The sequence below is a fragment of the Oncorhynchus clarkii genome, chromosome 4 (assembly GCF_045791955.1).
Source record: "Oncorhynchus clarkii lewisi isolate Uvic-CL-2024 chromosome 4, UVic_Ocla_1.0, whole genome shotgun sequence".
Classification (NCBI taxonomy): domain Eukaryota; kingdom Metazoa; phylum Chordata; class Actinopteri; order Salmoniformes; family Salmonidae; genus Oncorhynchus; species Oncorhynchus clarkii.
Genome location: NC_092150.1, coordinates 5393436 through 5525670, shown reverse-complemented (window position 1 = coordinate 5525670; position 132235 = coordinate 5393436). Strand labels below are relative to the sequence as shown.

Below are 132235 nucleotides of genomic sequence, written 5' to 3'. Positions count from 1 at the left end.
TATCTACCTCCATCACTCCAGTATCCCTGTTACCTTCCCCCTATACATATCTACCTCCATCATTCCAGTATCCCTGTCTCCTTACTCCTGTACATATCTACCTCCATCACTCCAGTATCCCTGTCACCTTACCCCCATACATATCTACCTCCATCACTCCAGTATCCCTGTCTCCTTACTCCTGTACATATCTACCTCCATCACTCCAGTATCCCTGTCTCCTTACTCCTGTACATATCTACCTCCATCACTCCAGTATCCCCGCACATTGTTAAGTCTGTCAAAAGTGTGCAGGTTTGAGCATGTGTCTGTGTGCCCTCACATCTCTATCAAGGCCAAAAGCAGAGAGAGAGAGAGAGAGAGAGAGAGACTCTACCTAATACTACACCTGAACCTGGTGGAGAGGACCTACAGAGAATCATCTCCCAGTGAAAACAGTCACAGCGTCTGTGAGACAGGAGGACCTCCGTCAGGTTTTAAACCAGTCAAATCAAAGAGGACAAAGATGATAAAAAGGACAAAGATCCCGTATCAATACTAAAAAGGTAGGATATCCACAGAGTTGTCACTTCCTGAAATCACCCAGTCAAAGACATGCTAAAACCTGTTGTTGTAGGGTGTGTGGCAAGTTTTTTTTTTATACATTTAGTACATTTGATTAAACGTGATTAAACATGTGCAAACTCGTACAACGGTTAAAGAACAGTGATATTTGTGGATTCTGTTTTCACTCCACAGAAACGTCACCTCCAAAAACTCTTGCTGCAGACAGGTTTTATTTGTCATCTTTGTAGTAAAAGGTTCATCTTCAACAGTAGGCTGATAGAACACACGGGGAGCCACACAGGGGAGAAATCACATCACTGCCGTGATTGTGGGCAAAGGATTCAGTCGGAGTGTACCTTTAAAGGTGTACACGAGGAGCCACACACAGATGTGCTGTCTGTCTGGGGGGAAATGTCTTGAGACAGAAGATTGAGAGACACAGTTTAACTCCCAGCTAGATATGTACATGAAGGCAGGGTAAAGTGACTAGGCATCAGGATAGATAATAATAAGGTATTTGAGGTAGATATGTACATGAAGGCAGGGTAAAGTCACTAGTCATCAGGATAGATAATAATAAGGTATTTGAGGTAGATATGTACATGAAGGCAGGGTAAAGTGACTAGGCATCATAGATAATAATAAGAGTAAAATAAAGAACAGAGTAGCAGCAGCATATCATGAGCGTAAAAGTGTGTGTGTGTGTGTGTGTGTGTGTGTGTGTGTGAGTGTGTGAGTGTGTGTGTGTGTGTGTGTGTGTGTGTGTGTGTGTGTGTGTGTGTGTGTGTGTGTGTGTGTGTGTGTGTGTGTAGGTGTGTAGGTGTGTGTGTGTGTGTGTGTGTGTGTGTGTGTGTGTAGGTGTGTGTGCATGTGTCACACCCTGATCTGTTTCACCTGTCTTTGTGCATGTCTCCACCCCCCTCCAGGTGTCGCCCATCTTCTCCATTATCCTCAGTGTATTTATACCTGTATTCTCTGTTTGTCTGTTGCCAGGTTGTTTTATTTGTGAAACCTACCAGCGTTTGTTTCCCTTCTCCTGTCTGTTTCCCTTCTCCTGTCTGTTTCCCTTCTCCTGTCTGTTTCCCTGCTCCTGTCTGTGCTCCTGTCTGTTTCCCTGCTCCTGTTTTCTAGTCCTTCCTGGCTTTGACAGTTCTGCCTGCCGTGACCCTGAGACTGCATGCAGTTCTATACCTTACCCCACCTGTCTGGATAATTGACCCCTGCCTGCCCTGACCCCAGTTCTATACCTTACCCCACCTGTCTGGATAATTGACCCCTGCCTGCCCTGACCCCAGTTCTATACCTTACCCCACCTGTCTGGATAATTGACCCCTGCCTGCCCTGACCCCAGTTCTATACCTTACCCCACCTGTCTGGATAATTTACCCCTGCCTGCCCTGACCCCAGTTCTATACCTTACCCCACCTCTCTGGGTAATTGACCCCTGCCTGCCCTGAACGTCGTTCTATACCTTACCCCACCTCTCTGGATAATTGACCCCTGCCTACCCTGAACGTCATTCTATACCTTACCCCACCTGTCTGGATAATTGACCCCTGCCTGCCCTGAACCAGTTCTATACTTTACCCCACCTGTCTGGGTAATTGACCCCTGCCTGCCCTGACCCCAGTTATATACCTTACCCCACCTGTCTGGGTAATTGACCCCTGCCTGCCCTGACCCCAGTTCTATACCTTACCCCACCTGTCTGGATAATTGACCCCTGCCTGCCCTGAACGTCGTTCTATACCTTACCCCACCTGTCTGGATAATTGACCCCTGCCTGCCCTGACCCCAGTTCTATACCTTACCCCACCTGTCTGGATAATTGACCCCTGCGTGCCCTGACCCAGTTCTATACCTTACCCCACCTGTCTGGATAATTGACCCCTGCCTGCCCTGACCCCAGTTCTATACCTTACCCCACCTCTCTGGGTAATTGACCCCTGCCTGCCCTGACCCCAGTTCTATACCTTACCCCACCTCTCTGGGTAATTGACCCCTGCCTGCCCTGAACGTCGTTCTATACCTTACCCCACCTCTCTGGATAATTGACCCCTGCCTACCCTGAACGTCATTCTATACCTTACCCCACCTGTCTGGATAATTGACCCCTGCCTGCCCTGACCCAGTTCTATACCTTACCCCACCTGTCTGGGTAATTGACCCCTGCCTGCCCTGACCCCAGTTATATACCTTACCCCACCTGTCTGGGTAATTGACCCCTGCCTGCCCTGACCCCAGTTCTATACCTTACCCCACCTGTCTGGATAATTGACCCCTGCCTGCCCTGAACGTCGTTCTATACCTTACCCCACCTGTCTGGATAATTGACCCCTGCCTGCCCTGACCCCAGTTATATACCTTACCCCACCTGTCTGGATAATTGACCCCTGCCTGCCCTGACCCAGTTCTATACCTTACCCCACCTGTCTGGATAATTGACCCCTGCCTGCCCTGACCCCAGTTATATACCTTACCCCACCTGTCTGGGTAATTGACCCCTGCCTGCCCTGACCCAAGTTCTATACCTTACCCCACCTGTCTGGATAATTGACCCCTGCCTGCCCTGAACGTCGTTCTATACCTTACCCCACCTGTCTGGATAATTGACCCCTGCCTGCCCTGACCCCAGTTCTATACCTTACCCCACCTGTCTGGATAATTGACCCCTGCCTGCCCTGACCCAGTTCTATACCTTACCCCACCTGTCTGGATAATTGACCCCTGCCTGCCCTGACCCCAGTTCTATACCTTACCCCACCTCTCTGGGTAATTGACCCCTGCCTGCCCTGACCCCAGTTCTATACCTTACCCCACCTCTCTGGGTAATTGACCCCTGCCTGCCCTGAACGTCGTTCTATACCTTACCCCACCTCTCTGGATAATTGACCCCTGCCTGCCCTGACCCCAGTTCTATACCTTACCCCACCTCTCTGGGTAATTGACCCCTGCCTGCCCTGAACGTCGTTCTATACCTTACCCCACCTGTCTGGATAATTGACCCCTGCCTGCCCTGAACGTCGTTCTATACCTTACCCCACCTCTCTGGATAATTGACCCCTGCCTACCCTGAACGTCATTCTATACCTTACCCCACCTGTCTGGATAATTGACCCCTGCCTGCCCTGACCCAGTTCTATACCTTACCCCACCTGTCTGGGTAATTGACCCCTGCCTGCCCTGACCCCAGTTATATACCTTACCCCACCTGTCTGGGTAATTGACCCCTGCCTGCCCTGACCCCAGTTCTATACCTTACCCCACCTGTCTGGATAATTGACCCCTGCCTGCCCTGAACGTCGTTCTATACCTTACCCCACCTGTCTGGATAATTGACTCCTGCCTGCCCTGACCCCAGTTCTATACCTTACCCCACCTGTCTGGATAATTGACCCCTGCGTGCCCTGACCCAGTTCTATACCTTACCCCACCTGTCTGGATAATTGACCCCTGCCTGCCCTGACCCCAGTTCTATACCTTACCCCACCTCTCTGGGTAATTGACCCCTGCCTGCCCTGACCCCAGTTCTATACCTTACCCCACCTGTCTGGGTAATTGACACCTACTACCATACCCTGTTCAAAGGCACTTAGAGGTTGAAACTGTAGAACCCAGGTCCTACATTTGAATATAAAAATGCATACTATCAAACAAAACTATGCTATATTTAATCCCTGGGACCTTCAGAATGACAATTTAGAGCAAGATTACTGAGTGTAAGTACATTATTTACCTTCAGAGGTGAATGTATAAAACCAGTTGCCGTGGTAAAAGTGTTTTGTTGTTGTGCCCTCTCCTCAAACTGGGCTCGAAGCGGTCGACGGCACTGCATCTCAGTCCACGAGGCGTCACTAAAGTACCTGGTTCAAATTAAGGCTGTATCACATCCGGCCATGATCTCTTTGCTAGAGGTGTCACTACAGACCCTGGTTCGATTCCGGGCTGTATCACATCTGGCCATGATCTCTTTGCTAGAGGTGTCACTACAGACCCTGGTTCAAATTAAGGCTGTATCACATCCGGCCATGATCTCTTTGCTAGAGGTGTCACTACAGACCCTGGTTCGATTCCCGGGCTGTATCACATCTGGCCATGATCTCTTTGCTAGAGGTGTCACTACAGACCCTGGTTCGATTCCGGGCTGTATCACATCCGGCCATGATCTCTTTGCTAGAGGTGTCACTACAGACCCTGGTTCGATTCCCGGGCTGTATCACATCTGGCCATGATCTCTTTGCTAGAGGTGTCACTACAGACCCTGGTTCGATTCCGGGCTGTATCACATCTGGCCATGATCTCTTTGCTAGTGGTGTCATTACAGACCCTGGTTCGATTCTGGGCTGTATCACATCCGGCCATGATCTCTTTGCTAGAGGTGTCACTACAGACCCTGGTTCGATTCCTGGCTGTATCACAAAATCGGCTGTGATCGGGAGTCCCATAGGGCGGTGCACTTATGGCCCAGGGTCGTCCGGGTTTGGCCACCGGTAGGCCATCATTGTAAATAAGAATGTTGTTCTTAAATGACTTGCCTAGTTAAATTAAAGGTTCAATATTTCTTTTTTTTTTTACAAAATAAACAATAGCATGGTATTTTGGACACTGCAGTTAGATTAACAAGAATGTAAACTTTCTGCCCAAAAAAGACTAGGTCCTGGAAAGTTGGCTGTTAATTACAACTGTCATTCTAGTCACATTAGCATTGGCAACAACCGTCCCGGTTTAGGGACACCAATCCAGTAGAGGTTATTAAATACTTAGTGACGTTGACGCCAAGGAACTTGAAGCTCTCGATCCGCTCCACCACAGCCCAGTTGATGTGGATAGGGGCATACTCTCCCCCAGTTTCCTGTAGTCCACGATCAGCTCCTTGGTCTTACTGACTTTGAGGGAGAGGTTGTTATCCTGGCACCATACTGCCAGGTCTCTGACCTCCTCCCTGTAGGCTGTCGTGTCGTCAGCAAACTTGATGTTGGATTTATTTGTGGCCACGCAGTTGTCGGTGAACACAGAGTACAGGAGGTGACTAAGCACACATCCCTGAGGGGCTGCTTGTGTTGAGGGCTAGCGTGGCAGAGGTGTTGTTGCCTTCCCTCACCACCTAGGGCCGGCCCAATGAGGAAGTCCAGGATCCAGAGGGAGGCATGTGGGAGACACCCCAAACATATGAAAGAAGGTGCTCTGGTCAGATGAGACTAAAATTGAGCTTTTTGTCCATCAACGAAAATGCTATGTCTGGCGCAAACCCAACACCTCTCATCACCCATCCCCACAGTGAAGCATGGTGGTGGCAGCACCATGCTGTGGGGATGTTTTTAATCTACGGGGACTTCGAAACTGGTCAGAATTGAAGGAATGATGGATGGCGCTAAATACAGGGAAAGTCTTGAGGGAAATCTGTTTTAGTCTTCCAGAGATTTGAGACTGAGACTGAGACTTCCAGCAAGACTTCCAGACTTCCAGCAATAACCCTAAGCATACTGCTAAAGCAACACTTGAGTGGTTTAAGGGGAAACATTTATATGCCTTGGAATGGCCTAGTCAAAGCCCAGACCTCAATCCAATTGAGAATCTGTGGTTTGACTTATGACTGTACACCAGTGGAACCCATCCAACTTGAAGGAGCTGGAGCAGTTTTTCCTTGAAGAATGGGCAAAAATCCCAGTGAGTAGATGTGCCAAGCTTATAGAGACATACCCCAAGAGACTTGCAGCTGTAATTGCTTCAAAAGGTGGCTCTACTTTGACTTTGGAGGGGAGGGGGGGTGAATAGTTTGGTACGCTCAAGTTGTTTTTTTTTTTTTTTCACAAGAAAAAGTATATTGCATCTTCAATATGCAAAAAAATTAATCTGTTTTAATTCCAGGTTGTAAGTCAACAAAATAGGAAAAATACCAAGGAGGGTGAATACTTTCACAAGCCACTGCAGACAGCCGTGATCATTAAGGATGAGAACTCTCTTGGCAAATAATAAGGTCTGCAGCTTATCATCAGGTATTCTATGTCAGGTGAGCAAAAGCTTGAAATTTCCTTCACAATGGAAGCAGAGCCATGTGTGTGTTGCATGCCGTGTGTGTGTTGACTGCAGGGTGTGGGTTGAGTACTGTGTGTGTGTTGTGTGCAGTGTGTGTGTTGAGTGCAGTGTGTGTGTTGAGTATTGTGTGTGTGTTGAGTGTAGTGTGTGTGTTGCATGCTGTCTGTGGTGCTACAGCACAACGAGGTCAGTTAATTCAACCACCCATACAGGTGTTTCCGGCTATGGGCTGCTCTCTGCCACAGCCCACACAGTAGGTGTATCTCCACACGCCCCACTGAAGCCCCAGCCTAAACAATCTGCCATCTCCAAGGCTTTCGGTAATGACTCGAGATGAGCCAGTCTGGGTCTGTGTAGGTCTCCTCCATGAACTGGTGGAGTGAGGCTCTCAATTATCAGTAACACCCACTGGCTCCAGGTCATCTATAAGTCCTTGCTAGGTAAAGCCCCGCCTTATCTGAGCTCACTGGTCACCATAGCAACACCCACCAGTAGCACGGGCTCCAGCAGGTATAACCCGTAACGTCTCCCTGGCTGCCTTCACCTATTAATCAGTTCAGAGAACAGCAGCTCAAGGTTATAAACAATGTCCAAAAGCTCCTCTTCAGTGCTACAACTTTAGCCCCGTCATCACATCGGTCCTCTGCCGCGAATCAATATCAAACAGGAAAGAGCATCGTCTGTGAGGCACAAAGCAGGCTGACGTGCCTCATCTTCATCGGGAGTAACCATTATTTAACTAAATCAAATCAAATCAAATCAAATTTATTTATATAGCCCTTCGTACATCAGCTGATATCTCAAAGTGCTGTACAGAAACCCAGCCTAAAACCCCAAACAGCAAGCAATGCAGGTGTAGAAGCACGGTGGCTAGGAAAAACTCCCTAGAAAGGCCAAAACCTAGGAAGAAACCAAGAGAGGAACCAGGCTATGTGGGGTGGCCAGTCCTCTTCTGGCTGTGCCGGGTGGAGATTATAACAGAACATGGCCAAGATGTTCAAATGTTCATAAATGACCAGCATGGTCGAATAATAATAAGGCAGAACAGTTGAAACTGGAGCAGCAGCACGGTCAGGTGGACTGGGGACAGCAAGGAGTCATCATGTTAGGTAGTCCTGGGGCATGGTCCTAGGGCTCAGGTCAGTTGAAACTGGAGCAGCAGCACGGCCAGGTGGATTGGAGACAGCAAGGAGTTAAGAACAAATTCTTATTTTCAATGACGGACTAGGAACAGTGGGTTAACTGCCTGTTCAGGGGCAGAACGACCGATTTGTACCTTGTCAGCTCGGGGATTTGAACTTGCAACCTTTCGGTTACTAGTCCAACGCTCTAACCACTAGGCTACCCTGTCGCCTAGTTTCCTTTCACTGCTAGGCTAAATAACATAGCTATCCACCCTAGTCAGCTCAAGTTGAGATTTTACTTCGGACACCAATGTAACGATCTCGTTAAAACATAAATGAGCGTATGTCCACAACAGTTCTCGCAGGTTACTGTCTGGGCAAGAAACAGCAAAACCGGGATAACTTGCAAGGACACCTGGCATGGAAACATTCTCCAGGCATTTCCCTTGATTGGCAGACAACAGGGTGACTGGCGGACAACAGGGTGACTGGTAGACAACAGGGTGACTGGCGGACAACAGGGTGACTGGCGGACAACAGGGTGACTGGCAGACAACAGGGTGACTGGTAGACAATAGGGTGACTGGTAGACAACAGGGTGACTGGTAGACAACAGGGTGACTGGTAAACAACAGGGTGACTGGCAGACAACAGGGTGAATGGTAGACAACAGGGTGACTGGTAGACAACAGGGTGACTGGCGGACAACAGGGTGACTGGCAGACAACAGGGTGACTGGTAGACAACAGGGTGATCAACAGGGTGACTGGTAGACAACAGGGTGACTGGCGGACAACAGGGTGACTGGTAGACAACAGGGTGACTGGTAGACAACAGGGTGACTGGTAGACAACAGGGTGACTGGCAGACAACAGGGTGACTGGTAGACAACAGGGTGATCAACAGGGTGACTGGTAGACAACAGGGTGACTGGTGGACAACAGGGTGACTGGTAGACAACAGGGTGACTGGTAGACAACAGGGTGATCAACAGGGTGACTAGTAGACAACTGGGTGACTGGCAGACAACAAGGTGACTGGTAGACAACAGGGTGACTGGTAGACAGCAGGGTGACTGGTAGACAACAGGGTGACTGGTAGACAACAGGGTGACTGGCAGACAACAGGTCGACTGGTAGAAAACAGGGTGACTGGTAGACAACAGGGTGACTGGTAGAAAACAGGGTGACTGGTAGACAACAGGGTAACTGGTAGACAACAGGGTGACTGGTAGAAAACAGGGTACCTGGTAGACAACAGGGTGATCAACAGGGTGACTGGCAGACAGCAGGGTGACTGGTAGACAACAGGGTGACTGGCAGACAACAGGGTGACTGGTAGACAACAGGGTGATCAACAATGTGACTGGCAGACAACAGGGTGACTGGCAGACAACAGGGTGACTGGTAGACAACAGGGTGACTGGTAGACAACAGGGTGACTGGCAGACAACAGTGTGACTGGCAGACAACAGGGTGACTGGTAGACAACAGGGTGACTGGTAGACAACAGGGTGATCAACAGGGTGACTGGCAGACAACAGGGTGACTGGTAGACAACAGGGTGACTGGCAGACAACAGGGTGACTGGTAGACAACAGGATGACTGGCGGACAACAGGGTGACTGGCGGACAACAGGGTGACTGGCAGACAACAGGGTGACTGGCAGACAACAGGGTGACTGGTAGACAGGGTGACTGGTAGACAACAGGGTGACTGGTAGACAACAGGGTGACTGGCAGACAACAGTGTGACTGGCAGACAACAGGGTGACTGGTAGACAACAGGGTGACTGGTAGACAACAGGGTGATCAACAGGGTGACTGGCAGACAACAGGGTGACTGGTAGACAACAGGGTGACTGGCAGACAACAGGGTGACTGGTAGACAACAGGGTGACTGATGGACAACAGGGTGACTGGCGGACAACAGGGTGACTGGAAGACAACAGGGTGACTGGTAGACAACAGGGTGACTGGTAGACAACAGGGTGACTGGCACGCTGAACCCGGTGAAACTCATGAACATGACCAATAAACTCATAAACTGTCACACATAACTACCCAGGAGGGTCACCACGACATGATCAATCCACGTTTACTGATCATGCAAACCTGCTATGTCGAGCTGAATGTGGAATATCCCGGAAATATCCCGGAAATCTCATAGTGCTAGGGTAACTTTATATACTGGACTGATGCGTGGTGAGCTTTTGGTGCCTGTAATCGGCAGCAGAAGAGTCGTCCCCCAAGTGGGTGCTACGCATTGCTGTTGGACGAGTCATCTTGTTGCTACAAAGAACTGAGGATTGAGAATGTTCTAGACCAGCTAGCAGACTACAACTGCAGCACCACCACCATCAAACCCTGTCACTCCCTAGTACCATTCAACTAGGGTGCCAGCAGAATAGAGGCTTTCACCAAGAGCAGGCACCATCTAAACCTGTCAAGACTAAAGACTTCACCAAGAGCAGGCACCATCTGAACCTGTCAGGACTAGAGACTTCACCAAGAGCAGGCACCATCTGAACCTGTCAAGACTAAAGACTTCACCAAGAGCAGGCACCATCTGAACCTTTCAGGACTAAAGACTTCACCAAGGGCAGGCACCATCTGAACCTGTTAGGACTAGAGACTTCACCAAGGGCAGGCACTATTTGAACCTGTCAATACTAGAGACTTCACCAAGAGCAGGCACCATCTGAACCTGTCAGGACTAGAGACTTCACCAATAGCAGGCACCATCTGAACCTGTCAGGACTAGAGACTAGAGCAGGCACCATCTGAACCTGTCTAGACTAGAGACTAGATCAGGCACCATCTGAACCTGCCTAGACTAGAGCAGGCACCATCTGAACCTGTCTATACTAGAGCAGGCACCATCTGAACCTGTCTATACTAGAGCAGGCACCATCTGAACCTGTCTATACTAGAGCAGGCACCATCTGAACCTGTCTATACTAGAGCAGGCACCATCTGAACCTGTCTAGACTAGAGCAGGCACCATCTGAACCTGTCTATACTAGAGCAGGCACCATCTGAACCTGTCTATACTAGAGCAGGCACCATCTGAACCTATCTATACTAGAGCGGGCACCATCTGAACCTGTCTATACTAGAGTAGGTACCATCTGAACCTGTCTATACTAGAGCGGGCACCATCTGAACCTGTCTATACTAGAGCAGGCACCATCTGAACCTGTCTATACTAGAGCAGGCACCATCTGAACCTGTCTATACTAGAGCAGACACCATCTGAACCTGTCTATACTAGAGCAGGCACCATCTGAACCTGTCTATACTAGAGCAGGCACCATCTGAACCTGTCTATACTAGAGCAGGCACCATCTGAACCTGTCTATACTAGAGCAGGCACCATCTGAACCTGTCTATACTAGAGCAGGCACCATCTGAACCTGTCTATACTAGAGCAGGCACCATCTGAACCTGTCTATACTAGAGCAGGCACCATCTGAACCTGTCTATACTAGAGCAGGCACCATCTTCACCCTCCATGTTTTTTTTCCTTCTTTAAATAACTTTTATCACCTTTTCTATGTTTGCCTGTATACTGTAATTAATCTTTCAGCTGCCAGAGCTGTTTAGTTATGCGTTCATACAGAGATCAGAGATCTTCTCGGACATTCCGCACTTCCACCACTAGATGTCACTAGGGGGCTGTTTTGTCCTCTGGCTGGCTTCTTGCCACGACTCAAACCCTGGGAAAACCAGCGCTTTTCCCCATATAAGGTTGCGATCCATCCGCTTCCCTCTCTTCCTCCTTTCCTTTCACTCTATCTTTCTCAGACCGGAGGGATATTTTAGAGAGAGAGAGAGAGAGAGAGCGAGAGAGAGTTAGAGAGAGAGAGAGTTAGAGAGAGAGAGTTAGAGAGAGAGAGTTAGAGAGAGAGAGAGAGAGAGAGAGAGAGAGAGAGTTAGAGAGAGAGAGACAGAGAGAGAGAGACAGAGAGAGAGAGAGAGAGAGAGAGAGAGAGCGCGAGTCTAGGCCAGCCAGGCCTACCTTATTAGGAGCTGAGCTTGTTGTCAGCAGCTTTATTCCTACAGGACAGTGTTTGGTCTCTACCTCTGTCTACTATCGCTGTTCACAGCACATAGATGGAACTAGCAGATGGGCCTGTCTGTCTGGGACTAATACCTATGTATGGATGGGAACCACATTACATTTTGGTCACTAAGCAGACGCTCTTATTCAGAGCAACTTAGGGTTAAGGGCCTTGCTCAAGAGCAGATCAACAGATTGTTCACCTTGTCGGCTCGGGGATTCAAACCAGAAAACTTTGGGTTACTGGCCCAACGCTCTTAACCACTCTCTCTCCTTTCCTCCTCTCTTCTTTCCTCCTCTCTCTCTCCTTTCCTCCTCTCTCTCTCCTTTCCTCCTTTCTTCTTTCCTCCTCTCTCTCTCTCCTTTCCTCCTCTCTCTCTCACCTTTCCTCCTCTCTCTCTCCTTTCCTCCTCTCTTCTTTCCTCCTCTCTCTCTCCTTTCCTCCTCTCTCTCTCACCTTTCCTCCTCTCTCTCTCCTTTCCTCCTCTCTCTCTCTCTCCTTTCCTCCTCTCTCTCTCTCCTTTCCTCCTCTCTCTCTCTCTCCTTTCCTCCTCTCTCTCTCCTTTCCTCCTCTCGCTCACTCCTTTCCTCCTCTCTCTCTCCTTTCTCCTCTCTCTCTCCTTTCCTCCTCTCTCTCTCCTTTCCTCCTCTCGCTCTCTCCTTTCCTCCTCTCTCTCTCCTTTCCTCCTCTCTCTCTCCTTTCCTCCTCTGTGGGAAGGTTGTGGACATTGTTCCAGCTGTTCTCTTCATTTTCATTTTTTTTTCTCCTTCCAATGATGTGAGACATCTGGTTACCAGGCACGCTAGCAAGCAACAGGACACACAGGGTGGGGGGCTTGGACTGAGAGAGAGAGAGAGAGAAGAGAGAAGAGAGAAGAGAGGAGAGAGGAGAGAGAGAGAGAGAGAGAGAGAGAGAAAGTGTGTGTGTGTGTGTATGTGTATGTATGTATGTATGTATGTATGTGTGTGTGAGTGAGTGAGTGAGTGGAAGCCTAAACGTTCAGACACTCACAAACATCAGAGAGATTGATGGCTCCATTGCCAGCAGATGCACGGAAATGTTACCAGCCAACCAGACAGGCAGCCAGACAGACAGGCAGCCAGACAGACAGGCAGCCAGACCTTAAAGTTTACAGCAACTACTTGTACACTGTGTTTGTTTCCCAAATGGCACCCTATTCTCTATAAACTACTTTTGACTAGGGCCCTATAGGGAATAGAATGCCTGTTGGGACACCGGTTACCCTATTCCCTATATAGTGCACTACTTTTGACAAGAGCCTTATAGGAAATAGAATGCCATTTGGGACAACAGTTACCCTATTCCATATATAGTGCACTACTTTTGACCAGGGCCCATAGGACTCTGGTGAAAAGTTGTACACTATATAGGGAATATGGTACTATTTGTGACACATGGCCCTTTGTAGCTCAGTTGGTAGAAGACGGCATTTGTAACGCCGGAGGGTAGTGGGTTTGATTCCTGCGACCACCCATACGTGAAATGTATGAACGCATAACTAAACAGCTTTGGCTAAAAGCTTCTGCTAAAATGGCCTACTTTTATCTGTAGTACTGCTGGGCTTGTTCCTCGTCAGAGGACGAGTGTTGAATGATCTAGGATCAGTTTGGCTTTTTTACAATTATAATAAATTGACGAGGAGGACCTGATCCTAGTTCAGCACTTCTAGTCTCAGACGCTTTATGACTGTGAGACATAAAGACACTAAATACACTTGGACATTAAATCTATTCCTTCACTACTGTACCTGTACACAGCCCATCTCTATTCCTTCACTACTGCACCTGTACACAGCCCATCTCTATTCCTTCACTACTGCACCTGTACACAGCCCATCTCTATTCCTTCACTACTGCACCTGTACACAGCCCATCTCTATTCCTTCACTACTGCACCTGTACACAGCCCATCTCTATTCCTTCACTACTGTACCTGTACACAGCCCATCTCTATTCCTTCACTACTGCACCTGTACACAGCCCATCTCTATTCCTTCACTACTGTACCTGTACACAGCCCATCTCTATTCCTTCACTACTGTACCTGTACACAGCCCATCTCTATTCCTTCACTACTGCACCTGTACACAGCCCATCTCTATTCCTTCACTACTGTACCTGTACACAGCCCATCTCTATTCCTTCACTACTGCACCTGTACACAGCCCATCTCTATTCCTTCACTACTGTACCTGTACACAGCCCATCTCTATTCCTTCACTACTGTACCTGTACACAGCCCATCTCTATTCCTTCACTACTGCACCTGTACACAGCCCATCTCTATTCCTTCACTACTGTACCTGTACACAGCCCATCTCTATTCCTTCACTACTGTACCTGTACACAGCCCATCTCTATTCCTTCACTACTGTACCTGTACACAGCCCATCTCTATTCCTTCACTACTGTACCTGTACACAGCCCATCTCTATTCCTTCACTACTGCACCTGTACACAGCCCATCTCTATTCCTTCACTACTGTACCTGTACACAGCCCATCTATAATTTAGCCCAAACAACTACCTCTTTCCCTATTTTATTATATTTTATTTATTTATTTATTTATTTGCTCCTTTGCACCCCCATTATTTTTTATTTCTACTTTGCACATTCTCCCATTGCAAATATACCATTCCAGTGTTTTACTTGCTATATTGTATTTACTTTGCCACCATGGCCTTTTTTTGCCTTTACCTCCCTTATCTCACCTCATTTGCTCACATCGTATATAGACTTGTTTCTACTGTATTATTGACTGTATGTTTGTTTTACTCCATGTGTAACTCTGTGTTGTTGTTTGTGTCGAACTGCTTTGCTTTATCTTGGCCAGGTTGCAGTTGTAAATGAGAACTTGTTCTCAACTTGTCTACCTGGTTAAATAAAGGTGAAATAAAAATAAGAAATGCAAATTTGGACATGATGTGGTAGCAGATTAAAAAACATTCCTTCATTTGGACATGATGTGGTAGCAGATTAAAAACCATCCCTTCATTTGGACATGATGTGGTAGCAGATTAAAAACCATCCCTTCATTTGGACATGATGTGGTAGCAGATTAAAAACCATCCCTTCATTTGGACATGATGTGGTAGCAGATTAAAAACTATCCCTTCATTTGGACATGATGTGGTAGCAGATTAAAAACCATCCCTTCATTTGGACATGATGTGGTAGCAGATTAAAAACCATTCCTTCATTTGGACATGATGTGGTAGCAGATTAAAAACTATCCCTTCATTTGGACATGATGTGGTAGCAGATTAAAACCTTCCCTTCATTTGGACATGATGTGGTAGCAGATTAAAAACTATCCCTTCATTTGGACATGATGTGGTAGCAGATTAAAAACCATCCCTTCATTTGGACATGATGTGGTAGCAGATTAAAAACCATCCCTTCATTTGGACATAATGTGGTAGCAGATTAAAAACCATCCCTTCATTTGGACATGATTGGTAGCAGATTAAAAATATCCCTTCATTTGGACATGATGTGGTAGCAGATTAAAAACTATCCCTTCATTTGGACATGATGTGGTAGCAGATAAAAACCATCCCTTCATTTGGACATGATGTGGTAGCAGATTAAAAACCAACCCTTCATTTGGACAAGAAAACTCCTTCGCATTCTAATGTTATAGAGTATTGTTGGACTTTCATGACTTCTCTTCAGTCATCGGGGAAATGTAGTAAACCTAAAAATAGAGTTGAAAGGATTCTCCTACTTACATCGACAGCCATATACAGTCAACTACTGGATACCAACCGCAGTTTTAAAAGGAGCAATCTCGGATTCGAGAAAAAGCAAAAAAACAAAAGATCAACTTGTTTGAGGTTAACAGCTAAGGAACGGCACTGGAGAAACATAAACCACTCTCAAATTCATAGACAGACCTATTGACTGACGGCTATATATAATTAAAGAATCATAAAAAAAAAAATGGATTTACCAATCCCAGATTGTCCCTTTAAAACAGAACTCTAGATACAGACATACGTTCACACAGCAACAGACAGCGGGCCAGAGGAATACAAACACGTGTTTTATTAGGTGTCGTCATCCATGTAATATTATCAGACCAACATGATGAAGAAGACTACATGGGATTCATTTCTCAACACGATGATTATTAATATGACTTATTTATTACACATGTATAATATAATATACATCATCCAACAATGGTGGCTCCCTGGCAAAGCGGGAGAGATTGACATCAGACACATGGAAAATTACGAAAATAATATATTTATCATATTTTATTATGGTAATAATAATAATAATAATAAACAATGCATTGCATATTAGGCTTTTACAGAACAGCAAGTCTATAATATTGTGCAATGACCTTTGACCCCCAACTCTGCGGTGATACACCTCTCCTCCCGCTATCCCATCCCATCCCTTCCCTTCCCTTCCCTTCCCAATAGAAACCTAAGGAGGGAGATCAGCACGGGGCCCAAAAATCTGTCCTTTTTATCAGTGTGCACTTGTTCACTTCCTTTCTTGGGTATAAAAGCAAATTCATGGTGGAACTCGCTCTAGTCTAGTCCATACCTACACCTATCCTCTAGTCCATACCTACACCTATCCTCTAGTCCAGTCCATACCTCCACCTATCCTCTAGTCTAGTCCATACCTCCACCTATCCTCTAGTCCATACCTCCACCTATCCTCTAGTCCAGTCCATACCTCCACCTATCCTCTAGTCTAGTCCATACCTCCACCTATCCTCTAGTCTAGTCCATACCTCCACCTATCCTCTAGTCTAGTCCATACCTCCACCTATCCTCTAGTCCATACCTACACCTATCCTCTAGTCCATACCTACACCTATCCTCTAGTCCAGTCCATACCTCCACCTATCCTCTAGTCTAGTCCATACCTCCACCTATCCTTTAGTCCATACCTCCACCTATCCTCTAGTCCATTCCTCCACCTATCCTCTAGTCCAGTCCATACCTCCACCTATCCTCTAGTCTAGTCCATACCTCCACCTATCCTCTAGTCCATACCTCCACCTATCCTCTAGTCCATACCTCCACCTATCCTCTAGTCTAGTCCATACCTCCACCTATCCTCTAGTCCATACCTCCACCTATCCTCTAGTCCATACCTCCACCTATCCTCTAGTCCAGTCCATACCTCCACCTATCCTCTAGTCCAGTCCATACCTCCACCTATCCTCTAGTCCATACCTCCACCTATCCTCTAGTCCATACCTCCACCTATCCTCTAGTCCATACCTCCACCTATCCTCTAGTCTATACCTCCACCTATCCTCTAGTCTAGTCCATACCTCCACCTATCCCCTAGTCTAGTCCATACCTCCACCTATCCTCTAGTCTAGTCCATACCTCCACCTATCCTCTAGTCTAGTCCATACCTCCACCTATCCTCTAGTCTAGTCCATACCTCCACCTATCCTCTAGTCTAGTCCATACCTCCACCTATCCTCTAGTCCATACCTCCACCTATTCTCTAGTCCATACCTCCACCTATTCTCTAGTCCATACCTCCACCTATTCTCTAGTCCATACCTCCACCTATCCTCTAGTCTAGTCCATACCTCCACCTATCCTCTAGTCTAGTCCATACCTCCACCTATCTTCTAGTCTAGTCCATACCTCCACCTATCCTCTAGTCTAGTCCATACCTCCACCTATCCCCTAGTCTAGTCCATACCTCCACCTATCCTCTACTCCATACCTCCACCTATCCTCTAGTCCATACCTTCACCTATCCTCTAGTCTAGTCCATACCTCCACCTATCCTCTAGTCTAGTCCATACCTCCACCTATCCTCTAGTCTAGTCCATACCTCCACCTATCCTCTAGTCTAGTCCATACCTCCACCTATCCTCTAGTCCATACCTCCACCTATCCTCTAGTCCATACCTCCACCTATCCTCTAGTCCAGTCCATACCTCCACCTATCCTCTAGTCTAGTCCATACCTCCACCTATCCTCTAGTCTAGTCCATACCTCCACCTATCCTCTAGTCTAGTCCATACCTCCACCTATCCTCTAGTCCATGCCTCCACCTATCCTCTAGTCCATACCTCCACCTATCCTCTAGTCCATGCCTCCACCTATCCTCTAGTCTAGTCAATACCTCCACCTATCCAATGCTTTTACATTTGTGAAGGAGTGCACAAGTGCACACTTCAGGAGAAAGGACAGATTATTGGGATTGCAGATTTGTGGATGAGGGGAGCTGTTTTGTATAGTATGAATCAGGACGGACTTAGCTTGGCTTGGCCTGACGCAGATCTGTGATCGCTTAGCTTGGCCTGGCGCAGATCTGTGATCGCTTGGCCTGGCGCAGATCTGTGATCGCTTAGCTTGGCCTGGCGCAGATCTGTGATCGCTTAGCTTGGCCTGGCACAGATCTGTGATCGCTTAGCTTGGCCTGGAGCAGATCTGTGATCGCTTAGCTTGGCCTGGCGCAGATCTGTGATCGCTTAGCTTGGCCTGGCGCAGATCTGTGATCGCTTAGCTTGGCCTGGCGCAGATCTGTGATCGCTTAGCTTGGCCTGGAGCAGATCTGTGATCGCTTAGCTTGGCCTGGCGGTGATTAAAGTGCTGTGGTCAACAGACTGCTCTGTCTGTGGTCATTTAAATGAGCATGGAGTGGGTCTGTGTGGCCCAAATGGCACCCTATTCCCTATGTAGTGCACTAATTTTAACCAGGGTCTATAGCACCCTATTCCCTATCTAGTGCACTTCTTTTAACCAGGGCCTATAGCACCCTATTCCCTATCTAGTGCACTTCTTTTAACTAGGGCCTATAGCACCCTATTCCCTTTCTAGAGCACTACATTTAACCAGGGCCCTGATGTAGTGCACTACTTAAATGATAGGGTTTTATTTGGGACGCAATATCTGTGGGTCAGTAAACAAAAACACTAGTGAGGGGAAGAGTGGATCGCTGGTGGGTTCAGAACACTATAGTGTTTTGAGGGGAAGAGTGGATCTCTGGTGGGTTCAGAACACTATAGTGTTTTGAGGGGAAGAGTGGATCTCTGGTGGGTTCAGAACACTATAGTGTGTTAGGGGAAGAGTGGATCTCTGGTGGGTTCAGAACACTATAGTGTGTTAGGGGAAGAGTGGATCTCTGGTGGGTTCAAAACACTATAGTGTTTGAGGGGAAGAGTGGATCTCTGGTGGGTTCAAAACCAACAGATTAAGAGACTCATGGAATGGAATGACACTACCAGATTAAGAGACTCATGGAGTGGAATGACACTACCAGATTAAGAGGCTCATGGAGTGGAATGACACTACCAGATTAAGAGACTCATGGAGTGGAATGACACACTCAGATTTGAGTGGGAGATATGGATCCAGGGTCTGGAAGGAGTCGATGTGAAAGCCTCTATAAGGAGTGTATTTGTGGGGTAGGATAGTTTTGAGTGGGAGGGACTGAGATCCGCAGTTAGTACAATTGCAGAGTGGGTTGGTGGAAAAAGGTGGTGTGTGAATGTGTGGGTCACAAAATAAAATAAATTACTGAGTGGGAAAGCTAAGGGACCAAGATGCCTTGGACTGGTGCAATGTGTGTGGATGGCACCCAGAGAAGGAATGTGTGTGGATGGCACCCAGAGAAGGAATGTGTGTGCTCATATTAGTATTTCCCCCTTGTGCACATTGTCTATATTCTCTGTTTTTTTAAAGTTTTTTTTTTTTTTTTTTACATCACAATCCCATGGGCATTTGGCTATTGTCACGCCTCTTTGCTACTATGCGAGCCGTCGTCATGACCACAGTTGTCACGGCTACCTGCCATGGACACGGTCCCGTCTTCAAAGTTGGCATAAGACACACACACACACACACAACGACAAGCCACAGCGATTGGTCAGGACTAAGGAAGAAGAGGCGTCACAATCAAGTCAAGATATGGTGTTGTTTAGAGTACCACATTCCCATACGTCTTCTCTTTTTTTGTTTCTTGTACCCCCCCCCCCCCCCCTCCTCTCTCTCTCTCTGTCTTTCATTCTTTGGCACTGGTAGGAATGTGAGGTGGGAGGGGTGGATGGACGGAGGGAGGGAGGGAGTGGGCTTCCCTGTTGTCCCCCCTCTCTCGTTCTCTCCGTCTATTTGGAGAGTTTACTGATGACCCTGATGAGCGCTCCGTTCTCGTCTTTCAGCCTCTGGTTGTCAGCTCTCAGGTCACCGAGCACCTAGAGGAACAACATTGGTTATTGGGTTGAAAACTAACATGGAATATATCCCAAATGGCACCCTGCTCCCTATATAGTGCACTACTTTAGACCAGAGCCCAATGGCACCCTGTTCCCTATATAGTGCACTACTATTAACCAGGGTCCAAAAGTAGCGCACTACAGTCGTGGCCAAAAGTTTTGAAAATGACACAAACATTAATTTCCACAAAGTTTGTTGCTTCAGTGTCTTTAGATATTTTTGTCAGATGTTACTATGAAATACTGAAGTATAATTACAAGCATTTCATAAGTGTCAAAGGCTTTTATTTACAATTACATGAAGTTGATGCAAAGAGTCAATATTTGCAGTGTTGACCATTCTTTTTCAAGACCTCTGCAATCCGCCCTGGCATGCTGTCAATTAACTTCTGGGCCACATCCTGACTGATGGCAGCCCATTCTTGCATAATCAATGCTTGGAGTTTGTCAGAATTTGTGGGTTTTTGTTTGTCCACCCGCCTCTTGAGGATTGACCACAAGTTCTCAATGGGATTAAGGTCTGGAGAGTTTCCTGGCCATGGACCCACAATATCGATGTTTTGCTCCCAGAGCCACTTAGTTATCACTTTTGCCTTATGGAAAGGTGCTCCATCATGCTGGAAAAGGCATTGTTAGTCACCAAACTGTTCCTGGATGGTTGGGAGAAGTTGCTCTTGGAGGATGTGTTGGTACCATTCTTTATTCATGGCTGTGTTCTTAGGCAAAATTGTGAGGGAGTCCACTCCCTTAGCTGAGAAGCAACTCCACACATGAATGGTCTCAGGATGCTTTACTGTTGGCATGACACAGGACTGACGGTAGCGCTCACCTTGTCTTCTCCGGACAAGCTTCTTTCCAGATGCCCCAAACAATCAGAAAGGGGATTCATTAGAGAAAATGACTTTACCCCAGTCCTCAGCAGTCCAATCCCTGTACCTTTTGCAGAATATTAGTCTGTCACTGATGTTTTTCCTGGAGAGAAGTGGCTTCTTTGCTGCCCTTCTTGACACCAGGCCATCCTCCAAAAGTCTTTGCCTCACTGTGCGTGCAGATGCACTCACACCTGCCTGCTGCCATTCCTGAGCAAGCTCTGTACTGGTGGTGCCCCGATCCCGCAGCTGAATCAACTCTAGGAGACGGTCCTGGCGCTTGCTGGACTTTCTTGGGCGCCCTGAAGCATTCTTCACTACAATTGAACCGCTCTCCTTGAAGTTCTTGATGATCCGATAAATGGTTGATTTAGGTGCAATCTTACTGGCAGCAATATCCTTGCCTGTGAAGCCCTTTTTGTGAAAAGTAATGATGACGGCACGTGTTTCCTTGCAGGTAACCATGGTTGACAGAGGAAGAACAATGATTCCAAGCACCACCCCTCCTTTTGAAGCTTCCAGTCTGTTATTCAAACTCAATCAGCATGACAGAGTGATCTCCAGCCTTGTCCTCGTCAACACTCACACCTGTGTTAACAAGAGAATCACTGAGATGATGTCAGCTGGTCCTTTTGTGGCAGGGCTGAAATGCAGTGGAAATGTTTTTTTGGGGGAATCAGTTAGTTTACATGGCAAAGAGGGACTTGCAATTAACTGCAATTCATCTGATCACTCTTCATAACAGTATATACAAATTGCCATCATACAAACTGAGGCAGCAGACTTTGTGAAAATGTATATTTGTGTCATTCTCAAAACTTATAGCCCACGACTGTATATTGTACTGTTTGGATAGACGAGAATTGACATTGATACAATTATTGTGTGAAGAAAGACAATCCAATAATACTATAATCAGATGGATCCTGGTTTCATTTTCATGAGGCTTAGTTTGGTTGCCACCTACTTCAGCTCAGGTCTGCAACAGAAACGGAGACTTACGCAAACGCGACAAAAGGTGGCAGGACGTATTAGAGTGTCGGGGAAGGAAGAGAGGTGAACACCCATTGGATAGGAGTACCAGTGATCTCCACACCCATTGGATAGGAGTACCAGTGATCTCCACACCCATTGGATAGCAGTACCAGTGATCTCCACACCCATTGGATAGGAGTACCAGTGAACTCCACACCCATTGGATAGGAGTACCAGTGATCTCCACACCCATTGGATAGCAGTACCAGTGATCTCCACACCCATTGGATAAGAGTACCAGTGATCTCCACACCCATTGGATAGCAGTACCAGTGATCTCCACACCCATTGGATAGCAGTACCAGTGATCTCCACACCCATTGGATAGCAGTACCAGTGATCTCTACACCCATTGGATACCAGTACCAGTGATCTCCACACCCATTGGATACCAGTACCAGTGATCTCTACACCCATTGGATAGCAGTACCAGTGATCTCTACACCCATTGGACAGCTGTACCAGTGATCTCTACACCCTGGGCCTGTATTCACAAAGTGTCTCAGTAGTAGTAGTGCTGATCAAATTATCATTACATTTATTGTTTAAATTTGATTTAACGAATGAATAGGAGGGAGGGCCTGATCCTAGATCAGCACTCTTGTCTAAGAAAAACTTTGCCTGTTCCCCAAATGCACACTGTTCCCTATTTAGTGCACTACCGTTGATCAGGGCCCATAGGTAGACCCATAGGGCCCATAGGTAGACCCAGAGGGAGATCCAGAGGGAGATCCAGAGGACCCATAGGTAGACCCAGAGGGGGACCCAGAGGGAGATCCAGAGGGCCCATAGGTAGACCCAGAGGGAGGCCCATAGGGCCCATAGGTAGACCCGGAGGGAGACCCATAGGGCCCATAGGGAGACCTATAGGGAGGCCCAAAGGGTTACCCATAGGGCCCATAGGTAGACCCAGAGTGTGACCCAGAGGGAGGCCCAGAGGGTAACCCAGAGGGAGACCCATAGGGAGAGACCCATAGGGCCCATAGGGAGACCCATAGAGAGACCCATAAGGTCCATAGGGAGACCCATAAGGCCCATAGGGAGGCCCATAGAGAGACCCAGAAAGAGACACATAGAGAGACCCATAAGGCCCATAGGGAGGCCCATAGGGAGGCCCATAGAGAGACCCAGAGGGAGACCCATAGAGAGACCCATAGAGAGACCCATAAGGCACATATGGAGGCCCATAGAGAGACCCATAAGGCCCAGAGGGAGACCCAGAGGGAGAGACCCATAAAGCCCATAGGGAGACCCAGAGGGCCCTGATAAAAATGTGTGCACTAAACAGGGAACATGGTGCCATTTGGGATGCACAATATTGTGAATATGAGCCCTGATAAATAAGTACCCTGTCCTGAGAACATGTCTTGGTGCAAAGTCAGAGGATGATAAAGTGGTGACTATATATATACAAGACTGGTCTCCTCTGGAACAGAGCTGTACAGAGCAGCAAGCCTCCCCTCCCTGAACCAGTCTAATGCCTTAGGGTGCATGCATCCCAAAACGGCACCATATTCCCTATGTAGTGCCCTACTTTTGACCATGGCCCATAGAGCTCTGGTCTAAAGTAGTGCCCTATATAGGGGGATAGGGTGCCATTTGGATGGCAGAGTCAGTGTACCACTTACTGCCACAACACTGGTGATGTGCAGCACAAGCCGTGAAAGAAGCAGCAAGCTGTGATGAGGCAGAGAGTCTGTGTGGAGTATAACCTGGGTTCAACCAGAGAGTCTGTGTGGAGTATAACCTGGGTTCAACCAGAGAGTCTGTGTGGAGTATAACCTGGGTTCAACCAGAGAGTCTGTGTGGAGTATAACCTGGGTTCAACCAGAGAGTCTGTGTGGAGTATAACCTGGGTTCAACCAGAGAGTCTGTGTGGAGTATAACCTGGGTTCAACCAGAGAGTCTGTGTGGAGTATAACCTGGGTTCAACCAGAGAGTCTGTGTGGAGTATAACCTGGGTTCAACCAGAGAGTCTGTGTGGAGTAATGACTTTCAGCATTTGCTTTAGCCTGCCTGGAGTGCCAGGTGACCGGGGTTTGGGCCCAGCTAACGTATTTGAAAGATTTCGTATACTATTTGAACCCAGGTGTGATCATGTTCTCTCTTTTCACCTTCAACTCCTCCTCCAGCTCAGCCACACGCCGCTCCAACATCCGTCGCTCCTGATGCGAGAGAGGAGAGAGAGAAAAAGACAGAGAGAGAGAGAGAGCCAGAGACAGAGCGAGAGAAACAGAGAGACAGAGAGAGAGAGAGCGAGAGAAACAGAGAGACAGAGAGAAAGAGAGAGACAGAGAGAGAGCGAGAGGAGGGTCAGGCAGCAGTAGAGGCAGTCAGTCGTGAGGCCAGGCACAGCATCAGGTGTTTGACACTAGATAGTGTACTAGTTTCTGTATATATAACACAACACAAGCCAAGTCACACACAGAAGAGAGGAAGAGGAGAGACTTACCTTCTTCTCTAGCTCGAGCATGGCTGAACAATCACTGAACCGCTCTTGTCTCTGTAGGATCACACACACACACACACACAAAGTCATTTAAATGTCAACAGTAAGCAGTTAAATAGAAATTGAGAGGCTGCAGAAGTCTGCTTATCATGGCCATTATGAAATGTATAATTTTGGTGACTAAGCCATCAGATGTATTGTAGAACAGATGGTCAAATACTAAGCCATCAGAAAATATGACATTTTAGCTGACAGAACTACGGTACCGTTTATCTCCCTCCTCCTCCTGATGTACCGTGACAGAACTACGGTACCGTTTATCTCCCTCCTCCTCCTGCTGTACCGTGACAGAACTACGGAACCATTTATCTCCCTCCTCCTCCTGCTGTACCGTGACAGAACTACGGTACCGTTTATCTCCCTCCTCCTCCTGCACCGTGACAGAACTACGGTACCGTTTATCTCCCTCCTCCTGCTGTACCGTGACAGAACTACGGTACCGTTTATCTCCCTCCTCCTCCTGCTGTACCGTGACAGAACTACGGTACCGTTTATCTCCCTCCTCCTCCTGCTGTACCGTGACAGAACTACGGTACCGTTTATCTCCCTCCTCCTCCTGATGTACCGTGACAGAACTACGGTACCGTTTATCTCCCTCCTCCTCCTGCTGTACCGTGACAGAACTACGGAACCGTTTATCTCCCTCCTCCTCCTGCTGTACCGTGACAGAACTACGGTACCGTTTATCTCCCTCCTCCTCCTGCTGTACCGTGACAGAACTACGGAACCGTTTATCTCCCTCCTCCTCCTGCTGTACCGTGACAGAACTACGGTACCGTTTATCTCCCTCCTCCTCCTGCTGTACCGTGACAGTACTACGGTACCGTTTATCTCCCTCCTCCTCCTGCTGTACCGTGACAGAACTACGGTACCGTTTATCTCCCTCCTCCTCCTGCTGTACCGTGACAGAACTACGGTACCGTTTATCTCCCTCCTCCTCCTGCTGTACCGTGACAGAACTAAGGTACCGTTTATCTCCCTCCTCCTGCTGTACCGTGACAGAACTAAGGTACCGTTTATCTCCCTCCTCCTGCTGTACCGTGACAGCAGGAGGAGGGAGACAAACTGTACCGTTTCTGTTTACTAGTCTGTCCATGAGAAATTAGTGTGTGTGACCTGGGTAACCTTGTCCAGGTCCAGTCTCGTCTGAGAGATGGTCCTCTGGGTGTCCTGCAGCTGAGACTGGAGCTGACCATTCTCCCTGGACACCACCTCAAACAGCTGGGACAGAAAGACATTATTATTGAACTTAATTGGAACAATTTCACTATATATATATATATATATATATATATATATATATATATATATATATATATATATATATTACATACACAAATATATAAATATATATATATATATTTATATATATATATATATATATATATATATATTACATACACAAATATATAAATATATATATATATACATACATATATAAATATATATATATATTACATACATAAATATATATATATATATATATATATATATATATATATATATATATATTACATACATAAATATATAAACTTAACAAAAACATAAATACACAAATATATATATTACATACACACATATATAAATAAATATATATATATATACACACACACACACACACATACATATATATAACATACACAAATATATAAATATATATATATATATATATATATATATATATATATATATATATATATATATTTATATATATATATATATATACACACATATAAAAATATATATATTACATACACACATATATAAACTTAACAAAAATAGACTCAACATGTAAAGTGTTGGTCCCATGTTTCATGAGCTGAAATAAAAGATCCCAGAAATTTTCCAGACAAATAAAAATCTTATTTCTCTCCAATGTTGTACACAAAATTTGTTTACATCCCTGTTAGTGAACGTTTCTCCTTTCCCAAGATAATCCATCCACCTGACAGGTGTGGTATAACAAGAAGCTGATTAAACAGCATGATCATTACACAGGTGCACCTTGTGCTGGGGACAATAAAAGGCCACTCTTAACATGTACAGTTTTGTCACACAACACAATGCCACAGATGTCTCAAGTTGAGGGAGCGTGTAATTGGCATCTAGACTGCAGGAATGTCCACCAGAGCTGTTGCCAGAGAATGGAATTTTCATTTCTCTACCATAAACCAACTCCAACGTCCTTTTAGAGAATTTGGCAGTACATCAACCGGCCTCACAACCGCAGATCACGTGTAACCACGTCAACCCAGGACCTCGATATCCATCTCCTTTACCTGAGGAATCGTCTGAGACCGGCCACCCGGACAGCTGATGAAACTGAGGTGTATTTCTGTCTGTGATTAAGCCCTTTTGTGGGGAAAAACTCATTCTGATTGGCCTGTCTCCCCAGTGGGTGGGCCTGGCACCCAAGAGGATGGGCCGATGCTCTCCCAGGCCCTCCCCTGGTTACACCTCTGCCCGGTCATGTAAATTCATAGATTAAGGCCTAATAAATTTATTTCAATTGACTGATTTTCCTTATATGAACTGTATCTCAGTAAAACCGTTAACATTGTTGCGTTTTATTATTTTCACTGTATACAGTTGAAGTCGCAAGTTTACATCACTTTCGCCAAATACATTTAACATTTTTCACAATTCCTGACATTTAATCCTAGTACAAATTCCCTGTCGTAGGTCAGTTAGGATCACCACTTTATTTTAAGAATGTGAAATGTCAGAATAATAGAAGAGATAATGATTTATTTCAGTTTTTATTTCTTTCATCACATTCTCAGTGGGTCAGACGTTTACATACACTCAATTAGTATTTGGTAGCATTGCTTTTAAATTGTTTAACTTGGGTCAAACGTTTCGGGTAGCCTTCCACAAGCTTCCCACAATAAGTTAGGTGAATTTTGGCCCATTCCTCCTGACAGAGCTGGTATAACTGAGTCAGGTTTGTAGGTCTCCTTGCTCGCACACACCTTTTCAGTTCTGCCAACAAATTTTCTATAGGATTGAGGTCAGGGCTTTGTGACTCCAATACCTTGACTTTGTTGTCCTTAAGCCATTTTGCCACAACTTTGGAAGTATGCTTGGGGTCATTGTTCATTTGGAAGACCCATTTGTGATCAAGCTTTAACTTCCTGACTGATGTCTTGAGATGTGGTTTCGTTATATCCACATAACTTTCATTTCTCATGATGCCATCTATTTTGTGAAGTGCACCAGTCCCTCCTGCAGCAAAGCACCCCCACAACATGATGCTGCCACCCCCGTGCTTCACGGTTGGGATGGTGTTCTTCGGTTTGAAAGCCTCCCCCTTTTTCTTCCAAAAATAACGATGGTCATTATGGCCAAACAGTTCTATTTTTGTTTCATCAGACCAGAGGACATTTCTCCAAAAAGTACGATCTTTGTCCGCATGTGCAGTTGCAAACCGTAGTCTGGCTTTTTAATGGTGGTTTTGGAGCAGTGGCTTCTTCCTTGCTGAGCGGCTTTTCAGGTTATGATGATATAGGACTCGTTTTACTGTGGATATAGATACTTTTGTACCTGTTTTCTCCAGCATCTTCACAAAGTCCTTTGCTGTTGTTCTGGGATTGATTTGCACTTTTTGCACCAAAGTACGTTCATCTCTAGGAGACAGAACGCATCTCCTTCCTGAGTGGTATGACGGCTGCGTGGTCCCATTGTGTTTATACTTGCGTAGTATTGTTTGTACAGATGATCATGGTAACTTCAGGCGTTTAGAAATTGCTCCCAAGGATGAACCAAACTTGTGGAGATCTCCAATTTTTTTTGTTCTGAGGTCTTGGCTGATTTCTTTATATTTTCCTATGAAGTCAAGCAAAGAGGCACTGAGTTTGAAGGTAGACCTTGAAATACATCCACAGGTACACCTCCAATTGACTCAAATGATGTCAATTAGCCTATCAGAAGCTTCTAAAGCCATAACAACATTTTCTGGAATTTTCCAAGCTGTTTAAAGGCACTGTCAACTTAGTGTATGTAAACTTCTGACCCACTGGAATTGTGATACAGTGAATTATAAGTGAAATAATCTGTCTGTAAACAATAGTTGGAAAAATGACTTGTGTCATGCACAAAGTAGATGTCCTAACCGACTTACCAAAACTATAGTTTGTTAACAAGAAATTTGTGGAGTGGTTGAAAAACAAGTTTTAATGACTCCAACCTAAGGGTATATAAACTTCCGACTTCAACTGTATACCATTTAGCAGATGCTTTTATCCAAAGACACGTAGTCCTGGTTAGTCGTGCATGCATACATTTTTTTACACCAGATGAGAGAAAGCATTTATTGAATTGCATAGAGAGAGGGAGGGTTAGTTAAGCGAATGATCGCCTGTAAGAGAGTGCTGAAACTCTTCTAGACCCTCTAATATTGACTAGCCTCTTTTTCAAATCATTCAAACTATCTTTACCTTCTTGTAATCCTTAGTTTCAGAGCCGCCTCCTCTGTCGATACAGTCGTTACAGGACACATCGGGCCTGAAGAGAGCAGGGAGCAGAGATATCATGACTCCTCAGAGGTCAGAGATACAATAATGACTCCTCAGAGGTCAGAGATATTATAATGACTCCTCAGAGGTCAGAGATATTATAATGACTCCTCAGAGGTCAGAGATATTATAATGACTCCTCAGAGGTCAGAGATATTATAATGACTCCTCAGAGGTCAGAGATATTATAATGACTCCTCAGAGGTCAGAGATATTATAATGACTCCTCAGAGGTTAGAGATATTATAATGACTCCTCAGAGGTCAGAGATATTATAATGACTCCACAGGGGTCAGAGATATTATAATGACTCCTCAGAGGTCAGAGATACAATAATGACTCCTCAGAGGTCGGAGATATTATAATGACTCCTCAGAGGTCAGAGATATTATAATGACTCCTCAGAGGTCAGAGATATTATAATGACTCCTCAGAGGTCAGAGATATTATAATGACTCCTCAGAGGTCAGAGATACAATAATGACTCCTCAGAGGTCGGAGATATTATAATGACTCCTCAGAGGTCAGAGATATTATAATGACTCCTCAGAGGTCAGAGATATTATAATGACTCCTCAGAGGTCAGAGATATTATAATGACTCCTCAGAGGTCAGAGATATTATAATGACTCCTCAGAGGTCAGAGATATTATAATGACTCCTCAGAGGTCAGAGATACAATAATGACTCCTCAGAGGTCAGAGATACTGTAATGACTCCTCAGAGGTCAGAGATATTATAATGACTCCTCAGAGGTCAGAGATACAATAATGACTCCTCAGAGGTCAGAGATACAATAATGACTCCTCAGAGGTCAGAGATATTATAATGACTCCTCAGAGGTCAGAGATATTATAATGACTCCTCAGAGGTCAGAGATATTATAATGACTCCTCAGAGGTCAGAGATATTATAATGACTCCTCAGAGTTCAGAGATATTATAATGACTCCTCAGAGGTCAGAGATATTATAATGACTCCTCAGAGGTCAGAGATACAATAATGACTCCTCAGAGGTCAGAGATACTATAATGACTCCTCAGAGGTCAGAGATACTATAATGACTCCTCAGAGGTCAGAGATATTATAATGACTCCTCAGAGGTCAGAGATATTATAATGACTCCTCAGAGGTCAGAGATATTATAATGACTCCTCAGAGGTCAGAGATATTATAATGACTCCTCAGAGGTTGGAGATATTACAATGACTCCTCAGAGGTCAGAGATATTATAATGACTCCTCAGAGGTCAGAGATACTATAATGACTCCTCAGAGGTCAGAGATATTATAATGACTCCACAGGGGTCAGAGATAATACTCACTACTATGAGATAATCAGGAGCCAGACTAAACACGTCAAAGGCTAAAGGTCAGATCCATACCTGGTGCTGGAGTGTCTGTCTGTCTGTGGATCCTGCCCACTGCCTCCCAACCCCTCCTCTCCACTGGGCTCGTTGTCATCACTCTACAGGACCACAGAGATCACTAGGTCAATACATTATGGATGGCAATGTCCTCATTACGGCAGGTTATTACCAGGATAAAACCTGGTAACCGTATAACCAGGACTAGCCCACCGTGCACTCATTATGGATGTCAATGTCATCCTTGTGACAGGTTACAAACAGTACATGTTATAATGTCTACGCCGTCCTTATGAAAGGTTATAACCAGGACTAGCTCATGCACTCACATCTACAGCCCTCATTATGTGATGTCAATGTCATCCTTCTTAGCAGTGCTTTTGACAGGTTATAATGCATGACTGACAGGCTATAATGCATTTATGAACAAGGGTTTGATAGGGTTATAAGCATGACTACGACAGGGTATAATGCATTTATGAGCAAGGGTTTGATAGGGTTAGAAGCATGACTACGACAGGTTACAAATGCACTCACATCTCCAGCCCTCTGAGCTCTCCTCCTGGCTCGGGCTCTCCGTCTCTCCCTGGCGATACGGTCACTCTCACTCTCCCCTTCTGCACTCCTCTCCTGGCCGGACGTCTGGGGACGAAGGGTACCGGCCGGTTGAGTCAGCCCCAACAGGTCAGACTTCTGCAGGCTGGCGATACGGGACCTCCAGCTTACTTCCTGAAGACAGTTATCATCTTTAGAAAATACGTTATCCAGCATACATACATCATACTGATGTCCCTGGATGTTGTACGCCCCCTTATAAGAAGTGTAGCTATATTGCTTATACCAATCCTCTGATGTAATACCGTTGATCTAGGGTGTAGGGGTTAAATACAGCTGGTGTAGGATGTAGGGGTTAAATACAGCTGGTGTAGGGTGCAGGGGTTAAATACAGCTGGTGTAGTGTGTAGGGGTTAAATACAGCTGGTGTAGGGTGTAGGGGTTAAATACAGCTGGTGTAGGGTGTAGGGTGTAAATACAGCTGGTGTAGGGTGTAGGGGTTAAATACAGCTGGTGTAGGGTGTAGGGGTTAAATACAGCTGGTGTAGGGTGTAGGGTGTAAATACAGCTGGTGTAGGGTGTAGGGGTTAAATACAGCTGGTGTAGGGTGTAGGGTGTAGTGTGTAGGGGTTAAATACAGCTGGTGTAGGGTGTAGTGTGTAGGGGTTAAATACAGCTGGTGTAGGGTGTAGTGTGTAGGGTGTAGGGTTTAAACACAGCTGGTGTAGGGTGTAGGGGTTAAATACAGCTGGTGTAGGGTGTAGGGGTTAAATACAGCTGGTGTAGGGTGTAGTGTGTAGGGGTTAAATACAGCTGGTGTAGGGTGTAGGGGTTAAATACAGCTGGTGTAGGGTGTAGGGGTTAAATACAGCTGGTGTAGGGTGTAGGGTGTAGTGTGTAGGGGTTAAATACAGCTGGTGTAGGGTGTAGGGGTTAAATACAGCTGGTGTAGGGTGTAGGGGTTAAATACAGCTGGTGTAGGGTGTAGTGTGTAGGGGTTAAATACAGCTGGTGCAGGGTGTAGGGGTTAAATACAGCTGGTGTAGGGTGTAGGGGTTAAATACAGCTGGTGTAGGGTGTAGTGTGTAGGGGTTAAATACAGCTGGTGTAGGGTGTAGTGTGTAGGGGTTAAATACAGCTGGTGTAGGGTGTAGTGTGTAGGGTGTAGGGTTTAAATACAGCTGGTGTAGGGTGTAGGGTGTAGAGTATAGGGGTTTAATGCAGCTGCTCTAGGGTGTAGTGTGTAGGGTGTAGGGGTTAAATACAGCTGGTGTAGTGTGTAGGGTGTAGGGGTTAAATACAGCTGGTGTAGTGTGTAGGGTGTAGGGGTTAAATACAGCTGGTGTAGGGTGTAGGGTGTAGTGTGTAGGGGTTAAATACAGCTGGTGTAGTGTGTAGGGTGTAGGGGTTAAATACAGCTGGTGTAGGGTGTAGGGTGTAGGGGTTAAATACAGCTGGTGTAGGGTGTAGTGTGTAGGGGTTAAATACAGCTGGTGTAGGGTGTAAGGGTTAAATACAGCTGGTGTAGTGTGTAGGGGTTAAATACAGCTGGTGTAGGGTGTAGTGTGTAGGGTGTAGGGGTTAAATACAGCTGGTGTAGGGTGTAGGGGTTAAATACAGCTGGTGTAGGGTGTAGGGGTTAAATACAGCTGGTGTAGGGTGTAGGGTGTAGGGATTTAATACAGCTGCTCTAGGGTGTAGTGTGTAGGGTGTAGGGGTTAAATACAGCTGGTGTAGTGTGTAGGGTGTAGGGGTTAAATACAGCTGGTGTAGGGTGTAGTGTGTAGGGTGTAGGGGTTAAATACAGCTGGTGTAGTGTGTAGGGTGTAGGGGTTAAATACAGCTGGTGTAGTGTGTAGGGGTTAAATACAGCTGGTGTAGGGTGTAGGGGTTAAATACAGCTAGTGTAGGGTGTAGTGTGTAGGGGTTAAATACAGCTGGTGTAGGGTGTAGTGTGTAGGGGTTAAATACAGCTGGTGTAGGGTGTAGGGGTTAAATACAGCTGGTGTAGGGTGTAGAGTGTAGGGGTTAAATACAGCTGGTGTAGGGTGTAGTGTGTAGGGTGTAGGGGTTAAATACAGCTGGTGTAGTGTGTAGGGTGTAGGGGTTAAATACAGCTGGTGTAGGGTGTAGGGGTTTAATACAGCTGCTCTAGGGTGTAGTGTGTAGGGTGTAGGGGTTAAATACAGCTGGTGTAGGGTGTAGTGTGTAGGGGTTAAATACAGCTGGTGTAGGGTGTAGTGTGTAGGGGTTAAATACAGCTGGTGTAGGGTGTAGAGTGTAGGGGTTAAATACAGCTGGTGTAGGGTGTAGGGTGTAGGGGTTAAATACAGCTGGTGTAGTGTGTAGGGTGTAGTGTGTAGGGGTTAAATACAGCTGGTGTAGGGTGTAGGGTGTAGGGGTTAAATACAGCTGGTGTAGGGTGTAGTGTGTAGACTGTAGGGGTTAAATACAGCTGGTGTAGTGTGTAGGGGTTAAATACATCTGCTCCAGGGTGTAGGGTGTAGTGTGTAGGGGTTAAATACAGCTGCTCTAGGGTGTAGTGTGTAGGGGTTAAATACAGCTGCTCTAGGGTGTAGGGTGTAGTGTGTAGGGGTTAAATACATCTGCTCTAGGGTGTAGGGGTTAAATACAACTGCTCTAGGGTGTAGTGTGTAGGGGTTAAATACATCTGCTCTAGGGTGTAGGGTGTAGGGGTTAAATACAGCTGCTCTAGGGTGTAGTATGTAGGGGTTAAATACAGCTGCTCTAGGGTGCAGGGTGCAGGGTGTAGTGTGTAGGGTGTAGGGGTTAAATACAGCTGCTCTAGGGTGTAGGGGTTAAATACAGCTGCTCTAGGGTGCAGGGTGTAGGGTGTAGGGTGTAGGGGTTAAATACTGCTCTCACCCCCTCTTCTGCTTTCTTCTTATTGGCCTCTTCCTTCTCCTCCTCCTCTTTCCTTGTCTTGTCTCTCTCTTTGTCCGTCTGTGCGGTCTTCATTGTCTTGTCTCTCCCTTCGTCCGTCTGTGCGGTCTTCATTGTCTTCTCAGCCTCCTTCAGGTCTGTGAGCGTCACCCCCTGATTGGACAACAGACCCGAGGTTTTAGTCATGTCCTTGTCAGACAGACAAATCACAATGCCTGCCAATCTACTGGATCGTTCCCATCTCATTTGCGTTTGAAATCTCTTCTCTCCTTCAATGATTGGAGAAGACTTATCAGGTGAAAACAATATGGTGAAAGGAAGCTCATTGGTTCCTCAGATCAGATGAAGGAGAGAAGGTGAAGAGGGGGGGGAATGCTGTGCATCTCCTGTCTGGATATATCTGACCTGAGTGGATCGCCGTGACTGTCTGGCGTGTCTGGAGCGAGCCTTCCTCTGAGCCTCAGCCTCCTCATCACGTACCGGGGTCAAGTAGGACCTGGATCAGGGAAACACAAAACATTATTTATTACCCATAACATTATCATAAAATGATTTAGACATCAGGCACCATTTAGACATCAGGCACTGGGGTAAGGTAGAACTTGGACCAGGGAACACAAATGATATAACTACATGGAACTATATTTAACAACAGTTGCCTACATTTAACTAATATTTAGCTACATAGATAACATAGACAGTAGGAACGAAAAGAAGGACAAAGATAAGGAGATAGGTAAGAGGGGAGAAAGGTGAGAGGGGAGAAAGGTGAGAGGGGGGAAAGGTAAGAGGGAGAAAGGTAAGAGGGAGAAAGGTAAGAGGGGAGAAAGGTAAGAGGGGAGAAAGGTAAGAGGGGAGAAAGGTAAGAGGGGGGAGAAAGGTGAGAGGGGAGAAAGGCAAGAGGGGGGAGAAAGGTGAGAGGGGAGAAAGGTAAGAGGGGGGAGAAAGGTGAGAGGGGAGAAAGGTAAGAGGGGGGAGAAAGGTAAGAGGGGAATTGACAGAATTGAAAGGTCACAGATTATTGTCCCAGGAGGCTGTGCATGATCCAGAGCCCGCTTAGTAGACCACTACACCACTCTGGCACATAACCTTCAACTACATTTAATCACATTCAACAACACTCAACTACAACTGCAGCCTCACACCCTCGGCACACCACTGTGTTTAAAGGTGAAAGTTCAAACATCTAGAAAACAAATAGGCTCTGTAAACTCTGGAACATCGCTGAAACATCGTTGCCGTCATGGTGAGAAAGACTCACTTGCGCCTCTGCTTGGTCTCCAGATCGCTGCCCCCGCCGGTCGTGGTGGTGACAGAACCCTGCTCCTTCTCCTTCTTCTCTGCCTGCTCCTGAGCCAGTCTGAAATAGAGGGGGAGAGAGAGGGGAGAGAGAGATAAGAGGGGGGAGAGAGAGGAGAGAGAGAGGGTAGAGAGGAGAGAGAGGGCAGAGGAGACAGACAGGGAGAGGAGAGAGAGAGGGCAGAGGAGACAGACAGGGGGTTGAGAGGAGACAGAGGGCAGAGGAGACAGACAGGGGGTAGAGAGGAGACAGAGAGGGCAGAGGAGACAGACAGGGGGTAGAGAGGAGACAGAGAGGGCAGAGGAGACAGACAGGGGGTAGAGAGGAGAGAGATGGTAGAGAAGAGAGAGAGAGATTGAGGGGAGAGAGACAGGGTAGAGAGGAGCGAGAGAGCGAGGGTAGAGAGGAGAGAGCGAGGGTAGAGAGGAGAGAGAAAGGGTGGAGAGAGAAAGGGTAGAGAGGGTAGAGAGGAGACAGACAGGAGTAGAGGGTAGAGAGGGTAGAGAGGAGACAGACAGGAGTAGAGGTGAGAGAGAGCGAGGGTAGAGAGGAGAGAGAGAGAGGGTAGAGGAGAGAGAGAGAGTAGAGAGGAGAGAGAGGGTAGAGGAGAGAGTGAGAGAGAGAGAGAGGGTAGATAGAGAGGAATACATATTTAGTCCTTGCATCCATAACTATGACTTTGAGAGTGGTTACATTTCTCCAGCCCCACACCTAAGCTTTAGAGCAAACCAAGTGGCAGGGCTGCTGTGTCGTTTGCTCTAAAAGGAATTAAGGACCGTGCCATTATCAGACACACCCACCTCTGGGCCACCAGGATGTTGAGTCGACTGAGTCCAACAGAGGAGCTACTTCCTGTCCCCGTGGGGTCATCCGGTTTGTGTCCATAGGATGAGCTGGGAATACCAACCAGACCTATTGACCATCATATCTACAGCATATTCTCTACCACAGCCACATAAACAGTGTCTATGGCAAGGTCTCCCATGTAAACAGAGGTCCACTACTTTTTCACAGTTGAATCAGTTTGGAAGCCTGACGAGGACGAATAATGGGACAAGCTGGTTAAATAAAGACAATATACTCAGAGACAATATACTCAGAGACAATATACTCAGAGACAATATACTCAGAGACAATATACTCAGAGACAATATACTCAGAGACAATATACTCAGAGACAACGCATCCAGCAGTGTAATATTGAACACAGAATAAGAGTGTATGGAGGAGAGACCACATCCAACCAGAAGTCCTAAGAGTGGACAACACACCAATGAGTAGAGCCAAGGCTGTAGGACATACCTGAGAGGCAAGGAAGGAGTGGAGCTACTAAGATCACTTCCAGTACTATTGAGGCGTCGGGTGTAAGAGGAGCTACGACTCAGCCAGCTGAGGGAGAGAGGCGGGGGAGGGTGGGGTGTGAGGGAGAGAGGCGGGGGAGGGTGGGTGTGAGAGAGAGAGAGAGAGAGAGAGAGAGAGAGAGAGAGAGAGAGAGAGAGAGAGAGAGAGAGAGAGAGAGATGAAGAAGAATGGTGGTGAAGCAGTGAAGCTCAAAACCGGTTTATCTTTCCTCACACAGACACACAGTGAAGCTGATGAGCAGCCTTTCACTGCCACTCCATACTGTGGTACGTGACAGCATCTTGTGAGGCAAGCTGAGCCCACCTGCTAGTGCCCTCTGGGTTGGTGTCTGGCATGCTGAAGAGACGTCTGGTTGGACTGGGGTTCACTCTGGCAGTCCTGGGTTCCTGAAAGTACAAGGCTATGTAGTTGGTCCAGTCTAAGAGGGCAGTAGTGTATTAGAGGTGCTGATGTAGTTGGTCCAGTCTAAGAGGACAGTAGTGATGTAGTTGGTCCAGTCTAAGAGGACAGTAGTGATGTAGTTGGTCCAGTCTAAGAGGACAGTAGTGATGTAGTTGGTCCAGTCTAAGAGGACAGTACTGATGTAGTTGGTCCAGTCTAAGAAGGCAGTAGTGTATTAGAGGTGCTGATGTAGTTGGTCCAGTCTAAGAGGACAGTAGTGATGTAGTTGGTCCAGTCTAAGATGACAGTACTGATGTAGTTGGTCCAGTCTAAGAGGACAGTACTGATGTAGTTGGTCCAGTCTAAGAGGACAGTAGTGATGTAGATGGTCCAGTCTAAGAGGACAGTAGTGTATTAGAGGTGGTGATGTAGTTGGTCCAGTCTAAGAGGACAGTAGTGATGTAGTTGGTCCAGTCTAAGAGGACAGTAGGGATGTAGGTGGTCCAGTCTAAGAGGACAGTAGTGATGTAGATGGTCCAGTCTAAGAGTACAGTGGTGTATTAGAGGTGCTGATGTAGTTGGTCAAGTCTAAGAGGACAGTAGTGATGTAGTTGGTCCAGTCTAAGAGTACAGTAGTGATGTAGTTGGTCCAGTCTAAGAGGACAGTAGTGATGTAGTTGGTCCAGTCTAAGAGGACAGTAGTGATATAGTTGGTCCAGTCTAAGAGTACAGTAGTGTATTAGAGGTGCTGATGTAGATGGTCCAGTCTAAGAGGACAGTAGTGATATAGTTGGTCCAGTCTAAGAGGACAGTAGTGATGTAGTTGGTCCAGTCTAAGAGGACAGTAGTGATATAGTTGGTCCAGTCTAAGAGGACAGTAGTGATATAGTTGGTCCAGTCTAAGAGTACAGTAGTGTATTAGAGGTGCTGATGTAGATGGTCCAGTCTAAGAGGGCAGTACTGATGTAGTTGGTCCAATCTAAGAGGACAGTAGTGTATTAGAGGTGGTGATGTAGTTGGTCCAGTCTAAGAGGACAGTAGTGATGTAGTTGGTCCAGTCTAAGAGGACAGTAGTGATATAGTTGGTCCAGTCTAAGAGTACAGTAGTGTATTAGAGGTGCTGATGTAGTCGGTCCAGTCTAAGAGGACAGTAGTGATGTAGATGGTCCAGTCTAAGAGGGCAGTACTGATGTAGCTGGTCCAGTCTATGAGGACAGTAGTGTATTAGAGGTGCTGATGTAGTTGGTCCAGTCTAAGAGGACAGTAGTGATGTAGTTGGTCCAGTCTAAGAGGGCAGTACTGATGTAGTTGGTCCAGTCTATGAGGACAGTAGTGTATTAGAGGTGCTGATGTAGTTGGTCCAGTCTAAGAGGACAGTAGTGATGTAGTTGGTCCAGTCTAAGAGGACAGTAGTGATGTAGTTGGTTCAGTCTAAGAGGACAGTAGTGATGTAGTTGGTCCAGTCTAAGAGGACAGTAGTGATGTAGTTGGTTCAGTCTAAGAGGACAGTAGTGATGTAGTTGGTCCAGTCTAAGAGGACAGTAGTGATGTAGATGGTCCAGTCTAAGAGGACAGTAGTGATGTAGATGGTCCAGTCTAAGAGGGCAGTACTGATGTCGTTGGTCCAGTCTAAGAGGACAGTAGTGATGTAGTTGGTCCAGTCTAAGAGGACAGTAGTGTATTAGAGGTGGTGATGTAGTTGGTCCAGTCTAAGAGTACAGTAGTGATGTAGTTGGTCAAGTCTAAGAGGACAGTAGTGTACTGGAGGTTGCTGAGTGGGCATTCTTTGAGCCTATTGGTGAATCTCAGTTGTCTTTCCTTGATTCCCCATGCCCTCTTTCCTCTCCTACTTCTCAAGAGAAGGAAACGAGGACAGAAGATGTGAGGAATCAAGGATATACAACTAGTTTTAACATGTAAACAAAGTCAATGACATCAATAACAATGATTTCTCTACCTTGGTGTCTGTGGTGGTGTTGTTGGAGCTGAGGCGTGGGCTGGAGGCAGAGCGGGTCATCCCTATGCCCAGGCCAGACTCAGGGGCCCCGCGGGTGGACTCCTGGCTGGGGTCGTTGGCCCCTGAAGGACCCAGGGTCACAGAGCTGCCTGCCTTACGAAGAGAGGTCCTCCAGGAGCCAGGGGCCGCGCCAGGGGCCGAGCTAGGGGCCACTTCGGGGGCTGGGGGCTTCCCTGGGTCCTGCTACTTACACAACATAGAGAAAGAGAGAGTTAACTTTGAGTAATCTCATCACTTTGGGGGCGAGGAATCAAATAGACTCAAATCAACAGCCTTCCCAGAGCGATATTAAAGGCAATTTCTCAGGAGTTCACAGGTCAAGCAGAATTCAATAGCAGAGAGAGGTTGTTAATCTGAGCTTGTTTAAAACCTGTCTTAGTCGATTCCATTATGAGGAGCTACAATCTCCTAAAGAGAATTTTGTTGTTGTTCAAAACTGCAATAGAAAATCTGTGTCGTACCTTTTTGGCCGGGTCTCCTGAAGTGCTGGTTGCCGTGGAGGTAGCGTGGGTGGAGGAGCTGTTGCATTTGTTGTTCAAGTTGTTGATGATCTCTCGGTTTTTGGCTTTCTCTGCAACAACAACACAACCGATCAGTCAGTCCATGTGACTGGGACCATGAAAACAACAGCATCTGTACCAGAACATTTTATTTTTTTTTACCTTTATTTAACTTGGCAAGTTAGTTAAGAACAAATTCTTATTTACAATGACGGCCTAGTGGGTTAACTGCCTGTTCAGGGGCAGAACGACAGATTTGTACCTTGTCAGCTTGGGGGTTTGAACTTGCAACCTTCAGGTTACTAGTCCAACGCTCTAACCACTAGGCTACCCTGCCGCCCCGAAGTATTGGTGTACGGAACCAATACCATTAAAGAATAACTGCCGTTTCTTCGAATGGTTGGAGATAATAAGCGAGAATTGGAATTTCAGTTTACTTCCTGAATCGACCCCCCGAAAAAACGGTGTATTATAAATCTTCAGAGTGTCCCTCAGGGCCCTGGTCAAAAGTAGTGCACTATATAGGGAATATGGGGCCACTTGGGAGCAAACTCAGTCTCTTACCTGATTCAGCATCACTCTCAGATTCGTCGTCCTCCTCTTCTGAACTGGAGCTGCTGGAGGCCTTGCCCTGTCCCTGTGTCCCTTGCGTCCCAGGCTGGCCCGGTCCCTGCGTCCCAGGCAGGCCCGGTCCCTGAATCCCAGGCTGGCCCGGTCCCTGAGTCCCAGGCAGGCCCTGTCCTCCCTCCTCCTCTTCTTCTTCGGCTGGGCTGCTGGTCAGGGCAGGGGGAGGGTGCTTCTCTCTCTCGTGGAGGCAGATCTTCTCTCTGCTGCTCATACGAGAGATTGAGGTCCTGCAGGGGAGGGGCAGGGGGGCGAGGATAGGATGACAGGTAGGCATGCAGGAGGCAATCAGTGAGGGCGATCACTCAGGGTGCAGCAAACCAGAGTGTGTGTGTGGGCAAAAACAAAGTAGGATGTCGACTGTGTCTGAATCTGGGCTGGAAACTGGACCAACATTTAACAGATGTGTAACAACAACAATCTAGAAAATATCTCTTTGATGTAGGTTTCCAAACATACATTGCCATAGCAACAAACATCTGGAAAACCAACCCAGTGTGAGGAGGGCGTGACTAGAGGAGGGTGTGACTAGAGGAGGGCGTGACTAGAGAAGGGCGTGACTAGAGGAGGGCGTGACTAGGGGAGGGTTTGACTAGAGGAGGGCGTGACTAGGGGAGGGTTTGACTAGAGGAGGGCGTGACTAGGGGAGGGTTTGACTAGAGGGGGGCGTGACTAGAGGAGGGCGTGACTAGGGGGGGCGTGACTAGGGGGGGGGGGGGGCGTGACTAGAGGGGGGCGTGACTAGAGGGGGCGTGACTAGAGGAGGGCGTGACTGGAGGGGGGCGTGACTAGAGGGGGCATGACTATAGGAGGGCGTGACTAGAGGAGGGCGTGACTAGAGGACTAGAGGGGGGCGTGACTAGAGGACTAGAGGGGGGCGTGACTAGAGGACTAGAGGAGGGGGTGACTAGGGGAGGGCGTGGCTAGGGGAGGGTGTGACTAGAGGAGGGCGTGACTAGAGGAGGGCGTGACTAGAGGAGGGCGTGACTAGAGGAGGGCGTGACTAGAGGACTAGGGGGGGGGGGGTGACTAGGGGAGGGCGTGACTAGGGGAGGGCGTGACTAGGGGAGGGCGTGACTAGGGGAGGGCGTGACTAGAGGACTAGGGGGGGGGGGGTGACTAGGGGAGGGCGTGACTAGGTTGGTTCTCCTCCTCCATCCATATCACTCCTGTGGCAGTGTGAGGATGGAGTGACTAGGGGAGGGCGTGACTAGAGGAGGGCGTGACTAGAGGAGGGCGTGACTAGGGGACTAGAGGAGGGGGTGACTAGGGGACTAGAGGGGGGCGTGACTAGAGGACTAGAGGAGGGGGTGACTAGGGGAGGGCGTGACTAGGGGACTAGAGGAGGGGGTGACTAGGGGAGGGCGTGACTAGGGGACTAGAGGCGGGCGTGACTAGAGGACTAGAGGAGGGGGTGACTAGGTTGGTTCTCCTCCTCCATCCATATCACTCCTGTGGCAGTGTGAGGATGGAGTGACTAGCTTGCAAGGCAGCTGACACTGGTGAAATACAAACAGTAAAACACAAAGGACTGATTCAGTGATTCAGGCCAGTAAAACACAAAGGACTGATTCAGTGATTCAGGTCAGTAAAACACAAAGGACTGATTCAGGTCAGTAAAACACAAAGGGCTGATTCAGGTCAGTAAAACACAAAGGGCTGATTTGGTGATTCAGGTCAGTAAAACACAAAGGACTGATTCAGTGATTCAGGTCAGTAAAACACAAAGGGCTGATTCAGGTCAGTAAAACACAAAGGGCTGATTCAGTGACTCAGGTCAGTAAAACACAAAGGACTGATTCAGTGATTCAGGTCAGTAAAACACAAAGGACTGATTCAGGTCAGTAAAACACAAAGGGCTGATTCAGGTCAGTAAAACACAAAGGACTGATTCAGGTCAGTAAAACACAAAGGACTGATTCAGGTCAGTAAAACACAAAGGGCTGATTCAGGTCAGTAAAACACAAAGGGCTGATTTGGTGATTCAGGTCAGTAAAACACAAAGGACTGATTCAGTGATTCAGGTCAGTAAAACACAAAGGGCTGATTCAGTGATTCAGGTCAGTAAAACACAAAGGACTGATTCAGTGATTCAGGTCAGTAAAACACAAAGAGCTGATTCAGGTCAGTAAAACACAAAGGACTGATTCAGTGATTCAGGTCAGTAAAACACAAAGGACTGATTCAGTGATTCAGGTCAGTAAAACACAAAGGACTGATTCAGTGATTCAGGTCAGTAAAACACAAAGGGCTGATTCAGTGATTCAGGTCAGTAAAACACAAAGGACTGATTCAGTGACTCAGGTCAGTAAAACACAAAGGGCTGATTCAGTGATTCAGGTCAGTAAAACACAAAGGACTGATTCAGGTCAGTAAAACACAAAGGACTGATTCAGGTCAGTAAAACACAAAGGGCTGATTCAGTGACTCAGGTCAGTAAAACACAAAGGACTGATTCAGGTCAGTAAAACACAAAGGACTGATTCAGGTCAGTAAAACACAAAGGACTGATTCAGGTCAGTAAAACACAAAGGACTGATTCAGGTCAGTAAAACACAAAGGGCTGATTCAGTGACTCAGGTCAGTAAAACACAAAGGACTGATTCAGTGACTCAGGTCAGTAAAACACAAAGGACTGATTCAGATCAGTAAAACACAAAGGGCTGATTCAGGTCAGTAAAACACAAAGGACTGATTCAGGTCAGTAAAACACAAAGGACTGATTCAGTGATTCAGGTCAGTAAAACACAAAGGACTGATTCAGTGATTCAGGTCAGTAAAACACAAAGGACTGATTCAGTGATTCAGGTCAGTAAAACACAAAGGACTGATTCAGTGACTCAGGTCAGTAAAACACAAAGGACTGATTCAGGTCAGTAAAACACAAAGGACTGATTCAGGTCAGTAAAACACAAAGGACTGATTCAGTGATTCAGGCCAGTAAAACACAAAGGACTGATTCAGGTCAGTAAAACACAAAGGACTGATTCAGGTCAGTAAAACACAAAGGACTGATTCAGTGATTCAGGCCAGTAAAACACAAAGAACTGATTCAGGTCAGTAAAACACAAAGGGCTGATTCAGTGATTCAGGCCAGTAAAACACAAAGGGCTGATTCAGTGATTCAGGTCAGTAAAACACAAAGGGCTGATTCAGTGATTCAGGTCAGTAAAACACAAAGGACAGATTCAGTGATTCAGGTCAGTAAAACACAAAGGACTGATTCAGTGATTCAGGTCAGTAAAACACAAAGGACTGATTCACTGATTCAGGTCAGTAAAACACAAAGGACTGATTCAGTGATTCAGGTCAGTAAAACACAAAGGGCTGACTCAGGTCAGTAAAACACAAAGCACTGATTCAGTGACTCAGGTCAGTAAAACACAAAGGGCTGATTCAGTGATTCAGGTCAGTAAAACACAAAGGACTGATTCAGGTCAGAAAAACACAAAGGACTGATTCAGTGATTCAGGCCAGTAAAACACAAAGAGCTGATTCAGTGATTCAGGTCAGTAAAACACAAAGGACTGATTCAGTGACTCAGGTCAGTAAAACACAAAGGACTGATTCAGTGATTCAGGCCAGTAAAACACAAAGGGCTGATTCAGTGATTCAGGTCAGTAAAACACAAAGGACTGATTCAGTGATTCAGGTCAGTAAAACACAAAGGACTGATTCAGGTCAGAAAAACACAAAGGACTGATTCAGTGATTCAGGCCAGTAAAACACAAAGAGCTGATTCAGTGATTCAGGTCAGTAAAACACAAAGGACTGATTCAGTGACTCAGGTCAGTAAAACACAAAGGACTGATTCAGTGATTCAGGCCAGTAAAACACAAAGGGCTGATTCAGTGATTCAGGTCAGTAAAACACAAAGGACTGATTCAGGTCAGTAAAACACAAAGGGCTGATTCAGGTCAGTAAAACACAAAGGACTGATTCAGTGATTCAGGTCAGTAAAACACAAAGGACTGATTCAGTGACTCAGGCCAGTAAAACACAAAGGGCTGATTCAGTGATTCAGGTCAGTAAAACACAAAGGACTGATTCAGTGACTCAGGTCAGTAAAACACAAAGGACTGATTCAGGTCAGTAAAACACAAAGGACTGATTCAGTTACTCAGGTCAGTAAAACACAAAGGACTGATTCAGGTCAGTAAAACACAAAGGACTGATTCAGGTCAGTAAAACACAAAGGACTGATTCAGTGATTCAGGCCAGTAAAACACAAAGGACTGATTCAAGTCAGTAAAACACAAAGGACTGATTCAGTGACTCAGATCAGTAAAACACAAAGGACTGATTCAAGTCAGTAAAACACAAAGGACTGATTCAGTGATTCAGGCCAGTAAAACACAAAGGACTGATTCAGGTCAGTAAAACACAAAGGACTGATTCAGTGATTCAGGTCAGTAAAACACAAAGGACTGATTCAGTGACTCAGGTCAGTAAAACACAAAGGACTGATTCAGGTCAGTAAAACACAAAGGACTGATTCAGTGATTCAGGTCAGTAAAACACAAAGGACTGATTCAGTGATTCAGGTCAGTAAAACACAAAGGACTGATTCAGTGATTCAGGCCAGTAAAACACAAAGGACTGATTCAGGTCAGTAAAACACAAAGGACTGATTCAGGTCAGTAAAACACAAAGGACTGATTCAGTGATTCAGGCCAGTAAAACACAAAGGGCTGATTCAGGTCAGTAAAACACAAAGGACTGATTCAGGTCAGTAGAACACAAAGGACTGATTCAGTGATTCAGGCCAGTAAAACACAAAGGACTTATTCAGGTCAGTAAAACACAAAGGGCTGATTCAGGTCAGTAAAACACAAAGGACTGATTCAGTGACTCAGGTCAGTAAAACACAAAGGACTGATTCAGGTCAGTAAAACACAAAGGACTGATTCAGTGATTCAGGTCAGTAAAACACAAAGGACTGATTCAGTGATTCAGGCCAGTAAAACACAAAGGACTGATTCAGGTCAGTAAAACACAAAGGACTGATTCAGTGATTCAGGTCAGAAAAACACAAAGGACTGATTCAGTGATTCAGGCCAGTAAAACACAAAGAGCTGATTCAGTGATTCAGGTCAGTAAAACACAAAGGACTGATTCAGTGACTCAGGTCAGTAAAACACAAAGGACTGATTCAGTGATTCAGGCCAGTAAAACACAAAGGGCTGATTCAGTGATTCAGGTCAGTAAAACACAAAGGACTGATTCAGTGACTCAGGTCAGTAAAACACAAAGGGCTGATTCAGTGACTCAGGTCAGTAAAACACAAAGGACTGATTCAGTGATTCAGGTCAGTAAAACACAAAGGACTGATTCAGTGATTCAGGCCTGTAAAACACAAAGGACTGATTCAGTGATTCAGGCCAGTAAAACACAAAGGACTGATTCAGGTCAGTAAAACACAAAGGACTGATTCAGGTCAGTAAAACACAAAGGACTGATTCAGTGATTCAGGCCAGTAAAACACAAAGGGCTGATTCAGGTCAGTAAAACACAAAGGACTGATTCAGGTCAGTAAAACACAAAGGACTGATTCAGTGATTCAGGCCAGTAAAACACAAAGGACTGATTCAGGTCAGTAAAACACAAAGGACTGATTCAGTGATTCAGGTCAGTAAAACACAAAGGACTGATTCAGTGATTCAGGTCAGTAAAACACAAAGGACTGATTCAGTGATTCAGGCCAGTAAAACACAAAGGACTGATTCAGGTCAGTAAAACACAAAGGACTGATTCAGGTCAGTAAAACACAAAGGACTGATTCAGTGATTCAGGCCAGTAAAACACAAAGGGCTGATTCAGGTCAGTAAAACACAAAGGACTGATTCAGGTCAGTAAAACACAAAGGACTGATTCAGTGATTCAGGCCAGTAAAACACAAAGGACTTATTCAGGTCAGTAAAACACAAAGGGCTGATTCAGGTCAGTAAAACACAAAGGACTGATTCAGTGACTCAGGTCAGTAAAACACAAAGGACTGATTCAGGTCAGTAAAACACAAAGGACTGATTCAGTGATTCAGGTCAGTAAAACACAAAGGACTGATTCAGTGATTCAGGCCAGTAAAACACAAAGGACTGATTCAGGTCAGTAAAACACAAAGGACTGATTCAGTGATTCAGGTCAGTAAAACACAAAGGGCTGATTCAGGTCAGTAAAACACAAAGGACTGATTCAGTGATTCAGGTCAGTAAAACACAAAGGACTGATTCAGTGATTCAGGCCAGTAAAACACAAAGGATGATTCAGGTCAGTAAAACACAAAGGACTGATTCGGTGATTCAGGTCAGTAAAACACAAATGACTGATTCAGTGATTCAGGCCAGTAAAACACAAAGGGCTGATTCAGTGATTCAGGTCAGTAAAACACAAAGGACTGATTCAGTGATTCAGGTCAGTAAAACACAAAGGGCTGATTCAGTGATTCAGGTCAGTAAAACACAAAGGACTGATTCAGTGATTCAGGCCAGTAAAACACAAAGGGCTGATTCAGTGATTCAGGTCAGTAAAACACAAAGGACTGATTCAGTGATTCAGGTCAGTAAAACACAAAGGACTGATTCAGTGATTCAGGTCAGTAAAACACAAAGGACTGATTCAGTGACTCAGGTCAGTAAAACACAAAGGACTGATTCAGTGACTCAGGTCAGTAAAACACAAAGGACTGATTCAGTGACTCAGGTCAGTAAAACACAAAGGACTGATTCAGTGACTCAGGTCAGTAAAACACAAAGGACTGATTCAGGTCAGTAAAACACAAAGGACTGATTCAGGTCAGTAAAACACAAAGGACTGATTCAGGTCAGTAAAACACAAAGGACTGATTCAGTGACTCAGGTCAGTAAAACACAAAGGACTGATTCAGTGACTCAGGTCAGTAAAACACAAAGGGCTGATTCAGGTCAGTAAAACACAAAGGGCTGATTCAGTGACTCAGGTCAGTAAAACACAAAGGACTGATTCAGTGACTCAGGTCAGTAAAACACAAAGGACTGATTCAGGTCAGTAAAACACAAAGGACTGATTCAGGTCAGTAAAACACAAAGGACTGATTCAGGTCAGTAAACACAAAGGGCTGATTCAGGTCAGTAAAACACAAAGGACTGATTCAGTGACTCAGGTCAGTAAAACACAAAGGACTGATTCAGGTCAGTAAAACACAAAGGACTGATTCAGGTCAGTAAAACACAAAGGACTGATTCAGGTCAGTAAAACACAAAGGACTGATTCAGGTCAGTAAAACACAAAGGGCTGATTCAGGTCAGTAAAACACAAAGGACTGATTCAGTGACTCAGGTCAGTAAAACACAAAGGACTGATTCAGTGACTCAGGTCAGTAAAACACAAAGGACTGATTCAGGTCAGTAAAACACAAAGGACTGATTCAGGTCAGTAAAACACAAAGGACTGATTCAGTGATTCAGGTCAGTAAAACACAAAGGACTGATTCAGTGATTCAGGCCAGTAAAACACAAAGGACTGATTCAGGTCAGTAAAACACAAAGGACTGATTCAGTGATTCAGGTCAGTAAAACACAAAGGGCTGATTCAGTGATTCAGGTCAGTAAAACACAAAGGACTGATTCAGTGATTCAGGCCAGTAAAACACAAAGGACTGATTCAGGTCAGTAAAACACAAAGGACTGATTCAGTGATTCAGGTCAGTAAAACACAAAGGACTGATTCAGTGATTCAGGCCAGTAAAACACAAAGGACTGATTCAGGTCAGTAAAACACAAAGGACTGATTCAGTGATTCAGGCCAGTAAAACACAAAGGACTGATTCAGGTCAGTAAAACACAAAGGACTGATTCAGTGATTCAGGCCAGTAAAACACAAAGGGCTGATTCAGTGATTCAGGTCAGTAAAACACAAAGGACTGATTCAGTGATTCAGGTCAGTAAAACACAAAGGGCTGATTCAGTGATTCAGGTCAGTAAAACACAAAGGACTGATTCAGTGATTCAGGCCAGTAAAACACAAAGGGCTGATTCAGTGATTCAGGTCAGTAAAACACAAAGGACTGATTCAGTGATTCAGGTCAGTAAAACACAAAGGACTGATTCAGTGATTCAGGTCAGTAAAACACAAAGGACTGATTCAGTGACTCAGGTCAGTAAAACACAAAGGACTGATTCAGTGACTCAGGTCAGTAAAACACAAAGGACTGATTCAGTGACTCAGGTCAGTAAAACACAAAGGACTGATTCAGGTCAGTAAAACACAAAGGACTGATTCAGGTCAGTAAAACACAAAGGACTGATTCAGGTCAGTAAAACACAAAGGACTGATTCAGGTCAGTAAAACACAAAGGACTGATTCAGTGATTCAGGTCAGTAAAACACAAAGGACTGATTCAGTGACTCAGGTCAGTAAAACACAAAGGACTGATTCAGGTCAGTAAAACACAAAGGACTGATTCAGGTCAGTAAAACACAAAGGACTGATTCAGGTCAGTAAAACACAAAGGACTGATTCAGTGACTCAGGTCAGTAAAACACAAAGGACTGATTCAGTGACTCAGGTCAGTAAAACACAAAGGACTGATTCAGGTCAGTAAAACACAAAGGGATGATTCAGTGACTCAGGTCAGTAAAACACAAAGGGCTGATTCAGTGATTCAGGTCAGTAAAACACAAAGGACTGATTCAGTGATTCAGGTCAGTAAAACACAAAGGGCTGATTCAGTGATTCAGGTCAGTAAAACACAAAGGACTGATTCAGTGACTCAGGTCAGTAAAACACAAAGGACTGATTCAGTGATTTGTGCCATTAGGATGGTAATGTAGTACATTATGTCTGGTTCAGGTTACATCATGCTGTTGGTAGAAAGGTGTGCTACCTAATGCTGTGTGGTTCAGTATCAGTGATTCCTGGGTCAGTAACCGAAGGGTCAGTCAGTAAGAGACGGGTCAGTAACAGAGACGGGTCAGTAACAGAGACGGGTCAGTAACAGAGACGGGTCAGTAACAGAGACGGGTCAGTAACAGAGACGGGTCAGTAACAGAGACGGGTCAGTAACAGAGACGGGTCAGTCAGTAAGAGACGGGTCAGTCAGTAAGAGACGGGTCAGTCAGTAAGAGACGGGTCAGTAACAGAGAGCGGTCAGTACAGAGACGGGTCAGTCAGTAAGAGACGGGTCAGTAACAGAGACGGGTCAGTAACAGAGACGGGTCAGTAACAGAGACGGGTCAGTAACAGAGACGGGTCAGTCAGTAAGAGACGGGTCAGTCAGTAAGAGACGGGTCAGTCAGTAAGAGACGGGTCAGTCAGTAAGAGACGGGTCAGTCAGTAAGAGACGGGTCAGTAACAGAGAGCGGTCAGTACAGAGACGGGTCAGTCAGTAAGAGACGGGTCAGTCAGTAACAGAGACGGGTCAGTCAGTAACAGAGACGGGTCAGTCAGTAACAGAGACGGGTCAGTCACAGAGACGGGTCAGTCACAGAGACGGGTCAGTCACAGAGACGGGTCATTCACAGAGACGGGTCAGTCACAGAGACGGGTCAGTCAGTAAGAGACGGGTCAGTCAGTAAGAGACGGGTCAGTCAGTAAGAGACGGGTCAGTAACAGAGACGGGTCAGTAACCGAGACGGGTCAGTCAGTAAGAGACGGGTCAGTCAGTAAGAGACGGGTCAGTCACAGAGACGGGTCAGTAACAGAAGGGTCAGTCAGTAAGAGACGGGTCAGTAACAGAGAGGGGTCAGTAACAGAGACGGGTCAGTCAGTAAGAGACGGGTTAGTCAGTAAGAGACGGGTCAGTAACAGAGAGGGGTCAGTAACAGAGAGGGGTCAGTAACAGAGAGGGGTCAGTAACAGAGAGGGGTCAGTAACAGAGAGGGGTCAGTACAGAGACGGGTCAGTCAGTAAGAGACGGGTCAGTCACAGAGACGGGTCAGTAACAGAGACGGGTCAGTAACCGAGACGGGTCAGTCAGTAAGAGACGGGTCAGTCACAGAGACGGGTCAGTAACAGAGACGGGTCAGTAACAGAGACGGGTCAGTAACAGAGACGGGTCAGTAACAGAGACGGGTCAGTAACAGAGACGGGTCAGTAACAGAGACGGGTCAGTAACAGAGACATGCTGGGGCACTGACCTGCGTGGTCTAACTGGTGCCATATTGATAGAAGGACTGGTTTCAATGACCGGAGGCTGGGACAGCTTGGCTTTCTCTGTACGCAACTACAGAGAGAGACAGAGAGACACAGAGTAAATACACAGGAAGAGCTATACAGAGATATATACATTGATAAACTATTTATTTATATTCATATATACACATGTACAGTGGGGCAAAAAAGTATTTAGTCAGCCACCAACTGTAATTTTCATCATAGGTACACTTCAACTATGACAGACAAAATGAAAAAAAAATCCAGAAAATCACATTGTGAAAAACACATGTCAAAAATGTTATAAATTGATTCGAATTTTAATGAGGGAAATAGGTATTTGCACCTTTCAATCAGAAAGATTTCTGGCTCCCAGGTGTCTTTTATACAGGTAACGAGCTGAGATTAGGAGCACACTCTTAAAGGGAGTGCTCCTAATCTCAGTTTGTTACCTGTATAAAAGACACCTGTCCACAGAAGCAATCAATCAATCAGATTCCAAACTCTCCACCATGGCCAAGACCAAAGAGCTCTCCAAGGATGTCAGAGACAGGATTGTAGACCTACACAAGGCTGGAATGGGCTACAAGACCATCGCCAAGCAGCTTGGTGAGAAGGTGACAACAGTTGGTGCGATTATTCACAAATGGAAGAAACACAAAATAACTGTCAATCTCCCTCGGCCTGGGGCTCCATGCAACATCTCACCTCGTGGAGTTGCAATGATCATGAGAACGGTGAGGAATCAGCCCAGAACTACACGGGAAGATCTTGTCAATGATCTCAAGGCAGCCATAGTCACCAAGAAAATAATTGGTAACACACTATGCCGTGAAGGACTGAAATCCTGCAGCGCCCACAAGGTCCCCCTGCTCAAGAAAGCACATATACAGGCCCATCTGAAGTTTGCCAATGAACATCTGAATGATTCAGAGGACAACTGGGTGAAAGTGTTGTGGTCGGATGAGACCAAAATGGAGCTCTTTGGCGTCAACTCAACTCGCCGTGTTTGGAGGAGGAGGAATGCTGCCAATGACCCCAAGAACACCATCCCCACCGTCAAACATGGAGGTGGAAACATTATGCTTTGGGGCTGTTTTTCTGCCAAGGGGACAGGACAACTTCACTGCATCAAAGGGACGATGGACGGGGCCATGTACTGTCAAATATTGGGTGAGAACCTCCTTCCCTCAGCCAGGGCATTGAAAATGGGTCGTGGATGGGTATTCCAGCATAACAATGACCCAAAACACACGGCCAAGGCAACAAAGGAGTGGCTCAAGAAGAAGCACATTAAGGCCTAGCCAGTCACCAGACCTTAATCCCATAGAACATCTGTGGAGGGAGCTGAAGGTTTGAGTTGCCAAACATCAGCCTCGAAACCTTAATGACTTGGATAAGATCTGCAAAGAGGAGTGGGACAAAATCCCTCCTGAGATGTGTGCAAACCTGGTGGCCAACTACCAGAAACGTCTGACCTCTGTGATTGGCATCAAGGGTTTTGCCACCAAGTACTCAGTCATGTTTTGCAGAGGGGCCAAATACTTATTTCCCTCATTAAAATGCAAATCAATTTATAACATTGTTGTTATTCTGGATTTTTTTGTTGTTATTCTGTCTCTCCTTGTTCAAATAAACCTACCATTAAAATTATAGACTGGTCATTTCTTTGTCAGTGGGTAAACGTACAAAATCAGCAGGGGATCAAATAATTTTTTACCTCACTGTATATATACACACATATATATATATATATATACACAATACCAGTCAAAAGATAGGACACACCTACTCATTTCAGGGTTGTCTTTATTTTTACTATTTTCTACATTGTAGAATAATAGTGAAGACATCAAAACTATGAAATAACACATATGGAATCATGTAGTAACCAAAAAAGTGTTAAACAAATCAAAATATATTTCATATTTGAGATTCTTCAAAGTAGCCTTCCTTTGCCTTGATGACAGCTTTGCACACTCTTGGCATTCTCTCAACCAGCTTCATAAGGCACCTGGAATGCATTTCAATTAACAGGTGTGCCTTGTTAAAATGTTAATTTGTGGAATTTCTTTCCTTCTTAATGCATTTGAGGCAATCAGTTGTGTTGTGACAATGTAGGGGTGATATACAGAAGATAGCTCTATTTGGTAAAATACCAAGTCCATATAATGACAAGAACAGCTGAAATAAGCAAAGAGAAACGACAGTCAATCATTACTTTAATAAAACATGAAGGTCAGTCAATAGGGAAAATTTCAAGTGCAGTTGCAAAAACCATCCAGTGTTATGATGAACCTGGCTCTCTTGAGGACCGCCAAAGGAAAGGAAGACCCAGAGTTACCTCTGCAGGCAGAAGATAAGTTCATTAGAGTTACCAGCTTCACAGAGTCCAAGTAACAGACGCATCTCAACATCAACTGTTCAGAGGAGACTGTGTGAATCAGGCCTCCATGGTCGAATTGCTGCAAGGAAACCACTACTAAAGGACACCAATAGTAATTGACTTGCTTGGTATAAGAAACACGAGCAATGGACATCAGACCGGTGGAAATCTGTCCTTTGGTCTGATGAATCCAAATTTGAGATTTTTGGTTTCAACCGCCATGTCTTTGTGTGAAGCAGAGTAGGTGAACAGACGATCTCCGCATGTGTGGTTCCCATCGTGAAGCATGGAGGAGGTGGTGTTATGGTGTGGGGGTGCTTTACTGGTGAAACTGTCTGTGATTTATTTAAAATTCAATACACACTTAACCAGCATGGCTATCAGAGCATTCTGCAGCGTTACGCCATCCCATCTTGTTTGCGCATAGTGGGACTATCATTTGTTTTTCAACAGGACAATAACCCAACACAACTCCAGCCTGTGTAAGGGCTATTTGACCAAGAAGGAGAGTGATGGAGTGCTGCATCAGATGACCTGGGCTCCACAATCACCTGACCTAAACCCAATTGAGATGGTTTGGGAGGAGTTGGACCGCAGAGTGAAGCAAAAGCAGCCAACAAGTGCTCAGCATATGTGGGAAGTCCTTAAAGACTGTAGGAAAAGCATTCCAGGTGAAGCTGGTTGAGAGAATGCCAAGAGTGTGAAAAGCTGTCATCAAGGCAAAGGGTGGCTACTTTGAAGAACCTAAAATATATTTTGTTTGTTTTTTGCATGTTTTTGGTTACTACATGATTGCATATGTGTTGTTTCATAGTTTTGACTGGTACTGTAATATATTTCAATGAACCACAGAACACAACACACTTCAGTAGGACAGGACAATGAAGACACAGTAAAGGTCAAAAGTCAACACGATGTTTGGATAGAGACATAAATAGGGAAAGAATTCAACCAGTGGCATGCTGAGAGAGACAGAGAGAGAGAGAGAGAGAGAGAGAGAGAGACAGACAGACAGACAGACAGACAGACAGACAGACAGACAGACAGACAGACAGACAGACAAAGTGAGAGAGAGCACAGAGAGACAGAGTGACACAGAGAGAGAGAGCAGAGACAGAGAGAAAGCGAGAGAGAGAGACAGACAGAGGGACAGACAGAGAGAGAGAGAGAAAGTAAGTGAGAGAGAGAGAGCAGAGACAGAGAGAAAGCGAGAGACAGAGAGAGATCATGTACTCTAGCTATATAAGGTCACTCAGAGATAGAGGTAGCGCCCCATATAGGGAATAGGGTGGCATTTGGGACATAAACAGAGACTCACAGCGTTCTGTTTCTTAGTCAGCTGCTCCAGAGTGTCCACTAGGGTGTCATCTGCTACCTCTATAGGGGTTTGTCCCTGGAACAAGGACACACAAGGTTTAATGTAGAGCACCAGAGTCCACTAGGGTGTCATCTGCTACCTCTATAGGGGTTTGTCCCTGGAACAAGGACACAGATTTACTGTAAAACATGTCATTTAACATAGTGTGTCCCAAATGGCACCCTATTCCCTATATAGTGCACTACTTTTTTGCACTATATAGGGAATAGTGTGAGATGTTGACATTATTGAGTTGAGCTCATTATTGAGCCTGTTGAGTCAGAATGTAGTAGAGGTGTTACTCTGCCAGACTGAGCTTCTCTGTGTGTGTGTGTGTGTGTGTGTCTCAGTGTGTGTGTGTGTGTGTGTGTGTGTGTGTATGTGTGTGCATACGCATGTGTGTGTCTCAGTGTGTGTGCGAGTACATCAGTGTGTGTGTGTGTGTGTGTGTGAGTACATCAGTGTGTGTGTGTGTGTGTGTGTGTGTACATCAGTGTGTGTGTGTGTACATCAGTGTGTGTGCGTGTGAGTACATCAGTGTGTGTGTGTGTGTGTGTGCGTACATCAGTGTGTGTGTGAGAGTGTGTGTGTGCGTGTGTGTGTGTGTACATCAGTGTGTGTGTGTGTACATCAGTGTGTGTGTCATCTCCAACTCACCACGTTGTTGAGAGAGGCCATGTCACACATGTTGTCAGCCAGCAGAGAACACACCTCCTGCTGTCCCCAGTGAGCAGCAGCATGCAGGGCTGTCCAGCCATCCACATCACCACTGTCCAAATCCAGACCACACTGGAGCAGGACCCTGTGGGGGGGTTGATTAGATAGAGGTGATAGAGAGGAAACACGAGGATGGGAGGACAACAGGACGGGAGGACACGAGGACAAGAAGACATGAGGATGGGAGGACAAGAAGACACGAGGACGGGAGGACACGAGGATGGGAAGGAAAATAACCACACGAGGACGGGAGGACACGAGGATGGGAGGACAAGAAGACACAAGGATGGGAGGACAAGAGGACACGAGGATGGGAGGACAAGAGGACACGAGGATGGGAGGACAAGAGGACACAAGGATGGGAGGACAAGAAGACACAAGGATGGGAGGACAAGAGGATGGGAGGACAAGAGGACACGAGGATGGGAGGACAAGAAGACACAAGGATGGGAGGACACGAGGATGGGAGGACAAGAGGACACGAGGATGGGAGGACAAGAAGACACAAGGATGGGAGGACAAGAGGACACAGGGATGGGAGGACAAGAGAACACGAGGACAACAGAACGGGAGGACATGAGGACAACAGGATGGGAGGACACGAGGATGGGAGGACAAAGGACACGAGGATGGGAGGACAAGAACCACAAGAGGATGGGAGGACAAGAAGACACGAGGACAAGAGGACAAGAAGACACGAGGACGGGAGGACACGAGGACGGGAGGACAGAGAACACGAGGACAGGAGGTCACAAGGATGGGAGGACAGAGGACACGAGGATGGGAGGACACGAGGATGGGAGGACAAGAACCACACGAGGACATGAGGACAACAGGACAGGAGGACAACAGGACAGGAGGACAACAGGACGGGAGGACAACAGGATGGGAGGACAACAGGACAACAGGACAGGAGGACAACAGGATGGGAGGACAGGAGGACAGGAGGAAGGGAGGACAACAGGACAGGAGGACAACAGGATGGGAGGACAACAGGACAACAGGACAACAGGACAGGAGGACAACAGGATGGGAGGACAACAGGACAGGAGGACAACAGGACGGGAGGATAACAGGACGGGAGGAAAACAGAACAGTAGGACAGGAGGACAACAGGATAGGAGGACAACAGGACAGGAGGACAACAGGACGGGAGGACAACAGGACGGGAGGACAACAGGACAGTAGGACAACAGGACGGGAGGACACGAGGACAGGAGGATGACTAACAGCAGCTGTTTGCTGGTCTAGTGTGGTACAAAACTAGAAACACCAAAGACACAGTGGCAGCAGTTCAGCAGGTCAGGTTATTATCTCTGGCCGTGTCCCAGATCAGAACGGTTTGCACTTTAGGAGCAATGGTGTTGTCTAAAATGAGCACTCTCTACAACAAATGAACACTCTCTACAACAAATGAGCACTCTCTAAAACAAATGAGCACTCTCTCTAAAACAAATGAGCACTCTCTAAAACAAATGAACACTCTCTAAAACAAATGAGCACTCTCTAAAACAAATCGCCGACTAGCACCTGACTAGCACCTGACTCGCCGTCTAGCACCTAACTCGCCGACAAACACCGGACACGCCGTCAAGGAACTGAGTCGCACCTGACTCGCCGACTAGCACCTGACTCGCCGTCTAGCACCTGACTCGCACCTGACTCCCCGTCTAGCACCTGACTCCCCGTCTAGCACCTGACTCGCCATCTAGCACCTGACTTGCACCTGACTCGCCGTCTAGCACCTGACTCGCCGTCTAGCACCTGACTTGCACCTGACTCACCGACTAGCACCTGACTCACCGACTAGCCCCTGACTAGTACCTGACTCGCCGTCTAGCACCTGACTCGCACCTGAATCACCGACTAGCACCTGACTCTCCGTCTAGCACCCGTCTAGCACCCGTCTAGCACCCGTCTAGCACCCGACTCGCCGACTAGCACCTGACTCGCCGACTAGCACCTGACTCACCGACTAGCACCTGACTCACCGACTAGCCCCTGACTAGCACCTGACTCGCCGTCTAGCCCCTGACTAGCACCTGACTCGCACCTGACTCACCGACTAGCACCTGACTCGCCGTCTAGCACCCGTCTAGCACCCGTCTAGCACCCGTCTAGCACCCGACTCGCCGACTAGCACCTGACTCGCCGACTAGCACCTGACTCACCGACTAGCACCTGACTCACCGACTAGCCCCTGACTAGCACCTGACTCGCCGTCTAGCCCCTGACTAGCACCTGACTCGCACCTGACTCACCGACTAGCACCTGACTCGCCGTCTAGCACCCGTCTAGCACCCGTCTAGCACCCGACTCGCACCCGACTCGCACCCGACTCGCACCCGACTAGCACCCGACTCGCCGACTAGCACCCGACTCGCCGACTAGCACCTGACTCGCCAACTAGCACCTGACTCGCCGACTAGCACCCGACTCACTTCATGACCTCTATGTAGCCCTTGGCCGCGGCCACGTGCAGCGCTGTGGCCTTGGTGTTGGGGTGAGGTGTCAGCACGCCACTTCCTGCCAGCACCGCGTTGGCATCCGCCAGCATCACCCGCTCCTCTTCCCTCCTCGCCAGATCTACATCCACCCCTGGGGACAGAGAGAGACGGACATAGTTAGGGGAGATTAAATAAAGGCTACATTGAGAGAGGGCAAGTAATAATCTGTGTATTCTCTGTTGGTGAGTCGTTCTAAAAATGTTGTTTAACAGAAATCGATAGCTTTTAAAGATTATTCGATGATGGTTAAATCAGAACTTGGCACCTTGTAAAAAACAGTAGTAATCCCCCAGCTTCTGCCTTTGATGATCAACACTGACAATGTCAACATAATAAATCTAAAAGCCTAATATTACATTTTATTTATTTTTTTTACATATTTTCCTGTCATATTATTATTATTATTCCTCTTATGCTCGTTTCTGATTTTGTTTCAGAATCTTAAAAAGGGTGTAGTCATTCTAACCATGACTTAAAATACAGCAGTTGCATTAGGAGCAGCACTAGTGACATTTTGTTACGTCACAATATCACAAGGACGTGGAATTCAATAGCGGGCGTTATTGTGTTTTGGAGGAAGAGAGAAAGCGTGTACTGTGCTTCTCCGAGGACGGTTGACATGGCTACATAACAATTCCCTGATAACCTAAAAAAAAAAAACAGATGGTGAACCTCATTTACCACACGTTTTACTCAGTCCAGCAGCCACGTTATGTAACACGCAGACTACATAACAATTCATAGTTACCCTGCTTCTAGATCGCTCAATTCAAATGTAGCCTACATAGACACTACATAACAATTCATAGTTACCCTCCTTCTAGATCGCTCAATTCAAATGTAGCCTACATAGACACTACATAACAATTCATAGTTACCCTGCTTCTAGATCACTCAATTCAAATGTAGCCTACATAGACACTACATAACAATTCATAGTTACCCTGCTTCTAGATCGCTCAATTCAAATGTAGCCTACATAGACACTACATAACAGTTCATATCATGTTTCTAGATCTCTCTTCAAATGTAGCCTCCATAGACTCCATAACAGCTCATATCATGTTTCTTGATCTCTCTCTTCAAATGTAGCCTATATAGACACCACATAACAGTTCATATCATGTTTCTAGATCTCTCTCTTCAAATGTAGCCTACATAGACACCACATAACAGTTCATATCATGTTTCTTGATCTCTCTTCAAATGTAGCCTACATAGACACTACATAAGTTCATGTTTCTAGAGCTCTTCAAATGCAGCCTACATAGACACTACATAACAGTTCATATCATGCTTCTTGATCTCTCTTCAAATGTAGCCTACATAACAGTTCATATCATGTTTCTTGATCTCTCCCTTCAAATGTAGCCTACATAGACACTACATAAGTTCATGTTTCTAGATCTCTTCGAATGCAGCCTACATAGACACTACATAACAGTTCATATCATGTTTCTAGATCTCTCTCTTCAAATGTAGCCTACATAGACACTACATAACTGTTCATATCACGTTTCTAGATCTCGCTTCAAATGTAGCCTCCATAGACACTACATAACAGTTCATATCATGTTTCTAGATCTCTCTCTTCAAATGTAGCCTATATAGACACCACATAACAGTTCATATCATGTTTCTAGATCTCTCTCTTCAAATGTAGCCTACATAAATGTAGCCTACATAAAAAGTTCTGGGACACTGTAAAGTCCATGGAGAATAAGAACCCCTCCTCCCAGCTGCCCACTGCACTGAAGATAGGAAACACTGTCACCACTGATAAATCCACCATAATTGAGAATTTCAATAAGCATTTTTCTACGGCTGGCCATGCTTTCCACCTGGCTACTCCTACCCCGGTCAACAGCACTGCACCCCCCACAACAACTCTCCCAAGCCTTCCCCATTTCTCCTTCTCCCAAATATGCTCAGCTGATGTTCTGAATGAGCTGCAAAATCTGGACCCCTACAAATCAGCCGGGCTAGACAATCTGGACCCTTTCTTTCTAAAATTATCTGCCAAAATTGTTGCCACCCCTATTACTAGCCTGTTCAACCTCTCTTTCGTGTCGTCTGAGATTCCCAAAGATTGGAAAGCAGCTACGGTCATCCCCCTCTTCAAAGGGGGTGACACTCTTGACCCAAACTGCTACAGACCTATATCTATCCTACCATGCCTTTCTAAGGTATTCGAAAGCCAAGTCAACAAACAGATTACCGACCATTTCGAATCTCACCATACCTTCTCTGCTATGCAATCTGGTTTCAGAGCTGGTCATGGGTGCACCTCAGCCACGCTCAAGGTCCTAAATGATATCTTAACCGCCATCGATAAGAAACATTACTGTGCAGCCGTATTCATTGATCTGGCCAAGGCTTTTGACTCTGTCAATCACCACATCCTCATCGGCAGACTCGACAGCCTTGGTTTCTCAAATGATTGCCTCGCCTGGTTCACCAACTACTTCTCTGATAGAGTTCAGTGTGTCAAATCGGAGGGTCTGCTGTCCGGACCTCTGGCAGTCTCTATGGGGGTGCCACAGGGTTCAATTCTTGGACCAACTCTCTTCTCTGTATACATCAATGAGGTCGCTCTTGCTGCTGGTGAGTCTCTGATCCACCTCTACGCAGACGACACCATTCTGTATACTTCTGGCCCTTCTTTGGACACTGTGTTGACAACCCTCCATGCAAGCTTCAATGCCATACAACTCTCCTTCCGTGGCCTCCAATTGCTCTTAAATACAAGTAAAACTAAATGCATGCTCTTCAACCGATCGCTACCTGTACCTACCCGCCTGTCCAACATTACTACTCTGGACGGCTCTGACTTAGAATACGTGGACAACTACAAATACTTAGGTGTCTGGTTAGACTGTAAACTCTCCTTCCAGACCCATATCAAACATCTCCAATCCAAAGTTAAATCTAGAATTGGCTTCCTATTTCGCAACAAAGCATCCTTCACTCATGCTGCCAAACATACCCTTGTTGGCTGGCCTCTCGTTGGCTGGCCCTCGCTTCATACTCGTCGCCAAACCCACTGGCTCCATGTCATCTACAAGACCCTGCTAGGTAAAGTCCCCCCTTATCTCAGCTCGCTGGTCACCATTGCATCTCCCACCTGTAGCACACGCTCCAGCAGGTATATCTCTCTAGTCACCCCCAAAACCAATTCTTTCTTTGGCCGCCTCTCCTTCCAGTTCTCTGCTGCCAATGACTGGAACGAACTACAAAAATCTCTGAAACTGGAAACACTTATCTCCCTCACTAGCTTTAAGCACCAACTGTCAGAGCAGCTCACAGATTACTGCACCTGTACATAGCCCACCTATAATTTAGCCCAAACAACTACCTCTTTCCCTACTGTATTTAATTTATTTATTTATTTTGCTCCTTTGCACCCCCATTATTTTTATTTCTACTTTGCACATTCTCCCATTGCAAATCTACCATTCCAGTGTTTTACTTGCTATATTGTATTTACTTTGCCACCATGGCCTTTTTGCCTTTACCTCCCTTATCTCACCTCATTTGCTCACATCGTATATAGACTTGTTTATACTGTATTATTGACTGTATGTTTGTTTTACTCCATGTGTAACTCTGTGTCGTTGTATGTGTCGAACTGCTTTGCTTTATCTTGGCCAGGTCGCAATTGTAAATGAGAACTTGTTCTCAACTAGCCTACCTGGTTAAATAAAGGTGTTCTCAACTAGCCTACCTGGTTAAATAAAGGTGTTCTCAACTAGCCTACCTGGTTAAATAAAGGTGTTCTCAACTAGCCTACCTGGTTAAATAAAGGTGTTCTCAACTAGCCTACCTGGTTAAATAAAGGTGTTCTCAACTAGCCTACCTGGTTAAATAAAGGTGTTCTCAACTAGCCTCCCTGGTTAAATAAAGGTGTTCTCAACTAGCCTACCTGGTTAAATAAAGGTGTTCTCAACTAGCCTCCCTGGTTAAATAAAGGTGTTCTCAACTAGCCTACCTGGTTAAATAAATGTGTTCTCAACTAGCCTCCCTGGTTAAATAAAGGTGTTCTCAACTAGCCTACCTGGTTAAATAAAGGTGTTCTCAACTAGCCTACCTGGTTAAATAAAGGTGTTCTCAACTAGCCTACCTGGTTAAATAAAGGTGTTCTCAACTAGCCTACCTGGTTAAATAAAGGTGTTCTCAACTAGCCTACCTGGTTAAATAAAGGTGTTCTCAACTAGCCTACCTGGTTAAATAAAGGTGTTCTCAACTAGCCTACCTGGTTAAATAAAGGTGTTCTCAACTAGCCTACCTGGTTAAATAAAGGTGTTCTCAACTAGCCTACCTGGTTAAATAAAGGTGTTCTCAACTAGCCTACCTGGTTAAATAAAGGTGAAATAAAAATAAATAAATAAATAGACACTACATAACAGTTCATATCATGTTTCTAGATCTCTTCAAATGTAGCCTACATAGACACTACATAACAGTTCATATCATGTTTCTAGATCTCTCTTCAAATGTAGCCTACATAGACACTGCATAACAGTTCATATCATGTTTCTAGATCTCTCCCTTCAAATGTAGCCTACATAGACACTACATAAGTTCATGTTTCTAGATCTCTTCAAATGTAGCCTACATAGACACTACATAACAGTTCATATCATGTTTCTTGATCTCTCTTCAAATGTAGACTACATAACAGTTCATATCATGTTTCTAGATCTCTCTCTTCAAATGTAGCCTACATAGACACTACATAACAGTTCATATCATGTTTCTTGATCGCTCTTCAAATGTAGCCTACATAGACACTACATAACTGTTCATATCATGTTTCTAGATCTCTCTCTTCAAATGTAGCCTATATAGACACTACATAACAGTTCATAACATGTTTCTAGATCTCTCTTCAAATGTAGCCTACATAGACACTATATAACAGATCATATCATGTTTGTTGATCTCTCTTCACATGTAGCCTACATAACAGTTCATATCATGTTTCTAGATCTCTCCCTTCAAATGTAGCCTACATAGACACTACATAAGTTCATGTTTCTAGATCTCTTCAAATGTAGCCTACATAGACACTGCATAACAGTTCATATCATGTTTCTTAATCGCTCTTCAAATGTAGCCTACATAGACACTACATAACTGTTCATATCATGTTTCTAGATCTCTCTCTTCAAATGTAGCCTATATAGACACTACATAACAGTTCATATCATGTTTCTAGATCTCTCTTCAAATGTAGCCTACATAGACACTATATAACAGATCATATCATGTTTCTTGATCTCTCTTCAAATGTAGCCTACATTGACACTATATAACAGTTCTTATGTTTCTAGATCTCTCTCTTCAAATGTAGCCTACATAGAGCCTACATAACAGTTCATACCTTGTTTCTTGATCTCTCCCTTCAGCAGTCTCTCCATAGCATCCTCAGTGGCAACATCCAGAGGAAGCTCTCCTTCACTGTTCACCGCCCCCACGCGTGCACCGTGCTCTATCAGGTACCTGCAACATACACACATATTATAAAGGTTCTTAAACACAGAACGGTTCCCACACCCAGAAAGGTTCCAACACACAGAACGGTTCCCACACCCAGAACGGTTCCCACACCCAGAACGGTTCCCACACCCAGAACGGTTCCCACACCCAGAACGGTTCCCACACCCAGGAAGGGTCCTACACCCAGGAAGGGTCCTACACTCTGAACGGTTCCTACACCAAGCACAGAAAGGTTCCTAGTCTACGCAGAATGATTCCTAGTCCACGCAGGAAGGTTCCTAGTCCACACAGAAAGGTTCCTAGTCCACACAGAAAGGTTCCTAGTCCACACAGAAAGGTTCCTAGTCCACACAGAAAGGTTCCTAGTCCACACAGAAAGGTTCCTAGTCCACACAGAAAGGTTCCTAGTCCACACAGAAAGGTTCCTAGTCCACGCAGGAAGGTTCCTAGTCCACGCAGGAAGGTTCCTAGTCCACGCAGGAAGGTTCCTAGTCCACGCAGGAAGGTTCCTAGTCCACGCAGGAAGGTTCCTAGTCCACGCAGGAAGGTTCCTAGTCCACGCAGGAAGGTTCCTAATCCACGCAGGAAGGTTCCTAGTCCATGCAGGAAGGTTCCTAGTCCACGCAGGAAGGTTCCTAGTCCACGCAGAAAGGTTCCTAGTCCACGCAGAAAGGATCCTAGTCCACGCAGAAAGGTTCCTAGTCCACACAGAAAGGTTCCTAGTCCACACAAAGGTTCCTAGTCCACACAGAAAGGTTCCTAGTCTACACAGCTATACTTGTACACGGAGAGAACGAGCTCAGGAATTGAAGTTCATCAGATATGATCATCAGCTGTGTAGATGTGTTAGTGCTGACGTTACCTCTCATGGTCATGCTATTTACTGCCAAACGGTGGGAGACCATGACCATAGGAGTTGGCTATTCAGAACAAACAGATACCCATCAGCTATCAGGCTGCAGTACACACTCAAAGTGACACTTTTTGGTGTACTATTGTATAGACATTGTATAGACATTACACAGCATCACATCTATGTCAATGTATTGTACAGTTCAGTAGTGTTTCTTATCCTGTTGCTGAGGACACAAATGGGTGTACATCATTTTGTTTTTTTGCCCTAATACGAACACATCTGATTTCACTAATAAAAGACATTGATGATGAGTTGATTAGTGGAATCGTCTGTGTAGTGCTAGGGGGGGTGCAGGATCTACAATGTGCATCCATTTGGGACGAAGAAACACAGGTATGATGTTCGTCTGTGTAGCGTCCCCAGGACGAAGAAGGTATGACGTAACATTAGAGAAGAGAGAGGACCCACTTGGTGATTTGTATGAACCCGCAGGAGGCAGCAGCGTGGAGGGGAGTCCATCCCTCGTTGTCCCCCCGGTTCACATCACTCCCACTCTCCACCAGGAACTGGACCATCTCTGCATTCTCATCTATACACGCCTGGAGAAGACAGGAGACATGATCAAACTCTGAATCAGACTGGACAGGAGACACATGATCAAACTCTGAATCAGACTGGACAGGAGACATGATCAACTCTGAATCAGACAGGACAGGAGACATGATCAAACTCTGAATCAGACAGGACAGGAGACATGATCAACTCTGAATCAGACAGGACAGGAGACATGATCAACTCTGAATCAGACAGGACAGGAGACATGATCAACTCTGAATCAGACAGGACAGGAGACATGATCAAACTCTGAATCAGACAGGACAGGAGACATGATCAACTCTGAATCAGACAGGACAGGAGACATGATCAACTCTGAATCAGACAGGACAGGAGACATGATCAAACTCTGAATCAGACAGGACAGGAGACATGATCAACTCTGAATCAGACAGGACAGGAGACATGATCAACTCTGAATCAGACAGGACAGGAGACATGATCAAAAGCTGAATCTTGACACACTTTTTCTCATCCTAGAGATTGGCCATTCATATTTGAGGTTCCAATGTCTAAGTGGGTTAGTGGGTTGGAGAAGGGTGTTAGAAACACCAGGGTTGTTGGTTCAACTCCAAGATGAATAAATACAGTCACTATCAATGTTTGCATTTGTGTCTCTTTGGATTAAAATACATCAGCTAAATTAGCATATTTCTTCTTCTGGACTAATATGGATTTATATGGGGCAGTAGCCTGACTGTGTAGGGCAGTAGCCTGACTGTGTAGGGCAGTAGCCTGACTGTGTAGGGCAGAATCCTGACTGTGTAGGGCAGTAGTCTGACTACTGTGGACTACATAGGGCAGTAGTCTGACTATGTAGGGCAGTAGTCTGACTAGATAGGGCAGTAGTCTGACTATATAGGGCAGTAGTCTGACTATGTAAGGCAGTAGCCTGACTGTGTAGGGCAGAATCCTGACTGTGTAGGGCAGTAGTCTGACTACTGTGGACTACATAGGGCAGTAGTCTGACTATGTAGGGCAGTGGTCTGACTATGTAGGGCAGTAGCCTGACTGTGTAGGGCAGTAGTCTGACTAATGTGGACTACATAGGGCAGTAGTCTGACTATATAGGGCAGTAGTCTGACTATATAGGGCAGTAGTCTGACTACTGTGGACTATGTCGGGCAGTAGTCTGCCTACCGTGGACTATGTAGGGCAGTAGTCTGACTATGTAGGGTAGTAGTCTGACTATGTAGGGCAGTAGTCTGACTATGTAGGGCAGTAGTCTGACTACTGTGGAGTATATAGGGCAGTAGTCTGACTACTGTGGAGTATATAGGGCAGTAGTCTGACTACTGTGGACTATGTCGGGCAGTAGTCTGCCTACCGTGGACTATGTAGGGCAGTAGTCTGACTATGTAGGGCAGTAGTCTGACTATATAGGGCAGTAGTCTGACTACCGTGGACTACATAGGGCATTGGTCTGACTATGTAGAGCAGTAGTCTGACTACCGTGGACTACATAGGGCAGTGGTCTGACTATGTAGGGCAGTAGTCTGACTATATAGGGCAGTAGTCTGACTATATAGGGCAGTAGTCTGACTATATAGGGCAGTAGTCTGACTATATAGGGCAGTAGTCTGCCTACTGTGGAGTATATAGGGCAGTAGTCTGCCTATATAGGGCAGTAGTCTAACTACTGTGGACTACGTAGGGCAGTAGTCTGACTACTGTGGACTACATAGGGCAGTGGTCTGACTATGAAGGGCAGTAGTCTGACTATATAGGGCAGTAGTCTGACTATATAGGGCAGTAGTCTGACTATATAGGGCAGTAGTCTGACTATATAGGGCAGTAGTCTGACTATATAGGGCAGTAGTCTGACTATATAGGGCAGTAGTCTGACTATATAGGGCAGTAGTCTGACTATATAGGGCAGTAGTCTGACTATATAGGGCAGTAGTCTGACTATGTAGTGGAGTATTCTGACTATGTAGGGCAGTAGTCTACCTACTGTGAACTATGTAGGGCAGTAGTCTGCCTAATGTGGAATATGTCGGGCAGTAGTCTGACTAATGTGGACTATATATGGCAGCAGTCTGCCTACTGTGGACTATGTAGGGCAGTAGTCTGCCTACTGTGGACTATGTAGGGCAGTAGTCTGCCTAATGTGGACTATGTCGGGCAGTAGTCTGACTAATGTGGACTATATATGGCAGTAGTCTGACTAATGTGGACTATATATGGCAGTAGTCTGACTAATGTGGACTATGTAGGGCAGTAGTCTGACTACTGTGGACTACATAGGGCAGTGTTCTGACTATGTAGGGCAGTAGTCTGACTATGTAGGGCAGTAGTCTGACTATGTAGGGCAGTAGTCTGACTATGTAGGGCAGTAGTCTGACTATGTAGGGCAGTAGTCTGACTATGTAGGGCAGTAGTCTGACTACTGTGGACTCTATAGGGCAGTAGTCTGCCTATGTAGGGCAGTAGTCTGACTATGTAGGGCAGAGTCTGACTATGTAGGGCAGTAGTCTGACTATGTAGGGCAGTAGTCTGACTATGTAGGGCAGTAGTCTGACTATGTAGGGCAGTAGTCTGACTATGTAGGGCAGTTGTTTGACTACGTAAGACAGTAGTCTGCCTACTATGGACTCTATAGGGCAGTAGTCTGCCTACTATGGACTCTATAGGGCAGTAGTCTGCCTATGTAGGGCAGTAGTCTGACTACGTAAGACAGTAGTCTGCCTATATAGGCCAGTAATCTGACTACTTGGCAGACATGAGTAAGTGTTTCTGTTTTATTTCCAGCTATCCAGGAGTGTGTCCACTTGATTAGCGGCACCCCTGGATAGCTGACTTTGGGTAGGTAGCTCATAAAAAGAGGTATTCTGTTTGTCTGTGTGTAGAAGGTACTGGGTAGACAGAGCTATTCTGTTTGTCTGTGTGTAGAAGGTACTGGGTAGACAGAGCTATTCTGTTTGACAAACCTGGGAGAAAGACAGCTGTTACAAAAGGTTCATAACAGAGGAGAAGCATGCCTGATTGTAGCCTTGTCCATTTGTTTTTTGTTGATTTGATCCCAACCCAAACAGTCCTATGTCCAAGTACTTATCTAAAAAAGCTAACGGGTGCTGTTGTTGTTGAGACCTGATCGCACTGTGCCATGGGTAAAAACAACCCATGCCTTATCTCTCCTGTATAGATAGACTGGGGCCAGAAGAACTAGCATGAATTAGGGCCTAGCTGCGATCTCACACTAAACACCTAAACCATTAACTCCCAACCTCACACTAAACACCTAAACCATTAACTCCCAACCTCACACTAAAGTAAACCATTAACTCCCAACCTCACACTAAACTAAACCATTAACTCCCGACCTCACACTAAACACCTAAACCATTAACTCCCAACCTCACACTAAACACCTAAACCATTAACTCCCAACCTCACACTAAACTAAACCATTAACTCCCAACCTCACACTAAACTAAACCATTAACTCCCAACCTCACACTAAACTAAACCATTAACTCCCAACCTCACACTAAACACCTAAACCATTAACTCCCAACCTCACACTAAACACCTAAACCATTAACTCCCAACCTCACACTAAACACCTAAACCATTAACTCCCAACCTCACACTAAACACCTAAACCATTAACTCCCAACCTCACACTAAACACCTAAACCATTAACTCCCAACCTCACACTAAACACCTAAACCATTAACTCCCAACCTCACACTAAACACCTAAACTATTAACTCCCAACCTCACACTAAACACCTAAACCATTAACTCCCAACCTCACACTAAACACCTAAACCATTAACTCCCAACCTCACACTAAACTAAACCATTAACTCCCAACCTCACACTAAACTAAACCATTAACTCCCAACCTCACACTAAACACCTAAACCATTAACTCCCAACCTCACACTAAACACCTAAACCATTAACTCCCAACCTCACACTAAACACCTAAACCATTAACTCCCAACCTCACACTAAACACCTAAACCATTAACTCCCAACCTCACACTAAACACCTAAACTATTAACTCCCAACCTCACACTAAACACCTAAACCATTAACTCCCAACCTCACACTAAACACCTAAACCATTAACTCCCAACCTCACACTAAACTAAACCATTAACCCTCAACCTCACACTAAACTAAACCATTAACTCTCAACCTCACTAAACTAAACCATCAACTCTCAACCTCACACTAAACTAAACCATTAACTCGCAACCTCACACTAAACACCTAAACCATTAACTCCCAACCTCACACTAAACTAAACCATTAATTCTCAACCTCACACTAAACTAAACCATTAACTCCCAACCTCACACTAAACTAAACCGTTAACTCTCAACCTCACACTAAATGACAGACAGACATCACACCAGTTGAAACCACTGACTACAGCTTCCGGACATCCCTGGTCTGCTTGGTCATCAGACTGGGTAGGCCAACCGTCCGTAAGCCATTCATAAGAATAAGCCATTCATCTTTTTTTAAATCAACTAATTACAAAGCTATTTAGGTCCCCTCCCTCATTGACGAAGTGAGATAATTGGTTGACTGGAACAATAGTGTCAACCTCTATAGCTACATCCACTGGAGGACTCCATCAGGACTGGGGTGGTTCTCTGGGGTGGTTCTCTGGGGTGGTTCTCTGGGGTGGTTCTCTGGGGTGGTTCTCTGCTGGCTGAACTAGACTAGAGCCTCGTAAAACCCAGTACTCATTTTCTGCAGAGAGAGAGAGAGAGAGAGAGAGAGAGAGAGGGACCCACTACTTAACTACAGGCTAGTAGTCTACTCCCATCCCAGCTAGCTGAATGAACAGAGGACACTTCTTTTCCTCCTTGTTGTGAATGTGATTGTGCTACAGAGAGAGTTTTCTACCCGTGGGTCAGTGGTTCCTTCATTGGGTCATCAAGTGACTCATTCGTTGTGGAAATGGCCTTTTGACAACAGCAGTTAGAACGAGCAGTTAGACCGAGAATGTTTTCCATTTCTTCATCTGAAATCCCCAAAGTCCCCACCGTGGGGAAAGGAGGAACAGACAGACAGAGAGAGAGAGAGAGAGAGAGGAGGGGGCAGAGGGGAGAGAGAGAGAGAGAAAGAGAGAGAGGAGGGGCAGAGGGGTGAGCGAGAGAGAGAGAGGAGGGGTCAGAGGGGAGAGAGAGAGAGGAGGAGGCAGAGGGGAGAGAGAGGAGGAGGCAGAGGGGAGAGAGAGGAGGAGGCAGAGGGGAGAGAGAGGGAGGAGGGGTTAGAGGGGAGAGAGAGAGAGGAGGGGTTAGAGGGGAGAGAGAGAGAGGAGGGGTCAGAGGGGAGAGAGAGAGAGAGAGAGGATGGGTCAGAGGGGAGGAGAACGAGGGAGAACGAGGGAGAAGGAGAGCGAGGGAGAAGACAGAGAGGGGAGGAGAACGAGGGAGAAGACAGAAAGGGGAGGAGAACGAGGGAGAAGACAGAGAGGGGAGGAGAACGAGGGAGAAGTCAGAGAGGGGAGGAGAACGAAGGAGAAGACAGAGAGGGGAGGAGAACGAAGGAGAAGACAGAGATGGGGAGGAGAACGAAGGAGAAGACAGAGAGGGGAGGAGAACGAGGGAGAAGTCAGAGAGGGGAGGAGAACGAGGGAGAAGTCAGAGAGGGGAGGAGAGAGAAGGAGAAGACAGAGAGGGGAGGAGAGCGAAGGAGAAGACAGAGAGGGGAGGAGAGCGAGGGAGATGACAGAGAGGGGAGGAGAACGAGGGAGAAGACAGAGAGGGGAGGAGAACGAGGGAGAAGACAGAGAGGGGAGGAGAGCGAGGGAGAAGACAGAGAGGGGAGGAGAACGAAGGAGAAGACAGAGAGGGGAGGAGAACGAAGGAGAAGACAAAGAGGGGAGGAGAACGAGGGAGATGACAGAGAGGGGAGGAGAGCGAGGGAGATGACAGAGAGGGGAGGAGAGCGAGGGAGAAGACAGAGAGGGCAGGAGAGCGAGGGAGATGACAGAGAGGCCTTGGACGGAAGGGATGGAAAGTTTAGAGTGTGGGCCTGTTTAATATCGGTTGCCAGGCAACTAGTGAGCAACAGGGTAGAAAAGGATGAACAGCAGGGGAATGACCACACTAGGTGACAGCAGGACCCAACCAACATATAGTCTACTTCCAAAATGGCACCCTGCTCCCCATATAAGGCCCATAAGACTCTGCCGAAAAGTAGTGTCCTATATAGGGGTCCAGTTGGGATGCAGTAAAAGCCTAGAGAGCAGAGCACTTCAACCTGTGTTGTTGTGAAAGCCAGGCTAATCTACTATAACTGATTATGATCATAATGATTGTGTCACCGAAGAGGGAACACAAATAGCCTAGTTCACTGCAGAGGTAATACACATAGCCTAGTTTACTGCAGTGGCAATACACATAGCCTAGTTCACTGCAGTGACAATACACATAGCCCACTGCATTGACAATACACATAGCCTAGCCCACTGCAGTGACAATACACATAGCCTAGTTCACTGCAGTGACAATACACATGGCCTAGCCCACTGCAGTGACAATACACATAGCCTAGTCTACTGCAGTGGCAATACACATAGCCTAGTCTACTGCAGTGGCAATACACATAGCCTAGTCTACTGCAGTGGCAATACACATAGCCTAGTTTACTGCAGTGGCAATACACATAGCCCAGTTTACTGCAGTGACAATACACATAACCTAGTTCAATGCATTGACAATACACATAGCCCACTGCATTGACAATACACATAGCACAGTCTACTATAGTGACAATACACATAGCCTAGTTTACTGCAGTGGAAATACACATAGCCCACTGCATTGACAATACACATAGCCCACTGCAGTGGCAATACACATAGCCTAGCCCACTGCAGGGGCAATACACATAGCCCACTGCATTGACAATACACATAGCACAGTCTACTGCAGTGACAATACACATAGCCTAGTCTACTGCAGTGGAAATACATATAGCCTAGCCTACTGCAGTGACAATACATATAGCCTAGCCTACTGCAGTGACAATACACATAGCCTAGCCTACTGCAGTGACAATACATATAGCCTAGCCTACTGCAGTGACAATACACATAGCCTACTGCAGTGGCAATACACGTAACCTAGTTCACTGCAGTGGCAATACACATAGCACAGTCTACTGCATTGACAATACACATAGCAGTCTACTGCAGTGACAATACACATAGCACAGTCTACTGCAGTGACAATACACATAGCACAGTCTACTGCAGTGACAATACACATAGCCTAGCCTACTGCATTGACAATACACATAGCACAGTCTACTGCAGTGACAATACACATAGCCTACTGCATTGACAATATACATGGCCCACTGCATTGACAATACACATAGCCTAGTCTAATGCAGTGGCAATACACATAGCCTACTGCATTGACAATACACATAGCCTAGCCTACTGCATTGACAATACACATAGCACAGTCTACTGCAGTGACAATACACATAGCCCACTGCATTGACAATACACATAGCCCACTGCATTGACAATACACATAGCCTAGTCTACTGCAGTGGCAATACATATAGCCTAGCCTACTGCAGTGGCAATACACATAGCATAGTATACTGCAGTGACAATACACATAGCACAGTCTACTGCAGTGGCAATACACATAGCCCACCTCATTGACAATACACATAGCCTAGTCTACTGCAGTGGCAATACACATAGCCTACTGCAGTGACAATACACATAGTACAGTCTACTGCAGTGACAATACACATAGTACAGTTTACTGCAGTGACAATACACATAGCCTACTGCAGTGACAATACACATAGCCCAGTCTACTGCAATGACAATACACATAGTACAGTCTACTGCAATGACAATACACATAGTCTACTGCAGTGACAATACACATAGCCTACTGCAGTGACAATACACACAGTCTACTGCAGTGACAATACACATAGTACAGTCTACTGCAGTGACAATACATATAGTACAGTTTACTGCAGTGACAATACACATAGCCTACTGCAGTGACAATACACATAGCCCAGTCTACTGCAATAACAATACACATAGTACAGTCTACTACAATGACAATACACATAGTCTACTGCAGTGACAATACACATAGCCTACTGCAGTGACAATACACACAGTACATAGCCTACTGCAGTGACAATACACATAGTACAGTCTACTGCAGTTGCAATACACATAGCCTACTGCAGTGGCAATACACATAGCCTACTGCAGTGACAATACACATAGCCTATTGCAGTGACAATACATATAGCCTAGTCTACTGCAGTGACAATACACATAGCCTAGCCTACTGCAGTGGCAATACACATAGCCTAGCCTACTGCAGTGACAATACACATAGCCTACTGCAGTGACAATACACATAGCCTATTGCAGTGACAATACACATAGCCTAGCCTACTGCAGTGACAATACACATAGCCTATTGCAGTGACAATACACATAGCCTAGCCTACTGCAGTGACAATACACATAGCCTATTGCAGTGACAATACACATAGCCTAGCCTACTGCAGTGACAATACACATAGCCTAGCCTACTGCAGTGACAATACACATAGCCTATTGCAGTGACAATACACATGGTACAGTCTACTGCAGTGACAATACACATAGCCTATTGCAGTGACAATACACATGGTACAGTCTACTGCAGTGACAATACACATAGCCTATTGCAGTGACAATGTTAGAGTAAGTTAAGAGATAAACAATGGCTCAAGGTTCTCATCATAAGGTGGTATAATGAGCTTTATAACATACAGGCCTGTTTAGTTGTCTTCATGTATATTCATTAGCCCCAGCACAGAGGAGGTGTGTGACCTCAAAACCTTTTTCAAGCTGGTTTCCGGCGAATCAAACACGACTCTGTAAGCCATCGTTCTGAAAGGTTGGAGCCTCTACGTAAGGAGACAGCTATGTGTTTATGTATCGTAAAAGCAGAGGAAATACTGTACGTGTGGATCGGTCCAGTCACAGTCTGACAGAGATGGAGTCCAGACTAGTGGGGGTGGTAGTTCCCCCCCCCCCCAAGCAAGGTGGTTGGGAGGGTCATTACATGTGTGGGGGGGGGGGGGGGGCTAAATGGTGAATCGTCCTACTTTCTTCATTTATAACATCATTTTAATCTGAAACAGGGCCTATGACATTTTCTACACATAGAACCAATTACATACATCCTCTCTGTTGAGGGGGTTGTCAGACATCCTCTCTACTGAGGTGGTTGTCAGACATCCTCTCTGCTGAGGTGGTTGTCAGACATCCTCTCTACTGAGGGGGTTGTCAGACATCCTCTCTACTGAGGTGGTTGTCAGACATCCTCTCTGCTGAGGTGGTTGTCAGACATCCTCTCTACTGAGGGGGTTGTCAGACATCCTCTCTGCTGAGGGGGTTGTCAGACATCCTCTCTGCTGAGGGGGTTGTCAGACATCCTCTCTGCTGAGGGGGTTGTCAGACATCCTCTCTGCTGAGGGGGTTGTCAGACATCCTCTCTACTGAGGGGGTTGTCAGACATCCTCTCTACTGAGGGGGTTGTCAGACATCCTCTCTACTGAGGGGGTTGTCAGACATCCTCTCTGCTGAGGGGGTTGTCAGACATCCTCTCTGCTAATCATGTTTATCTGAAATAAACACTACAAATGATTAGGTTATCATCAGACCAATTAGTCAGCATACTGCCATAACAATCGATAACGTTATAACGTTGATTGTTACAATGCTCACAGCACAAAGAAATCTAAGTCTACAAAGACCCAATCACAGGCTTCATCTGAAAGATTGAATTAAATTATTGTCAACATCCTGAAGGTCACAAATCTTGTGTTGATGCGAATATGAAAATAGTTGATTCACAGTATGCCTATATTTTTTTTTTTTTAATTCTGATTTGGAAAACTCTTGATTATATTAAATTTTTTAAATGTACTTCTACAAGCGACACTCTTTTCCGTTGTTTTTTTTGGTCGAGTTCAGCCGAGTGAAAAACACGAACTTGAACGCAACAGTTTCAAAAGGACCCAACCTACTTATATTACACATAGCGGAATGACTACCATCACAATGGCCCCAACATCACGACTGGAAAGTTCTGTGTGGTTTCATAAACATATTCAAATCACCGACTTGTCTTAGATTGGGAGAGATACAAGTTGTTTTACAGTGTTTTCTGCCTACCAGTCGATGGTCGCTCAAATGGTTGCCGTAACTAATTTAACATTTTTGTTTCGCCGAAGGCTACAACACAGATCGCTACATTGTTTCCACCCTGCCATTCCACTACTCAAACAAGCCGTAACAATGTAGCGAATTTATACCCGCTGGTCAAGCTGAAGTAGCTTGTTGAGTACCTGATGAAGCGCGGTCAGTCCGTCTATATTGGCGTGGTTGATGTCAGCGCCCTGTCGTAGGAGCACCGCTACCTCCTCTCTGTCCCCGGCCGAACAGGCTGCCATAAACACGGCTCCCTGAGCGAACCGAACCCGGGCCCTCCGCGTCCCGGTTCCCGTCGACCCGTCCCGCGTCCCCGGTCCCGTCTGATCGGTTTCCGAGCCTAGCCATCGCTGTAACTGATCCTGCCGTCGCTGTTTTGCAGCTTCGGATCGGGAACGATCAGTCGCCGCCATCTTCCTCGGTCTCTCCCGGGTAGATTCAGTTCATGTTGCCGGCGGAGCCAAAGTAGAGCTGCATTAGGGATGTCCTTTCCGAGAGACTGCGCCCCCTGGCGGTAACAACTCATACGACAGTCGAACTTTGGAAGGACAGGACAGGGCATTCTCCCAAGAGTGTGTCAGGCCGGGCCAATGCTGATTTGAGTAGGCTACTGTAAAAAAAAAAATCAGGCATGCTGATGACGCATTGTAGGACTCCCACGCAGGCAGCAACGTCTTGGATATAAGCTGTAGGGCCCTAGGCAAACCATGCAGAAAAAAACAACTTTACTTATGCACCAAAGTGTAGCCTAAGTGCTGTAATAAGTGCTGTAATTTGTCAACAGTCGGCCGTTGAGGATCTCTATTTGGAAATGGTTCAATTGAGTGGCCATGGAAAGTTGACCCTTTTTTTTTCTATGACAAACATACAGTATATGATAACACACACTATCAATGCATGGTATGGTATCATGATCAATACACACATAGGCATATTACGATATTATCAGAAAAGTGCCAGACTACATTTAAACCAAGTATTTGTCCGTATATCGAAGCATACCTCTTGAGCTGTCTGTATCCTCCTGACGGGCTCCTGACGGGCTCCAGACGGGCTCCTGACTGGCTGGTGGTTATTTATTTATTTGTTTGTTTTAAAGAAACTAAATATTGCTGTTGTCTGATGAAAAGCTAGAAACATACATTTTCATTGATTTCTTTATTGAAAACAATGTACTTTGAACATTTTATGAATCCAGGACCAAGAAAATGCCTTCTAAATAGCTTCTGTAGTTTCCTAATTGTATGTTAGTGTAACGGATGTGAAACGGCTAGCTTAGTTAGCGGTGGTGCTAGTGTAACGGATGTGAAACGGCTAGCTTAGTTAGTGGCGGTGCTAGTGTAACGGATGTGAAACGACTAGCTTAGTTAGCGGTGGTGCTAGTGTAACGGATGTGAAACGGCTAGCTTAGTTAGCGGCGGTGCTAGTGTAACGGATGTGAAACGGCTAGCTTGGTTAGCGGTGGTGCTAGTGTAACGGATGTGAAACGGCTAGCTTGGTTAGCGGTGGTGCTAGTGTAACGGATGTGAAACGGCTAGCTTGGTTAGCGGTGGTGCTAGTGTAACGGATGTGAAACGGCTAGCTTAGTTAGCGGCGGTGCTAGTATAACGGATATGAAACGGCTAGCTTAGTTAGCGGTGGTGCTAGTGTAACGGATGTGAAACGGCTAGCTTAGTTAGCGGTGCGCGCTAGTGTAACGGATGTGAAACGGCTAGCTTAGTTAGCGGCGGTGCTAGTGTAACGGATGTGAAACGGCTAGCTTGGTTAGCGGTGGTGCTAGTGTAACGGATGTGAAACGGCTAGCTTGGTTAGCGGTGGTGCTAGTGTAACGGATGTGAAACGGCTAGCTTAGTTAGCGGCGGTGCTAGTATAACGGATGTGAAACGGCTAGCTTAGTTAGCGGTGGTGCTAGTATAACGGATGTGAAACGGCTAGCTTAGATAGCAGTGCGCGCTAGTGTAACGGATGTGAAACGGCTAGCTTAGTCAGCGGTGGTGCTAGTATAACGGATGTGAAACGTCTAGCTTAGTTAGCGGTGGTGCTAGTGTAACGGATGTGAAACGGCTAGCTTAGTTAGTGGCGGTGCTAGTGTAACGGATGTGAAACGACTAGCTTAGTTAGCGGTGGTGCTAGTGTAACGGATGTGAAACGGCTAGCTTAGTTAGCGGCGGTGCTAGTGTAACGGATGTGAAACGGCTAGCTTGGTTAGCGGTGGTGCTAGTGTAACGGATGTGAAACGGCTAGCTTGGTTAGCGGTGGTGCTAGTGTAACGGATGTGAAACGGCTAGCTTGGTTAGCGGTGGTGCTAGTGTAACGGATGTGAAACGGCTAGCTTAGTTAGCGGCGGTGCTAGTATAACGGATATGAAACGGCTAGCTTAGTTAGCGGTGGTGCTAGTGTAACGGATGTGAAACGGCTAGCTTAGTTAGCGGTGCGCGCTAGTGTAACGGATGTGAAACGGCTAGCTTAGTTAGCGGCGGTGCTAGTGTAACGGATGTGAAACGGCTAGCTTGGTTAGCGGTGGTGCTAGTGTAACGGATGTGAAACGGCTAGCTTGGTTAGCGGTGGTGCTAGTGTAACGGATGTGAAACGGCTAGCTTAGTTAGCGGCGGTGCTAGTATAACGGATGTGAAACGGCTAGCTTAGTTAGCGGTGGTGCTAGTATAACGGATGTGAAACGGCTAGCTTAGATAGCAGTGCGCGCTAGTGTAACGGATGTGAAACGGCTAGCTTAGTCAGCGGTGGTGCTAGTATAACGGATGTGAAACGTCTAGCTTAGTTAGCGGTGCGCGCTAAATAGCGTTTCAATCAGTGACGTCACTTGCTCTGAGACCTTGAAGTAGTAGTTCCCCTTTGTTCTGGGCCGCGGTTTTTGTGGAGCGATGGGTAACGATACTTCGAGGGGTGACTGTTGTTGATGTGTGCAGAAGGTCCCTGGTTCGCGCCCGGGTATGGGCGAGGGGACGGTTTAAACTTATACTGTTACATTAGTTCATGGGGAAAATATGGTCATTTTCATCACAAAGCTACAAAATACGCTTCTTCTGCATCTCTGCTTAACATCTGGGTGATGTTGATGAATGGAATTAATATGAGCTTTATTCAGTACATTTAGTTATTGCTTGCTTTTCTAAAGTCTAGCAACTTTTCCAGCAGGCATGCCAGTTTAGTTAGACAAGCTACTCTAAATGGATTGATAGCCAGAAATGGCTTGATAGCTAGTTATGAGGTTAGGAGATTGTGAACCCATAAGGCTGCCTAGCTAAAGCGAACTTCATAAAATTGCTAGGTGGCTAGTACAGAGAAACAACATAACATTTTTGTTTTGTTTTATTTATTCATCATGGAATCAATAGGTTACATAGCGTGATCAAATTAATTTATAAACGTGAGTCCTGCCCGTCAAGGTACCCTCTCTCTCTCTCTCTCCTCCTCCACCCAGGATACTGCTCTCTATAGACCAGGGGTACCATTCCACCGAAGGCCTAGTGTCTGCGTTTTTTAAAAGGTTTTTCCTTTCAATGAAGCCCTAGAAAACCAGGTGAGGGGAGTTCTTTACTAATTAGTGACCTAAATTCATCGCTCAAGTACAAAGGAGGAGCGAAAACCCGCAGACACTCGACCCTCCGGTGTTTGAGTTTGACACGTGCACTGGAGTGAGTACACCGTATCTAGTATTCTGTCTAGCATATCTGCGCTCCGTGCACCTTGGACTGAACCACTTACTTGTGAGAATAAGGGGGGGAAGGGTACTCTTTGCCTGCTCCAGTTAGTGTGCCCCCTCCACAAAACACCAGACAGACAAATAATGATGATCAAATGTGGACAAAAAAAAAATAAGTTTAGTAAATTAATTTAACATCTGAAAAATAAGGACCAATCCGATGGGGGTACATGCCCTGGTTCCCCCTATGGGTATGACACTTCTGTAGCAGAATTAACATTTTTATTAAAATATGAGGCACTTAATTAAAGCACTTAGAAATTCCAAGATTTAGTCAACATTGTAAACATTTATAGGCATTTTAAACCCTGCTCATAACATACATTATTTAATCTGCAGTGAAAACATATGCACGTGAACCATGCATCAGAATCATCACCTTTATTCGGTACATTGGCACATAACCAGGATGTGCCTTGGTGAGAAGCTACTGTCAGCATTACACTAAACAGAATACAGACAAGCCAACATTACACATATCGTTCACATCTGGCCCTTTTCTGTGATTTCCTACAGGCAGATGGTGAACAACAGTAACAAGCAGTGTTGGAGATAAATAACACTACAGCTGTTAAGAGATATAGTCTACTGCAGTATATAACACTACAGCTGTTAGAGATATAGTCTACTGCAGTATATAACACTACAGCTGTTAGAGATATAGTCTACTGCAGTATATAACACTACAGCTGTTAGAGATATAGTCTACTGTAGTATATAACACTACCGCTGTTAGAGATATAGTCTACTGTAGTATATAACACTACCGCTGTTAGAGATATAGTCTACTGTAGTATATAACACTACCGCTGTTAGAGATATAGTCTACTGCAGTATATAACACTACAGCTGTTAGAGATATAGTCTACTGTAGTATATAACACTACAGCTGTTAGAGATATAGTCTACTGCAGTATATAACACTACAGCTGTTAGAGATATAGTCTACTGTAGTATATAACACTACCGCTGTTAGAGATATAGTCTACTGTAGTATATAACACTACCGCTGTTAGAGATATAGTCTACTGTAGTATATAACACTACCGCTGTTAGAGATATAGTCTACTGCAGTATATAACACTACAGCTGTTAGAGATATAGTCTACTGCAGTATATAACACTACAGCTGTTAGAGATATAGTCTACTGTAGTATATAACACTACCGCTGTTAGAGATATAGTCTACTGCAGTATATAACACTACAGCTGTTAGAGATATAGTCTACTGCAGTATATAACACTACAGCTGTTAGAGATATAGTCTACTGTAGTATCGACCAATGGAGATGAATAACACCACAGCTGTTAGAGATATAGTCTACTGCAGTATCAACCAATGGAGATGAATAACACCACAGCTGTTAGAGATATAGTCTACTGCAGTATATAACACTACAGCTGTTAGAGATATAGTCTACTGCAGTATATAACACTACAGCTGTTAGAGATATAGTCTACTGCAGTATATAACACTACAGCTGTTAGAGATATAGTCTACTGCAGTATCGACCAATGGAGATGAATAACACCACAGCTGTTAAGAGATATAGTCTACTGCAGTATTGACCAATGTGTGCAATAAGAATGTGAATGAACATATTCGTACTTAGCTAATAACAGACATGTTTCTATTTTCAGTATTTCTCCCATGTGTTCCCTCATGTAGTCTTTATTATATTGCAGTCAAGTGCAGTAATAAATGGTGATATGTGAAATGAATTCTCATTGGATCTCCTTGTATATCCTCCCCCTTCAGAGCCATGCTGATTGTTGTTAAGACAGAATCAGGTGTCCATGTACATTTTAAATACTGTAATAGCAAGGTATTGGCATATTACTCATATAAATATTGGTAAAACGAGTTGACGTACACATAGAAAAACACAGACACAGAAACAGTACACTTGGTTTCAGAATGAATAGTACATTGGTTGGGCGTGTGCATTACGTCCCTCAGTCAAGAAGCCACCCACACATAACCTGTCAGTCATTCACAGCTCTCCTTCCCTCTTCACTAGTCCGCCAGAACACAAACATTCTAGAAAACAGTCCACCAGAACACAAACATTCTAAAAACAGTCCACAAACATTCTAGAAAACAGTCCACCAGAACACAAACATTCTAGAAAACAGTCCACCAGAACACAAACATTCTGAAAACAGTCCACCAGAACACAAACATTCTGAAAACAGTCCACCAGAACACAAACATTCTGAAAACAGTCCACCAGAACACAAACATTCAAAAAAACAGTCCACCAGAACACAAACATTCAAAAAAAACAGTCCACCAGAACACAAACATTCTAAAAAACAGTCCACCAGAACACAAACATTCTGAAAACAGTCCACCAGAACACAAACATTCTAAAAACAGTCCACAAACATTCTAAAAACAGTCCACCAGAACACAAACATTCTGAAAACAGTCCACCAGAACACAAACATTCTGAAAACAGTCCACCAGAACACAAACATTCTAAAAACAGTCCACAAACATTCTAAAAACAGTCCACCAGAACACAAACATTCTGAAAACAGTCCACGAGAACACACAAGTTTTAAACAGTTGGTTGTACATAAGTGTTGATAAAATGAAACAAAATGGCCGATCCAATTTGCCCACTGATGAGCACTACCCTTATGGCCCTGTCACACTGTATGATTATAGCTTAAAATTACATTATATATATATTATATATGACACATTGGAATATAAAATACTGTTTGTTTTTCCTTTTAGAAAGTTCTGTTAGGTTATAATCAGACTCGGGTGTCATCGTGACTTGACTAATTGAGCTCCATTTTCGTGCCAAACGTATGTTAGTGTGCAATTTCAGCATGTAAAAACTGGCACTCTGGCATTTTCCACCCCATGTGCCCGGTTCAGCAATTTACCTGTCTAATATCAGCTTGCTTGTCCTGAGGTGGGAGGGGTGGCAATATTTTAAGGTGTGTCCTTGAAAACAAGCGCAAACATTTCATGCAGCGCATATCAGGAGATTTAAGATCAACCAAACAGCAGGTCTTAGCGGTGCCCTTACAGTATGCTCATGGTATAGCAGGTCTTAGCGGTGCCCTTACAGTATGCTCATGGTACAGCAGGTGTTCGCGGTGCCCTTACAGTATGCTCATGGTACAGCAGGTGTTCGCGGTGCCCTTACAGTATGCTCATGGTACAGCAGGTTTTCGCGGTGCCCTTACAGTATGCTCATGGTACAACAGGTGTTCGCGGTGCCCTTACAGTATGCTCATGGTACAACAGGTGTTCGCGGTGCCCTTACAGTATGCTCATGGTACAGCAGGTTTTCGCGGTGCCCTTACAGTATGCTCATGGTACAGCAGGTGTTCGCGGTGCCCTTACAGTATGCTCATGGTACAGCAGGTGTTCGCGGTGCCCTTACAGTATGCTCATGGTACAACAGGTGTTCGCGGTGCCCTTACAGTATGCTCATGGAACAACAGATTAGATGTGGGGGTTTTTGTGTGCAGGTAACCCTTTTATTACTAAACTAATGTGTTATGCCATTTGGTTTTATTTCTATTAAAAACCAAGCATTTGTTTGTCCTGCCCAATGCATTTGCCAAGCAGCCAAGTTATCAATAAAAGGTTTGGCTCGTGAGACTGCTTTGAAATACATCTTAATCACCAAAACTTTATTAAGTTTGGCAGCATCCCCTTCTTATCTACAGTTGAAGTCTGAAGTTTACATACACCTTAGCCAAATACATTTAAACTCAGTTTTTCACAGTTCCTGACATTTAATCCTAGTAAAAATTCCCTGTTTTAGGTCAGTTAGGGTCACCACTTTATTTTAAGAATGTGAAATGTCAGAATAATAGTAGAGAGAATAATTTATTTCAGCTTTTATTACTTTCATCACATTCCCAGTGGGTCAGAAGTTTACATACACTCAATTAGTATTTGATTGCATTGCTTTTACAAACTAGCTTCCACAAGCTTCCCACAATAAGTTGGGTGAATTTTGGCCCATTCCTCCTGACAGAGCTGGTGTAACTGAGTCAGGTTTGTAGGTCTCCTTGCTCGCACATACTTTTTCAGTTCTGCCCACAAATGTTATATAGGATTGAGGTCAGGGCTTTGTAATGGCCACTCCAATATCTTGACTTTATTGTCCATTTTGCCACAACTTTGGAAGTATGCTTGGGGTCATTGTCCATTTGGAAGATCCATTTGTGACCAAGCTTTAACTTCCTGACTGATGTCTTGAGATGTTGCTTCAAAATATCCACATAATTGTCTTTCCTCATGATGCCATCTATTTTGTGAAATGCACCAGTCCCTCCTGTAGCAAAGCACCCCCACAACATGTTGCTGCCACCCCTGTGCTTCACGGTTGGGATGGTGTTCTTTGGCTTGCAAGCCTCTCCCTTTTTCCTCCAAACATAACGATGGTCATTATGGCCAAACAGTTCTATTTTCGTTTCATCAGACCAGAGGACATTTCTCCAAAAAAGTACAGTCTTTGCCCCCAAGTGCAGTTGCAAACCGTAGTTTGGCTTTTTTATGGCGGTTTTGGAGCAGTAGCTTCTTCCTTGTTGAACGGCCTTTCAGGTTATGTCGATATAGGACTCGTTTAACTGTGGATATAGATACTTTTGTACCTGTTTCCTCCAGCATCTTCACAAAGTCCTTTGCTGTTGTTCTGGGATTGATATGCACTTTTTCGCACCAAAGTACTTAACAGTAAAATGCCACCAAAAATATTGTTTTGAGTCAGTGTATGTTACACCTCTTCGTTACGGTTCGTTGTTTGTTTCGTTCTTTCTTTGTTGTTTTGTGCGTTTCTAGTAAATAATATGTGGAAACCATATCGTGCTGCAGCTTGGTCCGATAATTAGTACGACGAACGTGACAATATCAGTGTGAATGCTATGTTTAACAATATACAGTATTTCCATATTGAAGCCATTTGGCAATTTGGCTTCTTACAATGTGGACTGCAAACATGTTCAACATATTTAGCCAAGATGGGATAGGCCTAAATACATTTTTTTGTAATTTTTGTATCTGTAGGCTATCCATTGAGGGCTGGACATCCTAATGATGGAAGTAAGCACTTATAAGGCACGTGTTAAAAAGAGACGAGAACGAACACTACAACAAAAAGGGAGTCATTTTAAGGAATGAATAAAAAGACACCTGTTAATTGAAATGCATTCCAGGTGCCTCATGAAGCTGGTTGAGAGAATGCCAAGAGTGTGCAAAGCTGTCATAGAGGCAAAGTTTGGCTACTTTGAAGAATCTAAAATATATTTTGATTTGTTTAACACCTTTTTGGTTACTACATGATTCCCTATGTGTTATTTCATAGTTTTGATGTCTTCACTATTATTCTACAATGTAGAAAATAGTAAAAATAAAGACAACCCCTTGAATGAGTAGGTGTGTCCAAACTTTAGACTGGTAGTGAATGTCAAAGCACTGTGAGGCACTGTGTAACGACGAGCTGACGGACTTGTGATCAGAGTCTGAGGACGGATAACAACTCAATGAAAAGAAGTTAAATGTCATTCTAAGGTGCTGTGTTCTGCAGACGAGATTCTGCAGATCGGTGACAGGTTGTCGAAGGTCCCTGTAGGTTCCTAGGCGTCGACAGTCTGCGATCCTAATAGACATCCCACTAGGGCCCTAATAGCTACCAACAGCTCCTAGAGATCCAGTGTGGCTCAGTCGACAAATCAAATCAAATTGTATTTGTCACAGGCGCTTGAAGACAACAGGTGTAGAACCACACAGTGAAAATGTCCTTCTGACCAACAATGTAGTTTTACGATAATACTGATAATAATAGTAACCGTGTGGTGTCAGTGACGCCAGTGTTATCATCGTGGCTTTGGTTCCCACTGGGGTCACGTACAATTAAATATATGCACTCAGGGTACTGAACGCGGGTTTGGCTCGGGGTACTGAATGTGGGTTTGGCTCGGGGTACTGAATGTGGGTTTGGCTCGGGGTACTGAATGTGGGTTTGGCTCGGGGTACTGAATGTGGGTTTGGCTCGGGGTACTGAATGTGGGTTTGGCTCGGGGTACTGAATGTGGGTTTGGCTCGGGGTACTGAACGTGGGTTTGGCTCGGTGTACTGAACGTGGGTTTGGCTCAGTGTACCCTCTGGACATGCCCTAATTTACCCTCTGGACGCGCCCTAATTTACCCTCTGGACACGCCCTCATTTACACTCTGGACACGCCCTCATTTACCATCGGGACACGCCCTCATTTACCCTCTGGACAAGCCCTAATTTACCCTCTGGACACGCCCTCATTTACACTCTGGACACGCCCTCATTTACCATCGGGACACGCCCTCATTTACCCTCTGGACAAGCCCTAATTTACCCTCTGGACACGCCCTCATTTACTCTCTGGACACGCCCTAATTCACAGTCCACCCTCGTCCTTTTCTTTAGGGATACATTATAATGTTAGAGTGAGGCTGGAGTAGAGTTGTGGTTTTCATTGAGCCTCCTCATCATCAGCCCCATCCCCTCGACGTCCTCTGGGTCTATAGGGGCCAGGGCTGGTCCTGGACTTCCTTCCCCAGCTTCGGGGCATCTTCCTGGGCCTGGGGTCCCCCTGGTGTATAAGGCGCCGTGGAGGTCCAGGTTGACACAGAAGGAGCCCGGCAGCAGCTGCCTCTGGTACTGGTCCAGGCGACTGATAACATCCAGGACAGAGGAGCTGCCTCCACTCGCCCAGCTAGGGAGCAGTCTGGCAGGGTTGAGTTGGGCAGGCAGGGACTGGCAGTGACGCAGCTCCAACTGGTAGTAACAGCTGAAGAGAGAGAGTCATTAGATGAGAAATAATGAGAAATGAGGACTTGAAGTGAGAATGTGGGAGAGCCACCAGTAGAGAAAGACATTCATCTCAGACGATGCTGAAGAAAGAGTTCTGGTTGTTTTTTTGTGTGAAAAATCAATACAAATTTGATCATATTTTTTATTATTATTATTGTTTTTTTTACAAACAGTAAGTGAGAATGTTTGCCTATCTGTCCCTGTCTCTGTCTGTCTATGTGTCTGTATCTGTGTGTCTGTCTGTCTGTCTGTCTGTTTCTTTCTTTCTTTCTTTCTTTCTTTCTTTCTGTCTTTCTGTCTGTCTGTCTGTCTGTCTGTCTGTCTGTCTGTCTGTCTGTCTGTGTGTCTGCTTCTGTCTGTTTCTGTCTGTGTGTCTGTTTCTGTCTGTTATATTTGTGTGTCTGTTTCTGTCTGTCTGTCTGTCTGTCTGTCTGTCTCTTTCTGTCTGTTTGTTTGTTTGTGTGTCTGTTTCTGTCTGTTTGTCTGTGTGTCTGCTTCTGTCTGTCTGTCTGTCTGTCTGTCTGTTTCTCTCTGTTTGTTTGTGTGTCTGTATCCCTACTTACTTTGCAGAGACGTGGTTGGAGACAGTCTTGGTGGCCCGGCTCACAGCACACTGCAACACCTTAACGACCTGCTCCCTGATCCAACCCACATCCTCATGAACATCAGGCAGCCACTCTAACAGTCTGGCAGAAGAGACAGGCCATTAGTCATATATAATAATATAGCCACTCTAACAGTCTGGCAGAAGAGACAGGCCATAAGTCATATATAATAATACAGTCACTCTAACAGAAGAGACAGGCCATTAGTCATATATAATAATATAGCCACTCTAACAGTCTGGCAGAAGAGACAGGCCATTAGTCATATATAACAATACAGTCACTCTAACAGTCTGGCAGAAGAGACAGGCCATTAGTCATATATAATAGTATAGTCACTCTAACAGAAGAGACAGGCCATTAGTCATATATAATAATATAGTCACTCTAACAGAAGAGACAGGCCATTAGTCATATATAATAATATAGTCACTCTAACAGAAGAGACAGGCCATTAGTCATATATAATAATATAGTCACTCTAACAGAAGAGACAGGCCATTAGTCATATATAATAATATAGTCACTCTAACAGAAGAGAAAGGCCATTAGTCATATATAATAATATAGTCACTCTAACAGAAGAGACAGGCCATTAGTCATATATAATAATATAGTCACTCTAACAGAAGAGACAGGCCATTAGTCATATATAATAATATAGTCACTCTAACAGAAGAGACAGGCCATTAGTCATATATAATAATATAGTCACTCTAACAGAAGAGACAGGCCATTAGTCATATATAATAATATAGTCACTCTAACAGTCTGACTGAAGAGACAGGCCATTAGTCATATATAATAATATAGTCACTCTAACAGAAGAGACAGGCCATTAGTCATATATATTAATATAGTCACTCTAACAGAAGAGACAGGCCATTAGTCATATATAATAATATAGTCACTCTAACAGAAGAGACAGGCCATTAGTTATATATAATAATATAGTCACTCTAACAGAAGAGACAGGCCATTAGTCATATATAATAATATAGTCACTCTAACAGAAGAGGGAGGGTCTAGTCCTACCTAACAGTCATAGACAGAGCAGACTCCAGGGGAGGGTGTAGGGTCTAGTCTTACCTAACAGTCATAGACAGAGCAGACTCCAGGGGAGGGTATAGGGTTTAGTCCTACCTAACAGTCATAGACAGAGCAGACTCCAGGGAAGGGTATAGGGTCTAGTCCTACCTAACAGTCATAGACAGAGCAGACTCCAGGGAAGGGTATAGGGTCTAGTCTTACCTAACAGTCATAGACAGAGCAGACTCCAGGGGAGGGTATAGGGTCTAGTCTTACCTAACAGTCATAGACAGAGCAGACTCCAGGGAAGGGTATAGGGTCTAGTCTTACCTAACAGTCATAGACAGAGCAGACTCCAGGGGAGGGTGTAGGGTCTAGTCTTACCTAACAGTCATAGACAGAGCAGACTCCAGGGGAGGGTATAGGGTCTAGTCTTACCTAACAGTCATAGACAGAGCAGACTCCAGGGAAGGAAGGGTATAGGGTCTAGTCTTACCTAACAGTCATAGACAGAGCAGACTCCAGGGGAGGGTATAGGGTCTAGTCTTACCTAACAGTCATAGACAGAGCAGACTCCAGGGGAGGGTATAGGGTCTAGTCTTACCTAACAGTCATAGACAGAGCAGACTCCAGGGAGGGTATAGGGTCTAGTCTTACCTAACAGTCATAGACAGAGCAGACTCCAGGGGAGGGTATAGGGTCTAGTCTTACCTAACAGTCATAGACAGAGCAGACTCCAGGGGAGGGTATAGGGTCTAGTCTTACCTAACAGTCATAGACAGAGCAGACTCCAGGGGAGGGTATAGGGTCTAGTCTTACCTAACAGTCATAGACAGAGCAGACTCCAGGGGAGGGTATAGGGTCTAGTCTTACCTAACAGTCATAGACAGAGCAGACTCCAGGGGAGGGTATAGGGTCTAGTCTTACCTAACAGTCATAGACAGAGCAGACTCCAGGGGAGGGTATAGGGTCTAGTCTTACCTAACAGTCATAGACAGAGCAGACTCCAGGGAAGGGTATAGGGTCTAGTCCTACCTAACAGTCATAGACAGAGCAGACTCCAGGGAATCGTATATGGTCTAGTCCTACCTAACAGTCATAGACAGAGCAAACTCCAGGGTATAGGGTCTAGTCTTACCGAACAGTCATAGACAGAGCAGACTCCAGGGAAGGGTATAGGGTCTAGTCCTACCTAACAGTCATAGACAGAGCAGACTCCAGGGGAGGGTATAGGGTCTAGTCCTACCTAACAGTCATAGACAGAGCAGACTCCAGGGGAGGGTGTAGGGTCTAGTCCTACCTAACAGTCATAGACAGAGCAGACTCCAGGGTATAGGGTCTAGTCTTACCTAACAGTCATAGACAGAGCAGACTCCAGGGGAGGGTATAGGGTCTAGTCTTACCTAACAGTCATAGACAGAGCAGACTCCAGGGGAGGGTATAGGGTCTAGTCCTACCTAACAGTCATAGACAGAGCAGACTCCAGGGAAGGGTGTTGGGTCTAGTCCTACCTAACAGTCATAGACAGAGCAGACTCCAGGGGAAAGGTGTATGGAAGCATCATAGCCGTCGCCATCCTGACTGGCAGCAGGTTGCTTAGCGACTGGCCCAGACTGTATCTCTCCTTGCAGGCTTCCACCAGAGCTATAGAGAGAGACAGAGAGAACAACTTTCTACACTCATAGTAGACTACAATACACGACAACACATACAGAGGGAGACAGAGAGGAGAGAGAACAACTTACTACAGTCATAGTAGACTACAATACACGACAACACATACAGAGGGAGACAGAGAGGAGAGAGAACAACTCACTACAGTCATATAGACACAATATACCACAACACATACAGACAGAGAGAACAACTCACTCCAGACTGGCTGACTGACTGGCTGGCTGGCTGGCTGGCTGACTGGCTGGCTGGCTGGCTGACTTGCTGGGTGGCTGACTCACTCACATTTCCCATGGCAGACAATAGTTGAAGCAAGGCCAGGTTACCCAGTGGATCCCCTAACCTAGCAAGGCCAGGGTAACACAGTGGATCCCCTAACCTAGCAAGGCCAGGGTAACACAGTGGATCCCCTAACCTAGCAAGGCCAGGGTAACACAGTGCATCCCCTAACCTAGCAAGGCCAGGGTAACACAGTGGATCCCCTAACCTAGCAAGGCCAGGGTAACACAGTGGATCCCCTAACCTAGCAAGGCCAGGGTTACCCAGTGGATCCCCTAACCTAGCAAGGCCAGGGTAACACAGTGGATCCCCTAACCTAGCAAGGCCAGGTTACCCAGTGGATCCCCTAACCTAGCAAGGCCAGGGTAACACAGTGGATCCCCTAACCTAGCAAGGCCAGGGTAACACAGTGGATCCCCTAACCTAGCAAGGCCAGGGTAACACAGTGGATCCCCTAACCTAGCAAGGCCAGGGTAACACAGTGGATCCCCTAACCTAGCAAGGCCAGGTTACCCAGTGGATCCCCTAACCTAGCAAGGCCAGGGTAACACAGTGGATCCCCTAACCTAGCAAGGCCAGGGTAACACAGTGGATCCCCTAACCTAGCAAGGCCAGGGTAACACAGTGGATCCCCTAACCTAGCAAGGCCAGGGTAACACAGTGCATCCCCTAACCTAGCAAGGCCAGGGTAACACAGTGGATCCCCTAACCTAGCAAGGCCAGGGTAACACAGTGGATCCCCTAACCTAGCAAGGCCAGGGTAACACAGTGGATCCCCTAACCTAGCAAGGCCAGGGTAACACAGTGGATCCCCTAACCTAGCAAGGCCAGGGTAACACAGTGCATCCCCTAACCTAGCAAGGCCAGGGTAACACAGTGGATCCCCTAACCTAGCAAGGCCAGGGTAACACAGTGGATCCCCTAACCTAGCAAGGCCAGGGTTACCCAGTGGATCCCCTAACCTAGCAAGGCCAGGGTAACACAGTGGATCCCCTAACCTAGCAAGGCCAGGTTACCCAGTGGATCCCCTAACCTAGCAAGGCCAGGTTACCCAGTGGATCCCCTAACCTAGCAAGGCCAGGGTAACACAGTGGATCCCCTAACCTAGCAAGGCCAGGGTAACACAGTGGATCCCCTAACCTAGCAAGGCCAGGGTAACACAGTGGATCCCCTAACCTAGCAAGGCCAGGTTACCCAGTGGATCCCCTAACCTAGCAAGGCCAGGGTAACACAGTGGATCCCCTAACCTAGCAAGGCCAGGGTAACACAGTGGATCCCCTAACCTAGCAAGGCCAGGGTAACACAGTGGATCCCCTAACCTAGCAAGGCCAGGTTACCTAGTGGATCCCCTAACCTAGCAAGGCCAGGGTAACACAGTGGATCCCCTAACCTAGCAAGGCCAGGGTAACACAGTGGATCCCCTAACCTAGCAAGGCCAGGGTAACACAGTGGATCCCCTAACCTAGCAAGGCCAGGGTTACCCAGTGGATCCCCTAACCTAGCAAGGCCAGGGTAACACAGTGGATCCTCTAACCTAGCAAGGCCAGGGTAACACAGTGCATCCCCTAACCTAGCAAGGCCAGGGTAACACAGTGGATCCCCTAACCTAGAGCTACAACTATAGTAGAAACAAGAGCAGGAGATCTGATCTGGCCAGCTTCTTCTCTACACCAGTCTCTGGTTGGTTGGATATTCTTCAGTAGTCTAGGGCTTTTCTGAGACTTGCTCTGGAGACTGGTCTAGAGAAAGGCCTTGTGCTGAGGAGTTGCCATCTCCCCTGACAACAATACATCACTAAAATGTAGCTGTGTTTGTGTTTTTTGATCAATTTTTCTGTTTTCCTCTCTTTATAGCTTGTACACTGTCCTTGTTCTTTATTGAAAGGCGTTTAAATACAATGTATTATGAATCTGATGTATTATTTTGGTGCATCCTACCTTTGTGTAGTCTGGGTGGCAGGTGCTCGAAGATATGATCCTCGATGTTGGATTTGGACTCGGCGGGGGCCACCACGGACTCTTTCTCAATGGGTCTGATCTCGTTCTGTACCAGCCGCTCCTCGTGTTCTTCATCGTCATCATCATCCTCGATGACGTCATCTTCCTCACCGTCGGCTATTAGAGGTCTGTGGGGTCCTTGGGGATTCAACAGTCCTGAAACATAAACACACGTAATAATATAACTACTCTATACCAAGCCTGATCTAGTATAGTCATATCTATACCAAGCCTGATCTAGTATAGTCATATCTATACCAAGCCTGATCTAGTATAGTCATATCTATACCAAGCCTGATCTAGTATATAGTCATATAACTACTATATACCAAGCCTGATCTAGTATAGTCATATAACTACTCTATACCAAGCCTGATCTAGTATAGTCATATCTATACCAAGCCTGATCTAGTATAGTCATATAACTACTCTATACCAAGCCTGATCTAGTATAGTCATATAACTACTCTATACCAAGCCTGATCTAGTATATAATAATATAACTACTCTATACCAAGCCTGATCTAGTGTAGAGTTATATAACTACTCTATATCAAGCCTGATCTAGTATATAATAATTTAACTACTCTATACCAAGCCTAATCTAGTATAGAGTTATATAACTACTCTATACCAAGCCTGATCTAGTATTGAGTTATATAACAAACTCTATACCAAGCCTGATCTAGTATAGAGTTATATAACTACTCTATACCAAGCGTGATCTAGTATATAATAATAGAGCTACCCTATACCAAGCGTGATCTAGTATATAATAATAGAGCTACTCTATACCAAGCGTGATCTAGTATATAATAATAGAGCTACTCTATACCAAGTGTGATCTAGTATATAATAATAGAGCTACTCTATACCAAGCGTGATCTAGTATATAATAATAGAGCTACTCTATACCAAGCGTGATCTAGTATATAATAATAGAGCTACTCTATACCAAGCATGATCTAGTATATAATAATAGAGCTAATATAAAGGTCTCTTACCGTTCTTCTTCAGAAAGTGAAGAGCATCTTTGTACCCCTGTTTACACATGGCCTTCATAACCTGAAAAAACACAGATAAACAGACACATTAGATATCTTCCCACAGACAGTTTAGATATCTTCCCACAGACAGTTTAGATATCTTCCCACAGACAGTTTAGATATCTTCCCACAGACAGTTTAGATATCTTCCCACAGACAGTTTAGATATCTTCCCAAAGACAGTTTAGATATCTTCCCACACGCGTGTGCGTGCGTGTGTGTGTACCTGTGGCTCAGGGGGAAACAGAGCTTTGGACACTCTGTAGAGGTTGGTGAGTGTGTGTGTGCGTGCGTGTGCGTGTGTGTGTGTGTACCTGTGGCTCAGGGGGAAACAGAGCTTTGGACACTCTGTAGAGGTTGGTGAGTGTAAACTGGATGGAGGTGTTGGTGAATCGTAGTTCATGCATGTTGGTGGATCGGTCTCTAGGGCAGATGTCACTCTCTCCAGAGAAGGGAGACACAGTGATGGTGTTCTTCAGCTCATACTGAGGCAGATTATCACTGATACCACCGTCCACGTAACGCTGGAGGGGGAGGAGGGAGGGAGGGGAAAGAGTGGGAGGGAAGGAGAGAGAGAGGAGGGAAGGAGAATAGGGAGGGAGGGAGGGAGGGAGGGAGGAGAGAGAGAGAGAGAGAGAGAGAGAGAGAGAGAGAGAGAGAGAGAGAGAGAGAGAGAGAGGAGAAAGAGAGGGAGGGAAGGAGGGAGAGAGTAGAAAGAGAGGGAGAGAAAGAGTGGGAGGGAAGGAGAGAGAGAGGAGGGAAGGAGAATAGGGAGAGAGGGAGGGAGGGATGAGAGAGAGAGAGAGAGAGAGAGAGAGAGAGAGAGAGAGAGAGAGAGAGAGAGAGAGAGAGAGAGGAGAAAGAGAGGGAGAGAAAGAGGGGGAGGGAAGGCGAGAGAGAGGGAGAGAGAGAGTTAGACACAGAGAGATAACTAAATACCAACGATTTTAAGTCAGTGAGACAATATATTATAAGCTTTATAACGTCACAGTATAAAGACTAGCGCAAGTTCTCAAGCATCATCTTAGCTTTAAGTAAATACCCTGTAGGGTAGAAGTGTGAAAACTGGCAGGGGGGCATGGGATGTGTTATATAGTGACGTCTCGTCCAGTGTCCAGACATTCAGAGGACAGGAGAGGACAACCTTGAGAGAGTTGGCGTGTCTCAATAATAGATCATAGAAAAGCCCTGTACAAAGAAAAGCCCTGTCCGGTCCAAGAGAAGCCCTGTACCAAACTGAGAGATGGTCCGGTCCTAGAGAAGCCCTGTACCAAACAGAGATATGGTCCGGTCCTAGGAAAGCCCTGTACCAAACAGAGACATGGTCCGATCCTAGGAAAGCCCTGTACCAAACAGAGACATGGTCCGGTCCTAGAGAAGCCCTGTACCAAACAGAGACATGGTCCGGTCCTAGGAAAGCCCTGTACCAAACAGAGGCATGGTCCGGTCCTAGGAAAGCCCTGTACCAAACAGAGGCATGGTCCGGTCCTAGGAAAGCCCTGTACCAAACTGAGACATGGTCCGGTCCTAGAGAAGCCCTGTACCAAACTGAGACATGGTCCGGTCCTAGAGAAGCCCTGTACCAAACAGAGAGATGGTCCGGTCCTAGAGAAGCCCTGTACCAAACTGAGACATGGTCCGGTTCTAGAAAAGCCCTGTACCAAACTGAGACATGGTCCGGTTCTAGAAATGCCCTGTACCAAACAGAGACAATACTATCTTCCACTCATGACGTCTAATTCTGAACTAATGTGAACTCCAATACATATGGGTACTTACCTTGTCATATAAACCTGTTATGCGCTACTTGTCTCTCTCACCCAGAGAGAGAAAGGGAGAGAGGGAGAGAGAGAGACAGAGACAGAGAGAGAGAGAGGGGGGGATAGAGAGAGAGAGAGAGAGAGAGAGGGAGAGAGAGCGAGAGAAAGGGGGAGAGAGAGAGAGAGAGAGAGAGAGAGAGAGAGAGAGAGAGAGAAAGAGAAAGAGACAGGTACAGAGAGATAGAGAGAGGGGAAGAAAAGGAGGGGGTGGGGGGGTAGAAAAGGAGAACACAGAGCCAAGAACAATGACGACAATGACAACAATCCAAGGAAACCACAGCCAGGGAACAGAATTAAAGGGGAATGGGCTGAGTTGAAGAGAGATGGAGAGTCAACAATGACTTCTGAAAACAATCACATCTGTTCTGATATTGTTGCTAATGACAACAGCTGTGCTTTCTCAAAGCTAATTTATGCACAAAACACTTGGTTTGTTTGGCAACAGAAAAGTGTATGCACAGATGTAAGATCTAAATTTGAGCCAGTTTGCTACAGCAGGAAAATAATCCTGCAGCAACAGGAAGTGTTAATTAGTATGTAGATTATAACTAATGGGCAATCTTTGTAGGGGTTGATGCGTTTTTCTTTAGGGCAAATCAAGTCTGACATTTAAAAACTTTAAAAACTTTTTTAAACCTTGAATACACTACCAGTTTTCAAATTCTCAGCAACAAAAGAGTGATCAAATTAAGATCCACCTGTTTGTTTTGAAATGGTGGTAAGTATATCCTCTTTGAATGTACAGTAGGCTAATCACACACACACACACACACACACACACACACACACACACACACACACACACACACACACACACACACACACACACACACACACACACACACACACACACACACACACACACACACACACACACACAGAGAAAGATAAGAAGGTAGTGTACTCACCACACCCTGCAGTGTAGGGGGGATCAGTCCACAGTACACAGGGATGTAAGCACTGCAGACACACGCCTGGATAAAGAACACACAACACATTATTATGAGTCCACAGGACACACAACACATTATTATGAGTCCACAGGACACACAACACATTATTATGAGTCCACAGGACACACAACACATTATTACGAGTCCACAGGACACACAACACATTATTACGAGTCCACAGGACACATAAGACATTATTATCGTTAGAGAACATTGCAACAACACAAATATGTGTGTGTGTGTGTGTGTGTGTGTGTGTGTGTGTGTGTATAACTGCGTAAAACACACTCATTCTAAAATGAACTCAACAGGTCTGGATCCAAGTAACTGTTTGTGTCTCGGACTCTCACAATTTAAGCCAGTTTATGTATCTGAGTCTCTGAGTACAGTCCTCTGTCAGACCGTCACAATCAGTGTTTGTTCAGGTTAGTGTCTGAGTTTATGGGATGTGTCCCACCGGTATGTAACTAGTAGGTATGAATACTGTCAGTTTTCGTTCATAAAATATCCTACTTTGTCAGCAAGTCACTATTTTGTGACACTCACCTGCCCCGAGCCAATGAGTCAGCAGGAGTATCCTATTTGTGAAAGTCAATGTCTGGGTTTATAGTTATGAGATGAGATCATTGATGAGGGCGCCCCGAGTGGCGCAGTGGTTTAAGGCTCTGTATCTCAGTGCTAGAGGCGTCACTACAGACACCCTGGTTCGGATTCCAGGCTGTAACACAACCGGCTGTGATTAGGAGTCCCATAGGGCGGCGCACGATTGGCCCAGCGTCGTCCGGGTTTGGCCCGGGGGGGGGGTGGGGTAGACCCTCATTGTAAATAAGACTTTGTTCTCAACTGACTCGCCAAGTTAAATAAAGGTTGAATAAGAATAAAATGTGAATAAAAAGGTGTATGTACATACGGTGCTTTCAGAACGTATTCAGACCCCTTACCTTTTCCACATTTTGTTACGTTACAGCCTTATTATAAAATGAATTAAATAAATAAATAAATAACATATACAAATCCTCAGCAGTCTACACAGAATACCCCATAATAACAAAGTGAAAACAGGTTTTAAGTAATGTTTGCAAATGTATTAGAAATAAAAAACATAATAAATAAAATCCTTATTTACATTAGTATTCAGACCCTTCGCTTTGAGACTCAACATTGACCTCAGGTTGCATCCTGTTTCCATTGATCATCCTTGAGATGATTCTACAACTTGATTGGAGTCCACCTGTGGTAAATTCAATTGATTGGACATGATTTGGAAAGGCACACACCTGTCTATATAAGGTCCCACAGTTGACAGGGCAGGTCAGAGCAAAAACCAAGCCATGAGGTCGAAGGAATTGTCCTTAGAGCTCCGAGACAGGATTGTGTAGAGGTACAGATCTGGGGAAGGGTACCAAGAAATGTCTGCAGCATTGAAGGTCCCTCAAGAACACAGTGGCCTCCATCATTCTTAAATGGAAGAAGTTTAGAAACATCAAGACTCTTCCTAGAGCTGGCTCCCCGGCCAAACTGAGCAATCGGGGGACAAGGGCCTTGGTCAGGGAGGTGACCAAGAACCCGATGGTCACTCTGACAGAACTCTAGAGTTCCTCTGTGGAGATGGGAGAACCTTCAGTGGCAGGGACTGGGAGACTCGTCAGGGTCGAGGGGAAGATGAGCGGAGGAAAGTACGGAGAGATCCTTGATGAGTTCTGGCTTCCGTAGCTAGGGCTGTTGCTAGGGCTGTAGCTATGGCTGTTGCTAGGGCTGTTGCTAGAATTTGCTACATTCTGACCGGATTCCGTAATGAACCAAAGCGTCCGTTGCTATGCTGGTTGGCTGGGGGGACATTACTTGGCGTGACAGGCCTCTCATTTCTTTATCTACGTGAAAAACGTTGTCACAGGGTTGGGGTAAAATATATTCACGTTTAAATTACAGTCAATTCAGGAAGTACATTGAAATTCCAATTCCCTTCAATTAGACACATTTTGAATCAGAATTGTCATTTGGTTTACTTTCTGAATTGACTAGAATTCAAATTAAATTGACCTCAACCTTGCTTTGTCAGCAAGTCAGTGTTTGAGGTAGGAGACGCTCACCTGCACCAGTTCCTCCTTGCTGTTAAAGTGGGACACCAAGACATTCTCTCCGTCGGTCACCCTGGTGAGTGATATGCCCAGCCTCCCTGTGGCACGGTGGTGGGCATCGGGTGGCAGCGTTTTATACAGCATGTTACGCATGATCTTGACCAGGTTGAAAGACGGGTGCATAGGACCCAGGAAACGCTTCCGGGCATCTTTGGCCACATCAATGATGTTGGCACCTGCCTCACCTGATGAGGAAACAATAAGGTACAGAATATTGTTCATGTCAGAGCCGGTATATTAGTATAATGTGGTAACATTATATCGGGCATTGCTATTGCTGGCAATTGGGGGAAAAAAATACATCGTGTGTACTCATTTCGCAACGATAATGTCAAGGAAAACCGGGGTGGGTAAAAGTAGACAATCGATATACAGACAGTGCACAGGCCGGGCAAGAGACACAGCAAAGAAAGACAAGAAACTGACACACACACACACACACACACACACAGTGTCATTACTATGCAATAAGTAGAGGAAAGTTCATCACTGCCTACCTAAACAAGCTCCGCTGACCAGCGCAGTGGCGGTGAGCGCCCCAGCCGATGCCCCGTAGATGTGCCGGGCGTTATGCACTAGAAACGGACACTGTTCCTGCAGACAACTCGCTACACCAATATGATAGATGCCTAAGAAACCGCAACCTGCAAAGGAAATGTTCCACGTCGAATCTAACGGAAACATAACTACTGAGGGAAATAATGCCTCTCTTATTAACTCAGACAGAAAGCTCTGTTCACAGTTCACAGCTGCCGAGTTAGTTAACTACCCAACGAGCTAAAGTACTGGTAATATCACGGTCCAAAATGTATGAAATATATCAGCTATTGGTGACGGACGGGTCCCTTGCAAAGCGATCTGTATTCACATCGTTAACATCAGCAAGCAAGTTACACACTTGTCTGGCTGTCAACAAGTTGATTTTGTCTTCAAGTTCTCGAGGACATCTTCACCATTTCATATTCGTTAAGAGTTGTTTCTTTGTTTCTTCTATTTGTGAGACAGTTGCTTGTTGAAAACAGTAACGTTTTTTTTCTTCTCCAAAAACAATAACGTCATCCAGACGAAATGGTTGAACATCTCTGTCTTTGAAAGCTTCGTCACAACCTTTTAAATATCACGTTCGTTCATCTATTGAATTTGTACACACACGGTGGAGGCGGAGGTATTCCGGTGGGTTTTACGTTTCAGCCCAATGTCCAATCAGAGTCGCTCTCTCTGAAACAGCCGTCCTATCAGTGTCTGAGTTCTCTGTGACCTATCCTTCGTCACCTTCTTTCAACTGTCATTCGGAATGTTTTGGTTTCCCGAGAGGGGTTTGCCGGTGTCCGCTTTGGCAACGCGTATCTGTCAAATATATATATATATATATTTTATTTATTTCATCAGGGAAATCCCATTGAGATCAAGGCCTCTTTTACATAGGAGCACATTTAGCCTCGTTTAGCTTGCTCTTGATTTTAATTATTTAACAAATTACATAATACTTTTATTCTAAGTTAGACAAGATTAAGTTATACTCACTTTATACACAGGAATCTAATTTCTCTCCAATAAACTGTCTGTTTATAACAAAACAAAGTCAACAACGACCTCTAGGGAAAATAGATACATTCCACATCAGAAGGAATGTGTTGACATAGTTTAAAGACTCAACTGGCAATAATATTGTTTTTTTTTATAGCCATTTTTGTCCAACAGAAAAACTAGTCTGACTGTGTGTTTATCGGAGCAAATATCCCACTTATTTTGGGCTTGCTTTTGTTTACATTTGTTTAAATGATCTATGATCTTCTAAACAACAAATAACGCGATCACCCCGTTGCAGAATAATTTTCCTCCAACGCAGAACATTTAAAACTTGATTTTCACTTACAATTTTTTTTTGAATCAACCCCTACAAAAATGTCCACGTAATAATTCAGATTTCCTGTTCCTGCAGGATTATTTTCCTGCTGTAGCAAACTGGCTCAAATTAAGATCCTACACCTGTATAGGTGCTATGAAATATACTGTACATTTGCCTATACATTTTTCATTACTGTATATATACATCGTTTTTTTCACATCTGTAGTGTTATTAATGCCATGGAAAGAACAAAGCTAAAGATATTACTATTTTTATAAAACAATAGTGCATTGAACAACTGTAAAACAAAAAAAAAAAAACTTGGAAACATTTATCACATAAACCAAGTAAAATTTTCTGCAATTCTCTAATGAATTATTTTAGAACATTAGGTTTAAAAACTCTTCGCAGAACACATTCCTGACGAGAATAACAACATTTAATGGATTTGTTTCTGGATTGGCTCTTAGCACATCTTGCACTAAGAGGATATCCTATTGTGAAACTACCCTCCTGTGACCACACACACGCACACACACACACACACGCACGAACACGCACGCACGCACACACACAAACACGCACACACACACGCACGCACGCACGCACGCACGCACGCACACACACACATTATTTCCCAATTACTCAAAAACAGATAGACATTTAGCTAGAAATAGACATGTGAGTAGTCCTAATCTTGACAACACCAGAACCAAATCTCAAGTGAACTCTGGCACCCTGGGGATCCATCATAAATTAAAATACTGGGCACACAGACGCACACACATTTAAAATGTTGTCATATTTCGTGAGAGACTACCATAATAAATATATCTGTGTTGTTGGTGTTTACCACTAGCACAGTGACTCTGTCGAAGGTTTAATTATCAGGTAAAACAAAAACCAGCAGTACTCTGGACCTTCAGGGTAGGATGATAATATAACTCTGTTCAATGGTCTTCAGGGTAGCATTAGAACACACTCTGTTCAATGGTCTTCAGGGTAGGATTAGAACACACTCTGTTCAATGGTCTTCAGGGTAGCATTAGAACACACTCTGTTCAATGGTCTTCAGGGTAGCATTAGAACACACTCTGTTCAATGGTCTTCAGGGTAGCATTAGAACACACTCTGTTCAATGGTCTTCAGGGTAGCATTAGAACACACTCTGTTCAATGGTCTTCAGGGTAGGATTAGAACACACTCTGTTCAATGGTCTTCAGGGTAGCATTAGAACACACTCTGTTCAATGGTCTTCAGGGTAGGATTAGAACACACTCTGTTCAATGGTATTCGGGGTAGGATGATAATATAACTCTGTTCAATGGTCTTCGGGGGAGGATGATAATATAAACCTGTTCATTGGTCTTCAGGGTAGGATGATAATATAACCCTGTTCATTGGTCTTCAGGGTAGGATTAGAACACACTCTGTTCAATGGTCTTCAGGGTAGGATTAGAACACACTCTGTTCAATGGTATTCGGGGTAGGATGATAATATAAACCTGTTCATTGGTCTTCAGGGTAGGATGATAATAGAACCCTGTTCAATGGTCTTCAGGGTAGGATTTGAACACGTGAACCCGAGATCACTTTTATAGGACTTATGTTGATCAGCGCTCAAAGCTGACATCCCCTTCTGCAAAAATATCAATACTTGGCATACATATTGGCGGTAGGTATGCTATACATTCAGGAAATGAACACACCGAAAAGAGATAAGTAATGACTTTGACAAAGAACAAAATAGATAAAGTTGTGTTTATCAGGTAAAAGTAACAGATACATTATCAGGGACCAGGGACACGTCATTATTCCTGTGTTTACCAGAGATAACTCTTGACTATTCGTTTTTTTTATTTATTTCTGCTCTGAAAGTTATTGATTAAAGCGTCTGGAAAACCATTTTCTCAGTAGTCCACCTAGTCTGATCCCAGATCTGTTTGTGTTGTTTTTCAAACTTCCCAATGTCACATGTTTTTAAATGTATTTTAATTTTATTTATTTATATCTCAACAAATTAAACCGATAGAAAGAGAACAATTTTGAAGTGAAAGTGATGTTGAGAGTTGAAAAAAGGGAGAGTTTTAATTTAACGTGACACTGTCCCTTTTAAGACCGGTGTCCCTCCCCGGGCTGGGGGGGTCTGACGGGGCCGCAGCCTCATTGGTCTGGCTGATGACAACAAGCTGTTTGAAAAAACGTGTAGCCAACAAGGAAATAGTGAACCTTGCACTTTATAACAAATCAATCTGGCGTAGACGAGACGCAGTGGTTATCGCCGTGAACAGGAAACATTACTAACACGGTACAGTACATTTGTTAAATCCATAGTTAGTTTGTTCCGTGAACTTTTCAAGTGACATGGTGAATCAAAGAAGTTAGCTTGTTGCTAACTAGGCTAGCTAGCAGTAGTTTACTAAGAAACTTCGCATCTTACTCACCATTACTGTCATACAATCATATTTATACATTTTATTCTAATTAAACATAGCCATGTAACGTTACGTGTTTATTGTTAGTGAAATATAGGCTATGTTCTTGTACTGGCGAGGCAATCAATGTTCTGGGAATTGTATCCTAGGACGCTCAAGTCCCAACATGCCCAGGTACAGCAGGAAGCAGGTGTCCCTTGAAGATTGGCCCTTCTAATACATGAGAAGAAAAAAATCAATGTGTTTTGGATTTCAAATCAACACCCTCACACAAAAAAACAAGGTCCTCTGAGAGAAGAGGTGTGAGATGGAGAGAGAGAAGAAGAAGAGGGAATGGAGGAGAAGAAGTGGACAAGAGAAAGCGGAGGGTGAGAATCAAGCCGGTGGGGGAACCATGGAAACGGGACATGATCCTCTTGGTCAGATGAGAAATAAGACTGTCCATAGAATAACACACTTTCCCGTAGATAAGATGACCCACCATCTTGGAGAGGAACTGTCACGTAGGGAAGGACAGACCGAGGGAGAAACTACCCGTGTGTCTGCAGTTAGAAACAAAGAAGAAAGTGGAATTCAAATGAGGACGGAGAAGATGGAGGAAATGAATACAGGACTGATAACAGTTACAGACCGAGATGACGACGACCCTCCCTCCATCCCTCCTGCTCCCTCCATCTCTCCTGCTCCCTCCATCCCTCCTGCTCCCTCCATCTCTCCTCTCTCCATCTCCACCCTCTCATCCCCCTCTCCCTCCTTCCTGGCTCCTCTCTCCTCGTTCTCTCCAGTTCCATCCCTCACCCCTCCCCTTCCCCCGTCAGTAGAGCTGTGTGCGGTGCTCACCGACACTAGACTGACTCTGGATGTATACCAGGGCGGGACTGCTGTGCTACAGGTACTATGGGTGTCTGTCCCTGGGCAGCTGAGGGGCCTGCAGTACCTCCGACTGGGCTCGGAGGACAGGGGGGCGCTAGAGGGAGCCCTGGAGGTCCTACCGCACCTCACACAGCTACGCTCACTGGCTATTAGAGGTACTAGAGCTGAATGCTGATACATTCATTAATGCTGTGTAACGTGCTTGTAAAGTAACATTCAATCTATTTATTTAGTAGACGCTGAACATCAGACTCACATTATAGCACATAGTAGAAACACTGCAACGTTATCATACAATGTGTGTCTTTACATGTTAATAATTATGTTGGTATTTTCACACCCTTTTCAATCATTTGTCCCTTGCTCTTGTCTGTCCTCTCCCTCTCTCCTCCTGTCTGTCCTCTCCCTCTCTCCTCCTGTCTGTCCTCTCCCTCTCTCCTCCTGTCTGTCCTCTCCCTCTCTCCTCCTGTCTGTCCTCTCCCTCTCTCCTCCTGTCTGTCCTCTCCCTCTCTCCTCCTGTCTGTCCTCTCCCTCTCTCCATGCTTGCTCATCTTCTGACTCCTCCTCAGGACACTGTTTCCATGACGCCCATGGTGACCCCCTCCCCGGCCTTCTCACCTCTCTTCCTCCCTCTCTCTCATCCCTTTCTCTCCTCGTCCACCTGGACCTCTCCTTCAACCTCCTCTCCTCCTTCCCTCCCTGCCTCCTCACCCTCCCCCTCCTCTCCACCCTCCTCCTGGGTCACAACCACCTCACTGATCTCCCTCCCTCCTTCGGTCCTCTCCCTGCCCTCCGCTACCTCTCTCTCCTGGGGAACTGTCTGGCCTCTCTCCCCCCCAGCCTGGGTCAGTTGAAGACACTCCACACCCTGGATGTCTCCTATAACCTCCTGGAGACATTACCTGAGGAGATCGGTGCGCTGGAGGAGCTGGTAAAACTGGAGCTGTCACACAACAGGCTAAAGAGGCTGCCTGAGACCATGGGTAAGGGGAGGAGACTCTAGGGGGAAGATGGATAACAATGGGTAAGGGGAGGAAACTCTAGGGGGAAGATGGATAACAATGGGTAAGGGGTGGAGACTCTAGGCGGAAGATGGATAACAATGGGTAAGGGGTGGAGACTCTAGGGGGAAGATAGATAACAATGGGTAAGGGGTGGAGACTCTAGGGGGAAGATAGATAACAATGGGTAAGGGGAGGAGACTCTAGGGGGAAGATAGATAACAATAAGTTGTATGTTGTAAGCCTAAATATTACTGTGATACTATGGCAGTAAAAAAAATAAAAGCAAGGGTCAAAGGTTAGGAACATTCCCTCCATCTCCATCTGTCTGTCTACATCACCTCTTTCCTCTCCTCTTGTTTCCTCTCATCTCTCCCCTCTCTTCTGTCCCTTCTCTTCTGTCCCTTCTCTTCTGTCCCCTCTCTTCTGTCCCCTCTCATCTTTCGTCTCCTCTCATCTCCTCTCATCTCCTCTCATCTCCTCTCATCTCCTCTTTCTCCTCTTTCTCCTCTCCTCTCCTCTCCTCTTTCTCCTCTCATCTCCTCTTTCTCCTCTCCTCTCCTCTCATCTCCTCTTTCTCCTCTCCTCTCCTCTCCTCTCCTCTCATCTCCTTCTCCTCTCCTCTCCTCTCCTCTCCTCTCCTCTCCTCTCCTCTCTCAGGCTGTCTCCTGTCTCTCAGGGACCTGGTGATCCACAGTAATGACCTGCGTGTTCTCCCCGTCTGTCTCTGTCTGGACAAACTGGATAAGTTAAAGATAGACGTAAGGAACAACCCCCTGGGAAGACCCCCTACCCCTCCACCACTACCACCCACACCTGGTGAGTACCAATCTACCCACTACCCCACCACTACCACCCACACCTGGTGAGTACCAATCTACCCCCTCCACCACTACCACCCACACCTGGTGAGTACCAATCTAACCCCTCCACCTCTACCACCTGGTTAGTACCACTAACTCTACCCCCTCCACCTCTACCACCTGGTTAGTACCACTACCCCCTCCACCTCTACCACCTGGTTAGTACCACTACCCCCTCCACCACTGCCACCTGGTTAGTACCACTACCCCCTCCACCTCTACCACCTGGTTAGTACCACTACCCCCTTCACCTCTACCACCTGGTTAGTCCCAGTCTAACCCTCCACCTCTACCACCTGGTTAGTACCACTAACTCTACCCCCTCCACCTCTACCACCTGGTTAGTACCACTAACTCTACCCCCTCCACCTCTACCACCTGGTTAGTACCACTAACTCTACCCCCTCCACCTCTACCACCTGGTTAGTACCACTACCCCCTCCACCTCTACCACCTGGTTAGTACCACTAACTCTACCCCCTCCACCTCTACCACCTGGTTAGTACCACTACCCCCTCCACCTCTACCACCTGGTTAGTACCACTAACTCTACCCCCTCCACCTCTACCACCTGGTTAGTACCAGTCTACCCCCTCCACCTCTACCACCTGGTTAGTACCACTAACTCTACCCCCTCCACCTCTACCACCTGGTTAGTACCACTACCCCCTCCACCACTACCACCTGGTTAGTACCACTAACTCTACCCCCTCCACCTCTATCACCTGGTTAGTACCACTAACTCTATCCCCTCCACCTCTATCACCTGGTTAGTACCACTACCCCCTCCACCACTACCACCTGGTTAGTACCAGTCTACCCCCTCCACCTCTACCACCTGGTTAGTACCAGTCTACCCCCTCCACCTCTACCACCTGGATAGTACCACTAACTCTACCCCTCCACCACTACCACCTGGTTAGTACCAGTCTACCCCCTCCACCTCTACCACCTGGTTAGTACCAGTCTACCCCCTCCACCTCTACCACCTGGTTAGTACCAGTCTACCCCCTCTACCACCTGGTTAGTACCAGTCTACCCCCTCTACCACCTGGTTAGTCCCAGTCTACCCCCTCACCACCTGGTTAGTACCAGTCTACCCCCTCCACCTCTACCACCTGGTTAGTACCACTAACTCTACCCCCTCCACCTCTACCACCTGGTTAGTACCACTACCCCCTCCACCACTACCACCTGGTTAGTACCACTAACTCTACCCCCTCCACCTCTATCACCTGGTTAGTACCACTAACTCTATCCCCTCCACCTCTATCACCTGGTTAGTACCACTACCCCCTCCACCACTACCACCTGGTTAGTACCAGTCTACCCCCTCCACCTCTACCACCTGGTTAGTACCAGTCTACCCCCTCCACCTCTACCACCTGGATAGTACCACTAACTCTACCCCTCCACCACTACCACCTGGTTAGTACCAGTCTACCCCCTCCACCACCTGGTTAGTACCAGTCTACCCCCTCCACCTCTACCACCTGGTTAGTACCAGTCTACCCCCTCCACCTCTACCACCTGGTTAGTACCAGTCTACCCCCTCTACCACCTGGTTAGTACCAGTCTACCCCCTCCACCTCTACCACCTGGTTAGTCCCAGTCTACCCCCTCTACCACCTGGTTAGTACCAGTCTACCCCCTCTACCACCTGGTTAGTCCCAGTCTACCCCCTCTACCACCTGGTTAGTACCAGTCTACACCGTCTACCACCTGGTTAGTACCAGTCTACACCCTCTACCACCTGGTTAGTACCAGTCTACCCCCTCTACCACCTGGTTAGTCCCAGTCTACCCCCTCCACCTCTACCACCTGGTTAGTACCAGTCTACCCCTCCACCTCTACCACCTGGTTAGTCCCAGTCTACCCCTCCACCTCTACCACCTGGTTAGTACCAGTCTACCCCCTCCACCACCTGGTTAGTCCCAGTCTACCCCCTCTACCACCTGGTTAGTACCAGTCTACCCCCTCTACCACCTGGTTAGTACCAGTCTACCCCCTCCACCTCTACCACCTGGTTAGTACCAGTCTACCCCCTCCACCACTACCACCTGGTTAGTACCACTACCCCCTCCACCACTACCACCTGGTTAGTACCACTACCCCCTCCACCACTACCACCTGGTTAGTACCACTACCCCCTCCACCACTACCACCTGGTTAGTACCAGTCTACTCCCTCTACCACTACCACCTGGTTAGTACCACTACCCCCTCCACCACTACCACCTGGTTAGTACCAGTCTACCCCCTCTACCACCTGGTTAGTACCAGTCTACCCCCTCTACCACCTGGTTAGTCCCAGTCTACCCCCTCACCACCTGGTTAGTACCAGTCTACCCCCTCCACCTCTACCACCTGGTTAGTCCCAGTCTACCCCCTCTACCACCTGGTTAGTACCAGTCTACCCCCTCTACCACCTGGTTAGTACCAGTCTACCCCCTCTACCACCTGGTTAGTCCCAGTCTACCCCCTCTACCACCTGGTTAGTACCAGTCTACACCCTCTACCACCTGGTTAGTACCAGTCTACACCCTCTACCACCTGGTTAGTACCAGTCTACCCCCTCTACCACCTGGTTAGTCCCAGTCTACCCCCTCCACCTCTACCACCTGGTTAGTCCCAGTCTACCCCCTCCACCTCTACCACCTGGTTAGTACCAGTCTACACCCTCTACCACCTGGTTAGTACCAGTCTACCCCTCCACGTCTACCACCTGGTTAGTCCCAGTCTACCCCCTCCACCTCTACCACCTGGTTAGTACCAGTCTACCCCTCCACCTCTACCACCTGGTTAGTCCCAGTCTACCCCTCCACCTCTACCACCTGGTTAGTACCAGTCTACCCCCTCCACCACCTGGTTAGTCCCAGTCTACCCCCTCTACCACCTGGTTAGTACTAGTCTACCCCCTCTACCACCTGGTTAGTACCAGTCTACCCCCTCTACCACCTGGTTAGTACCAGTCTACCCCCTCTACCACCTGGTTAGTACCAGTCTACCCCCTCCACCACTACCACCTGGTTAGTACCACTACCCCCTCCACCACTACCACCTGGTTAGTACCACTACCCCCTCCACCACTACCACCTGGTTAGTACCACTACCCCCTCCACCACTACCACCTGGTTAGTACCACTACCCCCTCCACCACTACCACCTGGTTAGTACCACTACCCCCTCCACCACTACCACCTGGTTAGTACCACTACCCCCTCCACCACTACCACCTGGTTAGTACCAGTCTACTCCCTCTACCACTACCACCTGATTAGTACCAGTCTACTCCCTCTACCACTACCACCTGGTTAGTACCACTACCCCCTCCACCTCTACCACCTGGTTAGTACCACTACCCCCTCCACCTCTACCACCTGGTTAGTACCAGTCTACCCCCTCCACCACTACCACCTGGTTAGTACCACTACCCCCTCCACCTCTACCACCTGGTTAGTACCACTACCCCCTCCACCACTACCACCTGGTTAGTACCACTACCCCCTCCACCTCTACCACCTGGTTAGTACCACTACCCCCTCCACCTCTACCACCTGGTTAGTACCACTACCCCCTCCACCACTACCACCTGGTTAGTACCACTACCCCCTCCACCACTACCACCTGGTTAGTACCACTACCCCCTCCACCACTACCACCTGGTTAGTACCAGTCTACTCCCTCTACCACTACCACCTGGTTAGTACCAGTCTACCCCCTCCACCACTACCACCTGGTTAGTACCAGTCTACTCCCTCTACCACTACCACCCATACCTGAAGGAAGGTCTAAGTGACGTTCCTGTAGGTATTGACTATTTGCAGTGTGATCCTAGTTTTGTAAATCGTTCCTTAGTTTATCGTCCTCTGTCCTCCTCAGGCCAGGTGGAGACACGCATTCCAGAGTTACACCTTGGACCGAATCGACACAGGTACAACACAGTGTTACTTGTACTTGACTTGATGCTGATCTCAGATATCGACACAGTTGTTTCCTTGTGTAGTTGTCAGGTGGTGTTGTTGTTGTTGTTGTTGTTATTGTTGTTCTTCCTCTCCTGCCAGGTTCTGTGTGTCGTCTGCTGGTTGTCATGTGTTCCTCCCAGGGGGAGCGGAGCTACTGTTTCCCTCGGGTTGCCTAGCGACGACCACCACGCTGCAGTGGGCGGAGCGTAGGCCAGACAGGAAATGGGTGTGGCTAGAGGAGCATGACTTCCTGCTGAGTCGACCACTGGAACTCCTCCCACACGGGATCTCCTTTTTAAAGGTATTCTGGAAACGGTAGTCATATAATTAATTAGTCTAATTTATGGTGGGATACTTATCAATGGAAAGATCTGTAGGTTCACACACAAAGTAGACCGATATCTTCTTTTCAGGAGTTTTAAATGGGTTGTTTCTTGCAGCATACAGATATTTGGGACAAAGTCTTTTTCATTGTGTATCTACGAGCTTCTCTCATTGGTCTCTTCTACTCTGATACTCATCTTCTTTCTGAACATATTCCTCCCCTCCTCTCCTCCCCTCCTCCTCTCTTCTCCCCTTCTTCTCCCCTCCACTCCTCTCTTCTCCCCTCCTCCTCTCTTCTCCCCTTCTTCTCCCCTCCACTCCTCTCTGGTCCTCCCCTTCTCCTCTCCTCTTCTCCTCTCTTCTCCCCTCCACTCCTCCTCTCTTCTCCCCTCCTCCTCCCCTCCCCTCCTCTTCTCCCCTCCTCCTCTCTTCTCCCCTTCTTCTCCCCTCCACTCCTCTTCTTCTCCCCTCCACTCCTCTCTGGTCCTCCCCTTCTCCTCTCCTCTTCTCCTCTCTTCTCCCCTCCACTCCTCCTCTCTTCTCCCCTCCTCCTCCCCTCCTCCCCTCCCCTCCTCTTCTCCCCTCCTCTTCTCTTCTCCTCTCCTCTCCTTTCCTTTCCTTTCCCCTTCCCTCCCCCTCTCCTCTCCTCCTCTCCAGCCAGTGGAGGTGTGTGTACCGTACCACCGGTCCAGGAAAGGGGAGGTGGTTGTGAGGAGGTTTGATGGACAGCAGTGGAGTACACTATCCACTGAAACCAGAAGGGGCAGTATAGGACACAGCAGTCACCCCGGAGGCCGACCTGCCAGGGTAGTGTACAGAACACAACACTGTTTTATAATATGGCATGCAAGAAAATATAACCAACCTCCTTGGCCCAGTCCCGAATCAACCCCCTAGACCCTACATCCTGTTCACTTCTGGAGATTTGAGATTCTGATTTGTACAGCAGACAAATATCTCCCTTCTCTCTGCCTGTCTGCCTCCTGTCTGCCTTCTGTCTGCCTGTCTGTCTCTCTGTTTGTTTGTCTGTCTCTCTGTTTGTTTGTCTGTCTCTGTCTGGTCTGGTCTGGTCTGGTCTGTCTGTCTGGTCTGTCTGGTCTGTCTGTCTGTCTGTCTGTCTCTGTCTGTCTGTCTGTCTGTCTGTGTGTCTGTGTGTGTGTGTGTTCTTAATTGACTTTCCTATTTAAAAAATAAAATAACAAGTTTGTCCCCATAGCTGGCCTGCGTCTCAGTGAGACAGTTCTCCTGGTTTGTGGCAGTGGGTCGTCCAGTCAGGGACAGTTGCTCTGTGACACCAGAGGGGGCGCTGCTGGTGTCACGTTCAGACGCAGGCATCAAACTGACCTTCCCCCCAGACTGCACTGTTCAGACCCGCACCATCATTCTACAGGTACAGTCCGGTATTCACCATCACTCTACAGGTACAGTCCGGTATTCACCATCACTCTACAGGTACAGTCCGGTATTCACCATCACTCTACAGGTACAGTCCGGTATTCACCATCACTCTACAGGTACAGTCCGGTATTCACCATCACTCTACAGGTACAGTCCGGTATTCACCATCACTCTACAGGTACAGTCCGGTATTCACCATCACTCTACAGGTACAGTCCGGTATTCACCATCACTCTACAGGTACAGTCCGGTATTCACCATCACTCTACAGGTACAGTCCGGTATTCACCATCACTCTACAGGTACAGTCCGGTATTCACCATCACTCTACAGGTACAGTCCGGTATTCACCATCACTCTACAGGTACAGTCCGGTATTCACCATCACTCTACAGGTACAGTCCGGTATTCACCATCACTCTACAGGTACAGTCCGGTATTCACCATCACTCTACAGGTACAGTCCGGTATTCACCATCACTCTACAGGTACAGTCCGGTATTCACCATCACTCTACAGGTACAGTCCGGTATTCACCATCACTCTACAGGTACAGTCCGGTATTCACCATCACTCTACAGGTACAGTCCGGTATTCACCATCACTCTACAGGTACAGTCCGGTATTCACCATCACTCTGCAGGTACAGTCCGGTATTCACCATCACTCTGCAGGTACAGTCCGGTATTCACCATCACTCTGCAGGTACAGTCCGGTATTCACCATCACTCTACAGGTACAGTCCGGTATTCACCATCACTCTACAGGTACAGTCCGGTATTCACCATCACTCTACAGGTACAGTCCGGTATTCACCATCACTCTACAGGTACAGTCCGGTATTCACCATCACTCTACAGGTACAGTCCGGTATTCACCATCACTCTACAGGTACAGTCCGGTATTCACCATCACTCTACAGGTACAGTCTGGTATTCACCATCACTCTACCGGTTACAGTCCGGTATTCACCATCACTCTACAGGTACAGTCCGGTATTCACCAGAGACTGGTTCTTCCAGAGAGCATTGTTTGTTAAAACAATAAAACAATACCAGCTAGTATCCTCTGTATTTTGTGACACTGTGCTTTCCTGCTAATCTCCTCAGCAGTGGGTAATGTAGATCCAATCCCTGCTCACTCCCCTGTTTCTACAGGTGCTACAGGTGTCTGTCACTGAGGTCCAGACGTTGTGTGGAGACCCTCAGGCCAGAGTCAGTCCCCTCCTCTGTCTCTCTCAAGACCCCAGCATCCAATTCCTCCAGCCAATCAAGGTGCAGGTCCCGCTGCCAACTGGACTCACTGGTAGGTCTACCGGGTCCTGTTTGAAAACTGTTCACCGTTTTCATTTATTTCCTCTCCACTTCAGATTCGACATGATTGGATAGGTGTGAGCAGAATGGTTACTTACTGCTTGGCTTTCAACCCTTCTAGCCGTTTCTGATGAGAAATTACTTCAAGTAGACCCGTCTCCATGGAGACCCCAGCTGTACCTACATTCATTTAACCATGTTGTTGTTGATGTCCCAGGTCATACAGTAGACCTGTCCTGTCTCCATGGAGACCCCAGCTCTACCTACATTAATTTAACCATGTTGTTGTTGTTGTTGATGTCCCAGGTCACACAGTAGACCTGTCCTGTCTCCACCTGCTTCATGGAGACCCCAGCGCCCACACCTGGACAGACATAACCTCACAGGTGTCCCTGTACGTCACACAGCTCTACGCCATCTTCTACATCACTCACTTCTCCTGGTGAGTTCCTGTTATTCCAGACAACATGAACACACAGCTTTACAGTAGGAATGTCCTGTTATTCCAGACTACATGAACACACAGCTTTACAGTAGGAATGTCCTGTTATTCCAGACAACATGAACACACAGCTTTACAGTAGGAATGTCCTGTTATTCCAGACAACATGAACACACAGCTTTACAGTAATCAATCAATCAAATGTATTTATGTAGCCCTTCGTACATCAGCTGATATCTCAAAGTGCTGTACAGAAACTCAGCCTAAAACCCCAAACAGCAAGCAATGCAGGTGTAGAAGCACAGTGGCTAGGAAAAACTCCCTAGAAAGGCCAAAACCTAGGAAGAAACCTAGAGAGGAACCAGGCTATGTGGGGTGGCCAGTCTTCTTCTGGCTGTGCCGGGTGGAGATTATAACAGAACATGGCCAGTAGGAGTGGCTAATTAGGACTCAAGAGGGGTGTAGGCAACGCTTTAACTCACAGGAGACGAGGTGCAGCCCCCCCCAAAAAATCTTTCTTGAACAATCAAGTGAACATTCTTCTAACACACCTCTCGCTTCTCAAAATACATTTACACGTAGCCGTAGTTACTCGGTCATTACACCCACACCGCTCGAGCGCGCCAACGAGCGTCTGCGTTGCCAAGCGCTAAAATAGAAGTCATTTATATTTCTGGCACTGAACACGGGGCAAGTCCTGCCTCTCCCATCTCCTCATTGGTTTATAGAAGCGGGTACCCACGTGCCATCTCCTCATTGGTTATACCCACGTGGGTGATTGAAAGACGAACTTGGTAACTTGGTCGGTCGTGGTAATACTGTTAAAGTTAGATGCAAATCGCAATGTAAAGTCTAAAGAAGAAAAAGCCTGGAAGGAGGATGGATGACTAGAAACGATTCGGTTGACTGTTTTATGTGTGGATTAATTGTCGAATTAGAGGACCTTGTGCATTTCAGGTAAAATAACTAATCAAATCAAATGAATTTATAAAGCCCTTCTTACATCGGCTGATATCTCAAAGTGCTGTACAGAAACCCAGTCTAAAACCCCAAACAGCAAGCAATGCAGGTGTAGAAGCACGGTGGCTAGGAAAAACTCCCTAGAAAGGCCAGAACCTAGGAAGAAAACTAGAGAGGAACCAGGCTATGAGGGGTGGCCAGTCCTCTTCTGGCTGTGCCGGGTGGAGATTATAACAGAACATGGCCAAGATGTTCAAATGTTCATAAATGACCAGCATGGTCAAATAATATTAATCACAGGCAGAACAGTTGAAACTGTAAACAACCCAACGTTTATATCCTAGGACAAGCTAGCAACAGCAAGCTAGCTAAATAGGACACATTAGCTAGAAACAGCAAGCTAGCTAAATAGGACACATTAGCTAGAAACAGCAAGCTAGCTAGCTAAATTGCAATAAATGTTTAATGCTTTTCGACCTGTCCCCAAATTAATATAATTGGTTCAGAGTTTGTTTTGATATTTCAACCTATGTGTCGTGATCGCATTTCGTGTGGTGGGGGACAAAATAAATTTGCGTAGGCCCTCGTCCGGTCTGGGCATAGTGTTAGAGTATGGTCTTCTCACATTGGTCCTTGAGGCTGACGTTGTTAATATCGTTCATCTATCCTGGGTAGTGGCTGTGGTCCGTACGGTGTACCGGAGCCTGAATCAGGTTCTATTGGCTACGTCTGTTAATAGTTTGTGTATATTATTCCAGGTACTGGCTGTGGTACACTACCCAGCGCTGTGTTAGCGGGGTGGTCCGTAGGGTCTACCAGAGACTGAAGCAGTTTCAGGTCCAGTTCTTGGTGCTACAGAGGAGAACAGACCCCAAACAGGTTCTGCTACAGTGCCTGCCTGCTGACAAGGTGGGTCCAGTCAATCAATCAATCAATCCATCACTTCCTGAGACCAAGGACAGTCAGTGTTACAGCAGCATCACTTCCTGAGATCAAGGACAGTCAGTGTTACAGCAGCATCACTTCCTGAGACCAAGGGCAGACAGTGTTACAGCAGCATCACTTCCTGAGACCAAGGGCAGACAGTGTTACAGCAGCATCACTTCCTGAGACCAAGGGCAGTCAGTGTTACAGCAGCATCACTTCCTGAGACCAAAGGCAGTCAGTGTTACAGCAGCATCACTTCCTGAGACCAAGGGCAGTCAGTGTTACAGCAGCATCACTTCCTGAGACCAAGGGCAGTCAGTGTTACAGCAGCATCACTTCCTGAGACCAAGGACAGCCAGTGTTACAGCAGCATCACTTCCTGAGACCAAGGGCAGTCAGTGTTACAGCAGCATCACTTCCTTCCTGTATCACATGCATAGCACATCAGACTTTCCACTGCAAGTTTTAGAAGTGCAGGAATGTTAGAAGATCCACCGTGTGTCGATGTCATAATGTGTGTTGATGTCATAATGTGTGTTGATGTCATAATGTGTGTCGGTGTCATAACGTGTGTCGGTGTCATAACGTGTGTCGGTGTCATAACGTGTGTCGGTGTCATAACGTGTGTCGGTGTCATAAAGTGTGTCGGTGTCATAACGTGTGTCGTTGTCATAACGTGTGTCGGTGTCATAACGTGTGTCGGTGTCATAATGTGTGTTGGTGTCATAATGTGTACAGTAAATATCTGATATATGACAATGTTTAACAGGTGGACAACAGAGTACAGTCTCTGTCAGAGCAGTACGATGGCCCACAACCCTCAGACCTCTGTGACCTATTGGAGGGAGAGCAGTTCTTCGCTGGCTTCGAGAGGGGCCTAGACGTCAGCGCAGGTACATTTGGGAAATGATACAATTTGAACGACATCTTCCATGTCGAAACACTACTACGTCCTCTCTCTCTTTCAGATAGACCAGACTGTGCGGAAGGGAGACTGTCGTTTGTGTTCTACTCTCGGTTGAAGAATCTCAAAGAGGTGTACGTCTTTCCAACACAGAAGCAGGAGGGGTCAATCAGGGGTCAGGTGAGAGACGAGTGACCCCTGACAGAGAGAGGGTGTACAGTACATACAGACATTTTTATTAACTATGGTACATTATTCATAAAGAGCTTTATTAGGTAAGGGATAAACACCAACATGTTGTACATTACCTTGGACAATAATGGAGGACGCAGTTCATTAGTTCCAGGATAATGTACAGAGCGGAGGTGTTTCTCCTGCTCACACCACAGTTGCCAAAGAAAACAATACTCAAGCACACATTTGCAGGTAGAAATGACACGTTTTGATTGGTAGAAATGAAACGTTTTGATTGGTAGAAATGACACGTTTTGATTGGTAGAAATGACACGTTTTGATTGGTAGAAATGACACGTTTTGATTGGTAGAAATTACACGTTTTGATTGGTAGAAATAACACGTTTGATTGGTAGAATTAACACGTTTTCATTGGTAGAATTAACACGTTTTCATTGGTATTTTCAGTTTGATAAGTCAATTCCTCATTTTTCATCCTCCCACCAAGCATGGTTGTTAGTTCTATTGGTGAGGTTGACTAATCCATTGTGGAGGCCTGTCTGAGTGGACTAATCCATTGTAGAGGCCTGTCTGAGAGGATTAATCCATTGCGGAGGCCTGTCTGAGTGGACTAATCCATTGTAGAGGCCTGTCTGAGTGGACTAATCCATTGTAGAGGCCTGTCTGAGAGGACTAATCCATTGTGGAGGCCTGTCTGAGAGGACTAATCCATTGGGAAGGCCTGTCTGAGTGGACTAATCCATTGCGGAGGCCTGTCTGAGTGGACTAATCCATTGGGAAGGCCTGTCTCAGTGGACTAATCCATTGGGAAGGCCTGTCTGAGTGGACTAATCCATTGGGAAGGCCTGTCTGAGTCGACTAATCCATTGGGAAGGCCTGTCTGAGTGGACTAATCCATTGGGAAGGCCTGTCTCAGTGGACTAATCCATTGGGAAGGCCTGTCTGAGTGGACTAATCCATTGGGAAGGCCTGTCTGAGTGGACTAATCCATTGGGAAGGCCTGTCTGAGTCGACTAATCCATTGGGAAGGCCTGTCTGAGTGGACTAATACATTGGGAAGGCCTGTCTGAGTGGACTAAATATAGGCCTGCTGGCTAATAAATGTAGGCCTGTTACATTATAAATGTAGGCTGTTACATTATAAATATAGGCCTATAAATGTTCCCATTAAGGGATCTGATAGTATTTCTGATGGTGTCTTGTCTCACCATCACTGTGGAGCTTCTCAAAGTAATATTTTCTTCGCCTCAAAAAGCAAGTAAACAAAGTCTGTTTTTACATCCGTTGAGAATGACAATGGTTCCTCAACGTAGCCTATTGGAAAAATCTTTCCAGCTCTCTCACTTTTGATAACCACTCAGCATGAAAGGGGAAAAAAATTATCTAATCCGTTGGAAAGATAAATATAATTTTTTTTAAAAAGCCTACCTGATTCAGTAGTGACCCGTCATTCGGGGGTCCCACCTGTTTTGAGCACCATCTGTTTAGCTAATAAAAAATGTTATTTGGGCGTTTAATACATGTCACATATCAGTTTGTTTATTTGTATTTATTTTACCAGGTAAGTTGACTGAGAACACGTTCTCATTTACAGCAACGACCTGGGGAATAGTTACAGGGGAGATGAAAGAGCCAATTGTAAGCTGGGGATGATTAGGTGACCGTGATGGTATAAGGGCCAGATTGGGAATTTAGCCAGGACACCGGGGTTAACACCCCTACTCTAACAATAAGTACCATGGGATCTTTAGTGACCACAGAGAGTCAGGACACCCACTTAACATCCTATCTGAAAGACGGCATACTACACAGGGCAAAGTCCCTAATCACTGCCCTGGGGCATTGGGATGTTCTTTTAGACCAGAGGAAAGAGTGCCTCCTACTGGCCCTCCAACACCACTTCCAGCAGCATCTGGTCTCCCATCCAGGGACCGACCAGGACCAACCCTGCTTAGCTTCAGAAGCAAGCCAGCAGCATCTGGTCTCCCATCCAGGGACCGAACAGGACCAACCCTGCTTAGCTTCAGAAGCAAGCCAGCAGCATCTGGTCTCCCATCCAGGGACCGACCAGGACCAACCCTGCTTAGCTTCAGAAGCAAGCCAGCAGCATCTGGTCTCCCATCCAGGGACCGACCAGGACCAACCCTGCTTAGCTTCAGAAGCAAGCCAGCAGTGGGATGCGGGATGGTATGCTGCTGGCAAAGATGATGGAACAAAAACAAAACAATTGAAAACCCATGTTCTTTTTGTTTGTATTTTCTTTTACCAGATCTAATGTGTTATATTCTCCTACATTCATTTCACATTTCCACAAAACTTCAAAGGGTTTCCTTTCAAGTGGTATCACGAATATGCAAACCCTTGCTTTAGGTCCTGAGCTACAGGCAGTTAGATTTGGTCGTTTTAGGTCAGCAAAAAGGGTCCGATCCTTAAGAGGATAAAAAACCTATGTTTTATTATTTGGGGCAGCAGGTAGCCTAGTGGTTGGAGCGTTGGGCCAGTAACCAAAAGCTTGCTGGAGCTTGGCCCGAGCTGACAAGGTAAAAAATATGTCGTTCTGCCCCTGAACAAGGCAGTTAACCCACTGTTCCTCGGTAGGCCAGCATTGTAAATAAGAATTTGTTCTTTAACTGACTTGTCTAGTTAAATAAAGGTTAAACAAATAGAATAATCTTTCAATTATATTTTATCTGAAGTTCTCTCTCCTCTCCAGGTGTCTTTCTATCGAGGGGAGGTTCCCAGTGACATACCACAGGAAGTCGCCAGGAAAAGGAAAGGACACGACAGCCAATGGCTGGCCACCTTACCACTCAGACTTCCTGTAAGTGAGAACAGAGCATGAGCTCAGTCAGAGACACCCTTCTCTAGCCTGTTCCCAGATCTGTTTGTGCTGTACTGATGTAGGCTCATAATTTGAGCCAGTTTCCTACAGCAGGAAAATAATTCCTGTAGAAACAGGAAATGTGGATTATAATTAATGAAGAACAAGAAGGCTCTCACTCTTTAAGCTCCCAGTTCACCGCGTTATTGACTACGTACTGTTCTTTTTAATCCCAGCACCTATGTTTTTAATGATGTGTCTGTATAACCACAAACTTTTCTATAGATTATAATTAATGGCCATTTTTGTAGGGATTGATAAGGAAAATCAAGTCTGAAATTTCAAAGTTAGAAAACACAAATCTTCAGTTGCCTTTTAAAACCTCAAATACACTACACATTTAAAAATGTCCTGAATTGCAGAAAAGTTATTCTGCAACAGGGTGATCAAATTAAGATCCTATATCTGTATAGCCAACTTCCTTGTTTGGCCTGGCATGACAATGACCATAGGAGTTTGCTATTCAGCACGAACAGATATGGGATCACACAAACTGCTTGTGAAGTCTTTATTTTCCAAAGCATCAGGACAAGCATCAGGACTCGCATGAACATCTGCTAACCATGTGTATGTGACCAATAACATTTGATTTTGATTTGACATGTCAGATGTTTGAGGACCCACTACCCAGTACCACTATCCTTTGTATATATTGGATCTTCTTACCATTTCTCTCCTCCTCCTCTTCACTCTGGCTGGGATTCAAACCAACACATCTGTGCTAAGCAATAGACTTTAAAAGGTAATGTCCCTGATAGTCAATAGACTTTTAAAGGTAATGCCCCTGATAGTCAATAGACTTTTAAAGGTAATGTCCCTGATAGTCAATAGACTTTTAAAGGTTATGTCTCTGATATTCATGGGAATGAAGACGGCTGTTGATATTTTGACTCTGCGAGTGTTGGCTCAATCACACATCACCTAGATCAGAAGTTAATCGCAGTACACAGGTGGTTTTGTCTGCGTTCGTTTGAATCCTGGTCTCTCTTTCTCTACATGTACTGTTCTGTGTTAGGTTTATTTTACAAAGACAACGCACATTAATCAATATTTTATGTAAAATAGAGTTTTACAAAGCATATTCCTCTCTTATGTTGAGGATGTTTAAACATTTAAACATTCTATTGAAACTCGCAGAGTCTTTATCACCGTAATGTTAAAGATACAGATGAAACAGATCCATCCTCCTATTGCCCTCCTCGGATGCGATCTCAAGGTGTTTTCTTAAAATACTCTGCAAACAGACTAAATAAATGCATTTCGACTATAATTCATCGTGACAAAACTGGTTTTATCCCAGGCAGATTCTCATTTTTTGGGGCGGCAGGGTAGCCACAACAATGTTGGATGCGGCTTATGGTAGAGAAATGTACATTAAAATTCTCTGGCAACAGCTCTGGTGGACATTCCTGCAGTCCGCATGCCATGTTCCTTCAAAACTTGAGACATCTGTGGCGTTGTTGTGTGACAAAACTGCACATTTTAGTGGCCTTTTATTGTCCCCAGCACAAGATGCACCTGTGTAATGATCATGCTGTTTAGTCAGCTTCTTGATATGCAAACTTGTCAGGATTATCTTGGGGAAAGGAGAAACGCTCACTAACAAGGATGTAAACACATTTGTGCACAACATTTGAAAGATATAAGATTTTTTGTGCACATGGAACATTTCTGGGATCTTTTATTTCAGCTCGTGAAACATGGGACACTTTTACATGTTGCGTTTTTTTTATATTTTTGTTCAGGTGTATATGCGTTCCCGACAGCTTCAGTTCTCATTTCAATAAATCGCCTCCGTTTTCACTTCAACGTTCCTGTCGCCAGGGGTGCCCCTTGAGTCCGTTGCTATTCGCCATTGCTATGGCGTTGCAACCTAGCTGTTAGTATCAGGAGCCACGTTTTCTTTGCTCCACTGAACATGGTCCCTCTGTATGCGGATGGCGTTATTTTGTTCCTTTCACGCCCCGAAGAGTCACTCCCGCCGCTGTTGGCGCTTATCGAATCATTTGGAGCACTCTCTTGGTACACCATAAACTGGGATAAAAGTGATTTCATGCCTCTTAAAGGCAACTTAAACCCAGACTTTAAAAAAAAATATATATACCTTTTTAAAATCACAAGAGAAAAAATAAAAATATTTAAGTGTTGTCATCCCCAAGGATGCCGAATTGATTTATAATTGGAACTACAGTATCTCGACATGATAGAGAAGTTAAACACTGAGGTCTGGAGAGTGTTGCCTCTATCTCTGATAGGCTGTGTTATTAAAATGGCTACATGATCTCTTTCAGAATCTGCAGATTTTTTAACATCTTGCCTTTTTGTGTGGGGATACAAAGTACGCTGGGTTCCATTACAGGCTCAAAATGGCTAGAAACAAATAACTTTCTTCTGAAACTCGTCAGTCTATTCTTGTTCTGAGAAACTGAAGGCTATTCCATGAGAGAAATTGTCAAGAAACTAAAGATCTCATACAATGCTATGTACTACTCCCTTCACAGAACAGTGCAAACTGTCTCTAACCAGAAAAGAAAGAGGAGTGGGAGGCCCCGGTGCACAACTGAGCAAGAGGACAAGTACATTAGAATGTCTAGTTTGAGAAACAGACGCCTCACAAGTCCTCAACTGGCAGCTTCATTAAATAGTACCTGCAAAACACCAGTCTCAATGCCAACAGTGAAGAAGCGACTCCGGGATGATGGCCTTCAAGGCAAATATATATATATATATATATTTTTAATGGACAACAAATTAGCTTTTCTTTCAAAAAACATGAACATTTCTTAGTGACCCCAAACTTTTGAACGGCAGTGTAATTTATTCCAGTATCTTCAGAAAATAAATTATGTTCGCTAAAATATACAAAATTCTGAGGCAATTACACCTGCCCGCAGAACTATATACTTTCATGAACCTCGCCCCTGACTCCGAGTTTGATCTCCAGATTTGTAGATCACTTTACAGCATAAACTCAGAAGGTGGTAGCAATGGTATGGACTGCGAGCAGGCTCAGTACCCTCCGTGTTTCCACACAACATTTGAAGGAGACCTGTGCGGAAGACCTTGTTATGGAGATTAATGATGACAGTTTGGGCTGATTGCCTTCGAGATATTCACTTGTGTTCGATGAACTCCCGACACCAAATGTATTCAATACAAAGTGATTCACAGACTGGACTATTGCTGTACCAAATTACACTAGTCTTTACCCCTCGGTCTCTCCTATATGCCCTAAGTGCAAGTCTGCCGAGGGTACCCTGTCTTCACCGCCCACTCAGGCTATGAACTCTGATTGGATAGTAATGGTATGAGCCTCTTTCTCTACTTCCTGTCTTCACCGCCCACTCAGGCTATGAACTCTGATTGGATAGTAATGGTATGAGCCTCTTTCTCTACTTCCTGTCTTCACCGCCCACTCAGGCTATGAACTCTGATTGGATAGTAATGGTATGAGCCTCTTTCTCTACTTCCTGTCTTCACCACCCACTCAGGCTATGAACTCTGATTGGATAGTAATGGTATGAGCCTCTTTCTCTACTTCCTGTCTTCACCACCCACTCAGGCTATGAACTCTGATTGGATAGTAATGGTATGAGCCTCTTTCTCTACTTCCTGTCTTCACTGCCCTCTCTCCCTTCCCCACAGGGCCTAAACTCAGAGGGTGGTAGTAATGGTATGGACTGGGAGCAGCCTCAGTACCCTCCGCTGAACCTGGGCGACCCAGAGAGCGGGTACCTGACTGAGGCTAACCTGCTGGCCATCTCCCTGCAGATCGGACAGGACTGGAGGTCCATTGGCATCAACCTGGGAATCAGCTACCAGGAGCTGGACCGCATGCAGTACAAATACAGGTGGGCATGTTCATTACCAAATGTAAGAACTGACCGAAACAGGGGCAATACCTGTACTTATCCAATAAGAAACACTCATTTTGCAGTAAGTACGAATACACCTGGGCATGATGGTTACTGTGATGGAGAACCAGGGTCCTGTTCATTAGGCACCAAATGTAATTTGTAACCCATTCATAACCCATCCATAACCCATTTATAACCCATCCATAACCCATCCATAACCCATCCATAACCCATTTATAACCATTCATAACCCATCCATAACCCATTTATAACCCATCCATAACCCATCCATAACCCATCCATAACCCATCCATTTTGTATATATTTTTTTACCCCTTTCTCCCCAATTGGTAGCAGTTACAGTCTTGTCTCATTGCTGCAACTCCGATACGGACTCTGAAACACGACCCAGCCAAGCCGCACTGCTTCTTGACACAAAGCCCACTTAACCCGGAAGCCAGCCGCACCAATGTGTCGGAGGAAACACCGTACACCTGGTGACCGTGTCAGCGTGCACTGAGCCCGGCCCGCCACAGGAGTCGCTAGAGAGCGATGGGACAAGAACATCCCTGCCGGCCAAACCCTCCCATAACCCTTGACGACGCTGGGCCAATTGTGCGCCGCCCCATGGGCCTCCCAGTCGCGGCCAGCTGCGGCAGAGCCTGGACTCGAACCCAGAATCTCTAGTGTCTTAGACCACTGCGCCCATAACCCATTCATAACCCATTTGTGACCGATACTTAGCCCATTCATAGCCCATTCATAACCCATTCATAAGCACATTTATAAGCAGTGGCTATTACTTCTTTATCATGGTCATTTCCCTTTTTATCAGAAGGATTTTGGGATGAGCGGGAACAAGAGGGATGCAGATTTGCTAAATGTAGTTCTTGTTTTCTGTGCCAACCCAGTGTACTATTTCTGGATGAGAGGGGATGAAGTGATGTACTCCATGTGTGGGCAGGCACATGGAGTATTAGCATAGGATAACTAAAGTCCTTCAATTCTCACTGGAGGGATTTAACTTGTAAGGAGTCTGGAAGAGACATGCAGGGGGAGTCGGGGAAGAGAGGAGTGGTGTAGAGGGGAAACGGAGTGGTGTAGAGGGGAAACGGAGTGTTGTAGAGGGGAAACGGAGTGGTGTAGAGGGGGAACGGAGTGGTGTAGAGGGGGAACGGAGTGGTGTAGAGGGGGAAAGGAGTGGTGTAGAGGGAGGAGAGGGAACGGAGTGGTGTAGAGGGGGAACGGAGTGGTGTAGAGGGAACGGAGTGGTGTAGAGGGAACGGAGTGGTGTAGAGGGAGGAGGGGGAACGGAGTGGTGTAGAGGGAGGAGAGGGAACGGAGTAGTGTAGAGTGGGAACGGAGTGGTGTATAGAAAGAGAAAGGGAGAGAGAGAAAGGAGTGGTGTGGAGAGGGAATGGAGTGGTGTGGAGAGGGAGGAGAGGGAACGGAGTGGTGTAGAGTGGGAACGGAGTGGTGTAGAGTGGGAACGGAGTGGTGTAGAGTGGGAACGGAGTGGTGTAGAGTGGGAACGGAGTGGTGTATAGAAAGAGAGAGGGAGAGAGAGAAAGGAGTGGTGTGGAGAGGGAACGGAGTGGTGTGGAGAGGGAGGAGAGGGAACGGAGTGGTGTAGAGTGGGAACGGAGTGGTGTAGAGTGGGAACGGAGTGGTGTAGAGTGGGAACGGAGTGGTGTAGAGTGGGAACGGAGTGGTGTAGAGTGGGAACGGAGTGGTGTAGAGGGAGGAGAGGGAACAGAGTGATGTAGAGAGAGGGAGATAACTGAGTGGTGTAGGGAGAGGGAGATAACTGAGTGGTGTAGGGAGAGAGAGGTAACTGAGTGGTGTAGGGAGAGGGAGATAACTGAGTGGTGTAGGGAGAGAGAGGTAACTGAGTGGTGTAGGGAGAGAGAGGTAACTGAGTGGTGTAGGGAGAGAGAGGTAACTGAGTGGTGTAGGGAGAGAGAGGTAACTGAGTGGTGTAGGGAGAGAGAGGTAACTGAGTGGTGTAGGGAGAGAGAGGTAACTGAGTGGTGTAGGGAGAGAGAGGTAACTGAGTGGTGTATAGAGAGAGAGAGATAACTGAGTGGTGTAGAGAGAGATAACTGAGTGGTGTATACAGAGAGAGAGGGAACCGAGTGGTGTAGAGAGAGAGAGAGAACCGAGTGGTGTAGAGAGAGAGAGATAACTGAGTGGTGTATACAGAGAGAGAACTGAGTGGTGTATACAGAGAGAGAACCGAGTGGTGTATACAGAGAGAGAACCGAGTGGTGTAGAGAGAGAGAGAACCGAGTGGTGTAGAGAGAGAGAGAACCGAGTGGTGTAGAGAGAGAGAGAACCGAGTGGTGTAGAGAGAGAGAGAACCGAGTGGTGTAGAGAGAGAGAGAACCGAGTGGTGTAGAGAGAGAGAGAACCGAGTGGTGTAGAGAGAGAGAGAACCGAGTGGTGTAGAGAGAGAGAGAACCGAGTGGTGTAGAGAGAGAGAGAACCGAGTGGTGTAGAGAGAGAGAGAACCGAGTGGTGTATAGAGAGAGAGAGAGAACCGAGTGGTGTATTGAGAGAGAGAGATAACCGAGTGGTGTATAGAGAGAGAGATAACCGAGTGGTGTAGAGAGAGAGATAACTGAGTGGTGTAGAGAGAGAGAGATAACTGAGTGGTGTATAGAGAGAGAGAGATAACTGAGTGGTGTATAGAGAGAGAGAGATAACTGAGTGGTGTATAGAGAGAGAGAGATAACTGAGTGGTGTATAGAGAGAGAGAGATAACTGAGTGGTGTAGAGAGAGAGAGAACCGAGTGGTGTAGAGAGAGAGAGAACCGAGTGGTGTAGAGAGAGAGAGAACCGAGTGGTGTAGAGAGAGAGAGAACCGAGTGGTGTAGAGAGAGAGAGAACCGAGTGGTGTAGAGAGAGAGAGAACCGAGTGGTGTATAGAGAGAGAGAGAGAACCGAGTGGTGTATAGAGAGAGAGAGATAACCGAGTGGTGTATAGAGAGAGAGAGATAACTGAGTGGTGTAGAGAGAGAGAGATAACTGAGTGGTGTATAGAGAGAGAGATAACTGAGTGGTGTAGAGAGAGGGATAACTGAGTGGTGTAGAGAGAGAGATAACTGAGTGGTGTATAGAGAGAGAGAGAGATAACTGAGTGGTGTAGAGAGAGATAACTGAGTGGTGTAGAGAGAGAGATAACTGAGTGGTGTAGAGAGAGAGAGAGAGAGAACTGAGTGGTGTATAGAGAGAGAGAGAGAGAGAGAGATAACTGAGTGGTGTATAGAGAGAGAGAGAGAGATAACTGAGTGGTGTAGAGAGAGAGATAACTGAGTGGTGTAGAGAGAGAGATATCTGAGTGGTGTAGAGAGAGAGAGATATGAGGGGTGTATACAGAGAGAGAGAGAACTGAGTGGTGTAGAGAGAGAGAGAGAGAGAGAGAGAACTGAGTGGTGTAGAGAGAGAGAGAGAGAGAGAGAGAGAGAGATATATATATATATCTGAGTGGTGTATAGAGAGAGAGATATCTGAGTGGTGTATAGAGAGAGATATATCTGAGTGGTGTAGAGAGAGATATATACATCTGAGTATCAGTGTGATCTCCTGCAGTGTTCCAGATGGCTTCGTGACGATTTACAAAAAAAAGGGATTAAAACAAAAAAAAACATTCTCCCCCATTGATATTCAGTGGGCAGCGTTTCTGTCAGTTTGAGGATGATGAACATGCTAGCAAACACAAAAAAAGATGGCTTCAGTGCTGATGCTGTAGAAAAACACGTTATATGGTATTTTTATGAGAGAGAGGGGGAAGAGGGGAGAGACAGAGAGAGGGGGGAGAGACAGAGAGGAGGGGGGAGAGACAGAGAGGAGGGGGGAGAGACAGAGAGGAGGGGGGAGAGACAGAGAGGAGGGGGGAGAGACAGAGAGGAGGGGGGAGAGACAGAGAGGAGGGGGGAGAGACAGAGAGGAGGGGGGAGAGACAGAGAGAAGGGGGGAGAGACAGAGAGGAGGGGGGAGAGACAGAGAGGAGGGGGGAGAGACAGAGAGAAGGGGGAGAGACAGAGAGGAGGGGGGAGAGACAGAGAGGGGGAGGGGAGAGACAGAGAGAGGGGGGAGAGACAGAGAGAGAGGGGGGAGAGACAGAGAGAAGGGGGGAGAGACAGAGAGGGGGAGGGGAGAGACAGAGAGAAGGGGGAGAGACAGAGAGGAGGGACAGAGAGGAGGGGGGAGAGACAGAGAGGAGGGGGGAGAGACAGAGAGGAGGGGGGAGAGACAGAGAGGAGGGGGGAGAGACAGAGAGGGGGAGGGGAGAGACAGAGAGAGGGGGGAGAGACAGAGCGAGGGGGAGGGGAGAGACAGAGAGGAGGGGGGAGAGACAGAGAGAAGGGGGGAGAGACAGAGAGAAGGGGGGAGAGACAGAGAGAGGGGGAGAGACAGAGCGAGGGGGAGGGGAGAGACAGAGAGAGAGGGGGGAGGGGAGAGAAAGAGAGATGGGGGAGAGACAGAGAGTGAATGTGTGACTTGAATTAATCCCAGAACCTAACATGTTCAGGTTACCCCTGTCATTGATCTGATGTGTTTGTCTGCACCACACAGGTACACAGAACAACACTACTAGTGTGTGTGTGTGTGTGTGTGTGTGTGTGTGTGTGAATGGAAATAGTCTTTGAAAAGGCAAGACTTCAATGTCAATGATATTATGAGTCCTCAATTTATCTCTCTCTTCTGTGAGTCAGTCTTCAGAGCTGTATTTTCTACGTGATTGATATGCATGGAGGCAGATACCAATTCAGGTGTGTTTACGCTGTAACGAAAAAGAAGAAAAAATAACGACTTTAATTAATCTGAGCGATTTGACTCGAGCACAGCGATGGGGTGAGCCCTCTACTGAACAACATTAGAATCACGCCTGACAAGGCCAATGAACACCGTGCCTCACCGGAAGCTGTCCCACTTAGTGAGAGCGTGTTCATGCTTCTGGATGTTGTGTTATTAAAGGTAACCAGGTAACCAGGTAATTGGTTTCGTGACTTTCCTGCTGAATCTGTTATTTGTTACGTAGGCTAACAAGCCTGGGTTTGGGTTCATGACCCAAATTAAAAGACAGTGACGCTTTGTTTTCGGCGATGTCTCGGAGGTCGGGTCAGCTTGTGTGTGGGGACGGTGTCAGGAACAGAGGCTTGACCCGTGTCTGGTACTATTCCATTCCCCTAGTCCATCTCCATGGTACTGACCCGTGTCTGGTACTATTCCATTCCCCTAGTCCAGTCCATGGTACTGACCCGTGTCTGGTACTATTCCATTCCCCTAGTCCATCTCCATGGTACTGACCCGTGGCTGGTACTATTCCATTCCCCTAGTCCAGTCCATGGTACTGACCGGTGGCTGGTACTATTCCATTCCCCTAGTCCATATCCATGGTACTGACCCGTGTCTGGTACTATTCCATTCCCCTAGTCCATCTCCATGGTACTGACCCGTGTCTGGTACTATTCCATTCCCCTAGTCCATCTCCATGGTACTGACCCGTGTCTGGTACTATTCCATTCCCCTAGTCCATCTCCATGGTACTGACCCGTGTCTGGTACTATTCCATTCCCCTAGTCCATCTCCATGGAACTGACCCGTGTCTGGTACTATTCCATTCCCCTAGTCCATCTCCATGGTACTGACCGGTGGCTGGTACTATTCCATTCCCCTAGTCCATCTCCATGGTACCGACCCGTGTCTGGTACTATTCCATTCCCCTAGTCCAGTCCATGGTACTGACCCGTGGCTGGTACTATTCCATTCCCCTAGTCCATCTCCATGGTACTGACCCGTGTCTGGTACTATTCCATTCCCCTAGTCCATCTCCATGGTACTGACCGGTGGCGGGTACTATTCCATTCCCCTAGTCCATCTCCATGGTACTGACCCGTGTCTGGTACTATTCCATTCCCCTAGTCCATCTCCATGGTACAGACCCGTGGCTGGTACTATTCCATTCCCCTAGTCCAGTCCATGGTACCGACCGGTTCCCTTGGCAAACGTGTGGATTTCTTCTGGTTTCCTCTCGCCGGTTCCCGTATCTCGTCAGGGTTATGGGACCTGGGGATGAATTGAGGGGCGTTGTTCAGATCAGATGTCTTGTCTGTCCGAGTTGAGGCATGCGAAAGCTGCCCTTACTCAACCTGGTTTGCTGTGCCCTCTGTCGCCGGGCTAAGGGGAAGAAGACTCGAAGACTGAGGGTGGCCTGTGCCTGCCTCTGCCTCGGTCAAGCACCGTTTAACCTCTCTTCCCGGACTTGGTCGACGATCCGGTCTTATGTGGATGGGGGATCAGGCTAATCAGCGCTGCATAGTGTGCTAGCCAGGTTAGCTGACTCGTCAAGGCCAACTAGCTAGCGGTCTGCCACTGTTGATTCCTGGTCTCTCATGGTGGAATTGTTTGTGTATCTCTCTCTCGTTTAGCTACTTCCTATATCTCTCTCGTTTAGCTACTTCCTATATCTCTCTCGTTTAGCTACTTCCTATATCTCTCTCGTTTAGCTACTTCCTATATCTCTCTCGTTTAGCTACTTCCTATATCTCTCTCGTTTAGCTACTTCCTTTAGCTCTCTCGGTTAGCTACTTCCTATATCTCTCTCTCGTTTAGCTACTTCCTATATCGCTCTCGGTTAGCATACGTAGCATCCAGTCGCTTGGTTATTCTAATCAGACCGATCTGTGGTCAGAGAGATTCTCGAGACCTAAGGAAGAGGTCATCAAGGACATAAAGATCATCAAGAACAACAACCACCCGAGCCACTGCCTGTTCACCCCGCTATCATCCAGAAGGCGAGGTCAGTACAGGTGCATCGAAGCAGGGACCGAGAGACTGAAAAACAGCTTCTATCTCAAGGCCATCAGTCTGTTAAACAGCCACCACTAACACTGAGTGGCTGCTGCCAACACACTGACACTGACTCAAATCTCCAGCCACTTTAATAATAAAAAATTGGATGTAATAAATGTATCACTAGTCACTTTAAACAATGCCACTTTATATAATGTTTACGTACCCTACATTACTCATCTCATATGTATATACTGTACTCTATACCACCTACTGCATCTGGCCTATGCCGTTCGGCCATAGCTCATCCATATATTTATATGTACATTTTCTTATTAATTCCTTTACACTTGTGTGTATAAGGTAGTTGTTGTGAAATTGTTAGATTACTTGTTATATATTACTGCACGGTCGGGAACTAGAAGCACAAGCATTTCGCTACACTCGCATTAACATCTGCTAACCGTGTGACCAATAACATCTGCTAACCATGTGTATGTGACCAATAAAATTTGATTTGATTTAACTGTCGGGTTGTAACTCTGTGTGGTCTGCCGCGGGTCGTTTCATTTGGTGTCTACTGGGATCGGCTTTGGGGGCGTTTATCTTTCATGTCCCCATAGCTGTGTTGTACCGAGTTGACCGACTGAACGGGAACGTAGAGTTGGGACTATAAAACTATAACACGCCCAGTTCTGGAATCGGTGAAGGCCGGTACTGAAGGAGTTCATCTGTACCTCCGGGTTTATCGCCTGAGGAAGGCGGAGCTTCTGGTGAGACACGGTGTTCATTGGCCTTTTCAGGCGTGATTCTACTGTTCTTCAGAAGGGGGCGTCAACACGAGAAATCCCCATAGCTGTGTTGTACCTTATTGACCTCCTTCAGGGAACATAGTTATATTCACAACTGTACGTTTTCTCCTGCTGGTGTCTGTCTGTCTCTTTAGTTTCCCTGTTGGTTACATAGAGGCCGTTTTGGTTACAGGAAAACCCTACATTTTGTAGAAGCCCTTACAGATACCTCTCTCTCTCTCTTGCTCTCTCCTTCTCTCTCCATCTCTTTCCCTTTCTCTCCATCTCTCTCTTGCTCCATCTCGCACCATCTCTCTCTCTCTCTCTCTCTCTCTCTCTCTCTCTCTCTCTCTCTCTCTCTCTCTCTCTCTCTCTCTCTCTCTCTCTCTCTCTCTCTCTGTTCTCTCTCTCTCTCTCTCTCTCTCTCTCTCTCTGTCCTCTCTCTCTCTCTCTCCCCTCGTCTGTCCTCTCTCTCCTCTCGTCTGTCCTCTCTCTCTCTCGTCTGTCCTCTCTCCCCTCACGCCTCCAGAGACAACCTAGGGGCCGTGGTGTTGGAGATGCTGTTCCACTGGGCCCGGGGTCAGCAGCAGGAAGGTGTTGGGTTGCGTCCCGCTGGAGGTCCAGGCCAGCAGGGTATTGGTGCAGTGCCCAGGTTGATAGATGCCATGGTGGAGAGTGGCAGGAGGGACCTGGCTGAGGAGATTAAAGACATAGTGAGGCTAGGAACCCGGAAGTATAATGAGTCACTGAGGAGGGTGGGCCTAGAAGAGGAAGAGAAGAGGCCTTCAACAGACACAGATCCCTCACCTTCACACTGAACCAACTGACAGAGGGAGTATAGAGAGTCACTGAGGAGAGTGAGGTTACAGGAAGAGACCACCTCATCTTCACACTAAGATTACAGGAAGAGACCACCTCATCTTCACACTGAGGAGAGTGAGATTACAGGAAGAGACAACCTCCTCTTCACACTGAGGAGAGTGAGATTAGAGGAAGAGACCACCTCATCTTCACACTGAGATTGCAGGAAGAGACCACCTCATCTTCACACGGAGAAGAGTGAGATTACAGGGAGAGACCACCTCATCTTCACACTGAGGAGAGTGAGATTACAGGAAGAGACCACCTTATCTTCACACTGAGATTGCAGGAAGAGACCACCTCATCTTCACACTGAGGAGAGTGAGATTACAGGAAGAGACAACCTCCTCTTCACACTGAGGAGAGTGAGATTAGAGGAAGAGACCACCTCATCTTCACACTGAGATTGCAGGAAGAGACCACCTCATCTTCACACGGAGGAGAGTGAGATTAGAGGAAGAGGAGATGACTGAACTCATCCCTTCATTCTGAAGCAGTAGACTGAACTCATCCCTTCATGCTGAAGCAGTAGACTGAACTCATCCCTTCATGCTGAAGCAGTAGACTGAACTCATCCCTTCATGCTGAAGCAGTAGACTGAACTCATCCCTTCTTTCTGAAGCAGTAGACTGAACTCAGTAAAACACTGGGGTTTAAAGTAACTGTTTCTATGAAATGTGACCTATAATTAATTACGATATGAGTGAAATAGTCTTCCTTCTAAATTGTTTTATTTAAATGTGTTAAAAAGCAACTTTTCTGTGTTGTAATGACGTGGGCGTATATGGTCATTGAAAATAGAACGCTGATTGGATATAGCAAGCTTTTATTTTAACTTTCTGTTTTTAGATACAAGTGTGAGGTAAGGTTTTTGAAGTGTTTTGTCTCCAATTTATGCTCTGGCCACAAATACAACTATAGGATAAGTCAACAACATTATTTGGGTTTGAGTTAACAGAATATGAACTTTTAAATGTGACATTTTCACTGGACAGTTACTTGAAGCCCGTGGAAAGCCTCAGGCCGGACCAGCCGGTTCTGCAGTGGAAAAACCAACAACTGTGTCATTCAGCTGCCAGGCTTGAGAACAAGACCACCAGCTGTAGAGAGACATGATCAGACTGAGCTGAGAACCATCAGCTGTAAAGAGACATGATCAGACTGAGATGAGAACCATCAGCTGTAGAGAGACATGATCAGACTGAGCTGAGAACCATCAGCTGTAAAGAGACATGATCAGACTGAGATGAGAACCATCAGCTGTAGAGAGACATGATCAGACTGAGCTGAGAACCATCAGCTGTAGAGAGACATGATCAGACTGAGCTGAGAACCATCAGCTGTAGAGAGACATGATCAGACTGAGCTGAGAATCATCAGCTGTAGAGAGACATGATCAGACTGAGCTGAGAACCATCAGCTGTAGAGAGACATGATCAGACCAAGCTGAGAACCATCAGCTGTAGAGAGACATGATCAGACTGAGCTGAGAACCATCAGCTGTAGAGAGACATGATCAGACTGAGCTGAGAATCATCAGCTGTAGAGAGACATGATCAGACCGAGCTGAGAACCATCAGCTGTAGAGAGACATGATCAGACTGAGCTGAGAACCATCAGCTGTAGAGAGACATGATCAGACTGAGCTGAGAACCATCAGCTGTAGAGAGACATGATCAGACTGAGATGAGAACCATCAGCTGTAGAGAGACATGATCAGACTGAGCTGAGAACCAGACCCTGAACTATTTCAGTTGTGTGTTCCAGCCTTGCTCAGCTGCAGAGATGGTGGCTCCACACTAGGTACAGATGGCCGTCTTACACTTGACTAACTTGAACACCCGCCCGTGTGTGGTATGGTCTGGATAGTGTGTACCACAACCCAGCCGTCAGCCATTCAGCTGCTCTAATGGTGGCTGTTAGAACTGTAGCACAGAGGAGAAGGAAAACAACATATGCTGCTGACAGGGTTTGGGTCCATTTCAATTCCAGTTCATTCAAGAAGCACACTGAAATTCTAATTCTCTTTTTAGGTTTTCAATTAGGAAAATGTGTAATTTGAATTTTGTTTACTTTCTGAATTGAAATTAAATGGACCCCAAACCCTGTTTGTTGGACTGATGTCCTATTCAAATCCTGGCACCTCTTTTTGAACAATGTGTTCTTGACTTGCTGATAAACAGACAGATGAAGGAATGGACTCGTCGCTCTTGTGTTCTTGTCCTGATATATGTGGCATCATTCCTGTCAGATATACAATATACACCTGAGGTCTTCGTAAACCTCATGTTGCCTCTGAGCTGAACTCTGAACTGATTCATTTGTGATGTTGTGATTTGCCTAAGATGTTATGATACAGTGCCTCGCCAAACTATTCATCCCCTTGCTGTTTTTTCCCACTATTTTGTTGCATTACAACCTGTGTGTGTGTGTGTGTGTGTGTACAGTATGTATGTGTGTACAGTATGTATGTGTGTACTGTATGTACAGTATGTACAGTATGTACAGTATGTATGTATGTATGCATGTACAGTATGTATGTATGCATGTACAGTATGTATGTACTGTATGTACTGTATGTATGTATGTATGTACAGTATGTATGTACAGTATGTACAGTATGTATGTATGTACTGTATGTATGTATGTATGTATGTATGTATGTACTGTATGTATGTATGTACTGTATGTACAGTATGTATGTACAATATGTATGTATGTATGTATGTATGTATGTATGTATGTATGTATGTATGTATGTATGTATGTACAGTATGTATGTATGTATGTACAGTATGTATGTACTGTATGTATGTATGTACTGTATGTATGTATGTATGTACAGTATGTATGTACAATATGTATGTATGTATGTATGTACAGTATGTACAGTATGTATGTACAGTATGTACTGTATGTATGTATGTATGTATGTACTGTATGTATGTACAGTATGTATGTACTGTATGTATGTATGTATGTATGTATGTATGTATGTATGTATGTATGTATGTACAGTATGTATGTATGTATGTATGTACAGTATGTATGTACAATATGTATGTATGTATGTATGTATGTATGTATGTATGTATGTATGTATGTACAGTATGTATGTATGTACAGTATGTATGTATGTATGTATGTATGTATGTATGTATGTACAGTATGTATGTATGTATGTATGTATGTACAGTATGTATGTATGTATGTATGTACAGTATGTATGTACTGTATGTATGTATGTACAGTATGTATGTATGTACAGTATGTATGTACTG

General features: G+C 45.9%; 3 protein-coding genes across 3 annotated transcripts; 1 reads left to right on the top strand and 2 right to left on the bottom strand.

The window, feature by feature from the left end:
- Window positions 1–19407: 19407 nt before the first annotated feature.
- Window positions 19408–74656, bottom strand: LOC139406334 (protein phosphatase 1 regulatory subunit 12A-like). The gene is made up of 23 exons (XM_071148835.1): window positions 74368–74656; window positions 63854–63984; window positions 62414–62532; window positions 56965–57121; window positions 54464–54608; window positions 53768–53842; window positions 50048–50133; window positions 39876–40165; window positions 39273–39382; window positions 38752–38994; window positions 36717–36799; window positions 36354–36440; window positions 35852–35944; window positions 35013–35111; window positions 34157–34247; window positions 33734–33904; window positions 30830–31021; window positions 30311–30393; window positions 28849–28915; window positions 25529–25633; window positions 24356–24406; window positions 24018–24068; window positions 19408–19978 (listed from the first exon to the last, which is right to left on the bottom strand). The coding sequence occupies exons 1-23, from the start codon at window positions 74641–74643 to the stop codon at window positions 19892–19894; spliced, it is 2892 nt and encodes a 963-aa protein (XP_071004936.1). The 5' UTR covers window positions 74644–74656; the 3' UTR covers window positions 19408–19891.
- A 9652-nt stretch (window positions 74657–84308) lies between these two features.
- On the bottom strand, window positions 84309–97160 carry LOC139407532 (patatin-like phospholipase domain-containing protein 2). The gene is made up of 9 exons (XM_071151347.1): window positions 96816–97160; window positions 96271–96503; window positions 94136–94201; window positions 91722–91931; window positions 91366–91426; window positions 90302–90517; window positions 87923–88055; window positions 85341–85463; window positions 84309–84754 (listed from the first exon to the last, which is right to left on the bottom strand). Exons 1-9 carry the CDS (start codon window positions 97000–97002, stop codon window positions 84406–84408), a joined length of 1578 nt encoding a protein of 525 aa, XP_071007448.1. The 5' UTR covers window positions 97003–97160; the 3' UTR covers window positions 84309–84405.
- A 3230-nt stretch (window positions 97161–100390) lies between these two features.
- On the top strand, window positions 100391–131203 carry LOC139406333 (p53-induced death domain protein 1). The gene is made up of 16 exons (XM_071148833.1): window positions 100391–100475; window positions 100752–101630; window positions 102045–102458; window positions 103137–103295; window positions 107221–107272; window positions 107403–107604; window positions 108285–108434; window positions 108844–109017; window positions 110183–110330; window positions 110645–110780; window positions 112499–112649; window positions 113437–113560; window positions 113636–113751; window positions 116480–116587; window positions 120293–120498; window positions 128623–131203. Exons 2-16 carry the CDS (start codon window positions 100910–100912, stop codon window positions 128909–128911), a joined length of 3150 nt encoding a protein of 1049 aa, XP_071004934.1. The 5' UTR covers window positions 100391–100475; window positions 100752–100909; the 3' UTR covers window positions 128912–131203.
- Window positions 131204–132235: the final 1032 nt, after the last annotated feature.

Excerpts from the sequence above, each read along its gene's own strand:
- LOC139406334 (XM_071148835.1), bottom strand. The coding sequence starts at position 74,643 with ATGGCGGCGACTGATCGTTCCCGATCCGAAGCTGCAAAACAGCGACGG. Across the intron at positions 63,985-74,367 it reads GACTGACCGCGCTTCATCAG|GCGTGTATAGATGAGAATGC; the intron begins GTACTCAACAAG and ends TGTCTTCTCCAG. Across the intron at positions 31,022-33,733 it reads AGAAGAAAGCAGAAGAGGGG|GAAGTAAGCTGGAGGTCCCG; the intron begins GTGAGAGCAGTA and ends AACTGTCTTCAG.
- LOC139407532 (XM_071151347.1), bottom strand. The coding sequence starts at position 97,002 with ATGTTTCCGTTAGATTCGACGTGGAACATTTCCTTTGCAGGTTGCGGT. Across the intron at positions 91,932-94,135 it reads CCCCTACACTGCAGGGTGTG|CGTTACGTGGACGGTGGTAT; the intron begins GTGAGTACACTA and ends CTCCCCCTCCAG. Across the intron at positions 91,427-91,721 it reads TGTTTCCCCCTGAGCCACAG|GTTATGAAGGCCATGTGTAA; the intron begins GTACACACACAC and ends GTGTTTTTTCAG.
- LOC139406333 (XM_071148833.1), top strand. The coding sequence starts at position 100,910 with ATGGAGAGAGAGAAGAAGAAGAGGGAATGGAGGAGAAGAAGTGGACAA. Across the intron at positions 101,631-102,044 it reads ACGCTCACTGGCTATTAGAG|GACACTGTTTCCATGACGCC; the intron begins GTACTAGAGCTG and ends ACTCCTCCTCAG. Across the intron at positions 109,018-110,182 it reads CCCGCACCATCATTCTACAG|GTGCTACAGGTGTCTGTCAC; the intron begins GTACAGTCCGGT and ends CTGTTTCTACAG.